This window comes from Paramormyrops kingsleyae, chromosome 14 (genome assembly GCF_048594095.1).
Source record: "Paramormyrops kingsleyae isolate MSU_618 chromosome 14, PKINGS_0.4, whole genome shotgun sequence".
In the NCBI taxonomy this organism is placed as follows: Eukaryota; Metazoa; Chordata; class Actinopteri; order Osteoglossiformes; family Mormyridae; genus Paramormyrops; species Paramormyrops kingsleyae.
Window position 1 is genome coordinate 2,227,343 of NC_132810.1, and position 144,179 is coordinate 2,371,521.

The 144,179-nt window shown below is 44.2% G+C and overlaps 4 protein-coding genes across 20 annotated transcripts in view; 2 read left to right on the forward strand and 2 right to left on the reverse strand.

Moving 5' to 3' along the window:
• Positions 1 to 2,177: 2,177 nt before the first annotated feature.
• Positions 2,178 to 11,553, reverse strand: tedc1 (tubulin epsilon and delta complex 1). The gene is made up of 8 exons (XM_023825331.2): positions 11,298 to 11,553; positions 10,887 to 10,977; positions 10,533 to 10,738; positions 8,437 to 8,622; positions 8,275 to 8,361; positions 7,550 to 7,636; positions 6,471 to 6,683; positions 2,178 to 5,064 (listed from the first exon to the last, which is right to left on the reverse strand). The coding sequence occupies exons 1-8, from the start codon at positions 11,427 to 11,429 to the stop codon at positions 4,735 to 4,737; spliced, it is 1,332 nt and encodes a 443-aa protein (XP_023681099.1). The 5' UTR covers positions 11,430 to 11,553; the 3' UTR covers positions 2,178 to 4,734.
• Positions 11,554 to 12,450: 897 nt separating this feature from the next.
• Positions 12,451 to 18,928, reverse strand: dnal1 (dynein, axonemal, light chain 1). Its single transcript, XM_023825332.1, has 8 exons — positions 18,814 to 18,928; positions 17,860 to 17,898; positions 14,796 to 14,905; positions 14,587 to 14,642; positions 14,390 to 14,445; positions 14,180 to 14,306; positions 13,506 to 13,646; positions 12,451 to 13,305 (listed from the first exon to the last, which is right to left on the reverse strand). The coding sequence occupies exons 1-8, from the start codon at positions 18,814 to 18,816 to the stop codon at positions 13,256 to 13,258; spliced, it is 582 nt and encodes a 193-aa protein (XP_023681100.1). The 5' UTR covers positions 18,817 to 18,928; the 3' UTR covers positions 12,451 to 13,255.
• Positions 18,929 to 21,864: 2,936 nt separating this feature from the next.
• Positions 21,865 to 83,312, forward strand: fut8a (fucosyltransferase 8a (alpha (1,6) fucosyltransferase)). Of its 9 annotated transcripts, XM_023825296.2 has the most exons (12): positions 21,865 to 22,068; positions 40,796 to 40,899; positions 54,783 to 54,888; positions 60,598 to 61,076; positions 70,794 to 70,912; positions 72,636 to 72,801; positions 74,430 to 74,544; positions 78,312 to 78,549; positions 80,091 to 80,337; positions 81,076 to 81,252; positions 81,435 to 81,585; positions 81,883 to 83,312. In XM_023825296.2, exons 4-12 carry the CDS (start codon positions 60,874 to 60,876, stop codon positions 82,210 to 82,212), a joined length of 1,746 nt encoding a protein of 581 aa, XP_023681064.1. In that variant the 5' UTR covers positions 21,865 to 22,068; positions 40,796 to 40,899; positions 54,783 to 54,888; positions 60,598 to 60,873; the 3' UTR covers positions 82,213 to 83,312. The 9 variants fall into 9 exon arrangements, with proteins under 9 accessions (XP_023681064.1, XP_023681063.1, XP_023681067.1 ...); XM_023825295.2 differs by lacking the exon at positions 54,783 to 54,888; XM_023825299.2 differs by lacking the exon at positions 40,796 to 40,899.
• Positions 83,313 to 135,887: 52,575 nt separating this feature from the next.
• The window catches only part of gphna (gephyrin a), a 69,785-nt gene continuing 61,493 nt past the window's right edge, over positions 135,888 to 144,179 (forward strand). For all 9 annotated transcript variants that reach the window (XM_072699046.1, XM_023825283.2, XM_023825285.2 and 6 more), the window contains exon 1: positions 135,888 to 136,039. In XM_072699046.1, the coding sequence (XP_072555147.1) occupies positions 135,976 to 136,039 (64 nt within the window). In that variant the 5' untranslated portion in view covers positions 135,888 to 135,975. The remainder of the gene's footprint in view (positions 136,040 to 144,179) is intronic.

Genomic DNA, 144,179 nt, shown 5'->3' on the forward strand with positions numbered 1-144,179 from the left:
CTGGGGAGAATCCAGACTAAAACCTGTTATCTTTTTATCACCCTCTACTAAAACGCTTAGCTATGTAAACAACACATAGCTTGGCACATAAAAGCCATACGTACAATAGTTGGCAGTATTTTACTATGAATGTGTTTGTTTGGTTTCATTTTCTTTGAAAAACAGAATGATAAATATCTCATCAAAGTCTGCACCTTATGTTTCAAAATGAATTACTGAGAGAATTTCAGATTAGCTTTTTCGATCCTGAAGAGACCAATTATTAATGCCCCTTTAAAATTCTTATTTCAAGCTCGCTCTCCACATAAATTTTCCACCAACTACCTAAGGCAGAACAGGAAACTTTTCAGTTAACTTGCAGTTTATCAATGTACTTAAATGTCTTCAGTTTCTGCAATTTCCCAATCATGATGGTCCAATATTCAGGTTTACAGGCTGCTTCTAGTTTAGTGCTCGTTTGTGGTTGAATAAGAGTGATACGGCTACAGATCTCAGCACCTCAAGAGCGTAGCAGGACAGACCTATGGGAAATAGTCCCCACAGTAGGTTATATCAAAGACTAGCATGTAATCTTACAGTAGCAGCACTCTGAGAATGAACTATCAATGGAGCTCAGCCTTGACATGTTTAAACAAGTCTATCCAAAATGCAATAATTCATCCTTCCATTTGTGGAGCTGAACCAGCAACCTTGTCATGGGCCGATTCCACAATTCTAAAGGAAACGTTCCATCATTAACCCTTCCTGTTGTTGTGTTTTGGAAGGCAGTCCAGTGTCCCATGATAAAGCATAAACCAAACTTAAAGGTGTCAGACAAGCTGCAGGGGAGTAAAAGCTGAGAGGTGTAGGGACTTCAAAAGAGACCTGAAGGGCAACAGTGAGGGATAGAAAAACATTATGGATTTTTTTTTTCCTGCACTTACAGCATTTACTATTCTCCTTTGTGGTCCGCACCTGGAATGCCTATCTGGCTTTATGAAAGCTGTGTTCCATTCAAAGGGATGAAGGGTGCATTGAAAATGGATATTATCTGAAGTCTTCCTCTGCAGAAGCCTTGACCGCTTTGACCCGCAGCACTCGTTACACTCATGGTGCGATCGCCGCGTGTATAAATCTGTTCCACGTGGAGCTCAGGTCTTTTGTTCGGCATTAATTTATGTCACAGCTTCTCGTCATCCCTGAGGTTCTTCCGCTCGATATATCGCTGTCGCCGCTTTAATGATGATATGATCCGTGACACCTTCTCATTGTGCTGCTGTGGGGTCTGTAAGCTTGGTTAGTTTCAGTGGGGCTCCTCACTGTGGGTTCTGTGAAATAGCGTACATTCATACCTGTGTGTGTGTGTGTGCGCACATTAAAGAGCTCTTCCTTATATTATGATTCTTCATGCTCTGCTGCTCTGGTCTGAATTGAAATGCTGAGGAGTTACAGTGAGATCAATAGACCTGTAAATCCTCGGGCTTCGTGATGGCTATTGATTTAGTATTCAGGTCCTGGTATCTGCCTCGAGGCTGGCTAGGAACTTGTTCTGAGGCATAAATGTCTCTAGAAAAGGAGGAGTTATGAGATGGATATCTGGTTTCACTCTACTACACACACCCGCATGCTGCTCACCTACTGCTCCTGTTACCATCACAGGAAAATTAGTCAATATGCAGCCCCTCAGACGACATGCATACAATCTTCAGCTGATGCGAACTGAAGGAGTGATGCCCCTTAACTTCCTCCTCTTCTGATAACCATATTAGGGAGAACATTAAAGGCCCAGTTCTATCCATACCACCAGGATTTATAACAAACTACTTCAGAATTTTTAACAAAATATTACATTGGCACTCCTGCATAGATTCCGTTAATGGAAAAATCTTGAAAGATTTCAGAGTTGCTGAAGTTTTCATCCTATGCAACCCTCATATGAATCCTACTGTTCAGTGTTTCCGAATGCAGTCCTAGAGGGCCCACAGTCGGCCCCTGTTTCCGCTCCCCCTGAGCTCCCTGCCAGACAGCCCACATTTTTGCTCCCTCCCAGCCCCCAGTATGGCAGAAAGGTGGACTGTCTCCGCGTCCCCAATGACCGGAGTGGGAAACACTGCTACAGTTAGATTTGAAACATATTTTTTAATGTTTGTTTGTTTTAAACCAATGCTGCAATTTTCATAAACCAGTCTGCAGGGCACTTAATCTGCATTTAGATTTATTGTAATATATTCAGATTCATTTTGTAAGGCAGTGACTCTTTACATTGAGACAGGCAGCACTTTAACTTCACCCGTCAGAGTTCCCTGTGAAGATTGGCTCTCTCCTCTTTTACGGGCCCTTCAGGATTGGTACGGTACGGAGATGAAGGCATTCCCTGAAGCAGACCATGGCGGCAGCAACATTAATTAGTCTTGTACGTCAAGGTATTTTTTCATCCTGCAATCTCTTCTTTGGTGAGATTTCCAAGCACGTTGGAGCACGTTCCAATTAGAGAAGCTCGACTGCCACATGCCGGCCACCCTACAGCGAAGGCGGTCCTCTCCCCCACCTGTCTCCGGACGATTCCGTTCAACCTTTTTCTGTCATAAAAACTAGATGAAGACTGCTTTCCTACCATAACAGAAAGAGGTGGCCTTCACCCAATTGTATATGAAAAGCATGCCTGAAAATTGTATATGTATGTATGTATGTATGTATGTATGTGTGTGTGTGTGTGTGTGTGTGTGTGTGTATTATATATACACGCGCACACACACACACATACCAGTATAGCCAGCTTGAGGGATAGATAGAATTGGGGAATCAGGACAGAAAGCAAACTAGAGACATTATTGAACCTGAATAAGGTCATCTGTCAGTACAGCATAAAGCTGAAACAAATGGAAAGGAGAACACTGACATAAGATAAAAATGCCAAACAGCAAGTAGATGCGAAGAAGCATCAGTGGGCAGCAGACCCTGTGAATTAAAAGTGAAATCTGAGTACCGATGCATTAGAGAGCTTAGTCAGGGTGTTGGCAGCATTGATACATAAATCACCCTTGAAGACTTAATCCACCTCGGCCTTTAACATCGAGAAGCCAAAGACACAACGGCACTTTCCAGATTCATAGTGCAAAGCCAGCTCACACACAAATGACACTGCAATCCCTCATCATAACAATAAACTTAAATTACAGCCCCACCCTCAAGTGTCCCGAAGTGGCATCAAGTGAAATCATGGGCTACTATCCATTCTACCCAAATTCACATAATATTACCTTCACAGGTGAATAGGGAACTGAGCAAAAAGTGCAAGGCTGTTATATAAAATACAAGCACCAGAGATGTAAATCAAAGGGTCCTGCACATTGTGAAATTAAATGATTCTCTTAGTAAACACAGTTACTGATGCATATGGCTAGGTTACACAAACATCCACATGCATGTGTGTGTGTGTGTTTGTTTATATATATATATAGATTCTGTTAATGGAAAAATCTTTAAAGATTTCAGAGTTGCTGAAGTTTGACAGTATGACAGTACTTAAATAAAAAAGGCGAGGGCGATATATGGACCAAAAATCATATCATGATATTTATCAGCTGAACAGAGATGTACGATATATATCTCGATATTTTTCCCATAAAGTAATAAAAAGACAAGTCAGAGCCAAAAGTCCTCAATGACATGCAGGCACTTCTACTGACATGAAAAAATGGCTCAGAAATAAACTACGATTAAACTATATTATGTCACTAACCAGCTCCTCTTTGCTAGCCTGCTTCATGGCTGTGTCTGTCTCCATGCTGTTGCTCCATGCAGGACTTGTGAGTGGGGGGGGGGGTGTAGTTGTGCGAGAGACGGATAGGAAGAGCAGAAATAGGCAAACTGGCAGCTCCATAATTTTAAAGTAACATAAACTATATTAACATAAATGACATTGTGTCATCATATATCTCATATGAAAGTATATCAATGTAATACCCATACCACACACACACACACACACACACACACACACACACACACACACACACACACACACACACACACACACACACTCACTCACTCACTCACTCACTCACTCACTTCCTTTAACATTTTGTTCAGCAGATGCTTCGTCTGAAGCGACATGCCCCAATTGTATCTCTCATGGGCATTTTTTAAATCTGCAAGTTAAAGTCCTGCATAGTGGAATACTTAAAAGTAGTTTTAAATCTACATATACTTTTTTTTCTAAAAAACCAAGTATGGCTTCTGTTGCAAAACAGATTTTCTTGTGGAGATGTACAATAATGATGAAGGTCAATTTTCCATTTACTGAAGCCGCTCGTCCTGTTCAGGGTCGTGGGGGTGCAGAGCCCACTCCGGAGGCTATGGGCGCAAGGCAGGGAACAACCCGGGATGGGGCGCCGATCCATCGCAGGGCAGTAATGATGATGGCTATCCAATTAATTACATAAAATATTGAGTGGATGACCAACTTTACCTAACTAGACTGAGGGCTTCATAAACAGGAGTTAAAACAGGTATGAGAAACCTTAACCTACTTGAAAATTTAGTTTGAAAGCTGTGCTCGTTTTAGTATGGAAGTTAATAGAATAAAATAAACAAAAAAACTACATTAGATAGGTTGCCATTCTTTCTTTTTGGCAAGCTAATGTTAGTCTTTTGGATCTCTCCTGTGGCAAAGAGATGAGTGTTGACTGCAGGACTGAGATATTAATGTCTGTTCTTTTCCACATAACAACGGAACCACACGATGAGAAGGTGTCATCTCTTCGGAGGGGGGATTAGCACTACGCCCTCCAGTTTGCTTGCCTGCTCCACTATCTCCTCCCTCTCCCCCCGCCGCAATCGGCCCAGTTCACGCAGTAACGCAGCTTCTTTCTCTCGCAGCTCCCCTATGAGCTCAGAAGCCAGGGCTCCACATGATCGGGTGTCGGGCTTGGAGCGTGGCGGCTCTCGCAGACGCGGCCTGTAGCTCCTCGTCAGCTTTGTGGGAGCGAAGGCCTCTGCGAGGTCCTTGAGTCTGGCTCTCACTCTCCCCTGGATCTCAGCCTGCTCTAAATGAGGGACCCCAGCAGCATCCCACAGCCTCTCCTGTCACAGGAAAAAGACAGCAGGAAGAATTCAATGTACTGTAACGTGTTGACATCACAGCAAGGGATACAGAACAATCCAAGTGATCAGCTTTACTGCCGAAACATTTCGTCCAATTTAGGCACAATAACTGTGGACATTCCTCTAATGATGGTCTTCAATGAACTCAAAATTAAGTTGCAAGAACAGCCATGTCATCTCATGTCACAGATGGTGACCTCACAGGCTGACTAGATGACTGTTGCTGGTTTTCTGGACACTGGCAGATCAGACTCAGCACCAACAGATTCAAAAACAGTTTCTTTCCAATGGACATCACTACACTGAACACAAAAAAGCATCATAAATAACTCCGGTTCACTGCCATACAATAATATATGTACATTCTGCTGATGCTCACGTGCCGTATGCAGAGTGGAACTGCATTTTTTTATTACTGGTTTCATTTCATCTTATATTTTTTTTAAATATATATTTTTTACATATTTTATATGATATATTACTGTTTTGTTTTGTGCCTGTGCAATAATATGTATGAGTGCCATTCAATCTGTTTTTCATATTTGTTTTTCCATTGTGCACAGTGATGCTGTTCGTTTTCCATACTGTGTGTGTCATCGGCGTTTATGAAATGCACCCGGCTGCAGCGGCGCTCCAAATTTCATTGTAATTTTTTACAATGACAATAACGGCTTTCAACTCTCAAGAGAAGCGACCTTAAAACAAAAACAACAAGTCACCTCCTGTACCTACCCTCCCACCCAGTGGTTCCTGGACTTCTCCCGTAAGTCTTATAAATACCCACTGTAATGTCCATCTGGGATTCTTTTATTCTTGCTAAAAGTTTGTTTTGTGGGAAAAATAAAATGAATTAAATAAAATAAAATGAATTAAATAAAATCAGAAGAATCACCATTATAGTATATGCCTAATTTTAATGCTAGGCTTTCAAAACAGTGACATAACGGACATTATAAGCCAGTGGCTGTGAACTCTATTTCTAATGGGCCAAAGTGCATGCAATTTTTAAAATATGCTCTGCTTAGTCATTGGACTCAAGTGATTATTACAGTAATTGGACCAGCTGAGCTGTTTTTCTCAGTGTTAAGACTTGACAGGAAAATCTGCACACGTCACAAATTAGGACCAGCATTCATATCCACTGTTCTCAGAAAAGAAAACTAATCAGATAAACACAGTTTCAACAAGTCACATAAAATGGTTTAGCAAGTGGCAATAACGAGACCTCTTCTTGGTCTTTAGTGACCCCGAGAGCGCCCAAAGAATCCAGACCACTTAGATGTCATTAGCCTGAACGCATGATGCACTTTAGATGTCATTCTCCTGAACGTAGGATGCACTTTCACATTAACTCGATACACCAAAGGCGTCCCCTTCGCACTTACTCTGGATGGGGCTCTGCTCCCTGGCTCCGCCCACATGCCCCTAATCTCCGACAGCAGCGAGCGCAACGTTGCTGAGAGACGCTCCACGTCTCCCTTGTGCCCTCTCACTTGCCGGCGGCCCCCGCCACTGGCCAAAGTCTTCGGCTCGGTTGCGGCGGCCTCCTCTGGGACAGAGAGGGGGGGGTCGGCCAGCTGGGCATCAATCACGCTGCCCTGAGCAGTGAGGAGGAAAAGGCGCTAAATCACAGGGAGAGATGCTTAATACCAAGGAGGTGCAAGTTAATGACTCAGTATGAAGCGGATGAGCGATGCCCGCAATATTTCATAGGACTGATTTCCTGTCCTCAAGTCCCTTTATAAGTGAATGACAATGTACAAATAGAATTTAAATGATTAAAATAAATAAATGTGTAAATAAATATTCCCCCAGCAAATTTCATACATATCCTTGGATTTCTTGACGAACATGGGGGGAGGGTTCATTTTTTTTTTAATCAGTTTTAGACATCTTATGTAATTATAAATCATCTATAAATGTATATGCCTGAATCTTTCGCTAATGAAAAGCACTGGATAATGAGAGAGGGTCAGAGAGAGAACAATAAGGATGGATGGACCCACGCCAGCCCCCCCTTGCATGTTAACTAGCAGCAGCGATTCCAACCCAAACAGCTCGCAGAGCAGAGAAGAGCCCTAGCCAAATTACGGGCGTCGTTTAGCATTCAGAATTCATATTCAATGGAAGCCAGAAACACGAAAACCAAATCACTTTTGAAGACATAGGTCAGTGGTGCTTTTACGCCACATAATATCGATCCTCAACACAATTTTAAAAATAGAGGTATAAACAGAACCAACATCAAAAGATGCTGCACAGCTTCTGATCTCTTAAAAAGATTTAATAAGGTTTAATAAGATTTAAAAGTGCCATGGTTGTTCAAAGCAGGAAAATGAGGGACTGTTTTGGAGTCTTAAACTTTACAGCCCATTCAGACTCTAGGGAATCAAATGGCAATGGATCATGGTTGGGGTAGACAATTGACTGAACAATACTGGAGAGGAATCAGGGAAGGACATACCATCCAACTCCAGAACAGGCCTTCTAAGAGCTTCCAGTCCAGGTATCTCTCCAGAACACGGGTTCCTATCTGCAACCTCTCCAGCTCCTACAATCAGAGCAGAATTTCTCATCTTCCTCTCATTCCTTTGTCAAGTGACAAATGCTCAGCAACCTACTTTGCTGTACTGGATTTATATGAAGTACAAAGTAATAAATGACATAAGCCAATATGAACAAAAAAAAAATTACGTTTTCAGACCACTGACCATTCCATAAAAATACCAGCCGTCTCTGTCAAAGATTCATCACTCCAGCTGTCAAAACACCCTCTCTATCTGTCACTCTTGCCACCCCCATTATGATCAGTATGACATCGGCTTTTTCAAGCTGACAAAGAGCCTGAAAAAGCTCATAAACAGTTAGTCTATAAAAGGAGCACAAAAATAAAGTTTAAACTTGACAAAGATGAAAAAAATGAATAGTGCCACTTCAAACCTGCTTACTACCTCGTAACACTATTACTTCAGAAAAATAAAAATAAAAAATCCCAATCTGAACTGCTAATTCCACTACTAGAATTGGTAAAGCCAAATATTTAATATATATATATTGGTTAGAACTCTTGGTCGCGGATGAGCGATGCTTTGAAAGTACTACAGAAACCACAGAATGTATCGCTTTATTGTCGGGCCCCCTGAGCTCTGATGTTCAGCTGGATTTCAGAGTGCAGGAGGGCCGTGGTACCTTGTTACGTCCTGCGACAGCTGTGCTGAGGTGGGTCTTCGCATCGCGGTGCTGAGAGTCACCAGTGCACCTGGTGGAGTGCAGGACCTACAAGCAACAGCAATGTTCCAGTTACTCCATTGGATGGCGACGCAGATGGAGACCCAGGTAAAGCTTGCGTGCCTGGTGTAGCAGCCTGGCTCTTTCCTCTTGTGCAGCCAGAAGGCTGCGTCTCATGAAGGTCAGCTTCCCGTGCTGCCACTGCAGCCTTCTCAGAGCGCGCTCCCACTCCTCTGCCCCTAGGGGGGGCTCTTCTTCTCCTTTCGGGGTAACGGGGGCATCGAAACTGCTGGGTACTGTGAAAGACATCTGAAACAAACCCAGCCTCATGTGCTTACTCAGCCAATGCAAGCCAGCATCCATTCAAAGTATATGGCATTACATCTAAACATTTTAAACACTTTTTAAATTGAAATTAATTGTCAATTTGTAACAATTGTCCTCCATTTTAACTGGGTGAAGTCCTTGAAAAGTTTCCCATGTTTGTTCTAATTTAATTAGCCCCAAAGGCCCTTCAGAAAAGACACACATAAGCACATTCGTCGGATAAGCTTAGCGTTATCTGCTCAATGGGATCTAAAGAATTCCTAGAAACTCCACAAACGCTCCCAAGCCCTGCTTGCACTCACTGGGCTGGTACCTCAGGGCTGTCCTTCCTGCAAATGAAGTACATCTCACAGTCATTGGCTGATGTGGTTTTTTTTTCCCCTTAAGCAATTATTATTAATGAATAAAAAAATAAATGGATGGATGTATGTGTGTGTATATATGTATGTATATATTTATTTTCTTTTCAGGAAGATGACCCTGACATTGTCTGCCTCGGCGTAATGAATTCTCATCCTCCCTGCAAAGTGCCCATGCAGAAGCCTCCAGGCATGCAGTAAGTAACAGAGTACCTGAGACCACTAGAAGTACAGCGATGACACCTGGTGGCTTCAGAGAGCTGAAACAGCGGCACCAGCTGCAGCAGCTCAACACTGCTTTAGGAGGATTATGGGTAAATTCTTGATGTCAGTAACCCATAGTGTATGCAGGCTTTCATGATAACCACCATCTTAACACACAAAAATGCCCAATATCAGGACAACTCACCTGAAAGGTTATCTAAATTTGCTCCAAGTACAGCTTGTGGGATATCCATTTAAAACAAAAATTATATCTAAAAGAACTGGAACAAAACTATTTCTATAATTAGGCGGCACACTGATTCAGTGGCTGATTCACACCTCCAGGGTTGGGGGGGGGTTGCAATTTCACCCCGATCTGTATGTATATTCAATCAAATTAAAGGAGCACCACATGAATGAAATCCAATTATTTCGTGTACTTTTGAAAAGGTGTCAATTTCGCCCAGTCCATTTCTGGAGTTCTTTGTGGAATGATGTCAGATTTGACTTTTTCCTCTGCCTTTTTATGTTGTTCCAATGCAAACAAAAAAAAAATAGATGTGTGAACACCAAATCATTAGTACAACAGCTATCTGGGAGAAGTGGTGCATTTTCCGAAAGTAGTGGAGGGGTGCCTATATTTTTGGCCACTCTCACCCAGGGACTGTTAAACTGGTGTCTATAAAGTGTGTGTACTGAGATGGGACTGGCACCCAGTCCACAGTGTTCACCTACTGTGTGCCCTATGCTGGCAGGGATAGGTGCCCCCACCCTATGACCAGGTACCAGATAAGCAAACTGAATGAGGGATGGATATTTCCAGAAATTAAAAAAACATAATAATAAAAGCACACTAACTGTCCAGTTTTTAAAACAACAGCTTTTCTACATTTAACAAGGAGGGTATTTATGTCTTACAGTGACCCAGAGTTGTCATTTTACATGTATGGATCAGTTTTATTACCCTGTAAATAGACTGCAGCGTTTGCAAACTACCAGTAAGCTTTTTACGTAGCTAATTTTAGACTTATATTGCAACAATATAGATTTGCTGTAACATTTCTTGCGTGAGCATCAGAGTCACATCAGATGTGTGAGAATTGGCAAATCTGGTAATATGGCCTTTAATCAGGCAAGCTAAAATGTCTGCTCACTGAATAATAAAAGTGAGAACAAATGAACAATCACAGTCCAGGTTTTGTATTTTTCAGATAGTTCTCTCGAAATATAGAGTTCACATTTAGTTATGCTATGAAATGGACAGTTTTGTTCTTTCAAATTTTAAGCAAATCGTGGATGCAAAGATAAAGTCCAGTGTAAGGCACTTACTCTGGTCACCCCTGGCAGAACATCTGGGCCCTGGGCTGCCGTCCATAGAAGGCTCTCCAGCAGGCTTCCTGTGGATAGCAGCCACCCCAAGGCAAGCAACAGGTCACGGCTTCCAACTGCGTCCCACTGGCTCCTGTCACCACGCAGCCACTGGGCTCCATACCCATAATGCACCAGCATGCTCCTCACTAGGCTCACCTGAGCACCTGAAGTACACAAGCCAATAATGATTAGGAATAAAAGTATACTAAACCACTACCACTGCTACTAGGGAAATACCAAACTACTACTACTAATTGTTATTATTATTATTATAATGAAGAAAAAGAAAGAAAGAATAATATTTGTAACAACCTAGATCGGGCTTATGTGGAACCTGGAATTCGCAGTCAACTGCAAAAGCCTTCACATAAATACTGTACAGCAGCTGCCACATCTCCGGTACCTACAACAGAAACACAAGACACAATGCGAATTGGCAGATTATCAATGGATTATTAGGTAGACCCAAAATTAAAGTTATCAAAGTTACGAGCTGCTGTTATTTTTGTATTATTTACTTGATATCGTATATTCACGCTCAGAGAGACAGACACAGCGTATAGTTAGCCCGTTAGCGTTTATGTATGGTAAAATAACTAGATGAGGAGCCGGTTACTAACTAGACACCTGTTAAGTGCAACATATGGATTTATGCGGTTCTAACTGTACTTATTTACAACCATGACGACGGTTAAACAACGGTCGAACTGGCTGGGCTCTTACCGCATCCGGCTTGTTGAATTTAGCCCGTCTGAAGGTCTCTGCTCCAGGGACAGACTGAACTCCCAGCGCACACAGAAGTTTACAAAGAGATTCGATCACCTCTTTAACCTTCAAACTTTTATCCCGTTGCATTCTTGCGTATACTTAGCTGGCAAGATAACGTAATGTAATTCAACTTTCCCGGCAGATAAACACAGCGTGTGTCGTCATGGAGACTGCGTCACGGACAGTATTTCCGCATGTGACCGCGCACGAGAGCGGAAGTGAACGCAAGACTGTCTTTACGTATCACAGCGCCCTCCCATGGCAGCCAATAGCTGCACGCCAGCTGTTTTGATCTAAGGCCACTTGAAATTAATAAATTGTTTTACATGACTCAAACTTCTAAAATATTGGTGAGTAGGGGATTTTATATTTTATATTTTTAGCGAAAAGACGAACGGCAACAGAGATATACTAAAACTAGAAAAGTTCTCAAACAGCTCGCGAAGGGTAATATTACTCCGTATATTGATGCCCTGCCAAGATTTTAATACCGTGGGCCCACACACAATCTGACAAACGATAAAAACCATTGTCCGAGAAGCGTCAAATTGAAAAATCCGAGGCTGACATTAAAGGTTTTTCACCAACAGTTTTTGAGGTGAAAAAAACGGATTTTTTGAAAAATATAAAATATAAAAAAAATCGAGGCGGCACCAAAAAATTGAGGCGGGCGGCCATGTACAACAATTTATTAATTTTAAGTGGCCTAATGATGGTGTCTTGGTGTGTATCACCGTTCCTTTGCGCTTTTATGGTCGAGATTTGGATCCTTTTTCTTTTCGGTGTGTGGGGCTGCCATATTTCTTCCGGGTGTTCATTTTTCATCCCGCAATGCAAAGACATGTACTTAAAGTATTTGTCGTATTTGTATTGTCCGTAGAATATGGTGTCCTGTGCTGTCAGCTATTATCTCCAGCATCACACCCCCACCAACCCCCTTTACTGGCTACATGGCTGGGCGATAGATGTATAGACTTCACTTAGAAAATATGGCAGGTGAATCAAGCAGCATACAACATTCCTGTACAAATAATGTGGTGAATGTAATGTGTGCAAATACAACAAGATGGGCAAATAACGAAAATAAGATAAGAATCAAATCATTAAACATGTTTAAACATCAATTTAATGGAAACATACACTACAGGACACATTAGATATCTGGAACTGTGGATATCATCAACTAAAATGTATAATAATTTATACAAATATGCATAATTTAAGCACAGATAAAAATCACTTTACAAATATAATTTGGTATATTTTAAATCCATATTATATATCTATTTTTATTTTTATCCAACCCATCTGTAGTGTTTTACATATAAAACAGCATAAAATGCCCTGACAAAATCAACACCATTGTAAATACCAGTTAAGTATGGCGTCACCTAGCACTGCATGAGAACTAAGAATGTGCTACTAACAACTTTATCCCAAGTTAAATGCAGTAAATGCTACATGGTTGCTAATAGTGCATGTTTGTTTTTATCCTTCAAAAGAAAAAAATTAAAATCAAACCAGTTAATACGGCTGATATGAGGAAAAATTGTGCATCTCTACTTTGACACCCTGTATTAGTCAGGGTTTTGAGGTCTACAGTTCTCTATTCAAACATGTCAGTAATTTTAACTACAAATAATAATAATAATAATAATACACCTATCTAGTTTATTAAACATATCCATTGCATAAATTTAACAAAGTGAAAACATTTAGAAGTACCAATGTGCTTTTCAAAAATCATTGACACAGTATAAAACCACTGGACCAGATTTTTCCTAGACACTTTCAGAAGTAAACATTGTAGCTGCTTTAATTTAATTAGTCATTACTGAAAATGTATTGGTACTGGACCGTGTTAAATGAAAACATAACAGTAAACACGTCATACAAACGTTATATGGGTGATGTTAACTGTCTCCTTCTCCATCCTCCTCATCTTGCTTGATCACAGGGTTCCCTAAAGTATGAAATGAAACAAAACAGGCTTGAAACTACTTCAGCTGATAAATAGCTTCCAATTTAAGAGTAAGTCCATACCTACAGGCAGCATATTCACACTTAACAGGTTAGAAAATATATAGATGAAGTTTCATAATTACAATCAGATTAAATATTGTTCCATTATCAATTGTAGAAAGGAAATGCGATCATTCTCACCGTCAAGTTTCTTTAGCTTAGGGAGCCTTTTGGTGGCTTCCTCAATCCAATTTCCTTCAGCAGAATACTTCTCCTCAAGTGGGTTTCCCACAAACACCAGATCAACCAGTGCAGGAAGGTCTGCTAGTTTAACATACTCGGCTGCAACAACATAAATACGGTCAGTACAGTGTCTACACAACACTGCATATAGGGCTCCGATATCATACTATGTTTCTATTACAATTATGTGCCGCATAACAACGTTTCGGTTAATAACAGTCCACATATACTGTGCCCGTCTCTTCCTCAAGATTATAATGGAGTCGAAAATTTCCTTTCACCTAGTGACGTCGTAGCCGTTGTAACGTCACAGTGTAACGCAAGTGTTTGTGCTGATGCTAGTGTCAACAAACCTACGGCGCTGCCCGTCATGTAGAAGTACATGTACAGTTCATAATATGTCATGATGATAATAACTATGGGACTGGTGTATGAATTATTCATGCTATACCATATAGGTGTAGTAGGCTATACCATCTAGATTTGTGGAAGTACACTCTATGATGCTCGCACGACGACGAAACTACCTCGTGAAGCATTTCTTACAAGGTACCCTCATCATTAAGCGACGCACGACCGTACTGGTGTTGCTGAATTCCCCGTGTTCAGACTGTACTCCATGTTGTTCTCACCCCACTCCTTCACAAGGTTGTTGGACATGTACAGAACTTTTAGCTTCTTCATAACATGAATCCCCTTCAGCTTCTCAATAAGATTGTAGGATATCCATAGTTCCTCTAGAGTATCTCCCACCGCTTCCTGCAGAGAGAGACAGCGGTTCTCTTGTTACTGTGCATTTCTCATAAATGAATCCCAGCACCCTTAGGGATCGGACAGCTTACCAGTCCATTAAGATTCTTTATGTTGTTTCGTCCCAAAGACAATATTCTTAGATTTTCTAAAATGAGAAATATATATTTAAGTTCTACAAAACCTTCCCTCTGTTTTAGTTTAAGGTATCGACGCTTTTAGACACTGACAAAAAGCAGCATTCTAGAAGACACATTCATGGACACATTTATCTCCAGCTCATACTCACTCAGGCCGTTCAAGTTGGCAATTTTCTCAATGCAGTTAGTAGATAAGGACAATCTCCTGGACAGAGGCACACAGAGAAATGAGGAGGAGTTCGGGAACGGGGTGGTAAATTCACAAGGGCTCGCAGCAGCTGCCGCTCATCATTGCATAAAACAAGAAAAACGTAATTCAGTTCCACACCCAACGGGCCCAGGACTTTACAGCACTCACTCGCAGTTGATGAGGGTGGACAGGGAGGCATCCATCTTCTCAAGGGGCGGGATCTGAGCATACAGTTTCACGGCCTTTGTCTCCCCTGCTCTCTCCCCAGTTTTTTCCTCCTGATGAACCACAAAATAAACAACTTAAGCCAATTTAATTTCAGTCTATGTAAGACCTGGTCAAATAAATTATATTAGCTAACAGCTGTCTCATTACTTTAAAAATGTATGCAGTGTTGGAATTGTGCATTTTTATGTTATTTTTCATAATAATAGATGACTGTGTACATTTCTACTAACATTCGAACCTGTAAATAGCTAACAGATAAACAGCCAGAATAAAGTCTAAAGAATTACATTTTTATTATTCCACTTTAACTTCATTCCAGACTGGTTTCCTGTCAAACTGGTAACCAGTCAGAGTTCAGGAACTTTTTTACTATTCACACCCTCCAGTCTGATGATCTTTTTCCATTAGCAGCCAAGTTTAGTACTCATACACATATTTTGCCTGACATACACTGCGTGGTAGGTGTTATGTCCGGCAAACAGGCAATAGAGCCGTGAATACGAGTGAACAGGATTTATTCTGGGTAACAAGGCAGACAGGGGAGATCGCAGCGAACGACGTCAATGACAGACCTGGGGAAACAGACTTGAACGCGGACTAAATACACAGGACAGGGTGAACAGAACAGGCAACAGGCGATTACAATCAGGAATTAACACGAGGTAACGAGGGGGGCGTGGCACACACGAGGATCATATGAGCAGGTCATGACAGTAGGTTTGTATTTTACTTGTATCTTCTCTTCAGACCAATATTTTCAGTACAGATTAATCTCCAATTAAGATTTCACTGTTTAAAAATATAGCAGAATAAGTATTTTGTATTAGCACTCTCTGTTTAGGGTAAAACAGGAAACCGGGGCTACTTCACCATAGAGAGCCAACTGTTATTACTATTAAAATGGACCAAAAAAGAACCAGAGCGAGACGAAAGATAGTAAACTGCCTGTCAAAGGAATGCAAAATAATCAAAACGGACAAACTCTTAAAACGTGATTAACGCACAATCAAGCATTTTGTGGCCAACTGCCAAAGAGGACGGAAGACGCAAATTAACTGCCGAAGATTCGTATCAAAATTCTTCCAGAATCCTTTTAGCGTTAAGTACCACCATTTTTCAAAACTGCACACTGAAGAGAATCTTCGTAAGTAGTGGGCGTCGTGTGCTACAGTACACAGCATTGCTAAGGTCCGAAAGCCTAAACACGACCTCCACTCAATAAAGCACAAGCTGAAACATCAAGGATAAACACGGGCACGTCTCAAAGCCGATTTCACAAAGGCTTTGCGTGGATGGAAACGTTCTTCCAATATCAAGAAGATGGTAGAGCAGCGATGGTATAGGCTGCAATGACCAGTGATGAACTTGCAGGACCTTTCTGACTTGTAGATGTTGCAAAAATTCCAAGATCTACTGCCATTTTTTTTTCAAAGGCAACCTTTTTCAAACACCATTATAAGAAGAATTCGATAGCTCTCGATAAGGTTATGATTTTCATGAAGGACAATGTCCCTTTCCATCATATAATGACCTGCCCCCTTTCATTGCCTGACTAATTCCCCATTGAGAACTACTGGGGCTTACTAAAGAATGTGATTTACCAAAGTAGCAAGTTCTCAGCTTTAATTAGCGGCTTCAGCTAATACAGTAACATGACTCAATCAAACACTTCACTTGCTCAAAGGAGAACAAGCTAATGATAGTCACTGAGAAGAATGGTGGCTATACTGGACATTAAAATCGGCTAAATGACCAGCATAGAATGCCTGATAATTTGTTATTCTTTGTATTAATGTTGTCTAATAGATTGCCTAAGAGTTCTGCACACTGATAATCACGTTTTTCTTTTCTTTTTGTTTATGACAGAAATAATGTAACATATTCTCTATAAATATTTTGTAATTTGAGTCATTGGCTACCCTGAAGATCAATTTTTGCATCATTAGAGACTTTGGTCACTCTTCAGAGCCAACATCCCTTCAAGACCATGTTTGACCTCCTGAGGGCACAACTCTTCAGTGAGTTTCCTAATTTAACTTGGAAATTTAACTTGCTTTGGAAAATCTTCAATTATAAAACATCCTCAGATACTGCAATAAGAAATCTAACTAATTTCACGCTCACTAACAAACTATTTTAGGCATTATATAAGAGTATGAGACACAAAACTTCAAAAATATTCACTAGGTCTTGGCACCATGGAAGTTCAGATCTGTCTGTGATATTATATTTTGAGCCTGATTGTGTTTTGCTAGGTACAGCCCCATAATAAGGGGAGAGAAGGCAGTTTCTTATACACTAGATACCATGCTGAAGTATTTACTACGGCAGTAGCTGTTCCTCACCATGCAATTGTGAATCAATTTCAATGCATCGAGAAGCACTTGTTAATTGAAAAGCAATAGTTGGTCTTTGCAAATTGATGATTTTTTTGTCATTGTTATTAGAACCCATATCTTACAATCAGATTCCAACCATCAGGAATTCGTTCTCATTCAGCTAATGTTAGTTTTACAGAAATCCACAGGCGTGTTCTAAATCAGTACTCAACTATTTGAAACCAAATTTCTCCCCATCACTAATAATAATGTTATATCAAGGCATAAGTATTGCAGAACTATTATCTAATATAAACCAAGTTGACCGATCCACATTTTTGCTTTATCCCAGTTCCCAGAACACCAGACCCAAGCAATCAGGATAAAACAAAAATGTGGATCTGTCCAGTGTGCCCTGAGAACTGGTTTGGGGAACACTTTGTCATAGTAAAAAACTATTTATTCACCTATAGTATATGTAATGTCAAATCTAAGTTTAAATTCTTTTCATGGAATGTCCATGTCTGTAATATTGATTATGCCCAGATATAGGGTAATGTTTTTAAAACGCATAATAACAGCTGCATTGTGAGATTAATACCCTAAAAACCAGACTCGGTTCCTGATAAGAAACCACACATCGAACATTGTAACCAAGTAACATGAATATGTAAAAGTCTACCTACCCATTTTATTAAAGCTTCTTTTATAGTTGTTGCCTTTGCCTTAGGGGGTAAAAATCACAAAAACAAATTAGTCACCATCTAATTAAACTATTAAATGACATTAGTTGATTACCGACGATACCCACCACGCCTAGACATTAAAAATGTAATGAACAAACCACTGTTTTTATCACCTTGCATTTACTCGTCTGTTATGTATCTTGTATTTATTATCTGTCTGCATTGTGCCCTAATTGCTAGTTGTCTATTGTCATGGTGTCTCCAACAGCAGCAAGCTGTGCCAACAAGCTTCCCACCGGCCTTGTAGCAATAAGGATGCTGATTATTATTCTCAAAGCGGAACATGATTTAATAATGATTTAATATCTGTGCCTCGCCATATACCATATAGTTATTTACCTAAACGTATGGTAACTACCGGACAGCCGGCTCGGTAACTGGCTGTTTCTATTTTCATTGACCACGTTTGCAAAATTTTCATGAAGAAGTTAAAAGCAGCTGTTTATACTAAATATCGACGCTGCCAGGGTGTTAAAGGTGCCAGCGAACGGGGAATAGATGTTCATTAGTTGCTGTGTTGCTGGCTAACTGCTAACGCGCAATTTAATGCGTTGATTTCTAGTGATCGCTGAGAATTGCTACAGCTGCTCATACAGAAGTTTTTAATTTAGCAACGCAATTATTTGCTAGCACTACATAACTGTAACAGCAACGCTTCTGATGCTGATCTACTGACCTTATGGCGGCGTGCTGGTAGCTTTAAGCTACCCAGCTAAACGCTATTAGCTCGACTGTTGTTACTAGATTGTGCAAACAATCGAAATACTTGGTTCTGTATTTGTATTTAGTTATTACTGAGACGTGAAATTTGCCGCGCATGCGGTTAGTAGCGACATATAATTCAGCGATTATGTTGCTGCATAGATGCAACAGAAGGCTGTCAGTTTCACTCACCATGTTGTGCGCCCCGTTGCTATGACACGGAGGTACGTCACCGAGTCTGCGCTGTACTGATGTTGGTGTTTTCTCAAAGCTTGAGTACTCACAACATGACACACAAAAACATATTTGTTTTGCAAAGAATAATGCAATGAGTAATGAGATGACATAATGAAAAATAACGCAAATTAAAAATATTGCAAGATGTATCCGATACACTGTCAGAAAAAATACCAATCTGCATTTTTGAGGGCACAATTTTTCTTTTAATTTAATCTTTTAACTGCTTGTTTTGGACAGTCACCACAGCAGCATAGCTCAGACAGCACAGAGCCCCCCCCCCCCACCCCCACCCTGAAGGGATACTAGATGGGTATCCTTTTAGATTCCTGAACTACCTCAGCCGACTTTAACTGGTTCTATTTTAGTGGCCTCTGTCACAGTCAGCAATTGTATTCGCATCTTTGTCCTTCAGAAACCATGACCATCAGGTTAGGGGTGTACACTGACCAAGAAAGTCTCATCTGATGACTTTAAAGAGCAGAAATGAGCTCTGGGTAACAATTTTGTACCATTGGGGGTACAATAATGTTGTTTCTACCTTAAGGATCAAAACTGTACCCTTTTTCCTGATCGTGCAGACATCGTTTTGGTCAGGTCTGCACCTTGATATCTTGCTTATGAACATCACACACAGGTGTTGCGACAAGATCGGACATCCCACCTCTCTTGGAAGTTCCAGGAGTCTCTCGAAAATTGACAGCAGCTCCCTGACACCCGCAAATGATGCGCAACGTCCCAGAAACCTGTCGGTCCGCTATTCAGCGGTGGAAAATTAGCCCGCAATAAGTTTTACTGCTTCAGCCTCGCCCCAGATTTCACCACCACTGTCTAGCCACGGTCAGCAAATTTTTCCCGCCCACCTGCCCCCTCCTTAGTCGGCAGTATAAATACAGTATTACAATAATACCAGCCAAGCAATGGCCAGCACCCCCCGCCCTCCTACATGCCCCTCATCTGCCGCCCTGAAATCAATATCCCTAAGATGGGGTGTGTGCAATATGCAATCTTGCCAGAGGCCAGCACCCACCCTCAAAGGGCTTGATTTTGTGCTAAGGATGCTGAATCGACACTTATTGCATTCATACATGGGTAACAGCAGGCAGAAGTGCTCCAGAAGTATGAGCCAGGCTGCATAGTTATACGTCTTCTCCAAGTCCACAAAGCATATGTAGACTGTGGGAAGGAGAAGGGCTGGTCCACCCCTTCACAGCCAGACTGGAATCGACATTATTTCACATTGTTTGATGTTCCACCACAAAGTCTTCTCTCCAGTATCCAGGTATAGGCTTTCTATGGGAGGCAGAGGGGTGTGATTCGCCCCACTGCTGGAAATCACCATCTACAGAAACTATCATCCCTGGGTGCCACTCCAGAGCTACCTTACCAGCCTTCCATACAAAGCTGAAGAAGTATGTCAGGTCAGCAACATCCAGTGCTTTCAGCATGCACAGATTTCATCTTCCACTCCAGCCATCCATCACCTAACTGTCAAAGCAACCTCAGCTTCAAATTTGGATCCACCAGAACCTTCCAACATTGCCTCCTGGTGAGAAGGCATATCCACTCGATTGAAGAGTTCCTCAGAGTGTTCCTTCTGCTACTCATCATTATCCCTGGAGTCAGCCAGCATGTCCCCCATCATGTTAAACACTGTCTTAGCAAGGTTCCACTTCCCCATCCTGAGGTATCACACATCTTAGGGGCAAACTGATAGCACCTCCCCATGGTCTCTTCAAAAACATACCATGCCTGAAAATGCCTCTGCTGCAGTATTTCTGCCCTGCTGGTTTCTTTCAGCTGTCTCTGGAGGCCCCGTGCAAGCAGTTCCCTGCTTCCTGCTTCAGCTTGACAGCTTCCTTCACCCTGAGCGTCTGCGAGGTTACCGCCATGACAGGTACAGACTCCCACCTGGCCATATTTCTTATGTGTGTTTGTGCGTGCATGTATAAACAATATAGTATAATTTACAACTATTTCTGAATCACTATCTCAATTATTTCCATAATTTAGTAGCACCCAGATTTCTTTCAATTCAATTGAATTACCAAACATTCTTTAAGGTAGTAACATGGTCTTCACACAACATAACTTCACTTAAGTGTGCATATATTACATTCTTCTTTTTTTACACATTTACAGCTGACCCTCTTCTCACCAACATACATGTAAAGGTCTTGACATTAGCAGAGATTCCCTTTGACATGAAATCGAAGACGAATGGCAACTTAATAAGGACATCAGGGAGCCTCTGAAATGCAGATACAAGCTGTTAAGCTTCTGGTCTGTTGAGTATGCTGCAGTTCTACACAATGAACACTGGGTGGCACTATTACAACAATAATATCTTTGAATTGACAAAGGGGTAATTATGTTGGTACCACTTAAAAATGACTGAGCTCAGTCAATGTATTCAAGTTTTTCTCTTTAGTAAATGTGTGTCTTTCGAAGAGTATAATGAAACATCACTTTACATTCATTATGAGAAAGTATTTTTTCATATCTAGACAAATATGATTCATTCCTGTCATGAAGATCCTCAGTGAGACAAATGGTGTCTTAGAGAGACAGTAACATAACATAGATGCTAAATTGACTGGCAATAATATATATATATATATATATATATATATATATATATATATATATATATATATATATATATATATATATATATATATATATATGAACTGGTCACGTGATTGTTTGTTGGTCTACATTTCAGTTGACCTGATAATAACTACTATCTTTCACTGTACTTTGGTTATATAATTACAATATGCTTGGCCCTGGTGTAAACACAAATTAGACTGTAGAGAATGAACTGACTTCGAAATCAAACCAAACACCACCGAGACTCCCCCCGTCACTTTGGGACACGCAGCTGATAAGCATTTTGCCGGGACGTAGACTTCGGCTGATTGTTGTTTATGATCATGGTTGAGGAGTCAGGCTGCGGGATCAGGCTGTGGACGTTGTCCGGGGTGGGGGTGTAATACAGCGACCTGACGCTAGCATGCGCAGTACGACGACATTCCGCTCGGTACCTCCTCCAGAGCAAGGCAACAGTAACTATCTAGACTACAGCTTCTTCGATACCCGTTTCCGCCTCACTTTTTCTCCAGATTTTTAAACGACATTTACGATTTATTGCGTTAAATGTCACTAGACCTTGTGGATCTAGAGGAGGGTCCAGGGTGCCAAGTCAAGGTAAGATATTAATGCCCTGCGTGGGTCTGGTGAGCTGACCCACTGAATCAATGCCGGGTGCCTTCAGTAAGTTCTCTCCATCCTCGGCCTGTTGCTAGCTGCTTGCTTGCACGTTTGCAGCTGTCGGGATCACGATGATAAAATAGCGGTAGCTGCCGATCGCGCTTCCGTTACCGTACGTTCGATTTCACCTTCCAAGTACAAATGCATTGAGGAAGAAAAAAGACGAGTTTTTGTAAATGTAATGTAACAAAATATCCGAGATCGCCGCTGTACTGATATGTTTTAGATTGTTTCATTGTTGCAAGACACAATGAAACTGCTACTTTCTTTTCTTCAGCTATACCGTACGTGTTTGCTTGTTGTTTTTCCTTTTGCAATTAGACAGAATGGTTCGTGAGCAAATCGGAAAGGGTAGGTAGAGCAAATATTTATGCCGGACCTTATGTGAAATGGAAACATCTTGTAATAATGCGGGTGTCTGTGCTCAAATCAGAGATGCTCACACTAAGGAAAGCGGGCTCGACTGACTGAAAGTCAGCATCCACCTCGGGGGTGTACGTGGAAAAATGGGCATTGCTGACCAACTTATTTAGGTATTGCGGTGCGTTTGTGGTTATTTTGGGTTTTTTTTTTTAGCTTGTTTTCTGGTTTTGAGCCGGCACACGGCAAGCCTAGTTTCGTTGCTGTTTCACATATTTACGTTTTTGTGGTATGTGGATCATAATATGCCTGTCAGAGTTAATATTTAATTGTACGTTCCGGGCTCTGAAAGTCAGTACGATGGCTCAATTTTACGTTGTGGCAGCGTTTTCCTAAGACGCGCAATCAATAGGAATTCGCTGCCCAAACCAGCATCACAATTATAAATCTTTATTTAATAACGCAATCTTACACATTCCCTGTCCAAATAAGGGAAAACAAAGCGCTCTAAATTTTGCATTTCGGCACAACAAGCAAACCCTTGCCATTATTACTTAAACCATTCTTAAAATCTGCCGGGCTGGATGGCGATTTAATATGACAAGTAGTGAATGTGAAACGAGTCCCGATGATCAGTGTCGTACTGGAAACGAATGGATCAGAAACGTTTAAGACCAGCGGAATGACACAAGCTTTGCCGTTTGACTCCGTTGACTTTGCCGAGCTGCGGTGGGCACCAGCTCGCCGCTCGCCTGCCAGCCGCCGCCGCGATCGCACTGCACGGCAGGACGTACCCGCATGGGTGGTGAGGCCTGCTAGCTCGGCGCCGTAAGATCGCGCTCGGCTTGCGGGCTGCTTTCGCTTTTGACGGGGGAGCTTTTCGGGGCTGCGTCTTTGTCACCCACCATCAAGCGGGGACGCCAGTGGAGGGATTTTCAGCGCGCTGCTGTTACTTTGTGTACAATGTCATAAGAAGCCTAGGACGCCCGGTTCTGCACACTGCCGCTTTTGTTGTTTGGCTGGGGGGGAGGGGGCTGGTATTCCAAGTTTTTTTCCCCACCCACTATAGTTTCTTTCTCCTCCCAATGGCACTTGGGATTGTCTAGCTTCGGATCACACCCCATGCGGCACTCACCTATGTGCGCAGGTAATGCGGGTTTACCTTCTGTCGTCAGACACTGTATTGTAATACGGTCCATTCTTTCCGATTGCTGTCTCTGTGACCAAAGGGAAGCCCGGACTCTACAGTATAATGCTGTCTGTCAGTCTCCAAAAAAACTGGTCATCTGAGCTCGGACAGGTGTGAACGTATTAGGTTTCAATCATTGTTTTTATGACAGCTATTCGGGATGTGTGATGAAAGATTTATGTAGTCTGGGATGACAGTTGAGAAGTTATTTATGCGTGAGAGAGAATTTATCTCCAGGGTGCCATTTAAATGTCTGGATAATTCAGCTCAATGTTCAAATCGTCGTCGTTTAGTTAGGTTTACTACTACACAGTTTAAAGTCACAATTAGTCAAGGGCACTGGAACACCCAGAATGCTTCACTTGGTTGGTGCTGTTCACGCTTATTGAAATATTATGCTCTGCAATAGTTCGCAGCCAAATAATATGGTTGAAACAAGATGTCACGTGACAACTAGAGTTAGGGTTACCATTGAAGGGTCATTAAACCAAATTGGGCACTTAAAGAAACTGCTAGGAGTATTTCGATAAAGTTATCTGAAGAGTGTTAAATTTCTGAATGGAAACGACAACTTTTAATATGAGTTCTTGTTAAGGCAAACCTTTTGTACTGTCTGAACAATGGGTGACAGCCAAAAAACTGAATGCTCTCTGAACAAAAAAAGAAGCGCTGAAAGACCAGCCCATCTGTCCAAATATAGTACTGTTTTTGAAGCCACAATAATGTTGGTCAGAAGCGCTATATGCGCACTTCAGCAAATGTTTAATTAAATATATTTGTGGGGGCTGTAAATATGTTGACTATAACCTCCTGCAGTCCTTGTTCTCTCAATTATAACCATCCCAGTGAACTAGAATGAAATGTAAGGTGTTAAGATGTATATTAACATGCTTTACGCTGAATAATCCCATTAACACATAGTGGTGGATTACTGCACGAACGATTGCAGCACTAGTGTGAAGCTTGTACGCTTCCCGCGAAATCACACATTAGCGTGCATCTTTGTTGAAGGTGTGATTGAGAACTTTTTTTTTTTTCTTCCTTGCTGAAGGGCAAAGGTTGCTGGCCGGAGAGATGGGCCGAAAATCACTCCCTCTTATAAGCGCTCAAGCAGCTGTAAGCAGCAATATCGATAGCTACTTCAGCAGGCTCTATGCCTCCGTGATAAAGTACTCCCCCTGCTGCTGAATTGGCATAGATGAGGCCGGCTTCTACAGCAGACTTATAAGACCTATTGTCCGTGTAAAATGCCGTGTGTCAATGCATTTGAGCACAGAAGGAGGGGGTGGGGGGGGGGGGGTAATTGACGTAAAGCTCCATGCAAGCACAGCAAACACAGCTGTTCAGAAACCGATGTGTTTTCCTTCAAAACACATGCAGGACAGGAAAAAGTGCGCAAAGGTGTGGTAAACAAACAGGAGCTTGCCGGGCGTGTCTTACCTCCCCTGTCCTGCCCTTCACACCCTTCCAAGACCCTTGCCTGCGTTCTGGGTTGCTGGTTCTATTTAGTTTTGAGTCTGTTTACTCTACTGTCTCCTGCTAGGCGGAAACCTCGCGCCACGTTTTAGCCATTTTCCCAAGATGACATTTCTCTGAACGATATTGCATCCCTCAGCATTTCCTTAACATGAAATGTTTGATGAGTGGGGCCATATGTCTTGCGCAGCAGGTGTGCACCTTTTGGGCAGCTTCTGCGTCTGCTCCGTCTGCGTCTGCTCCGTCTGCGTCTGCTTAGCCTGGGTGCGATCAGGTTGCTCCATCACCTGTAACTGGTGTAGTATGTTTACTAGCATCACTGACATGTGAGTTACTGAAGCAGCGTGTAAATATTAGCAGCGTAGATTTCTTTAACGGCAGACTGCTGATGATGCACAGTGAAGACCAAAGTGCAGTGAACACAAACTTGCTGTTAGAGTGACTTCCCTGTTTGTCGTAGTTTTGCGGTTATATACCAAGGTACTGGCAAGACGTGCGAGGCAGAGTGGTGTCAAATGTACAGCGGCACGGTGTTCGATGGGTGTAAAGTCCAGGGTAGAAAATGGAGTGGGCAGACCACGAGTAAGATACGTGTTGGGGGGGGGGGGGGGCTAATCACACCGGTGGGATTGCCGGCGGCAAAGCCGACGGGGGAATGTTTTTTTACGTAATGGATGCGGCAACACGCCCATGCTGAGTGGACCACGAGGAAGGGTTGCCGCGGAGACAATGACTGGGACGGGGCATGAGATATTTCACCACATGCATTATTAATGCCAGTAGAGAGAGATGTTTGTTTTATCGTGGGGCTGCTTCTATGGTCTTCCTCCTCGAGGCTGCCCAGCTGTAGGGACTCCATGGGCTATAAATACCGGGTGGGGACACGCATCGTGTGATCGGCCGCAAGGAGGCCACGCTGGTCTCTTTGCCGCGGGAAGGATCTCCGAGCTTCTGCCGCTGGCCAGCAGCCTGACTTCGACAACGCTCCCCTCGCAGCGCACTGCCTCGGACCCACCAACTCGCTTCTTCTCGATGACTCTTAAAGAGAAATTAGGAATTGAACTTTAGGGTTTTCTTTAGTGTTTTTAAAGCTGTAAGTTAAGGCTTCGTGCAGCTGTCGCTTAGGATTGACACTGAATCTACAACGAGGGCTTCTTCAGAGCTCCGGGTAAACAGAGAGATCATCCAAAGCAAGCTTAGGTCAAGGACACCAGCGCAATAGAGCGATACAGCAAACAGCGCTTGGTCAGAGTGGCTAAAGATCGCTGAAAGGGCTTTTCGTGTGGAGGATTATCTGTAATGATGGGATTAGGATCGGGCCTTTTTAGGGTCATGGTAACGTTGACTCGAGTGTCATATGATACTTGGCTACTGTCGCTCGCTCTTCTTTCCCCTGCCCATGTCTGTTAGCCTTGGTGACACAACTTAATAGTCTAAATATAAAAGCCTATTTATGGGGGGGGGGGGGGGGGGTAGCTTCCTTTTGCTGATTTTTATTTTTTTTTTCCTCTCTACCCTCTATCCCGGGTCACATGCATCCCAGCCCAGTCCTCCACTCAAGGACAGCCCGGAATTCTGGGCTGACGCGTCCCATTGTTTCATTTGTCTTCATTTGCCCCCCGCCCCCAAATAAATAGACAATTTATATTTATATTATTAAGTTGTGTCAACCCCTAATATCAATCTCCAAAAATATCAATGTCCTACAGCATGGATTCTATGTTTTATTTAAACGGACACACACGCAGCTATCTTTTGCAGTTCCAAAACAAGAAGTGGTGTCTCTTAATTGCCCGTAATTTGTGATCGTGTGCCCTGTAATGGACTTGCGTCCTGTCCAGGGTGTCCCCTGCCTTGTGCCCAGTGCATTCTGGGATATGCTCCGGGCTCACTGTGACCCTGTACTGGATAAACAGTAATAGGAGATGGATGGATGTGCTGCACAGTGAGGTGGTGTGATACTGTTATTGTACCATCAATGCTGTGTCAAATTCCACACTTTTTCTGCTCTGCTGTGCCGTGCGGTACAGCATAAGGCCGGGGTCACCCTGGATGGGATGCCAGCCCCTCACAGGTCACACACATACACAGTCAGACCCTTCAGCCAATTTAGCCACCAGTTAATCTAATCGCAATATCTTAGGACTGCAGTAGGCATTTGGAGCACCCAATGGATATTATCCAATATTATAATGTGGAACTAACCATTTCGTAACCAAACCTAATTAGTGTTACTACAGCATCTACTATTGCTGCTACAACCAACAATAGCAATAAATTGGGTGATTACATGGATTGGAATGCTCTGCTTTAATCAGAAAGTCACTGGTTCAAATCCCAGGGTCAACAGAGTGAGTTTTTTTTTTTTCTTTTGGTCCTTGAGCAAGACCCTTAACCCCCAATTGCTGCAGGGAAAGTCTGACCCTCTTTTCTCCAAAAAAAAAATATATATATAGCACAGAATATCTGCAACTTGATATACTTAAAGTCCACTAAGAAATGCAGGATGCGGCTTATCTCGTTTTGTTTGTTTATTTTTGACCATGTCAACTGTAGGCTAATCTCCGTCCCTCAGCAGAGGCCTGACTGAGAAGCAGAGCAGCACAGTTATGGTCTAAGCACTCTGGGTAGGTTAGGATGTGCCCCAGACGTGATGACCTAATGGTGGGTGGAGGTAGCCGGCCGTTGCGGCATTTGCAGATGTGTGCTTGCCACATACATCGCAAGGGTGCGGAGCTTGAATGGACTCGAGCACCAATTCTTCAAGGCCTCCATACCCTGCAGCCACTGCAAGGCTTCTCATGATGTCGCTGAGTCACCGATCCAACAAAACCTGAAACTGTAAAACACTTCCAGTGTTTAGAGATTGCAAAACTTTATTCAACTGTTGCTCCATTACTTACTTAATTGTCCACTGTACAAACATTCTGTGATTGTTTATGAACATCACTGCCAATTAATTTTTAAAGCGTAATACCAGGTGTTTCCATATTTGGGCACTCGTGTGTAGATGTTTTATTGGCTTATCTTAACCAGAGTTGCCTGAGACAATGTTTGTCAACCCAGTCCTTCGGGATCCCCTAGACTGTTCACATTTTGCACCCTCCACCCCCCCCCCCCCCCCCCCGCATACTGTATCAGGTATTCACTGTTCTTGATATGGGTGGGCGATATGACCTAAAATTATCATCGGTGTTTTTCACTTTTTGGACAGTGACGGTATTATATCTATATATTTGGATGGTGACGACGTTATTTCTGTGCATTACTGTTTTGGGAGAAGCACCGTGTCCTGTCTCTCAATGTAAATAAAAATATTTTGATAGTATATTAAGTACATGAAATGTATTGTTTTCGGTTGGCAGACATGACAGAGAATCAATAGCATTTATTTTATGAACTTTCATTAACTTTTATGTGCCACAACAAAACTTAAATGACCAGTTCTGCTGGTGCCAAAAGGACACTTTTGAGGTCACATGGCAGCTGTGAACCACATTGTATCGCGCATAGAAATGCAAAGGAAAGCATCAAGGCACACTGACCTACCAAACATATAGTGCAGACATTCCAGTCCTCCCGGACGTTCCAGGAGTCTCCTGCATGTTGAGAGCGGCTTCCTGACACCCGCAAGTTGTATACGATATCCCGGACATCTGTTTTATAGAGCGAGACCGCACGTGAGAGAGAGCAAAGACCCTAGAGCTTATTTAGTATCTTTGGAAAAGGAGAGAGAGCGTCAGAAAGCCCCTGCTAACGTACGGGAGAGTGGAACGTCTGTACAGGGCACTGTTTGCTCTGTGTTGGATGGCTTAAAACCAAACCATTTCCAAATAAAAGCGCAGCCTCCCTGTTTTGGAAAGAGTCTCCTCTCCTGACACCTTGGCTGGTTTTATATATTTATTATATATATAGTTTGTGTATGTGACCAGGTTATTTTTCATGTGTAGAATTACACAAAATCTTATTTTAATTTGTTACTTGGCTATCGTGACAAGGTGTCAGTGTGTTTCATGGAAAATTCACACAACACAGATAAACCGGTTATACGTACTACATAGGGTCAAGAATTCAGACTACAACTGAATCTTTGAAGAAAATAACTGTAGGCTCCTTGCGGTGTTGACGGTATAGTGCAATCCACCTCGTGACGTACAGTCACACCGGTAATGACTGTCACACCCTTAGTTCCTTATTGGCTGGGGGCTGGGAGGGAGTGAAAATGTGGGCTGTCTTGGGTGACCCCAAGGATTGGGATGAGAAACAATGGCCTAAGAGACTCATTTAGGGATTTTCCCCAATATACAGCTGCTGTGTGGCTCAGTGGGCTAAGTCTGATCAGACGAGCGCCGGTTTGCGCCTCAGCAAGACAGTCACATGTCCGTGGGCCCTTGAGCAAGGCCCCTAACCCCCAGCTCCTGGGCTGCTGTGCATTAGCTGACCCTGTACTGTGGCCCTCAAGCTATGGAGAGCAAGATGGGGTCAACAAGGAGAATCATCCCACTATACCGGTACTTGTGCAAAGGGCAAATAAAAGCATGTTTGTTTGTGAGCCAGGGCTCGTCTGTTGTATCTGGAGCTACTACCTGTCCTGCTCAAGAAAAAATGGAATCCAGTGGGATGATTGTGATTGGGTGATGGTGTAGCTGAATGTCGTGTGGCTCCGCCCATCAGCACTGACGGCGTCAGTTGATTTGCACTTTAGACAGTGGGCTGAGACGCGATTGGAGAAGCTAATGGTAGCTAAAATGGGGATTAAGATTAGAAAATGTACTTGGGGAGGGAAAAATTAAGATCTTGATAACTGCAGCCCAAGCCATTATATTTAGTTGAAATGCTTTGTTAACGGGGAGTAAAAAGTCAGTGAGCTCATGCGTGAAACTGGGGAGCAGTCTTTGTCCTTAGAGCTGTGGGGTCGTTCTGTTACTTCGTTTGTGTATTTTCTTCCATATGAGTAATAATATAAAGAAACTCTAGACGGCTCATGTATAGATATATTAATGATTTAAAAGTTGAAATTACAATAAAATTCATAATTGATTGTAACACTAGGGACATAGATATTTGTTGCAATATTTGAAATTAAATAGAAAAATGAGCTTTTTGTTGCTGATTCACATTCTGCTCTTTTCTGTTTCTTTCTTTATGTCCAAGCTAGTAGCTTCAGGCCAGCTAGTTAACTAGTTCCTCAACCAAGACACCCCGCCCCCATGTCCTCATTCCCCTTCCCATTGGTTCACATTACCTCGCTCAAGGGTATGATGTCAAGACCGAAGCCAGTACTTGGGGCAGGATTTCAAGTCTGCACTTTTGAGCAGTGTGATACCTTGTTATAAATTATTTAGTTGTAGCTGAGAAGATTGTATTACCCACCAGCCTGCACGCCCTGGGTTAATGTCTTATTTAATAATAGAGAAGGAAAAACAGGCAGGCCCTTCATATTTAGATAATAAGCACATTTTACTTTTAATATCTGAAAATAGTGTGCTTAAGCAAATTGTTCCACACTAGCTTTCACACTTCGGAAGACATGCTTTATGTCCCCTGCAGCTTGCCATAGTTTTATTTTAAGTTTAAGTGTTTAGTGCTCTGGCAGTGCTGGTGGGGACGTCACAGCGGTCCAAGCGAATGGGGGCAGCGTGGTGGCAGTCCCAGCGGGATTGACCTGCGGAGTGACGGAGAAGGGCACCAGGGAATAGCAGCGTATTGCCAGTGATGCGATCCATGGGAGCTGCCTCTGAGCCTAATGAAGAAACGTCATCTGGAATTCACTAATATGTGTGGCGATTGGCGTGCTCCGCGGGAAAGAGTGGCGTGCCAGTGGCGTGGCTTTTGTGAGCAAGTATCCCAACATGAAAGTGGAATTTCAGATCCTCATAAACAGCCGCTGGATCCACGTCCAGTAGGTTTGTGTGTGTTTAGAGATGCCAGGGAGAGGCTTTGCAAGGAGAACCTGAAAAGAACTGGTATTTCCCAGAATTCCCTGGGGTCAGGCTAGTAACACCCACTAATACCAAGCAGCTGAGTACAACACCAAGTTCTTTTGATGGATATGCAGTTATTATGAATTCCTTAGGCCCTGTCATTTTTTTTGTTAGTGTTTAAACCTTATTTGCTTGAGAACTATTGTGCATTACCGTGACATCCTTTGGAGAGACCTATTTCTGTCTGTTACTCAAATGTAAAGCAACTATGTATTTTTATTTTTACATTAGCTTAATTTTTGTCTTTAGCTTCCTTAACATTGCTGTACTTTTATTAAGTATTACATAAGATGTGATGGACCCTTAAAATGAGATATATTCCAGACTAAAAGCTAGGCTAAACTGATAAATAGAAAATGTATACGGTTTAATGTTTTGGTAAAAGTGATGATTTGGCTTTGCAATCAGACAATAAAAGAGGGTTAATATCTTCACGGTACATTTAATCCCATTTAACCTTAAATGTTCTGTATCTTTGTGTTATATATTTGTGAGGAGAAAATGAAAATGAACAATGTTGTTTATGCATAAACAAGCCTCCTTCGTGGTGAAGACATTGGTGTCGGAGAGTGAAAGCTGCAGTACTTAACTATCATTAAGCGACAAAGTTTAACTCCAGCTTAGCTTGGATTTACGACATTCCACGCGTAAGAAGAGCCAGTGGGAAGGATGGCGTCTCCACGGTTAGGATGCCTGGCAGGGCAGATGAGATGTTTTTGGGGAGTGTCCCATGAATTGGCAGAGATATATTCCAACTTTTCGAAGTGGCGTTCCAGTCAGCAAAGTGATCTTGGCAAACACACTGGTCCAAAAAGAATTTAAAAATATCGCCTAGAAATCAACTCTTCCAGTCGGTACTGAGGCCCAGCCTAGCGGCCATCGAGAGCCATCTGCTACCGTGAGTCTCCAGGGCCTGCAGGAGGCGGAGCAGGCCAGTTGCCTGGCTATCAGTAAGGAACCTCATCTGACTCTCAGCGCTGTCTGACATCCATGCATGCTGAACGGAAAGAATGGTGCCTGGCACCGGAATGTGTCCGAGCTTGGTAAGGCTGTGGCCTTCAGCTACATAATGTTGGCAGGTCTTGTATAAATTTAGACCATGATTAGTGTAGCAAAACAAGTTTTACTGCAGTAATTTGGTAACTGTAATTCAGTTTTTTTTCTCCAGATCGGCCAGAAAAAAACAAAAATCACCACAACCAGGTGCCACTATTTCAAACGTGAGTAGATCAAGGAAAAGGTCAAGGGAAGGTCAATTCAAGTCAATAAATAATGATCTGTGATTTACTGGCCATGTCTTTACTTCAGGATTGTAATTTAGAAACCATCCCATGTTTACCAGGCACCGCTCTGACTTTGGCTAATCTTCTCTGCCAATAAAAATACTGTTTTTACCCTTTTCTTCTATGACTTTTCCATAACTAGCTGTCCGGACGCAGGGCCACAGTAAACATGGAGTCTGTCCATGGAAACACTGCATGTGACTATGGATTGAATATCAGTCCATCATAGAGCACACACCCAGTTTTGGGGGAGCCAGTCCATCTCAGCAAGATGTTTTTTTTAGTTTCAGGGAGGAAACCAAAAGGATAAAGAAGAAACCCACAATGGAAATGTGAGCCCACAGTGTAACTTGTTACTCTTCAAGAACCAATTTCTGCATCAACATTCCCTCCAGCCACATGATGTTCTCCTGCCCTTAAACAGAAATGCACACTGTGTCATGTGATTCACATGATCAAATGTTTACTATTTGACTTGCCCACTCAATGTGGAGTGACAGTCTCTCTCTGCCTCTACTGCGTCATTGGCAGACTGTGACTGACCATCCAGATGGTCGTGATTCTAAGGTGTGAGACTCCGCAGCTCATTCTGCCAGCCAAGCGGTTCTGGGCCGCCGTCCTGCGTTTACTGCACTCTCGGCATTCCTCTCTCCCTTCAGTTCAGTTCGATTTAAGAATCGCCCAACTTGGTCCCACATGCAGCCGAGTATCCTTGAGGCAGAAACAATGTGTGCTAGAGTAACACTGGTACCTTTATATAGACATGTTGTCAAATGGAGATCATTTTGTATGACATTGGCTTAGTCATCCTTCACTGTGACATGCGACTGCTTATTAGACATATCTGGTATAGGTGCGTCCTTGTGCAGAAGTGACAATAATTACTAGTTTGGCCAGGTGAGGCATTCAACTGGGACATGATGTCAACACTAAAGACCCATTTTGTTTATTGTGACTTATAAGGAATTAAAACATCTTCTCCCTGCTTGAGTTTCCTCAAAGAAGATCTTGTTGTAGTTATGTTATCTGAACTTCTGATCTGTTATCAGAACTGTTATCTCTGAGATGTTATCACAATCTGCTAACGTTAATAAGGGACGCGAACACAAAAGTCTGTGCAGTTGTTTGGTGGAGAGAGAAGAGTTAAAAGTTTTGAGGATCCAGGCAACAAGCATTTCCGCTTTCAAATGAGAGGAACCTTTTAGCCAGAAGGACAATCATTTGCATTGAATTAACAAGAAAGCTCAAATTAAACAAATGAGATGAGCGCCAAATGCAAATTTTGCCCTGGATGAGGTCATTGCATGCTGCCCAGTACCTGTGGATTCGTTCCCAGTTGTAATAAATAGAATATCAATAATAATAAAAAAATGATTTGATTGTACCAGTTGGAATCTTTTTGTTTCCTGTTGTGGCTTAGTTAATGTGTTTAACTGAGGATGCCTCTGGTTGCAGACATACCTCTTCCAGTTTTTTTGTGTGGTTACGCCTCGAGAGTGTTTCGTGTAGTGAGTCTCAGGTCCTAGTGTGGACAAATGCCTCCCTCTCTCTGGCTGAACTTTGCAAAGAAAGGCAATGGAGAAATGGTTCATCGAGAATAAGTAATATATTTAATACCTTATAAAGAAGAGCATGAGACGGACGTGGTGAGCAGTGGATGTGTATCGTGATCTTTTATCTCGTCTGCCTCGGTTGCTTGTGGTTTTGGACAAAAGCGGCTCTTAAATAAATAAATGTAAAGGTGTATTAGAAGCAGGAAGAACATAAGAAGGTGATCTTATCTGAGGATAACATGAGCTCAACTGCACGACTCCTTCCACACTCCTGCTTAAGCGTTAGCATTTTTTTCTTGTTAAGTAAGTGCAGCTTAGTCACAATTAATTAATGGTAACTGTGGAGACCGAATGCAAATTAGGTAAATGCTTTCCGGGCCCCGGCCTCTCCGCTCGCCTGCGTGCGCGTGTCTGCCTGCGTGCGCGTGTCTGCCTGTGCGCGTGTCTGCCTGCGCGCGTGTCTGCCTGCGCGCGTGTCTGCCTGCGCGCGTGTCTGCCTGCGTGTGCGTGTCTGCCTGCGTGCGTGTCTGCCTGCGTGTTCGTGTCTGCCTGTGCACGTGTCTGCCTGCGTGCATGTGCCTGCCTTACTTGCGCGTGTCTGCCTTACATGCGCGTGTCTGCCTGCGTGCGCGTGTCTGCCTTACATGTGCGTGTCTGCCTGCGTGTGCGTGTCTGCGTGCGAGTGTCTGCCTGCTGCTTGTCCCACTTCCCCGACCTCGCCTGTTTCCACGCTTTTTTCTCCCTGTTTGGAAACATGCGCCAAGGCTGCGGCACAAAGGGCCGGCTGGAGCCCTGAAATCTCCCTGAACATCCCACTCTGACTTTGCGATGGAGTCCCTGCTATTGAACCATAGGCTTCCACTTCAGATGTGTTTTCTCCATAGATTTTTTATTTTTTTTTTAAATCCACTCTTCTAGATTGCATTTAAGCTGTCGGGGAGGAAGGGGATCCTCTTTTGTGGTTCATTTCAGTTTACGTGGCACTTTCCTCCACATCCTCTTTCTTTGTATATCTGTCTTTGTGGGAAAGAAGAGGCCTCCTTCTGTAATAAATGTTCCCCCTTTGCATGTCTCAAGCTGCATTTCCTAAAAATGTTCAAAGAAATCAATGCAGGGCCATGAGCTAAAGCTAAAATCACAGTCATTTATATGTGCCCCCCCCCCCCCCCATTAAAGAAACTCATTTTAAACTAAAAGCAATTAAGGCAGTTGCAGACTTCATGAATTCTAGGAGGTCATGTGATCAAAATATGTTCCTCCCCATTCACTTGCCTTTGGTTTCTAGCTCAAACCCCAGTCAGGTGCAGTTGCTGCCCCCCCAGCGGGCATTCACAGCTCCTGTCCTGGCTTTAAATATTGAAAAATCCGGGGGCTGCTTGTCCTATATGACATTACAGAACCGTTACACCTCCTTCCTTTGTTCGTCGGTCTCGACTCTGAGAGCCTTCTCCCAATATATATGACAAATAGAAAGACCCACTGTCATGGGGTGATGAGGAATACAATAGCAATTGTCAGGATTACAGCATCAGATGCAAGACCTCCCCTGTCGCATCTTAACTGTGTTTCCGTGCAGTAGAATGGTGATGTAATGCTTCGCAGAGCCTCAAAAAAAAAAAACTTAATGCAGTGTTGCAACAGTATTTCTGCAAGAAATTTCAGCCTTCTTTATGATGGGCAATAATGGAGTTTTCATGCTCAATGCGCATCGAAAATGCACTATTAGCACGATTAGCATTCATGCCGTTTCCGACAGCACCGGGTGCGACGTGCCTAGAGCGACTCTCGGACAGATGGATGACCGTCACCCACTTCAGGGTCGTCGTTTACTTGGATTTTAAAAAAGCTTTATTGTGCACAGGGCAGCAAATTTCGATGCATTTCATTGGGTCTGGCCCCGCATTTTTGTTTAACAAGCAGTTACAGGATAGGTGCATGTTTTTATCACAGCTCATAGCTGAACATTGATACCACGGCTGGGAAAAGGCTCACCCCTTCATGGTTAAGTTTGTCTTTTCCAGATGCTTCTGCTATTCGTCCTGAGTAGTACTTTTGTTCATCGGTGCACTCTTTTGAGTAGGTAATTTTTGCTAAAAGGGTGTTTCCTTGCTATAAACAGTAAAGTGTATGTTCAGTAGATGTTTGTAAAATTATATATTTTATTATCAGTTAGATGATGGTCACATTTTAGGATTCATTCTTGCAGAAACCCAGATAATTTCTTAGGGGTCATATACTTCTCGTCACTGAACGCTTTGTTTTTTTTTTTATTTACTTATTTATTTTTATTTATTTATTTGTTGCAGAATGATGTTTTCAGAGCGATTGTCAGTCAGTGCCGGCTGTATTCAGAATGACGTATTTGTGAGATCAGCATCAGGAACTGCAGCTTTGTGTACAGAGATTTGTATCTTGCCTTTCCGGGACATTGACAGCGGGGAGAATGCAGACAGCCTGGCCGAGGAGGTCCAGGGGCATCGGGGCGGAGCACCGCTGGGCAGTTTAGCATCTGGCCTGTTGCCTCCATCGGGGATCACAGCAAGCCTGGCGTAGGTCATTCTTCATGGAGACGATCCCTCGCAAGGTGATAGAGAAGCATTCCTGAGGATCGGGGAGGGGTGGGGGGTAACTGGCCAGCAGGAACTGTGGCAGAACCTCCCCTAACAGAACTGAACGAGGAACAAATGAGTGGAGGGGGCTCTGTGGAGCGTGGACTCCGTCATACCTCTCTGAGATGTGACAGTGTTTCGCCCGTGTCCCTTAGAGGCAGCTGGGTTGAATGGTGGTGATATAGGACCAGGTGGGGGGGTAGGATTGGCAGTGGGGTGGGGGGGCATAGCCCTTCAGGGGCAATGTGAGTTAAGACAGGGAGGAAAAATGAGCCTCCGCTTTTCACAAAAATACAGCAAAAAAAAAATACAAACACCCTATTGGTGGAGCTTGGTAGGTTTCTGGCGTTTGGTCGGACCCGGGTACTGCAAGACAGCTGCGCTCGAGGTTAATGCCCCATGACACCGGCTCCTCCCGCGCTTTTTACATGCATCTGACTGTCTGATATTTTTTTCTCACCCCAAAATAATTGGCTCTGCTTTGAGTCTTGACTGTAACTATTAGCATTAGCATCTTTTCCCATATTACGACGACGCAGGACTGGAGTTCCTCTTTGGGGCTGCAGTGCAACATACATGGCAATAAGCATTAAGATTCATGGTATTTCGCCGTTTGAATGAACGCACATAGCATTTTGCATGCATTTCAGCAGCCACTGGGCGTGGGTTGGGGTTGGGGTTGGGTGTCGGCCCTCACAATGCCCCTTGAATGTGAGATTCCGCACAGAGCGGTCACATGACCCTCCACACCATACTTGGTTTCCGCCCTCTTTGCATGACTATCTCTGTTATTCAGTTTGCATGAGTCCATTATCTGTAGGGAAATAGGGAAAAGAAAAAAGTGACATCATCCTTTGCTTATCCTCACCTGCCATGAACTCACTATAAATAGATTCTTTTGACCTGCTGTCCTGTTCAGGTGACTGAACCCCTCCGGTTTCAGCTTCTGCAGCAGGGATCCTGCACACCTCGCCGTCCACCATTACTATGAGGCGGCTTCATATCCACGTTCTGTTACCTAATATAGTGTCAGAATGGGTACAAGCAGAGCTCTACGGCACACTTTCTGTTAGCAGGTCGGACAGCACTGTCAAGCCGCACTTAGATATCTCACAAGAAAAACATATGATGTTTAAATCCGTGTAAATGCAGTGGGGATAGAAAATCAACACCCCGCCTCGAAATTTTTTTTTTTTTTTTTTTGCCTACAGCCCTAAAAACCAAGAATAAAATTGTATGTTCATCACAGATAAATCATATCCCGCAACATTCAAATCGAAAAACAGGAACGTAACATATACGAAAATAAAAAGTTAGGAATAAGAATAAATGGTTTCATTCATTCAAACCTTTATTATAGATTTGGGGTCGAATAAAAGACATCACATAAAATACCTATATGTGTATATATGTATGAGATGACACTCCCTCAGAGGGACTTGCTTGAATTATCGCTTTGAGCTTCTTAGGATCTCCATCAACTTCATACTGCAGAGAGAAAATGTCTGCCTATGGTTTTTTATAGTGTTGTTCCAGCTCAGTCAAACCACTGATGGACGGTCCTATTCCAATCAATCCAAAGTTTCGATCGGACTGAGGTCGGGACTCAAGGACGTGGACCCTTTCGCCTTTCGGCCGCTGTGTAGTTACTGCGCAGTTATGCTGAAGGGTGAACTATCTTCAATTTCCTGGCTGAGGGCTGCAGGTTCTTGAAAAACCTGTCAGTACTTTGCACCATCCATCTTCCCTTCTATCCTGACAAGTGCTCCTGTTCCTGTCGAGGAGGAACATCTGCACGGTGCAATATTGCCACCATCATGTATCACTGTGGGATTGGTGATCTTCAGAATGTAAGATCTGTTGGGTTTTCTGTTTTGCCCTTCAGCCGAAAGGGTCTAGTTGGCCATATTGGCCTTGACTATCCGTTACATGCATGATAAATTTACTGATAAATCTCATCATAAATGATGTTGCACCATTTGTGCATGCTGTGGCTGCTACTTTGAGACCTCTAGTCTATCCTGTGGTACAAGGCATCATTAAAACCTTTGAGATCTCTAGTCTATCCTGTGGTACAAGGCATCGTTAAAACCTTTGAGATCTCTAGTCTATCCTGTGGTACAAGGCATCATTAAAACCTTTGAGATCTCTAGTCTATCCTGTGGTACAAGGCATCGTTAAAACCTTTGAGATCTCTAGTCTATCCTGTGGTACAAGGCATCGTTAAAACCTTTGAGATCTCTAGTCTATCCTGTGGTACAAGGCATCGTTAAAACCTTTGAGATCTCTAGTCTATCCTGTGGTACAAGGCATCATTAAAACCTTTGAGATCTCTAGTCTATCCTGTGGTACAAGGCATCATTAAAACCTTTGAGATCTCTAGTCTATCCTGTGGTACAAGGCATCGTTAAAACCTTTGAGATCTCTAGTCTATCCTGTGGTACAAGGCATCATTAAAACCTTTGAGATCTCTAGTCTATCCTGTGGTACAAGGCATCGTTAAAACCTTTGAGATCTTCTCACACCCAGTGGTGGTGCCAGCGTCAGGCTAGTCAGGCTTTATTAGCAAAGCCCCAAACCTTTTTCACTCCTGTTTTGTTTGTTTTATATATGCGTTCGAATTATATATAATGTGTGATATGGTTTTGTTGTCAAGAGTCGGCAAAATGAGAGCGTCAATGGACACAGAACGAATGTATTTTGAACAGAATAGACGGATCCAACCGCATAACATAAATCATTGACCCCCCCCCCCCCGCTTAGTGCACTTGGGAACCCCCCCAGTGTGAGGGACATGCCCCGCCAGATGCCCTCAGACCAGCGACGCCCCCACCTGTGCCGTCACAGCGTGTCCTTTCACACCTTTAGCTCTTTTTCATAGTTATGCGACCAAGTTGTTGCACCCTCTCCAAACAGCTGTTTCATCCAGAGCTAATCAAAGTTCGGATAATAACAGGTGGGCACAGAGTATCCTGTTTTGTGATCTGTTATGTGATTGGTTATAGGGATTAAGTTGGTGAATGCATTTGAGAAGGGGATCTTCTCTTTCCCAAATAAGGTGTTTTGCAATGTTTTTCATTATCGTTTTCTGGAATTTAATTTTAACCTGGTTGTGGAGGGTTATTTCAACAAGACCCATAACTTCTATAAGGGGCTGTTGCCCTTCTGGATCTGCTGAATACTGAAGCCAGTTTGCTTACATCCCGTTCGTCCCTGTGCCACTCAATGATGTAATGAGTAATTTTGCTGGAATCCTGCCGATTCAAGGATAATCAAATCTGCCATCTTGATTCCCAAGCTACTATAATAACAATCGCCCTCAAAATTTAATGCCAAATGGGGCAGAGATTCCATATGCTAGTTTTTGTAATGGCTGGTTCATAGCATGTTGTACACTGCCATCTTTAGTTCAGTGCTGCTTCTCTCAGTTGAAGTTTCCAAACAAATTAAAACCTATATTTACATTAACTTTAATTTCCAATGCAGGTATTTATTACCACACCCTCTTTTCAGGCAATTTTGTTCTAGCTAATTGCTTTGCAAAGGTTTTGCTTTTAATCCAGGTAGGATTTTGCAGGTTGGAATTTTATTTAACATTTTCTGTTAATCCTCTAGATGATGCTCTAAAGTCAAGGATCTGCAGATGAAAAAAAAATAAATATGAGCAACAGGTGTATAATGCAGGGTGGCTGCTGCAGCTGGGGGGGGGGGGGCAGAGTTGCTAGGCAACATTTGCTAGGTGTTTTACGGGAATCCGTGTGATGCCACATGGATACAGTGGAAACGGTGCCGGCTGACGAGTGGAAACTGGCCAGGAAGATGCCCCAGTCTTTGTTGTTCTCCCCCTGCTCTTCATTTGTAAAGATGCATCTATTATTGTATGAGAGTTTTTATTATTTATTTACACCAGGCCATTGTAAACCTCACAGGCATATCGTCAATCTACATGTGTTCCTAGTTGGTGAAATTATTGTTCCGGGAGCAAACCCACAGACTGTGCATTAAGTCAAGTCAAACTAAGGTTTTTCTTCTCGTTTGGGTGAATCACACTGTAGCCAATGGAATAGGACTCAAACGCTAATGATAAAGCAAGATTGGTGACAAAGCACAAGATACGGACATCACCAGTTGACATAAATGTAACACAAGCAACGTCAGCGATAAGGAGTCTTGCTGGCGGTTGCTTAGCGATGTGTCCCTTTAAACACAGGTTCAGCTCAGGGGGTCCTAGCAACCAGAGCAGAAGCACAAACAGTTACCTGGAGAACCTGGAAGCAGGCAGGAGGCGACCTTGGAAAGCCCTCAGACGCTGCGGTAGGTGCCCGTCTGTGTTTATTTTGCGTAAGCTAGCCTAAACATGTCTTCCATGCTATCGTACAAAACAACGCAGAACTTCCCCGCCATGCAGGAAGAGTCTCATGTCTGAGAAGCTAGGGTGTATGCAGAGGCGGGGCCACGGGGGCGCTGGTCCCAGGTGATTGGTCCGCACCCCATCACTCAGCAATTCAAAAACGTATTATTGCCGATTGATAAAGTTGACCCCTCTGAATGAATTATGGCTCCTCCTATGCCCCTGCTGCTCCGGAGGAACAGCTTACTTAGGATTTGTTATCGCTGTCAGAAATCTTGTAGGAGTTAAGTGTAGCACTTTTGAACGCTTGCGAAACTGCCCCCCCCCCCCCTTTGTTGGCAACCTGTGGTTACATTTCCCACTGATGTCCTTTACGAGGGCGCATTATCCCACTGAAAGAGGCCACTGCCATCGGGGAATACCACTGCCATGAAGGGGTGTACTTGGTCTGCAATAATGTTTAGGTAGGTGGTAAGTGTCAAAGTAACATCTACATGAATGCCAGGACCCAAGGCGTCCCAGGAGAACATTGCCCAGAACATCACACTGCCTCCTCTGGCTTGTCATCTATCCATAGTGCATCCTGGTGCCCTCTCTTCCCCTGGTACGCGATGCAGACTCACACAGCTATCCAGATGATGTAACAGAAAACGTGATTCATCACACCAGGCCACCTTCTTCCATTGCTCCATGGTCCAGTTCTGACGCTCACGTGCCCATTGTAGGCGCTTTCGGCGGTGGACAGGGGTCAGCATGGGCCCTCTGACCGGTCCGCACTGTGCACTGTGCCCTGACACCTTCCTAATCAATGATTCAAAACATATTAGCCAATGACAAAGTTGGCCCTGCTGAATGAATACCGGCCCTTTAATGCCGCTGTCGTGCAGAGTTCTTTGGAGGAACTACTTGGCTTTTTTGTTTAGCCAGGTGAGAGCAGTCAGGTGACTGGAACCACTTCGCTGGATGTTCACCCTGTGGGCTCAGGCTGTGAGTACCACATGGTGAAAAAGCCACCTGTGTTTGTCATGGTTCTGAAGATCAGCCCCAAAGTTCCAGTTATTACCGAGATGCTGCTGTAGATGGAAGGGGGTGATGCGGGGTGAGTGCCTGAAGTGTGTAGCAGAAGCGGTTGGGGGAGGTGCTTCAAGGCCTTGTGGGGGGGGGGGGGGGGGGGGAGTTAGGCCTTCAGCATGTCATCCCCTAGTGATGGACGAAGCGCCTTGACAAAAGTCAAATAATTCCAGGACCAAATAAAATAGGACCGGTCAGGGACACCCATCTGGAAATGACCTGGATTAAAGACGACAGACACAACAGGCAGGTTTTTCTTTGCTCTGGCAAGAGGAGGGAACGAGCTTTGGGCCCAGCATATGTGGCGGAACAGAGCAGAAGCTGAAAACGGCGGCGAGGGAGATACCAGATCGGAAAGACACTTTCCTGAATGTTTTATTTGCCGTGTCTCCAAAACTTCTTCGGTGAGCATCACTTTATTTGGATGATACATTGTCTTGCGTTTCTTGGTTATTTGCTTATTTATTTATCTCCTGATGCACAATCCATAGATATTTGCATTTCTGGGCCGTGCTTATTACATGCATATTCAACATCCAAATCAATAATGCCTGATGGTCAACTAAAACAAAAAACTCTGTACGCAAGAGATTGTTTATAGAACAATATTAAAGTTAAATGGCAAGGAGGGGTCCATTTGTCATCATGCACAGAACAGAGCAGCAGATCTGGAGCTGAGGAAGCAAGTTGTCTTCTCAGTGATGCAGTGTCATCAGTCCTGAAACCTGTAGAAAGGCGAAAGGCCCCTCCCAACTGGAGGGCAGCGGCTCCAAGTATGGCTCGCTATTCGATTATACATCACCGGAATATCTCATTAATGCATAAACTTCACTTCCAAGCATCTTGTAAGCAGCAAGAAGGAAATTCTCCAGAATCGCTGCCTTGCATTCTATCTTAAGATCCCCATGTTGATTCCTAGTTATTTAACAGCTTATATTATGTTAATAAGAAAACTAGTTAACACTAGAAAGCAAACATTGGTAAAACAAATATGTCCATCACATGAGCGTTATGGCTGTGCTGGTGTTTGGACAGTCACCACATAGTCCACAAAGACGATTCACAAATGTTTGAGCAGGGCCTAAGCAGAGGATTTGTTATCGCTGTCAGAAATCTTGTAGGAGTTAGGTGTAGCGCTTGTGAACGCTTGTGGAACTGTCCACCCTTTGTCGATAAATTAATAACACGGAAGGTTAGATTTTTCACTGATGTCCTTTGGCAGGGTGCAGGGTCCACTGCCATCGGGGAATACCACTGCCATGAAGGGGTGTACTTGGTCTGCAACAATGTTTAGGCAGGTGTTATGAAAGTATCAAAGTAACATCTACATGAATGCCAGGACCCAAGGCGTCCCAGGAGAACATTGCCCAGAGCATCACTCTGCCTCAGCAGTCTTGCCTTCTTCCCATAGTGCATCCTGGTGCCCTCTCTTCCCCTGGTACGCGATGCAGACTCACACAGCTATCCAGATGATGTAACAGAAAACGTGATTCATCACACCAGGCCACCATTGCTCCATGGTCCAGTTCTGACGCTCACGTGCCCATTGTAGGCGCTTTCGGCGGTGGACAGGGGTCAGCATGGGCCCTCTGGCCGGTCTGCGGCTACACGGCCCTATTTGTAGCAAGCAGTGATGCACTGTGTGTTCTGACACCTTTCTATTATAGCCAGCATACATTTTGTTCAGCAATTTGCGCTACAGAAGCTGTCCTGTGGGATTGGGCTAGACAGCCTAAGCTTCGCTCCCTGCCGCACATCAGTGAGCCTCAGGTACCGATTCACCAGTTGACCTTTCTTGACCCCTTTGGTAGGTATTGACCACTGCATACTAGCAACGCCTCACAAGACCTGCCATTTGGGAGACTCTCTGACCCTGTCATTTAGTCATCAGCCGTCACAATTTGGCCCTTGTCGAAGTTGCTCAGATCCTAACACTTTCCGAAAATTTTAGAGCTGACTGTTCCCTTGCCTGATACATAACGGTGCCCTTGACATTGTAACGACGTCACCTGTCGGCGGTTTTAATGTTATGGCTGATCGGTGTATATTATGTGCATAAAAATAACATACCTTATGCAGATCATGTGATCATGTGCATGCTGCGATGTTGCAGCAGGTGGGTTTGATAGCCAAGTGGGGGGGGGGGCAGACATACTGTGCATAGTGCAGGATGAGAGTAAAAGTATCTGTATACCATCTTCTGGGTGTCCCTGTTACTCTGTGCCTGTCTGGGAGGGGCACTAAGGAAGAATGGCAGTACAGTGCGGCGAGAATGCCAGCTTGCTAATGGCAGCTTAACACTGTCGCACTCGCGAAGCTATCCGTGGACTCCTGCCGCCTGACGCACGCTGACCTTTTCTCACTTTGCTTGACTATATGATTATTTTGGCAGATATTCATGTTTCCCGGCCTCCTGCGACGCTGCCGCTAGTCTGTCTGCAGCTCTGTAAGATCAATGTAATTACTGACCAAAATAATTTAATATGTTTGCATAAATCTGGCTTAAAGGTTACTGTGGGTCCGCCGCTGGAAAGGAAAAAAAATCTTCAAAGATGACATTAGTGATATGTATCCAATCCAGTTTAATAATGCAAGAAGCTTCCAGTCTGTTAAACATAAAAGTGAAAAATGGCACTTACTTCCTGGTTTCTGTTCCCTCAGCAGTGTTGAAGCATAAAGATCTTTCTTACTCAGGACATTTTTTTAAAAGATGATATGTATCAGTACAACCATCCTGGAATCAGACAGAGGAAATTGATTTCCATTCCTGTCAGAGGATGTTAATCGTTCCTGGGGAAAATTATTTATACTGAGGGTTTTTGAAAAAGTGTGCAAGGTTGCCGATTTTCTTTTTTTTTTGTTTTTCTCAGACCGCCGTTTTACTTCTCTTTTACTTCTTGTTGCCACTGTTTCCGGTTAATAGTGCAGATTTTAAAGATGCTAGTAAGTGTGATCTACTAATAGCTGTAATGATATGTATCAAGTTTCACTGCTAGTGTCTCGAGAGAACAGAAAAACATGTGAGAATGGAACCTGGGGATTTTCTGCTTACGCCGTAATCAGTAGCACCGGAAGTGGTGCTACTGATCAGAGAATCAGAGAAAAACACAGCGTTATGTTAACTGTCGCACGACGGCTCAGGAGCGACTCGATTATATCTGCGAAAAGACTTCAGTTGTTAACTCTTGATAGCTGTCGGTAATACAGAAGATCTTCAGTCCCAGCTAACAATTTTTTTTATCCTAGGAACGTTTACTGAACGTTACAACTGAGCTGTGGAAAGTGTGCAGTTTCCCTGATGTTCCCAAAACGTGGTCCTGCTACTACAACTAAGAACAATAATATTGAAATAAATAAAGGCCATGGAGAGCAGCAGGTAACACTGTTGCTTTGCCCCCTACGGTCATGGGCGCTACGCTGGACAGTGTGTTTGTGATATACACTTATAGCACTATTAGAAAATTAAATAGTTTTATAATAATTTAATGTTGAAAAATCTTTTTTATGTTAAAAGGATGTTCAGGTAATTTTATCATACCAGCACTGTTAAAATGTAAAATGTGGAAATAGCATTCCATTAACGTTACAGTAAGAACGTTCTCTGCCGACTTTGAGAGGACCTTCACATAACGTTGGATAGTGTTCTGGGAACATTCCCTGTTAGCTGGGGTAATGTCTGTTAGTCGTTGTGGCCGCAATTGTAATGTTAGCCCACATGTTTTCACATGACCTGAATCTCCGCATCGGTTTAGATTCTTCACCTTCGTCTCCAACCTCGTGGCTCTTTCCTCTTGTCCTCTTTAGCTTCCCTAAAATTACGACGGGGCAGAGACAATAAACTCTAAGAACCCGCTGGCTGGTCTGATTCCTCCAGATGTTGTTAGTCTCATTTACATCTGTCTTACTTGCAGGGAAGAACATCTAAAACGTAGGGGTGCAGTGGTGTGTATACACAGGCATAACCCACAGTATACACGGGCATAACCCACAGTATACACGGGCATAACCCACAGTATACACGGGCATAACCCACAGTATACACGGGCATAACCCACAGTATAGCCACCTACCAAGGCACTACACTACACTACACTACACTACCACTTGATAGCATGTGTTTATCTTTATGGAGGGTTGAGGGATTTGTCTCAGTGCCATCTTCTACTCATTCTCTGCAGTCGTCTTGTATTATTATGATTTTTTTTACAATGTTTATATCATTACGCTAATAACTGCCGTCAAGCACTACAATACTGCCAATGCTAATTTTATAGGTGATTAAAAACGCATTTTATTCTGTCCTTGCCAATAAATGTCGTTCCTTGTTTTTAAACAGGATATCAAAATACACCTACAGAATCAATTTGTCATCTGCACACTAATATATACAGAATACCAGTATACGGTAACTAGTCAGATCCAAAGCAAGGCTAATCATTTATTCTCTGTATGAAAGCTGTGTGCATTCAATCTAGACAGTGGTTAGTAATAAGCACTGTTTTGTAATTATTGTTCTGCAGTAAATATAATGACTTTTCCTTAACTATCATTTTGGTTGCTGTCCAACAGTTGGAAAACGGAAAGGGCTGGAAGCTATTTGAATTATTTCTTCATTTCTTAAACAAATCCTTCAGGAATTATGAAAGTGTAATTACTCAGACAGTAGTAGCATCTCTCCAAGGTGCCTTGTTCCCCACTACAGCCCCCCCCCCCCCCCCCCCGCTGACCTCACTGCCTCCGGAAAAGGTCAGCTGTCACTACTGCTCACCAGGGACGCTGAGTGTAATATGTACACGAGTAAGGCCCAGAATTGCCTCAGATATTTAGGGGACAGTTGGTGTCTGTAAATTGCCTTTAGTGTGTGATTGTGGCTGTGAGTCTCCTGCCCTGTGATTGGGCTGATGTCCTCTGCCCTGTGATTGGCTGATGTCCTCTACTCTGGCCTTTCTGGGATTGGCTCCAGATTCACTGTGACCTTGCATTGGATAAATGGTTAGAGAAACTGGATGGATGAGTTGATGGATGGAACAGAACAAATCAACCATCTTAAAAACCAGGAGTGATGCAAACAATGTATCATTAGATGTATCGGTGTCTCTTTACTCGAGGGGACACAAATAACTTAGTAACTCAGTTACTACTCAAGTACAGAACATGAACTAATATTGTGACTGCATGACATCCATGAACCGGTATGACTGATTAATGATGAATGAACATGGGATCAGTCTGTAACTAAAACTTAGTTATCTAATTGGCTAATTGATACATTAAGTAAGAGTGTATTAATGCATTATTTGCGTCCCCTCGAGTAAAGTGTTACCAATGTATCTTATATATTGCAGTGCTTTCTGAATGGATGCCTTCTCCCCTGCTGTTTAGATTCTTTTTTACTACTATTTTAACTAACTATTTACTATGTACCTCATACTTCTGGGCTTTCTGCATGCAAAACATAGGCATACGTGTAAAAGCAATCACCTGTTGCAAAATTGCTGATTTCACAGAGTAATTATTCAAGGGCTAACGACAGAAAGACAAAGCATGTGTTATCACAGATAACTCAAGTATCCCCAGGGATACTTCACAAGTGCAAACACATCCATTCATCCCCATTTTTTGCCGAGTGACTCAGGCATGAGTGCCTGATAAGGGCACGCACGCCTCGACAGAAAGTATACAGTACGTCAGTTTCTGTGGATAAAGTTCACCTGTAAAGATTGACACGCATTGACACATAGATAATCTTAGCAAAAGAAAATCCTTAATGGATTTCACCTGGGTAGTGACAGCGTCATTCAGTAAACTTTCAGGCCACGCACTGCATTCACTGCACCTTACTTTAATTTGCAGGGCCAAGAATTTCAGGTTCAGAGTTTAAAATCTTGAGCACAGTGATTGGCAGATGAAAAGTCACATGGCATCACAGACATTGGCATTTTTAATCTGCTCGTGCTTTCAGGACAAACTAGATCAGCCTTAATGCAATGTGATGAAATCCATTAGAAAACGTTTCAGTTCTCTGTTCAAGGCATGTAGTACGATGTTCTTTGGCTAATAATAACACATCTGGGTGATAATTACAATTCTTATGTTGTTATTCTGGATGAAAGTCCTTTTTAGGTTTATGATTTACAAGATGGAGTCTTTCGCTATACCAAAGACAGACAGGTATCAAGTTAATAATCATAAACCACCGATAAACCATAAGGCACCCACTACAAACCAGTCAGCTACCCCAGAGCAGTTATACTCGCATGAAGTCAAAACTACCCAGGTCAAACTGCCAGCCATTGCAAGGGGGATTTCCATGTGGGTCTCACTCATCTCGTTACAAGGCTGATCAATACCTCTCTCATTTCTCTCTGACCTAAAGTACAAGAACAATACAGAAACAGACTGCTTCAGCAGGTGTGGTCCCTCCACTAGGACATATATTGAATATAAAAGTAATGAAATAAGAGAATTATGGAAGCATTTTACAGCTAATTGTACCTCCCTCCATCCCTGATTATGGCTTCATTTGCATAATCATTCAGTTGATGATTCCCAGAAGAACCTGTATGAAGTCATTTGGTCTGCATACTCTCAGCAGAGGTGACCTTGAAGGAGCTGGACTGTACGATGTTCTCCACCAAGATGCAGCTATTTAGAGTCTGCTGCAGATAAACAACTCGGAGACGCCAAACAAGTGTGACAGGCCACACAAACAATGTCACCGTACAAAATCTTGTTTTTAGACTGTAAGGAAAAGAGGACACATTGTGCGCAATATCAGTCAAAACTAGTCTCTTGCTGAACATAAACTTGTATCTTTGGTGCAAGGGCACAATGGGCACTCTGTGGAGACTTTGGTTGGCCGTCCTTTTTTTCCACGTCTATGCTCACCTCAGTATTTTAAGCCTAAGTGTCACAGCACACCTCGTCTCACTTAAGTTAATGGACTCGTAAGGAATGCAGCCTCGTGACGGCACAAGGCAAATGGACACGCATGAAAAATTTACCACCGCCTGCGGTCGTGACAAGTCATGCGTGAAACGGCAGGGGGGGGGGGGAGATGACAGGCCCCAGACTGTCCGTAGGGTAAAGCTTGATAAGAGTTGCGAGGTTGACAGCCCTTCTGAATGGGCCTGCATGCCCTCTGCTTCTCAGGATGGTGCTCCTTACACTCTCGATGTTCACGTGCACCCCCCTACTGAAAAACCTAAGAAAGGAAAAAGGGTTTCGTTTGTTTTAGTTTTGTTTTTTTCCTCTTGAATGAGCCAAACCCTCTCTTCTGTATGTAATCTTGGTTTCCTTTTGGTTAGCATTTTTGTCAAGTTATCATGACAGAAGTCTTAACTGCTTCTGCAAGTTCATAGAATGCATTCAAAAACCTGCTTTTAGTGGTTTAAATCCTTAACATAGCCCGTGACCTGAAGTATGTTAGATGATGACCTTAAAACACTGAAGTAGTATTTTAATCCGGATCGAACCTGTAAACACAGTACAGGCAGTCCCCAGATTATGAAGAAGGTCCGTTCCCTAAGTTTGTCAGATTTGTAGGGGTCATAAAAATAACAATGGAGTACATAATAATAATTATACAGTAACAATAAAAGTAATTACATATGTTACTGTACTGTACCTTGAACCAACAAACCGCTGAAGCCGCACAATGTTTTCACAAGCATTGCAAATTAGTGAGTGCGTTCATTATCATGCACCATTGTATTTTACCAGGGTTTTTAATATACCATGCTTTACGGCAGGCCGTAAGTACCAGTTGTCTGTAAATTGGACGTTCTTAACCCATGGACTGCTTGTAGTAGGTTGTCCATTGGTATTATTTATGGATTGTCATATGATGCCTTTTTTTTTTTAAGGATTGACAGGAATGTGATCAACCCGGTGCTCAGGGATTCCCAGACAGCCCACATTTTTGCTACCTGGTGCTTGGAGGGAGCACAAATGTGGGCTATATGCCAGGGAGGTTGAGAAACAGTGCATTAGATAATGGGCGTGTTGGGATTTTCATTGTACCACACTGTCTCCAAGGTTCTTCAATTGAGTCTGAACTCTGTGGAGTAATTCAGTTGTGGTTGACCTCAATTACAAATCAATACAAACAAAAACTGAGGCTGATCGATGTGGTCTACGTAAAGTTTAAGGCCATCAGAAGTATTGCATCTGTTCAGGTACTTGGAACCAGATTTGTGCAATAAACCTGGCTGTAAGTAGTGTTATGGATTCTGTGAATTAGCCATGTTATTTATCTTTTATGAGGAGCATCGTGTGCAGTCTATTACTGCATGACACATAATGTATATGGGCAATAATCCAACTGTTCTGCTGGAGAAACTGAAGCAGAATCGCCAGGAGGATATAAGGAATAATCGAGGGAGCAGTAAAAACTGTCTTCGGTCTTCCAGTTCATTGCATTTTGAAATTGTTCTGACAGCTGGGATACAAATCTCTTATCACTTTAAAGCAAATTGCCTTTTGTGTTATTTAATTTTTAATGAGCATTTAAATTTTCAAGTAAAGCCACGATTGAAACAAGTCATTTCCCAGCTGATGAGTACTAAAGAAATCATCAGGTTCATACTCTTCAGTTCTGATTCTGAAAATTCTAAAAACATGATACTTCCTCATGCTTACCTTAGCAGAATCTGTTTTGTAAAATATAAGGTTTTATTGGGCATTTTTAGGCATGTGCACAGAAATTCTCCCTTGTGCAGCCCATTAATGTTTATAGTTTATTTATATTTACTCATAGCATCACCGAAAAATGCTATATTATTTTTCCTTGTATGATGTATCCATATATCATTATCACATTATCCTGTCAGGTTTTTTGCACGCCTTCTTGAGGATAGGCCCACCCGCGCAAGAGCCTTGTGACTACACCCTTGTGCAAATGAATTGAATCAAGCTGTCACACAGACATGCGTGCAGTGGCCTGGGACCTGCGGGTTTGCCCAGCCAACAGGGCAGAGAGTGCGCTAGTTTAGAGCTGGGTGGATGGACAGAGGAGGCACTGTGCCCACAGACTGGCAGGCCTTCTCGGGTGGGGTTAGAGCTGGGTGGATGGACAGAGGAGGCACTGTGCCCACAGACTGGCAGGCCTGCTCGGGTGCGGTTAGAGCTGGGTGGATGGACAGAGGAGGCATTGTGCCCACATACTGGCAGGCCTGCTCGGGTGTGGTTAGAGCTGGGTGGATGGACAGAGGAGGCACTGTGTCCACATACTGGCAGGCCTGCTCGGGTGGGGTTAGAGCTGGGTGGATGGACAGAGGAGGCACTGTGTCCACATACTGGCAGGCCTGCTCGGGTGGGGTTAGAGCTGGGTGGATGGACAGAGGAGGCACTGTGCCCACATACTGGCAGGCCTGCTCGGGTGGGGTTAGAGCTGGGTGGATGGACAGAGGAGGCACTGTGTCCACATACTGGCAGGCCTGCTCGGGTGGGGTTAGAGCTGGGTGGATGGACAGAGGAGGCACTGTGCCCACATACTGGCAGGCCTGCTCGGGTGGGGTTAGAGCTGGGTGGATGGACAGAGGAGGCACTGTGCCCACAGACTGGCAGGCCTGCTCGGGTGGGGTTAGAGCTGGGTGGATGGACAGAGGAGGCACTGTGCCCACAGACTGGCAGGCCTGCTCGGGTGGGGTTAGAGCTGGGTGGATGGACAGAGGAGGCACTGTGCCCATAGACTGGCAGGCCTGCTCGGGTGAGGTTAGAGCTGGGTGGATGGACAGAGGAGGCACTGTGCCCACATACTGGCAGGCCTGCTTGGGTACGGTTAGAGCTGGGTGGATGGACAGAGGAGGCACTGTGCCCACATACTGGCAGGCCTGCTCGGGTGTGGTTAGAGCTGGGTGGATGGACAGAGGAGGCACTGTGCCCACATACTGGCAGGCCTGCTCGGGTGTGGTTAGAGCTGGGTGGATGGAGAGAGGAGGCACTGTGCCCACATATTGGCAGGCCTGCTCGGGTACGGTTAGAGCTGGGTGGTATGACTGTGCATCAGCCATCCATGTATGTGTCAAGTGAACGCTCTGGTGTTCCGGCGCCTCCCTGTGTTGTCATGGGGTTTCCTTCAGCTTCTCTGGCTTCCCCCCACAGTTCAAAAACATGCTGAGGTTAATTGGAGTTACTGAATTCCCCACAGGTATGAATGGTGTGTCCTGTGATGGATTGGGGCCCCATCCTGGGTTATTCCCATACAATTTTTATCAATCCACCAGGTCCTAAATCCAGACCCAAGGCAATAAGTATGAATCAATGTGACTCTGATGTCCGTCTTGTCCGTGGACAGTCTATATATAGACTTGACAACTTGTTTCAGTTAATTCGCACAAGGGTGTAAGTGTATTGATATCTAGCTTTCAGTGTAAGTTAAGTTACACGTTGGACAGGAAGTCAGGCTTATCATCCATGTCATTGGATACAAGAGAAAACAAACAAACAAGGTGTAGATGCTGCATTATGTGGGGCTGGTGCTGGCTGGTGCCCTCTGAGTCGCTGTTTGCCCCTATTTACTCTTAAGAATGTTCACTGAATCTACTCAATGAATTATTTGGAGACCTCTTGTAGTTATAACAATATATCAGATTATTGGGAGAGAAGCGAGATCAAAGTTGAATTCAATGCTAAATAATTCACTGTTTCTAAAACTGTAAAGGTTCAGGCTTTATTAAGCTTTAATAATGATTGTTTACAAGGGAATTATTTCATTGTGATGCCTCGGTTTCCTAATGCCCGCTGGGCACACTGCCCAGGGTGTTTCTGGGGCATTACCCAGAGCCTGTATTTAGAGTACTAAATAGAGTGGGCTTTGAGTCCCGTTTTGTCTTTCTGCATTTAACTGCCTGGTGTCAGAGCAGACAAAATAGACAGAAATTTCATTTCAAGCCCCAGGGTTTCAGACAGTATCCTTGACAACCCTATGAAGTTACACGTCCTCACAAGAGACCACGGTAAGTGTTTCCTATGAGATGTTCACTTCTGTCTTTGCACATGCCGTGGTTTGATCTGTAGTGCTGAACGGTGAGAGATCAAACTACTCTACTGGGTCTAACGAAACCATTATCCGGATGTAATGCCAGGCAGGCAAACGTGTAGGAGAGCACTAGTGATTGATGGTACTTTCCCCCACAGATGATACTGGTATTTATATATATTGACAGTATACAAAATGGAGCGATCTTCTAAAGCGGCTTGTAGTGTACTTGTGTGTTGTAAGGAGGATGTTTGACTTCGATGCATAACATTACTCAGCAGATGTGGACTTACAGTGATCGCGCAGCTAAAATTGCATATTGAATGGCAGGAAGCAGAAACTAATGTCTAGCACTCGCCTTATTCACTGGACAGATGTTCACCCTTTCAGAGATTTCAAGTATCTCAATGGTGCTCTTAAATAAATGACAGATGAGAGAAACTGCGCAATGTTTTTAAAAACTCAATTTGCTTTCTGCAATATCACGTGGCCTCCAGCCTGTCGTCGCAGCGCCAAACCTTTCTGATTTTATTTGAGCTTGCGCATGAGGAATGAGCCATTTACCCCTGAGGTCTTTTGGGGTGGTAACATGACAGATACTGTGGATCCTGAAGAACTTGCTCGGTCGCGATCGGGTTTATTAAACCAAAGCGCAACTTTTCCAGCCAGCGACACAATTGTCACTATCTGAAAATTGGAAAAAAAGAAAATTGAAATTGCGGGAACAGCAAATAAAGCACAAAGTGCATTGGGTGGGTTTTTCCCCCCCACATATTTCCCTCTTTCTGAGGGAGAAGCTTGGCGTCTGAGTGCAGGGCAGCCAGGCGATTGGAGGTTAAGGACCTTTTTCAGAAGCCCAAGGGCAGCATCAGTCTGTCAGCCTGGGGACTTGAATCTGCAACTGTATGATTCCTAACCCACTGGGCCACCCCCCCCCCCCCCCCAACATCCAGCTTGCCCATTTCCATGACTATCAGGACACATGCTACTGAGCTACATAATACTCTCTCCTCTTCTCCATGGTTTCAGGATCTGTGGTTTACCCATCGATTTTCTGAAACCTCGTGTCCTATTCAGGGTCATGAGAGGTCTGGAGCCTATGGGCACAAGGCAGGGAACAACCCAGGATGGGGCACCAACCCATCGCAGGGCACAAGGCAGGGAACAACCCAGGATGGGGCACCAACCCATCGCAGGGCACAAGGCAGGGAACAACCCAGGATGGGGCGCCAACCCATCGCAGGGCACAAGGCAGGGAACAACCCAGGATGGGGCACCAACCCATCGCAGTGCACAAGGCAGGGAACAACCCAGGATGGGGCGCCAACCCATCGCAGTGCACAAGGCAGGGAACAGCCCAGGATGGGGCGCCAGCCCATCACAGGGCACAAGGCAGGGAACAACCCAGGATGGGGCGCCAACCCATCGCAGGGCACAAGGCAGGGAACAACCCAGGATGGGGCGCCAACCCATCACAGGGCACAAGGCAGGGAACAGCCCAGGATGGGGCGCCAACCCATCGCAGGGCACAAGGCAGGGAACAACCCAGGATGGGGCGCCAACCCATCGCAGGGCACAAGGCAGGGAACAACCCAGGATGGGGCACCAACCCATCGCAGGGCACAAGACAGGGAACAACCCAGGATGGGGCGCCAACCCATCGCAGGACACAAGGCAGGGAACAACCCAGGATGGGGCGCCAACCCATCGCAGGACATACTCACACATGCTTCACTCAGACATGCACACCTACAGGCAATTTGGTAACTGCAATCAGCCTCATCTTGTTTTCAGACTGTCAGGGGAAGCTGGAGTACCCGGAGGAAACCCCACAATGACACTGGGAGAACATGCAAACTCCACACACACGCGGAATCCCAGCAGAAACTTGAACCCAGAGGTATGAGGCAACAGTGCTAACAACTGCACCCCCATGCCACTCCGATTTACCGTGGTCCAAAAAATAATACGTAAAATATGTAACAGCATGTTTTGTCATTGGTCCTTCATCCTTTGAGAGGTATTAAACAGCATGCCTCGTCAGCTCTTGAGACGTCATATTTTTTCATTGCTCTTTAATTGGGCTAAAATGTCCTAATCCTCTTCATTCGAGAGAGTACATTACTATACTGTACAATGTACTTCATTACTACTGCATTTAATGTTAGTAATATCTTGCTGTGCATAATTTATCAATTACCAAATGTAAGTACATGAAAATCATGTTATATATGGGGTCGGCGGTTTTGGCTACCGGGGAAGGTCTTGGAATGTATCACCTGTGAATACAGGGAGACTTGCTGTGCTACCACTCACAGGTGTCTGTTATTTATCATCTGTAGTTCTGAAGGTTGGGTTCACATAATGACGCTGAACTTTACGTGATCTCCCCCCACACCAGCCCGTTTGTGTCTTTCAATTTAGTCTTTTCAAACGGTCACAGACACAGAAATCCGGGGACAAAAAGGTAACTGACAACGGAGCCCAGACCAAACAATATAAGTATGACGCTGTGAGAAATATTAAATCTCCCGCGGCCTTTTCATCTGCGTAAGTTGCACTTCTAGGTCATTATTAAGAGCTGGAGAGGTCTTTAAGGAAGACCAAGACCTTAGTGATCTAATTGGGTGTGACTGTTCAGTTGCATTTGACAGGCACTTATGAAACCTGCCAGAATGTCATGGAGATTGTAGTGGTGCTTTCTCGTTTACTAAACGAGCCCAGGCAAAAGAATGACAGAACAGAGCAAACGGAATATTATGGGGGCAAGATGCGACAAAACGCTAACTTTGAGTGGGGATTATAAGGGCCCAAAGAGATTAGTCTAAAAGTGACAACATAGAAACTTAACAGAACTTCACCGCCATACTTAATTCTTTTATTTTTCCTCCGGTCAAAAGGGATTCAAATTGCCTGCCGGTGCCTGTTTATAAATCGGGTGGCGCTGATGAGGGGTGGAATGCGCTGGAGTTCATCTTCTGCTTATTACCGTCATGTGCGGGTTGTAGGTCAGGAACAGCCCACCCTCTAACGTTTGCGGAATGCCTGGTTTGTGGTCTCGACTTTTATTAGCTCATGTTTTTACCTGGCAGACATTGTTAAGCAGTAGCGACATACACTTTTATCTAACTGTACAGATAGTTTCAGGATATTTCAGAAAAGTTATTCCAGTGTTCCATCGAGGGTATACCAGCAAAAAAATACTTCAGGTGTAAAAACCTGATATTCTCTGGGTAGGTGAGGGAAGAATTGAAGACAAAACATATACTTTGAAGACTTTCCTCATTAGTTATTTTCAAGACTCTGGTTCGGTAATCTGATGTGTGTTATTAATTATTGTACATTTTATGTAATGTGCTTTTTTCTTCATCAGTGAAAAGACACTTGAATATGCATCCTGCTGCGTAAAGTAGAAAGTCTAAAGCTATTAAATGCATGGGTTGTTTTAATAGCAAATGTTTTTATTTTCCCATTTTAACTTGTGTGGACAATGCAGCAGTAGGACTGAACTCATTTTTATAATGACTGGTTCTCCATAGCAAGAGGTGTTCTGCTAATATCCAGTGACAAACCGCAGCGACAAAAGGCAGAAATGGCCCAGTAACCTATAAACATGCCAATACGTGGTCGTTGGACACTATGGGACTGAATGGTTAGTAATTAAATCGGCTCCATGTACGGTTTTACAGGAGAGCAAAAAAATCAATAGAGGCTCCGCAGAGATTGTCTTTTTGTACCTTTTCGTCCCCACTGTGGGGGGGGGAGAAATTGCTGAAGCTGGAAATGAATCCAAAACAAAATGCATTGTTAATGAATCGGACGCTCGCCGCTCCGGACCTCCCCGGAGGAGAGTTCTGGAAAGAGATCCATCTGTCACGCTTCCCTTGTCACTTCTGCGGAGGCAGCAGCGAACTCACTGAACTGAGCAAAATCCTCGAAGACTAAGTGTATTGGTATTTAGCTTTCAGTGCGAGGTATTATGCTGTAAGAAGTCAGTCTAATTTTAAACGTTCGCTGCAGCCTTGGATATAAATAAAACGACGCATCCCATGACTGACAGTGTGAAATTGGCCCTCAGCTGCACTCTGAGCGTGAGCTTCGACAGGCAGGCAGACAAGTAGCCTCTCATGTGATTTCCTCTTATACGATTCTCCGCACAATCATAAAGATAACGACGTGCGAGTGCTCCCGATTACTTTAATCTTGTAATTAATTTAATCTTGATTAAATATATACTGCATAATTATGGCTCTGGGAAGTCAGAAATGTCTGCAGTTCCCTCCTTTTTACCCAAACACATCTGATTGGTATCTCTCAGACTAAACTGTCAAACCAGGACCTTCTGCAGATGCAAAGTAAACTATAGACCCCATTAAAAAAGCATCTTCAAAACCGTCACATGACTCGTATAACCCAAGATAGATCGTAAAGTCGTGACAGCAGGACCTTGGAAGCCGTGGTTTGCTTGCCTGGTACAGATGGTTGGTTATTTTGGCAGCTTTGGCGCACAGTCATGCCCAATCCAGATCCAGTGAGCAGGACATCTCATCAGTGGCAATTCCAGGATCGGGGGGGTGTTAGAGGGACCATAGTTCATACAAAGGGGCCAACCTAATCATCGGCCAATGATGTGTTTCGAATTGGTGAGTGACAGGGGAGGTTTTACTCTGAGGACCAGTCAGCTTTCAGCTCTGTACTCCTGTGGCCCCGCCCCCAGTATATGCCCCTCAATTTCATATATCTGGCAAAATATAATACACAGGGTAATTAAATATGGCTTTCTGAAATTTGCTTTTGGCTGTACACTATGCTTAGCCGCAATGGGAGGAACGAGGCTCTCAGTCCCACAGTGGTGGGTGTGGGAAGGCTTGCTCGTGTTAACAGTCAGTCTGTCCATCATGGAATGGTTTGACTCGCTTCCAGTTGGTCACTGTACTGGTTTCTGTATAGTTAAGCCACTCAGTGATTGTTTTATAATCCCTTTTCTCCCATTGCTAGTTTGTAGGTGATATAATGTGTGTACATGTGCATTTTTATTGCTCCACGGGGACAAAGCAGTGGCCGCATTACATAATTTGTGCATGATCAAAGGACCGCAGCTGTTAATGCTGCCAGAATGGTATTTAACGGATGCAGTGACAGGAGACTGCTTTAATCCATTGAGTCTCATTGGTTTGTTTAGCCCATTAGTAACATCTCCATTTGGATCCAATAGGAAAACTTTCTGTCTAAATAATAGAGTCCTGTTCAGAAGGATACACAAGGACCTCAACAACCTCCACAGCAACCTTCTAATAAACATGCTTCCATTAGTCAATGCTCTTTACTATGGCTAAGTACTTTCCCTTATTTTACTATTTTATTTATTTTGTGTGCAGCAAAGAGAAATGCCTAACCCTGGATTGGTTACATGAAAGGTTTTAGCGACAACAAAAATATAAAGGCCTTTTTATTTCATAAATGCATGTCATTTTCCTGCGTCCGCCGTGCGCATTTCTCCACGGTTCCACGCCATGCCATCGTGCCGCATCCATCCGTGGGCTTCGCCGTGTTTTCATTCATGAGCTCAGGAGTCATATTCAAAGCAGCAACCGCCGTAACAAGCTCAGGGGGAAAAAAAATATTTAGTTGGCACATGTCCTTTGCAAAAATTCCCTCCAGAGATTATCAAATCCTATCGGTGGCACATTAAATAAAAACCAACATAGATTTCCTCTTCAGGCTTTTAAGTGTGATTTTTGTGCATCATCATTGATCTTAGCTTATCATGTTTTCTAGTAACGACATAAAAAAAGAGTAGAAGTCGTCCACAAAAGTTAGCTTTTATCGTTAATTAGCTAGAAAAAGATAGTTTAGCCAATTAGAAACTTTTACTTGAATAGTAAGAGTTCGACATTTTTTAAATTTTATTGTCTTACAAAGTCAGGACTTCATTTTGTTTAATTGTTGTTTTTCATTTGCCGAATGGTGCGGCCCAGAGTTTGAGGGCTTTAAGTGATGACAGTGACGTTTGTTTTGCTGATGTTTGATCAATTAACTTGTAGTGATTTCTCTTGTAAATGGTGGCTTTTATAAAAGAAAAATTTTGGCTCCTGAAGGCAAAAGCGCAATCTCCATTTGCTGTGTGTATCTCTACAAAAATAAGCACAAATGCTGATAAGCAAGTGTAGAATTTTAAGGTAAAGCACGGCTCTGAAAATCAAGAAGACTGATCAGCTGGAAAGGGGCAATGATAAAAAAAGTATCCTTGACAGAAGAACAAAATGTACCACTTTATTTTGATGGTATCACATTTCTTTTGTGGTTAAGAGGCAGAAATCGTAGATAGGTTGCATCATGTCAGAAGAGGAGAATCAGTAGATAGAGGTTGGGTTTTAACAATCAGCAGCAAATAGCTTATAGGTTAAACACATATACTGAAAGCTACAAAGTATAATGCAGATGTACCCATGAGCCTTAAGAAAATAGTAATTGTTTTGACGTTTATTTTATTGACATTCATGAATGGCGGATATCTTCAAATAATGCTTTAAGCATTTTTTTTTTAGTTCAGTGTTAACTGTATTGCTGCTGAATCCTGCTGAATTTATGAATGACTCGCTGGCATTGAATTATCTTGTGTTTTATGAGGATTGAAGGCCTGAGTTTTACCTTGTCCTTAAATATACTGATATCCGTGGTTTTCGCTCAATGCATTTTAAGTCACTCCAATGACAAATGTGTTATTTTCACTGTTAGATACAGAAACTTAGATCTGCTTAGTAACCTAAAGAAAGTACCACAATTTTTTCCCCTCTTTTACCATGGTTGGATGTATTTTTAACATTTACAAGTTTGTATTGTAAACTAGGCATTATGCACAAAATATTTTCACGAGGGTACGAATGACTGTTTAATGAATCTTGTTACTAATGGTTTGATAATAGTGCTGCACTTATATGCTACCATTTAAATGTGCTTATATTAGCTAAAATGTGTGTAAATTAATCCATAATGAATTACGTTTAATGGCTATTAACTTGAAATTTGATCTTTTGACACAAATTCATTTGGCAGGCATTGCATCCACATTCATTTGCATAGATCAAATGGAAACAATTATTGATGTCTTGGCAATGTCTCTTAATGCATGGCCCTACCCTGTATCAGAGCGAAGGCGGGATTTAGTACTGCAGCATGTAACTCCCCAAGGCATTTGTGTAGTACAGTGGCATCTTTCCTTTACGTCTCCTCCAAAGTCAGTAACAGAACTAATAGGGCAATTAAGACTGAGAGTGCAGTTCATTTAAAAGGCTATTCTTCTACAGTACATTTATTCGGAAAAATCTGAAGACACTTGCGGTTTTAAGTTAACTGTGTATGATGCCTGATGATGGGTTTGGTTATAAAAATTCATGTGCTTTATGGGTGTAATTTAAATAAATATAAATCTCATTGCGCCTCTGTTGTGTAAATCAAGCAAGGACTGTTGATGCAATTCCAGCACTAAGATTCCTTGAGACCAGTCACCCTGAATCCTCCACTGTGTTTTTGATTTGAGTATTTTTTTTTCTTGTTTTTATTGTGTGTGTGTGTGTGTGTGTGTGTGTGTGTATGTGTGTGTGTACAGGAAGCAGTAAACCCAAGAAACTGAACGAACAGGAAGCTCTTACCAGGCACCACGTGGCGACATACGTACAGGAGGAAAGGAAGACACAAAGAACCCATAAGTGACATCCGCCAGCGTCCCGCTCAAAGACCATGCGTTAATTCGAGGGAGGGAGGAAGTTGAGGTGCCCCCCCCCCTCCCTTCCCACCTCGTCGACGCCTCCGTTGAGGTGATGATGACGACGCCCCTGGACACGTTGTAGCTGGAAGCCCACACAAACCCGCCCGGGAGGGAAAGATGCGGCCATGGACGGGCTCCTGGCGCTGGATCACGCTGGTGCTGCTGGCCTGGGGCACCCTGCTCTTCTACATCGGGGGCCACCTGGTGCGCGACAGCGAGCACCCCGAGCGCTCCAGCCGCGAGCTCTCCAAGATCCTGGCCAAGCTGGAGCGCCTCAAGCAGCAGAACGAGGACCTGCGGCGCATGGCCGAGTCCCTCAGGTATGCAGGACCCACAGAACGTCAAGCAGAACCTTCTAAAAGATCTCGAGAAGCTCCATAGAACCCACATGCCTATTTGTAGGTTTTAAGAGTCATGTTTAGTTTACAGCTAACCCCCAGACAGTTCAGAATTGGTACAATGAAAATGTGGACAAGGAAAATACCACATTTTGTAATTATTCCTTTGTTTGTTTTATTTCCCACAGTCTATTGGTGAACATCTTAAGCTGGAAATACCTTTTGTTCTTTTTGTAGTTAGGAAAAATGATTATGGTGTATAAACACTGCTGGTTTTTGCTCTTTTTGATTTCTCGATTTGAAAAAAGGAATTAATTTTCCTTTCTCTAATAATCAAGCGCTTTTCAAAACTTTCGAAACATGGGCCAAGCAATACAACGCAATTGGCACTGACAGTGGAATTCGATTTGGATTTTGATAGTCTGCCATCAGTCAGGGTTTTTTCTTTTTTTTTTGTAATAAACAGGTTTCTTTATGCAACACAGTGTGGGCCGGAATAGAACAGGATCCCAGTGAAACGGCCCAGCATTGTCAGGATTGACCACCCCTCCCCCGCCCCACCCTGACCCTAGATTGCCTGTGAACTCTCAGGTGTGCCACTCTTAGGATCAAACGCACGCGCTTGCTGTCGTGCTCCCCCCTCTCTGACCACCGGGGGGGTCACCTTCAGTGGGGCCGGGCGGGAGGTGTACCCTGAAAGCTGTCCCAGTAAACAGAGCCCCCTGGCACTGGCCGCTTTCACCTCCCCATTAGAGACCCTGGCAGATGTGCTTGGGCTAAGGGAACTGCACCCTCCCCCCCCCCCCTGCCTCTTAGATACATCCAACCAAGCCAAAGCCAATCAGAACCACTTATGCAGAGATGCATGTTAACCCAATTTAATTTGCCAGTTACTCCAGGGATATTAACTCAGCCCAATTAATATCAACTAATGTATATCAGGTGGTTAAAATGTGATGCAAATTGGGCTAGGATGTAAAAGGGGGTTTCCTGCATGATGAAATAAGCGAATGATTAAGCGAAGGCAGAGCAAATTCTCCCCCTCTTTCTCCAAAGCCCTCGGTAACCGAGGGCCGTGGCGACCCTGGCTGTCAGTCACATGACCAGGCCACGTGCCGCATGGCTCGATAACGGCGCCGCGCGGCAGCGACACTGATGGATGGGGGTTCGATCGGAAGATGAAAGGCCAGTGGATGTGGAAAGACCGGTGGCACGCCATGACCACTTGAAGGTGGAAATGGAGTGGGGGCCCGAGAATTAAGGCGTGAGAGGTGGGATTGTTACGCGGGGTTTCCGGACACCGCTGCTGAGATGGATCTGCGGCAAACATAAAGACGAATAAACTCCCAAAGGAGAGAGCAGCTGAGAGATCTTCCTGCGGAGTACAAGGCCTCTCTCAGCCTCCTGTTTGATAGGGCCGTATCCCGGCTTTGAAAAAGGCCCCCGCTGCTTTGGGAGCCGTGGTAAAAGTGGGCAAAATGTAAAGAGGAGAAGCCTGTTTATTGACAGTTATATTACTGTGAGTCGACAATCAAACCAAAAACGTCACCATGGAGATAAGCTAAGAAATGCTGTAGGAGTATAAATAACACACATTCTGTGACACATGCTTTGGGGAAAAAATAGCAAATCTAAGCTACTTCTTGTGTGGACAGTGAAACATGGCCTTCTGTATTAACCCGCCATCGCCAGTAGTGGTCACTCTTTTCCTGTACTGTGTCGCAGCTACTGAGACTTTGTGTACCTCTTAAATCCCTCGTCACTGCATTTTCTTAGCAGCCTGCAGGTCTTTATGGAGATTTAAGCCCCCACTAGTGCTGCATAATTCTGAAAATAATGTGAATCGCAATTCTTTTGTTTAAAATTGAGATTGCGATTCTCTGCAATGATTTTTTTTCTTAAATGTAAACTTTTTTGCACTCATTAAACTGCAAAAGGAAACACAACAAAACTTGACTGTGCCGAACATGTGATTGATCCAGGACCGGCATCTCAACTTCTGACAACAGAAAGGAAATGCTGAACTAGCCATCCAGTTAGGGTTAGCAAAGCAGCCATTCAAACTTTTCCAGTACCAAAAGTACTAGTGGGATATACTTACTTCACTACTTGGGCTGGGATTTGAACGGCTTCGTTGTTGAATGTTCATGCAAATAGAACATCTGAAACGCAATGCAACAGCAGTCTTCAGAACATTTGCAAACTCAGAAAGCAACGATAAACAAGGTAAAAATAATAATAAAAAAAAATAATAATGGATGCATAGACAAATGAAGATTTAACTGTGATCTGGATGGAAGAACCAGAGCTCTGGACAGCATAAAAAAAATATTTTGATAATATACTAGGGCAGCACGGTATTTGAAAATTTCTAAGTATTGCAATGTGATTTTGTTGTAATAAATATTGGGGTATCGACATAAATTTGTCATGAACCCGTCTAGGAATGATTTAAACAGCAAGGATGAAAATAATTATGATTGTCTCAGAGAAAGCATGCAGCGTTCATGCAAAAGCAACGGAGGTAAACTTTAAACTGACTGATTTTTAAACATATAGTAGATAATCTTGAAAAGGAATAATAATTAAAATTGCAATTTTTTTTCTGCGACAGAGTACAAATGTTTTAGCAAAACCTAACCTCCCTGCGCTATAATGTCCATACAGTATGAAGGTATGAAAAAGCCTGATCTCAATCTAGCCAAAGGGCAAAGTAAGAATTGCATGTGCACAACATGCGATGTTGGTAATAACATTGGACGTCATCCCTCCCTATAATATACTACAGCATTTTTCAAATTCAGTACAAAATTCCTGCCTTGCACTGTGATTTCATTCAGTGCCGATACCAGTTTTTGATATTTGACACTTTCCTGAAGTACCAAAAATAAGGCACCTGATGCGATGGAAGAGCACCCTTTAAAGAGAATGCAGAACTGTGGGGCGCTTGAGACTCTCTGGGGAAAAGTAGGTTTGATTTGATCCAGCTGATGTGATCACGAACCATGGTAATTTAGAAATGAGATCGCATAAAGGTGTGAATTGTGATCGCGGTGTTTTTACGATTAATTGTGCAGCCCCAGCCCATACCATATTACCATATTAAAGACAACAGATTATTTTTCTTTCCCCCTGAACATGATAAAATGAGGTCAGATGTGACGGTGATAGTATCTGTTTAAGTGCAGCACTGTTTTGCAGTTCGTGGTCCAGTCAGTGCAGCTGACCTTAGATCCAGTGCAGTCTGTTGCACATGGTTAGGGCATGGACCCCCTCCACTCCCTTGTTCAATTTTTAATGGGTTAGTGTCAAGTGTGAGCGCTTGTGCCCAAAACACTAGGCCCTGGCTGCCACCATTTTCTGGATCGCACAGGTTGCGCTCAACGTGGAGAGAAGCTGTATTGTGCGGTCATGGAAACACTTGGGCGTGGGGGGGGGGGGGAACCAGAAATAGGAGATGTGACACATTCTGCCAGCTGATCTGAAACACGCTTCCCTTTCCCCGCCCCCACTGTTGTGACGGCTTAATCAGAGCGGCAGTCGCATGTGACGACCACAGCGGTTGAATATTTCATGAAGTTTCGTGCACAACACGTTCTGCTTTTGACAGAGTGATGTTCAGATTTTTGGGGCAGTGTATTCTGGGCTGGACTGGGAGTAAAAACCGGGTCCCCCACAAAATATTTTACCAAGTGGGGGAATGACCCCCCCATAAATTTTGCAGCTCTACTGGCCCAGTGGCGAAAATGCCTGGTCAGTCCTGGTCGTATGGCTCTGATCTGTGATCAGAAGGTTGCTGGTTCAAATCCCAAAGTGATTTCACTGTTGGGCCTGTAATCAAGACCCTCATCCCCAATTGCTGTCCCTGTTTTCAGTTGTATCTGGCTTTGAAGAAAGTGCCTGTTAAATGAAGGAATTATAATTGTAAAATTGTTCTCTTCAAACCACCTTCCTAAAGAAGAGTCTGGTGTCTCTCCTGACATCCATTAACACACACAGCACTCAGCCAGTCCGCCCAGCGGAGACAGACGACAGGCATGAGGCGGGGATCCCCCTGGCCAGTATAGGCCAGCCATCGTTAGCAGTGATGCTTCTCGCACTGGAGGACAGCTTATCTCTCCCCCGCAGACTTAAAAAAAGTAACCCACCACCCGTCTGAGCAAAGACTTTCCCAGGCGCCTAATCTCACTGGACCCAATCATGGTGAGGCGCACGGTTCTTAACCCCGGCGATTATCGCAGCGATGTTACTCCTGCACGTCCCTACGGGCGATCGTTTTGTGGAATCTAAATTAAACTCGTTTGTTTCTAGCCTTCCTGTCCACTTCCACAATATAGGAGTTGATTATACCTTGAAGTATACTTAAGTGGGGAGAAAAATCAGCCGGGTCTCTCTACCGCGATGTGATAAGTTTGGCAGTATGAGTGTGACTGCCAGGCCGATCTCTACATGACTTGGCATCACTAATGACCCCCCCCCCCTCCCCAATCTAAGCTGCCTCAGATGAACTCTAGTTCCTCAGCTGCCTCATTCGAGGCCAGTGCCCCTGATATAGAGGCTGCAGCAATAGACAGGACAGCAGCATCCATTACTAACTTCAGACTGGGGCAAATGTACATTTACATTTTATTTATTTAGTAGCTGCTTTCATCTAATGTGATGTAGAATGGAGAAGGTTGAGGCAGCCAGTCCCTGGAGCAACTCTGCGTTAATGGCCTTGCTGAAGGACTCAATGGTGAAATCCCACTGCTGACGTTCCAGTCACAACATACCGTCCAAACACCACGGCTCGGATTATGTAAAACAACATAGTTAAAACCTAAATTAAATAATTATGATTTTGTGGTTGTATCATGATTTTTTTGTGGTGTTGGCTCATGTTTTTATCCAGACTTGTGAAATACAGCATCAGATCTCTCGTGTTAATACGAGGTGGGGGATTGTTCGGGTGAGGTCAGGGTCTCTTATGTTAGTACAGGGTGGGGGATTGTTTGGGTGAGGTCAGGGACAAGCTTCTTTGTGCTTCTGTAACTGTGGAACTTAATTGTTAAGGATATAAAGGAGTCATGCAGAAAGAGCGGGAAACTGATACCAGCACTCATTGTTTTACGCTAAAGCGGAGAGTGTGTGGACGTTTCCTGTGCTAACCCAGCCCTTCGTGTTCCAAGCATGTTAATAAAGGTCCCTGGGTTTTGTCTGTTTGTTTGCCTGATCTTACAATGAACTTTTTGTTTAGTTCCATATACTAGCAATGAAGTTCAAGGGTACAACAGCAGGGACTGAAACCCTCAGATACTATCCAGGGATGCCGTTAAGCACATAGTTACCTTGGGATGTGCAGTTTAACATGGGACATAATTTCAATGTGATGCTCTACAATATTAAATATTAAAAATATATATTTTAATTTCATCAGTTATGTAATTCCCCAAGAGTGACATGGATGCATTTATAATGAAATCAACCATGTCGTATCTAATGAAGTTAAAACACCTACCGGTGATTTACTTTCGCTTAATACCGTGTCTAATAAAATGACTCAAAATGGATGAATTAATGGTCCACACTGCAACATCTGCACTTTGTGCTGATTGCTCGAGGACAGGTTCTCCTCAGATATGTTCTCTTACGAGCAGGTAAGGTCATTATGAAAGGCAGTGGCCTTTGCATACATCATTTATCTGCTTATGCAGTGTGTGAGGTAATGTAGGAATGTTTGTGTTTTATAGCTTTTTTTGAGTTTCAGGTCATTAATGGACAAGGTTCAAAAGGTTCATTTATTACAAAATGCATATTGAAGGTTCACTTGTTACTATAGTAACAGGTAATAGTAGCACTGCTTGAATCATTTATGCTAGTTTATATACATTGTTTATGTCCTTGGTTTATGTTGCAGATTTTATTGTGACATTTTTATAGCAATAAAATCAAAAAGTCATATAAAGCCATCTTTGTTTGAAAAAATATATATATATATATTTTAATCTTTATATCTGATTTTTATTAATTTGATTTGAATTTAGAGAAAACGTTATGTGGGCGATGGATTGGCTCGTGCTTCAGGCTGACTGTGACCCTGTACTGGATAAGCAGTGGGAAAATGCAGAGATGAGACTAATTAGCAGCCACTCCTTCTACATTAGGGAAAAATCTTCAGATTATTCAAGCCCCTTGTGTGTTGGAAGGGAATTATTATTATTATGATTATTACTAATATCATTATTATTAGTAGTAGGAGTGTTCAATTATTGCAATGACACCAGCTAAAAACAAAATGTGACTCTGACATAAGGCTACTGATTATCAAATCAAATCAGGGTGGGCGCTATTCCAAAATGCATTCATCAATTCCAATCCAAATCAGGAAATAGAACTGTAGTTGGAATTTACATCTCCCTGGAATTCAAATTAATTTCCAATTCTGTTCCCCATAGTTTTTTTTTCTTTCTGATCCAACTCCAGTTCCATTTCCTGATTTGGATTGGATGCATGCATTCCGGAATGCCCCCAACCCTGATACAAATCCCTTTGCTTTGTGTTTATTCATCTTCCCAATTAGTCATTGGGAAAATTAACCTTCTTTGTGATGGATTGGTCCAGACATGGAAAAAAACAATAGCTTTGCCTTAGTAGTTATTGTGTTTTACGCTGCATTTGTTTGTGTGTGGGTGCAGGGGGATTTAAATTATTATGCTTGAATGAACCTGAGATATGATCTTTTGCCTTCTGTTTTATTTACTTTGCATACTATTTCAAGTATTGTCTTGCGGTAGTGGAAGAGCGTACCATCCTAATATACAGATTTAATGGGGGGGTCACCATAAATCCCTGTTCATCTTTTTAGGTTTTTTTTAAGCTCCCCCCCCCTCCCCATTTGTTAGTTGTTCAGAATTATTATTGTTATTGTGAACTGCTGAGCATATTATTCATATCATACCCAGGTATTGTTCGAGTACAGCAATGCATGACATGGGCCCAGTCACGCCTCTGTCAGCCTCTCCTCTTGTTTTACACACCGCCAATTGACACACGGGCAGCTGAGCCCCCCGTGTGAGTCCGTAGGCAGGTAGCAGGTTGGTGCTGCACGTAATTGCAGACGCAGCAGCGCTGTAAAGATGGTGTAAATGATTCCGAGATCCGAGAGCGTCCCACTCAATCAGCCTGTTAATAAGTTCCCTTTTCATAGCCTGCCTTTGTGACATGCACAGTGCGCGCGTGTTGCAACCGACATTCATTTGCCTTGAATGCGCTGCCTGCGTTAAACGGCGCTATTGAGTCCTGAGTGCTCAGTAATAGGATCATGCCGCAGATCATCCACTGCGGCCTCCTTAAGTTACCCAGCATCCCCCAGTTTTTCAGGTGATTCCGTGTAAGCTGCTCTTTTCAAACAAGAGCTGGAATTCCAAATTCGGCTTTTGGGAAAAGAGCCCTGATTTTGTAACATTGTTATTCACATGATACACAGTTACAATGGAACTTGAAAATATTTTTGAATCAGAATGATATCCAGATAAAAGATGGTGTTTGACGTTAATTAAAACAAAGCAGAAATTGGCAGCTACACTTTGACACTATGCAGAACACAGAACACATTATCTAGCTGATCTATAAACCCCTGCACCTTGAGCTGGTCCAGATGGCCAAATGTGAAGCTTTGGTCATGAGGCATTCCTCTGGAGGGGGGGGGGGGTCGGTGGTGTGGGGTGCTCTGCATGGCTGCTTGAAGCCTTGAGGACATTCCCATTTCTCATGATCTCCATCAAGCCCCCATTTCGGAGGGTTTCCCCCAGCCTGGATTTCCCACAGTTCTGTGGTTTTGTTTTTTTTTGGGGTGTGAGACAAGCACTGTGAAGCTGCTGTTATTTCCAGTAACGCAGCCAGCTGGAGAGATTTCCAGTTCAGGGTGCGGTGTAGCAAACACCTGACATCTGAATAAATGGGTCTTACATGCTTCTCCCCTTGGGCTCTATTGCATAGACTGTGTATTAAATCAATCTGAAAGCACTGGGTTGGGTTTGGGTGACTAGTGTTACCATGGCAATCAACGCCGGGGGGGGTGAAAGCCAGCTAGCGCTGATTGGACTGATGGAGCCTCTAATGGGTTAAATGGGGTCAACAGGGCGTATTCAAGGCAGTTGGGAGAGTTTCTCCACGGGGAGGTGACGTGCTCACGGGCCGGCCTCCATTTAGGTAGTGATTTTGCACTTTTTTGTTTGTTAACTGCATGTCCTTTGGTTTAACTTTTTGTTATCGTTTAGTACTACCCATAGGGCAGAGCTTAGCCTGACAACCTGTTGCACAGTGTGAGAACCAACTAGCATTACCAGAGTCTATCTCAGGTTACTGAAATAGTCTCCCGTCTATAACAGCTTATAATGAAGTCATTTCTATTAAGTTGGCTTTTGTTTTGCATACTTTGTTGTACTGAATTTTGTTGAGAACAGAGGAGTGTCGGATTTGTGGTCATTTCATTGTTACGCGTCTCTCAAATCTCCCCCCCCCCCAAGTTACTCTGCTGAAAGAAGGGTGGCACTGCTAAGGTTTCCATTCACTGTGGTTCTTTTGTTCTTGGGCTGGGAATAGGAGCCTCCTTCGGGTTCATCATGACGCGGGTTGATGGGAAATGTAGTTAGAAAATGTATTGTGCAATTTCATGTAGGTGTGTGCTTGGGTCAAGGGTCTAATCCTTAGAGTCAGGCATGAATCTCCGTCAACAGTCGTCCTTGCCGCTTATTTGCTGCTTATAAACTGCAGTCAATCATTGTCTGAGCTGTGTGGTAAAGTTTTGTCCTTGGACTGTCAAAGAATGGCATTGATATGTCAGATCGCCTGTTCGCCGTGTTCTTCATCTCCGGTCAGTTCCATATGAGTTATATGTTAGTGGAGACAGTAATTAACCGGAACCATCCCGCAAATGTATGTTTGCTGTAGGCGGTTTGGACACTGAATTGGGAACATTGTGTTAAGATAAATGAGGGTATTAGTCCCCCCCCCCCCTTAATTTAGGACTAAGGAAGTCAGTCCCAAACTGATCAAAGAGACTATGCATTAGAATATTCATCGCAGTTAGGCTGCCTCAGCATATTTCTAACAGATTACCGAATGCAAATCCAACCCAGCGATTTCCCAGCACTTCTGAACAGTTCTATTCCACTAGGCTAGAAGTTGAGGCTGCTGTACTGTGACAGAGTTGTCAGTCAAGTTGCAGGAAATCGTAACGCAAATACTCATCCTGTACCATAAGTAAGTAGAGTAAGAAGACGGCGGTAAAGCGTCGAAGGATGATGTCGACGTTGGGACTCTCCGCTGGTCTCCATTCTCCTCCTCTTTGTGCATCATGATCTTTGCTGAGGTGCAGATCAGCACATGGGGCCTGAAAACGTGCTAATGGAGGATGTTTGTCAGCATAATGGCATTTGGAGGGTGATGGTGATGGTGATGTGGTGGAGGGGGAGGGGTGAGGTGAGTGTATTTCTGTCAGAATGTGTGTGATAAATAGCTGCTGCCAACGAACGAATTGTTGGCAGTTGCCACGGCGACCGATCATTGGATTAAGTCGATGCTGTGCTCGTAAAATATGACAGTCCTGGGAAGTCAGTGATGCAGTGTTTGCCTTGACCTGACTCCATCATATGGAAATATGCAGATCCTGTGTGTTTGGTGCAGAAGGCACTTACTGATTTGTGGCTTAACCTGCAGGGTTCCTGAAGGTCAGGCAGACGTGCGGCCGGCTGCAGCTGGACGACTCCGTACCTTGGAGGAGCAGCTGACCCAAGCCAAGGAGCAGATCAGCAGCCTCCAGAGGCAGTCTGGAGATGGTGAGAGGGGACTGTATACCTAGCGGGTTGTTAGATAGAACAGTGTTTTTCAATCCGCCCCTCGGGGACCCACAGTCAGTCCATGTTTTTGCTCCCTCCGAGCTCCCTGCCAAACAGTCCACATTTTTGCTCCCTCTGAGCAAAAACGTGGAAAACCTGTGGGTCCCCAAGGACCGGATTGGGAAACACTGAGATAGAACAACAGGCTGAGCTTTGCTGGAGACTGAAGCGGAGCAGGAGAGGCTGTGGAGCTCTGGTTCATCAAAGGAGGAGAGCTTTGCGTAGGGGGGGGAAATAGGTTGTTAGCCACAAGAAGAATGCTAAAAGAAAACCAACACGCCTTTCAGCAGCATTCCTCAGGATGAGGGAGAAATGGCTGACAAGACCAGTGAACCAATTAACGGTGATGAAGCACTGGTTCTCTTCATCTTATTCTCATTCTAAATTTGCAGTTTGGAGGGTTGTGGAGGCAAAGGGAGCCATTGGCTCAGTGAGGCTTTAAAAAGGATACCGGAGGTCTTTGTAATCCTCCTGTTCCAGACCCAGCCCTCCCCAAAGTCCTTCAGCGTAGTCGGACATTCGTAGCACATTCTCTCGCTCTCTCTCTCTCCCTCCCTCCCTCCCTCCCTCGCAGAGCGGAGGCTTTATTCTTCACTGTCTTTTCCGAAACATGCTCGGAAGATGGGCCTTAAATGATCCATTGTATGCTTACAGAGCCAGGTCAGAACTTGACAGCCAGCAGGGTCAATATCTTGGTCTCTGCAGCGTTAAAAGGATGAACTATTGCTGCCCCCTGGAGAAAAATCTGGGGACTGGGGCCATCTGGGTTTGTCTTCTGTTTGATGATGATGATTTTATTATTATTATTGTTATTATTAGCAGAATCACAATGGGACTTTTTGGCCATGTCAGTTCACACATAAAAGGAATTTGTGTAGGCACGGTGCTTGCAGTGAACAGAGTACAGCTAAGAGAAGAAACATCAAACATGTCACAATCAACTTGCAGCCAGCATAAAATAGTAAATGAGTGATACAGATGTGGTGTGTGGTGTAGTGCTGGGTACCAGCAGCAGTAATTATGTAGATTTGTGTTGGTGGGTGGGTACTGGTATTGTCGATTGTTCAGGAGCATCACTGAACTGGAAAAGGAGCTGCTCAGGTGCCTTGCAGTCCTGGTTCTTAGTGATAGGAATCTCATGGCAGCAGTGAGTGCAGTGGTCAGGGTGAGGGGGGGCCCTGGAATCGTCCTCTTGGGACGTCTATCATTTTGTCATTTACTTCAGTGCATTTAGCAATTATACCATTTGTACAATTAATATGCGGCAAATATGTTTACTCAGAGAATTCCGGATTCTTTGCTCACAGCATGTAACCTCTCAGATTGTCAGTCCCTCTCTGCTACACAACCAGCTTCTCTCTTCATCTGTCTGTTGCTGATGACAGAGCTCTTCTTAAGTGTTATTCATAAATAGCAGTAGGGGCGATTCTAGGATTGTTTTTTTTTTTTGGGTGGCATAAGTGGAACTGTAATTCATAAAGATTGGACAGCCTTATCATTAGCCAATAATATGTCTTGAATTGGTGAGTGACAGGGCAGAGGGTACTCCAGAGGCCAATCAGCTTTCAGTTGGGGTCAGTGCCCATGTGGCCCCGCCCCTGCCGATTGTGCCCGTCAGTCCCGGCTTCTGCTTCCTTCTCACGAGTCTGGTGGTACCGCTCAGCAGGCCCTGGGAAGAACCACGAGGTTCTGCGTAGGAAGATCGAGAACGGCGTGAAGGAGCTGTGGTTCTTGGTGCGCAGCGAGGTGAGGAAGCTGAGCCAGGCGCAGCCCGGTGACCTGCAGCGACACGCCGGCGTCCTGCTCCAGGATCTGGGTCACCAGCAGAGGTTAGACACGTCCCGGGTTCACCGGGGGGACACCGTGACCCCGGGCATCATCAATAGCGGAGTGGTGCTCATGCGTAAGGCACTGTGACAGCAGCGTTAATCACACACAAGGTTAATGTTGGTACTTAAACTTTATTATTTCCTTCAGTATAGCTCATAATACGTACATCAGAAAGACCCTAAATAGTGTTTTTTTTTCTCTGGCCAGCGTGTAGAAAGTGTTCTGCTGTGATATTGGATCAGTCACAATTAGGGGAGCCGCTAGAGATTTCGGGCCCCATGAAAACATATCATGTTGGGCCCCCAACTCAGGCCTACCCAATTATGCTCCAGAATTTTTGTGGCCCCTGCCACTTGTCCTAACTCCCTCATTATGGTTCCCCTGGTCACAATCATGACATTATTCCTACATTTTTCTGTAAGCCTTCTGCAAGTGGTTAGTGGCCTAGTGAAACACAGCTACTGTCGAACTGGATTAATCCACACACTGTGTGCAGTGCTGTTCATAGTGCCCCCTAACGCCATCACAGCCGTTTGTACATCACACACCAGCCGCTCCAGGAAGAGACTCCTCTGGTCGACTAGCTTGCCAACTCTCAGCCCCCCCCCCCCCCCCCCAACCTGCCGAGTGTCATACCGCGTTGCCCTCAAAAAACGTGCCCATGCACCTCAGAGGCCCATCCTTACAGCACCCTTCAGGAGCCAGTGTTTCCCTTTTACCCAGAATTCCCAGCACACTGAAAATGGGCCCGTAATTACTTATTCATGAGCAGTGGAGACTCCCCCCACCCCCCAGGGCATGCACCATCCCAATCTGATTGTATTCCATCACATTTCCTGGCCCTGAAAAAAATCATGCCACCCCGGGCCTCCCAGCCTGCCATAAAACTGAAAAGCATGTGAATGTCTATTTTTATGTCTCGCTGTTTGTTTCCTCTGTCCTCCCCTGCTAACGGAGCCCTGTGCACTGCAGAAAAATATACACTTAGTTGCAAGTGGCACAGTGACTTATGGGGGGGGGGTGTCTCCCAGGCAGGGCATTGGATCGCGCCGGGAATTCGCATGTTTTTACCCTGCATGCATGCATTTGTGGTTTCCCCGCAGCATTGCGTGATTGTGTGCATGCGCGTGTGGCCTGCGATGGCTTGGTATCCCGTCCACGGTGTCCCCTGCCTTCTGTCCTGTTTCCTGGGTAATCTTTGGGCTCAGAGTGACCCCAGAGAATGGATGGACATTTGATATCACGCGTGATCATACCCCTAACCATTACCTGCGGCTCTCATCTGCGGTCTGTAAACTGGCCCCTTTCCATCGGAAACAGACATAAATAAACGCTCAGGGGGTTTTATGAAAACTGCCGATCTTGCTATAGCTTTCATTTTCTCCTCGCTGGTAATTTTTGCTTGCGAACAGAGGTATATATTAGGATAATAAATGTAGCATTTATATAGGCAAACTGCATATAGCTATTTTCCAAAAAGCTGTTACATGTGAATGTGTCTTATATAAGATCGTTCTTTTTCCGTATCCGATGGATTTAATTAGCCTTCTTGGAATAAAGTTACTCTAGCTTTGATCTCGCCTCCCTGACTGTGGTCCCAACCCTCCTCGTGTTTGTGTGAATTCAGGTCCATCATGACGGACCTCTTCCTACTCAGTCAGGCTGATGGTGCTGGAGACTGGAGGGAAAAGGAGGCAAAGGACCTGTCCAATCTGGTGCAAAACAGAATCACCTACCTGCAGGTACGTCGGGGGGGTGGGGGGTGTCTTCATTCTGCCTCCGCGGCCCTGAAGATGGGTTACACAGCAATTATGCTTCGCTCTACCTGCGTGTGGTCAGTGAGTCAGTGCACCACTGCCAAAGAATCTGACCGCAGGATAGATAATGTTTTTAGAGCTTCCTTCCTCAGACACTTTGGATAAATATATTACTTAATTTAACTTTAGATCGCTGTAATAAATCGTGGTTTGGAGACAGGTTGACTGTAATTTTACCAACGCTGAGGGGCTGCCTAATCAGCCTTTAAGGAATTTTTGCTATCTAATGTTTTTTATGAAGGCTGTTGTCGCCCAGAAGGTAAATATATTATGCATTTATCGATACATATTACAGTATAGCTCATCCACTCCGGAACCCATAGAATGCGAGGTTGAGATGTACTATTGTGGGCGTTCGAGAATGAATCACAGGATCCCAGAGCTGCATTTCTTGTTTTTCGGGCCTGTCAGACCCCAGAGTTTAAAGCACCATGGGAAATCTGTCTGGGGGCAGGAAAATGTATCGGAAAGTGATTCCCAGTGTCGGAGTTAAAGTGTTGAGTATGGAGACGTGCCCCACTTACAATTCTGTCATCTGTGGCTACTTTCGCAGAAGGAACCCCGGTGTTTTAGGACTTGGTGTCATGTGGTTCTCCCCTCTTCCCTTTCTCCATCACCTCTGTCCTCTGTTCCATTAATCCCCCACCCTGGGTCCTCCTTCTAACTCCTTCGCTTTGCCCACATCTTGCCTTCCTCACTCATTGGCTGCGTGCCTCTCGCACCTCAAATCACCGGCTCCTCCAAAACATCCCCCTGAGTAGCTCCGCCCTCTCACAACACCAGCCTCCTTTGCCTCCGTTATCTCGAATCAGCTCCGCAGTACCCAGCACGCACCCGACTTCCCACCCGAAATGTCGCCGTGGATGCTCCAGAGGATAATTGGCCACTTGACGATAATTCTCAGTGTCTAATGTTGCATGGTGACTGTTTGGCTGTTCGGAGAACCTGCTGCTGACAGCTGCTTTGTGGGCGGAGAATGCCTGCCGTCCGTCTCCCCGTCAGCCGTGCCAGTCTCCCCTGGTGGCTCGGGTTTTCCCAAATCACTCCTGGCTGCCATGTGTCATGCGTGCCCAGTCTCCATTAGGATCACATATCCGGCCACCGTCACCTGTCATTAAGTCACCTCGCCCCAAACCGGCAGGAGTGGCCAGAAGTGCATCGTTTTCTCTTTTTGTATTGCGTGTGCGTGTGTGTGTGTGTGTGTGTGTGTGTGTCTCTGTCTGTCTGTGTATATGATCTACATCACAGGCTTTCCTCATGGCTCCTGGGAGATTTCAGTGTAAGCTGGTCCAAATACAACATTAGCATCGTAAGCTTATTTATTTAATTACATATTTTTTTTAGTGAATGTCAGAGAGTTTTATCTGCATCTTCCCACCAAAGCTTTACCGGGATCTGGAATTCACCGCGTGGTAATACCCTGTCATCTGTGTGCTTAAAAAAAAATCTTAATTTATCTGGGAACTGGTCTGATTTATTTCTTAAGCGTGGTGCCAATGGTGTGGCGGCAGGAGAGAGCTGATATCCATCATGAGGGGGTCCACGCTAAATAAATTCGATATGATTGGCTGCTATAAATCAACTTGGCAGCATATTTCTGAAGCCAACGGCCTGAAGATTGGGGGGGCGGGGGGGGGGTGGGTGTTGAGAGAAGATATTGACGATATCTGTATTTGTATCTGTGCCTGATGCTAAATGTATCTGTATGCTTATTCGGATGGATATATATATATATATATATATATATATATATATATATATATATATATATAACAAATCCAATGGTAACAAAGTTTCGGGAGGGTGGCTGTTAAACTTCCCCGAAGCAACTTATCAGACCCGAGCAGAGTGCATAAATCCAACAAATGTTGTCAGCCTTCCTTCAGCTGTGTAAAGCATCGCACCTCCTCCCAGTCTCCAGACGGAGAATCAGAAGCCTCATCCTTTCCTGTCAGCCAAGTGCAGGTCCCCTTAGTGGATTCCAAGCCAAAGAATCTACTACCATTCACAATAGCAATTCCTGCTACCCCAGCAACCAAAATATCTAAGCCTAAAAAAAGTATCCATGCCCATTGGGGTTTGAGAAGAACACTTCAAATTCATTGTCTTATTAAATGAAAACATCTACTGCAGAAATATAATGACACATTTTATATTATAAAAAGTTCTTTATAAGCCCTGGCACTGTAATTTAATTGTGGATATTTTCTTGCTGCACTGAACTTCAGCACAACTTGAAATTTCTTTGACACTTAACATTCTGAGGATGATTAATTACCCAGGTGACGTAAATCTAAATTTCGTATTGCTAGTTAGATTATTATCTGTGTTGTAAAGTACAAGGTGCTGTAAAAAAAATAAAAAGTAACACTGTACTTAAGGCTAGAAAAAGGCTCTAGGGCATTGGTATGAAACAGAGCAGGAATATCAGTTGGGAAGTCAACCAATCAACATGAAACATGGCACGCCTGCACGAGGTCATGTCAGGAAATTGTGGATTTTTTTTAAGTGAAACTATTTGGGAGAGATCAATTCGTTGTCTGTGTGACACAGATAACAGATTGTCATGAAAGACTTACCTGCAAGTAATTTAATGCAGACTGATAAAACTTTATTAATTATGATTAATAATGAATTATATCCATGTCTTTTAAAACAGAAGTGTGATTTTTAGGCAAGGCAAACGATATTGATTACTCACTGAGTGTTTCAGTTTGATATCTACAGATCAACTATTTCTGCATCATGCGGAAGAGCATTATGGCAACTTAAAGGGGAAAAAGAAACATAGAGCATTGAGACTGAAGTCAAAAGTTTTGTGATTACAGTCAAAATAAACTTTTGTGATTACAGTAGTAAGTTTTCAGGTAAATGTTGAGTTCTACAGATAACTTCTCCCAAAGTAGAGGTTTCCAAGATGTTTTGCAGAATTTGTCAATAAAAATAGCATGAAAAATATCCCATTTTAACCTTCACTGCAACCGATCGATCGCGATTAATCTACCGACCCTCCCCAGTCAGGACTAGCTCGGTAGCTGGTGTTGTAATAAAGGTTGGAGACCACTAATATACCCCTAGTGGGGGTTGCCAGTGTCTGGCACTGTCATTGTTGGGAGCCCATGTCCTAGCAGACGTCAACCTTCATTTCCTGTGGAACGAACCCAGTAAGCAGCTGAATGTGAGGTGTCTTTGTTGTCGTTCTGTAAGACACTTCGCCTCCTACAGGCAGATCACAGTCACTGACAGGTTTCTACCGTTTAACTTTGAACTTTTTCCACGAAAGTTTATTTCTACTTTAATCTGGCAATTTCGTTTTGACTTTAATCTTAAAACGTTTTCGTCCTGCAGAGATGAATTGGAAGTGTAGACTGGTGCTAGCTGTACTGGGAGAGTAAGCCAGTGCGTGGACTTTTAGTTGGACTTCCTTCATCAGCTGTTACCGACTGTAGATCCGTGCACTTTAAACCATATCGGTGTCCTCATTGGATCTTTTTGGCTATAAGTTAATGTCTGTGTCATAAAATGTAATGCCCCTATTATGTTTAAAAGTCTTAGTATTTAAATTCTATTTATTTATTACTACGACCAACAATGACATTTCAGCTCCATGTATCATATATCTGAAGCTGGCGATAGAAGATAATTTGATTTTGGCCTCTTTCTCCACCTTCTACACCTACCCTACCTCCCAGAACCCCAAGGACTGCAGTAAGGCCCGGAAGTTGGTCTGCAACATCAACAAGGGCTGTGGCTATGGCTGCCAGCTGCACCACGTGGTCTACTGCTTCATGATCGCCTACGGCACGCAGCGCACCCTCATCTTGGAGTCGCAGAACTGGCGCTACGCCACCGGCGGCTGGGAGACCGTGTTCCGGCCCGCCAGCGACACCTGCATGGACCGCAGCGGCACCTCCACAGGGCACTGGTCAGGTCAGTGGTCACTGGCCAAAACCCCAGACGATAAATCGGTGCTCTTTGGTGCCCTGCCGTGTCAGTGCCGGAGATGCACTTACACAGTTCATTCTGGAGACACTGTTATCCAGGGGAACTCCAGTCATGGTTATGGATCGCAGCTCTTCATATACCTGGGTATTTATGGGAATGTACCCAGAAATACCTTTAGTCCCTTCGATTACAGCCGCTATGGTACAGTGCAAAGAAGCTTCAGTCTTGTCATTGTGTGTTTTTTTTTTTTTTTTTTAAATAATGGGTATACATTTGGTGGGGGCATTACCAAAGTAATCAAAGCCCTCTCCCCGAACACTCTTTGAAATTGTTTTTTATTCCTCTGGACCCCTGAATGAACAATTTTCCTCCCTCAGCCAAGGAGGGACAGGCTGTAACTGAGAGGAACATTCAGGGTATATGCTCTCTCTCTCTCTCATTTTCACTGTCATTCGCTCTTTCTGCTGTGAATTGGAAAAGGGGGGTAGTTACTGGGTTACTAAACACCAAAACCAGAACAAGACATAAGTCTGTAAATTCGTAAATATGAATGTCAGTGTCATAATGCAGCGTTTCCTAACCCAGAAGTTGAAATGTGGACTGTCTGGGAGGGAGCAAAAATGTGGACTGTCTGGGAGGGAGCAAAAATGTGGACTGTCTGGGGTCCCTAAGGACTGGCTTGAGAAACACTGTCATAATGAATGCTTTGCAAAGAAGAAACTTTGTGCTTGGTCAGCATAGTTCAGACGCAGATATTTAAAAAAAATCCCATGTAGTTCTTACCTGCCGTCCTTTAAAATATGTAGCATATTTCATTTATTTGAAGAAATGTTCTTAAATATTTGATGGCTTGCATAATTCATATTCTGTGCATATGCAGGTGAGCGCAAACACGCAGTCACAAACTTCCCTGAACCTTTCATTTCCATATCCGAGAGTCTTTAAGACCAGACCCTATTATGTCTTTCTCTTCTACTGCTCTGATGGGGAGTCTATCATCCATACTCTGCCTGGGAAGTCATTTAATAAAACATTTTTTTCTTCTCTTTGCTCTTCTTATTAGCTCCAGTGAAAAATAAAATGTAAAAGCCTCTTTCCTAATGAGACCTCGAGTCAGAAAAGGAATGTTTTCTTCCAAGGGATTATAAAAATGGAAAAAATGGATTGCACAGATTTAGCTAAACAAAATTATACCTACGAGACATCAGCATAGCGTTTACTGGTTTGCTACAGAGTAACTAATGCACAAATGACTGAAAACAGTTACCTCACAGTAATAAACTCCTAGCTGGAGGAAGTGCAGCATGCTAACAGCAGGACATGAAATGTTGTGAGTAAGGAAAGCTAGCTAGTAGCAAAGGAGGCTACAAGAAGCCAGTGGCAGAATTATGCAGTGTCGTTAAATTCAATTCTATGGCGCAAATGGCAACGCTGAAGTGATGTATGATGTATTTAAGGCTAATCAGGTGAGCCAGAAGACCACCATTTGTGACACATGAAAACAGATTTATGACCTTCCTCTCCAGGGGAAGATAATGACCGGGATGTTCAAGTGGTGGAGCTTCCCATTGTGGACAGCCTGCACCCCCGGCCCCCCTACCTGCCCCTGGCCATCCCCGAAGACCTGGCCGACCGCTTGCACCGCCTCCATGGCGACCCGTCCGTCTGGTGGGTTTCGCAGTTTGTCAAGTACCTGGTCCGGCCGCAGGCCTGGCTGGAAAAGGAGATCCAGGAGGCCACCACCAAGCTGGGCTTTAAGCACCCCATCATTGGGTCAGTGTCGCCTGAATTCCTCTCCCTTTCCCCCTCCTCCCTCTCTTCCATTCTCTTATCTCCTAGCCTTGTGCTAGTAGCCTTGTGCTAGTAGCCTTGTGCTAGTAGCCTTGTGCTAGTAGCCTTGTGCTAGTAGCCTTGTGCTAATCTTTTAGCTGGTCCCCACGCATAACACAAATAAGATGCTTTCCCCATGCGCTTCCTTGATGAAACTTTAGCAGGTCGCCGCAGCGCTTCACACGGGGAGGAATCGGGGAACGGGGCTGGCCGGAAAGCCGAGCGCACTGTCAAAGTAGCTGCACGTGTATCACCACGGAAACAGAGGCCCCATCTCTCGCACGTGTGCATGGGTATCTGTTATCTGCACTCAGCAGGAGATACCCACCGAGAGCCCTCTTTGAAAATGATTTAAAAAAACAACAAAAAACCAAAAAAGATTGAATGGACATGCAGTGGGCCGTCCTGTGACCTCATTGGCCTCTGTCTATATGCACATACACAGTTTATTGTTTCTGGGGCCCTATTGAAAAAGAAACATTGGGACCTCCCTCGATGTTTCAAAAAACTAAATAAATAGCTATCAAGTAGAATCAGAAGATCATAACTAGGTAGCCGGTTAGTAGAACACCCTATTTCAGCATCTCCTAAATAAGGAACATGGTTATTTAATAGGAAGTGTAGTGAGTGTTTGTGGCCAACAGGGGGCCTCACACGAATGTGTGTTTTGATGCACTGCAGAGTACACGTGCGGCGGACGGATAAGGTGGGGACCGAGGCCGCTTTCCACTCCATCGAGGAGTACATGGTGCACGTGGAGGACCAGTTTGAGAGCCTTGCACTCCGAATGCCCGTGGACAAGAGGCGCGTATACCTGGCTACAGACGACCCCTCGCTGCTTCAGGAGGCCCGTACCAAGTACGTAGCATTTGTGTGCTGGTGCGGAGCGAGGCCCTTAACCGCCAGTCGCTCTAGGCACTGACTGACCCTGCTTTGTCAAAAATGTATGTTGCCTTGGATAAAAGGATATGGATAAAATTCATGTAATTGTGTGCATCTGCATGCTTCCCAGTCATGTCATGTCTGCATGTCCCATATAGGTACCCGGATTATGAGTTCATTAGTGACAACTCCATCTCATGGTCTGCCGGCCTCCACAACCGCTACACGGAGAATTCCCTGAGGGGCGTCATTTTGGACATACACTTCCTGTCCCAGACCAACTTCCTGGTCTGTACCTTCTCCTCACAGGTAAGCACACCTGATAGCAGGGGTGGGGGGAGGAAAATGAAGTCGATGAAACTGACATCTGCTTTACGTTATTTGTTCAGAGCGTCTCTGCAGAATAAAACATCCATAATAAAACGATAAAGCCACATATTCCATAAGGTTATTATGTCACCGGGATACTCAGCATGACGTGCGGGGCTGCTTCAGACATCCTGTATTCCAGCCTTGTCCTGGTTCTTGAGATTCCCCATGTCTCTTCTGATGAATCCTCCGATTGCCCCCCCCCACCCCACCCCACCACCCCACCACCACCCGCAGGTTTGTCGCGTGGCCTACGAGATCATGCAGACGTTGCACCCCGATGCCTCCGGCAACTTCCACTCGCTCGACGACATCTACTATTTCGGGGGACAGAACGCGCACAACCAGATAGCGGTGCACCCACACCAGCCACGCGGTCCCGACGACCTGGCGCTGGAGCCCGGCGACGTCATTGGCGTGGCCGGCAACCACTGGGACGGCTACTCCAAGGGAATCAACCGGAAGACGGGCCGCATTGGCCTCTACCCCTCCTATAAAGTGAAGGAAAAAATCGAGACGGTCAAGTACCCCACATACCCCGAGGCTGATAAGCTGCTACACTTCTAGGAAGCCTGAAGTAGGACTCTGCACACATAAGAGAAGAGAAACTTTTAACCGAGGAAAGAGACTGCACTGCGTGTGAGTGTGAGTCTACATCTGTGTGTGTGAGAGTGTGAGAGTGTTGGAAGGGTGTCTCACTACCGCACCCAGGGCTGTTCCCTCACTCCTCGTCTCCTCTTCCTGGATCTGGTCCTCGCCAGCAATGACACCGGGGTCATAAAAGAATTAGGTGAACTAAAGAATCGTTAAGAACACGGAAAAGAAGAGGGAGTCGCCTGACCTCCTGTTTAATGAAGGGATTGCTATCGCAAATGTTTTATTTAAAAACAAAAAAAGCCAGCCACACTGATGGGAGAGAATAGGAAAAAAAACTTAATGCTACCAATTGGAAGATGATTTTTATTTCCATGTGCTGTTTTTTCGCCCTTATACCCATTGACTGAATCTTCGTCTCAAGCCACGCCTTCTCTTCCTCCCCACACTGCGAGCATTTCACCTAGTGTGTCTCTACACTTGCTATTAATTTATATAAAGTTGTGCTTTTAATAAGTGAATTTATTTTTATTTTCTGGGTCAGGTGCTTGTGTGCACTGGTGTGCGTGTGCGCGTGCATGTGTGTGCGCGTGTGTGTGCGTGCGTGTGTGTGTGTGCGTGCGCGTGCGTGCGTGTCTGCATGCGTGCGTGTGTGAGGACGGCTGCATCTGTGCATGCAAGAGTAAGTCCAACTACGGTGCCTAAAAAAAGTAAATGGCTTCTCTGTTTCTTTTCTTAACTATATATTTTTTTGCGCTCAGTGTGAAAGCAACGTCGACACTGGACAGTAACTTACAAATCCTCAACATAATGGCACATCCTCAGCCAGCTAGTGTCTGGGCATCCAGTGTGATTGGACCCCGCAGAAATGGTTTTGTCTTTGTTCATTTTTTTAAATTTATTTTTAATCTTTTAACATTGGTATGATGTTAAAATTGGAACCAACATTTAAAACAGTTATAACAAAAATAATAATTGTCATGACCGGTTTTAGCCAATCATAAAGAGATTTTCATATTTTAAGTTCCTGGTCATTGTCTTTGATAATCAATCAAATAAATCTGAGGAACCAAGTCAGGGCTGTGTTGTTTTAATGAGGCACGTTACACACCATCAATCGTTCCATTCCCTTAGTCTGCACCCCTGAAAATCCCACCCCCACACCCCATAATAATATGAGCATTTGAACATTTTAATCACCCAGTTAAAAAGAATAATAATAATAATAATTTTAATGTTAGATTTGATTCTCAGAATGAAACATTCAGATAGAAAGAATCGTTATTTCAGTCGGTCCACGCATCCTTAATATAGAACTACAGGTAAGAACTGCAGTTGCATTATGCCAGGTGCCAAACAGACCTACGCGCCACATCTGCCTTGCGAAAACCGCAACTCTCTCTTACCACCCGTCACAATATTTGATTATGATCCTGCTGTGTGATGTCAGGCCGTCTCAATCCGGCTAGCACTGTCGGCGTGTCACCATTTAAAGTGAGCGGCGTTTACTGCGGCGTTGTTTGGAATTACAAGATGAAGTGCTAACAATGAGAATCGCTTACATTCCGGAACACGCGAGATGGAACGCGAACCCGCTATTTCCTTCCTCAACCGTCAAGAAGAATAAGCTAATTAAGCCTGTCATGGCAGATACAAAATTATACTTCAAAACCTACCTTCGTAACACTCAACCCCCCCACCCCACCCCACCGTAAGCCATCTCAAAAATTTTAACACAGCCAACGGTGCTTAATAAACACACAAGTCAACCGGGGGTCACTTTAATTAAAGCATAGTGCAAGGCAGAGGCCCACGCCTTTAATAGTCACTTAAAGGGAATGTCGGTTCAGCCAATTGTTCTTTTGATTGGACAGCAAAGCGGTGTTTCCCAGTGGAGGAAAGCTGGCTGTCTCAGCTCCATACGCGAACGTTGCCTTTCTGTCCATTAACAATCAGGCCTCAGCACTAGGATGAGCCTGAAATGTCTGCAGGCTGCTGCTCATCTAACAGTCGCTAACATTTGCTGGTTCTGTCTCATAGCTCGGGGCCCCATAGCTCGGGGCCCCATAGCTCAGGGCCCCATAGCTCAGGGCCCCATAGCTCACTCGCCACATTGTGACAGAAGCAGTGCTTGAACCACAATTCAGTTCTCATCCATGTTCCGTCCACAAGGCTAGGAGCTGAAAGTGAGCTTCTATCCAACATCCAACATGCAGGACAGCTGTATAATTAGTTCTGCATCTGGACAATTCAGGATGGATATTTACAATCCTAGCATACATCACAACATTTAAATGTGTTCTATATGGCAGTGAAAATTCAAACTTTTTTTTGATAGCCCCCCCTATGGGCTGATATATTTGTCCAGAACCCCCCCCCCCCCCACCCCGACAGCTCCACCACGACAGACACACACTGACCTCAAATAAACTTTTTAATTTTGTTTCATGATTAATTTCATTATTTAAATTTTTTAGCATCATATAATGAGTTCATATTATTGTTAATAAGGTTACAATTTCGAAATTGGTCTGCCCCCCCACACAGGAGTTGGGAGGGAGCAGAAATGTGTTTAGCAGGGAGTTGGGAGGGAGCAAAAACATGAGGGTCCCCGAGGACCGGGTTGGGAAAGATGATGCTCACCGCAGGTGCGGAAATTTCCCCGACTTGGGGGGGAAAGGAAACGCATTACATAAAAAGCTTAACACTGACAGTGATATTCAGATATTCAGACTGTTCAAAAGTCTTAGGCAGTAGAAGAAAATGTTTAAAGCTGTTTATCTGTGCAGTATATATTATTAAGTATATCTTTTCTCAAATATATTCCCAAATATTCCCACAATTTAACATTGACATTAGAACATACACCAATCACCATACTACCAAACTAACCCTGACCTGTTGAGGCATGGACTCCACAAGACCTCTGAAGGTGTCCTGTGGTGTCTGGCACCAAGACGTTAGCAGCAGATCCTTTAAGTCCTGTAAGTTGCGAGGTGGAGCCTCCATGGATCGGACTTGATTGTCCTGCACATCCCACAGATGCTAAATTGGAGTGAGATTTGTGGAATTTAGAAGTCAAGTGAACACCTTGAACTCCTTTTCATGTTCCTCGAACCAGTCCGGAACAATTTCTGCAGTGTGACAGGGTGCATTATCCTGCTGAAAGAGGTCACTGCCATCGGGGAATACCACTGCCATGAAGATGCTAGATGAAAATCACTTTGGTTCCCAAACCTCTCCTCAGGGGCACCTCAGCCATTTCCTGTATTTGTTAAATTTCACCACCAGCTCAGTTAATTTAAGGCATTGATTAGCCAGACAAGGTGTGGTAGTGGTTGAGTCAAAAAATACATTTTATGTATTAAGACCCAGGACACGCTGGAGAGATTATGTCTCTCAACTGACCTGGGAACTCCTTGGTTTTCCTTGGAGTTGCTGGAGGAGGTGGCTGGTGAGAGGGAGGTGTGGGCATCCCTGCTTAGATTGCTGCTCCTGCGACCCAACCCCAGATAGGATGGATGGATGGATGGATGAATGGATGGTATTAAGTGGTTGTTGCAAATACTGCAGTAATTTTAGGAGAAATTTTGACTAAGCTGGCAGACTTTGACAGATAAAATATAGCTTTACACCAACATGAAGATCATTTGAACATCATTTCCTTTGCTACCAAAGACTTTTGCACAGTATTGTATAAATTAGGTTTTCTCTAGATTTAAATATTGAGGGTGAGGTGGAAGTGCATAAATACACAGTCCTAGCTGAGTGTTTTATTGACAGCATGTTTATTCATTTACTACAGTAATAACAAGGCAACCTCCATTCTGCCATTGGAGGGCACGTTTCAGTGCGCTGTCTGTGCCTTGTTTGCTGGGATTCCAGCGGAGAGGCAGGGGAACAGGTGTGATATTGTCACCTGTAAAGTGTGAGAAAGGAAACTACAAACGCCAGGAATAATGAAGCCGGGCGGGGCTAAGGTTAGGTTTAGGGTTAGGTTTAGGGTTAGGGGGGGTTCTACTCTGGGTTCTATTCTTTCCTTCAGCAGTAGCTGTAGCATTGTTATTAAAAGCTGTGATCATGAACTCGCCCATTGTTACGGCAGCTGTGTTGAGCTATGGTAATAATAAGCTCAACACTACTTTTATGGAAGTGGGTTCCTGGCTCGTAGAAATTTCACAACACCGGCACATTGATCTCGGCTCAATAAAAATCCATTTTCCTACTGTTTCTGCATGACATCTTGGGCTCATGAGAGTGTTGACGGTGAAATATGTTGAAGCTGCAGCGAAGACGTTAGAGTATTGGGTTCATAACCCATAGGCTGAGCTATAGTACACATGAGTGGGTTATTTAACTAGACTTGCTCCGTATCTCTGCATAGAGTTATAAAACTGTTTTTGGATAAAAAACATCAGCTAAGCAACTTAATGTGCGACCAGCTGTTGTGAAGAAACACATCTGGTATAACCTTGTAATTAGTTTTGACATATAAACGAATTCCTTCTTGGCTTATTTAAATTGATCTATGCCCTTTGTGCTAGCTGTCTTGGCAATGAACAAGAAAAATAATTTTTAACTGCTGCACTAATATCTTACTCTGCTTTGAATTCTTTTTTCTTGTTTTTAATGTCCACCAAGAATAAGACAACGGTTTGTCCATATCGCCCTTTTGACCACAGCACCCTTCTGTCTGCGACATCATCTGGATACTAGACTGGAAACTTGACCAGTTCGTCATACACCGTTGATATTACCAGTTCATCTATGACCTCACTATTCACCAAATGACATCATCTCTTAAGTAAATGTTGCCGGGGGTAACCTCTTTCTCATCAGCGCCACTATTTTCTTTTCTGCTGCACATTGGCCTGGTCAGAGCTACAGACTCCAGACCTTCTGCCGGTTCACCATTCTGTCATGAGCGTGACTGTCCTCTCAGCAATGCCCACACTAACTTCCTCTTCCTCTCTCTCCTGTGAAGCCCTGCCCAGGGTGTCCTGCATAATGATGCTCATTAGTGCCCTCCTCCTGCCAGATCTGATAGCGGGTGATTTAGAGCCACGCTCATCGTCACAGCCAGAGAGAAATTGCAGAGCTGTTCTTATCACCACGGACGCCATATGTCCACACTTTTACATAAAACTTCCTCTTCTGGCCCATCCATCTTCTGCTCTGGCACCCGGTGGAAATGGCTGTTGTGTTATACATGCTGCCCTTAGGGGTCCGTGACGTTACCAGTTTTATTGAATTCTTCAGCAGTAACTGTTGCAGCCTGCCATACTTTTTTGTTCCTATCACATTTTGCTATCTTTGCATCCATGGCAAAATTTGTAGGGCTTAAAATGTTGTTAAACCAACATTTTAGGCCAGTATGCAGTCGGTCAAGTTGTGCTCCCAAAAATGGATGTTTCAACTCTCCACCACTTAATAATAACATTACTAGGTGTGGGCCAACAGTCATCCAGCAGTATTTCAGGAATTGCATGTCGACCTTTTTCATGGTTTATTAATGTATATGTATTATTTATCTTGTTTCAACTGGCAGAAGTTAATTTTGATGCATGTGAATGTAATTTGATATTACAGCTGATGGCTCACATGAAATCAAAGATAAGGATTTTAAAAGGTGGGGTGAAGTATCATGGACCTATCTGATTTCAAACCCTCCGGATATGTGTCACATAACACATTCACAGATTCGACAGGGCCAATTGAGTATCACATACATTATATTTAATAAGTATGCAAAAAATATATATATGCAGAAAATGTCATTTGGTTACATTTTCTGTGCTTCCAGTCATCATCCAGTCAATTCCAGTAGGACCACGGCAGACCTGTGCCCTATCCACGGCAGCATATATAAGACGCACAGCAAATGAGTCTAATTGCATGTCACTGAACTGTGGGAGGCCACCCCTGTGACACTGGGAGAGCTTGCAAACTCCACACACGCAGAGTGGGATCAAGTCACCCAGGGCTAAAGGTTCAAGGTAACGCTGCTCTCCACTGAGCTGCTGTGCCAACCCTTTTTAAGCAAATAATTATTTTAATTTTTTTTAAACACTTTTACCCATTTAGGCAATTCATAAGAAATTATTCAATTAAATAGAATGCCTTTCCTGCCTGGCAATTATGTAAGTTCATAATTGTTGATATGCTTACTGTCGATGAATCATTGCCAAGGAAACTATTGAATCGAGAGTTCTATGTTCTATTTACTGTAATTTGAAAACTTTTCAATTCTATTTAAAAACACTCACAGTTACAGCCCAACCTGAAATGACAGAAATAGTTCAATTGGGGAAATAATTAGTTCGATTTAGTGCTTAAGAGCTCCTCTGGAATGAACACCTATTCATCACCAGACTGCTAATACCAGGACTGGACCCCTGTGATTCTCAGCGGCAGGGCTCACAGAACGTGTCATTTTTCTGGCCAAATAACTCCACTCTCAGCCGTCTCTGCCGGATCACAGTGGGATTAGAGAGGGTAAAACAGTACAGGTAGTCTTTCAAACATTAGCTCATAAAAAAAATCCATGTCCTGTGGTAATATTTTGAATCTTCCAGGAAATAAATATTATGTTGGATGAATCAAATGTACTATTCACCTGAAGATACCATTTTCCAGCAATGTTGTCATTTTTTGCTACATATTAAAACTTTCAGAGGCAATGATTAGAATATCTGAGCATTTGTGTTGTCATGGTTTGATCCATCCTGATTTAAAATGTATGAATGATAAAATTACCTACAAATACAATTCCTCCCAGAAGCCTAGTTCTTTGTAAGACATTGGGAAAGCTTTGCAGTAACACCCAAGTTTACAGTTTAGACTTTCTAGAACATCTGTCAGAAATTATTTTTATTTTTATTTTTTCTCCACACATTTCTAGAACAATCTACAGCCATCATGTTGCTAGCTGGGACAACCCCTGAGCTAGCTGCTGTTCTCTTGTGTATCTAAATCGTGTTTAAATCCTGGTATTATAGCCAGACGCTGAGAGAGGTGCTAAAGTTACTTTTCATTTCTCGGCTATAATTGTAGAGTCATTGTTGGACATTTGAATAAATGAATGATGGACTCTGAGCCGGAAAAGGACACGCTATGTCCGATAAGCAGGCCATGGCGCCCAAGCAATGGGCTATTTTTGTAATAAAGCAGTGTGAGACTCTCTTTGCTTTAATTAACTGAGATACTGAGGTTAATTAGTTGCTTTATTCCCAGAGTCTTTCAGAAAATTATAACTTTGCCAGGTTAAAACTGAGACTTTGTCCAACTGTATTTTCTATACAGTGCCTAAGTGCTTTTAGAATATTTAAAAATAATACTGATATGACCCCTCCCCATGGGTGTCACAGTGGCTCAGTGGGTTTGTCATGTTGTTTCATAGCTCCTGGGTTGGGGGGGGGGGGTTAGTTTCTCCTACTGTGTGTATGTGCAAATGTGGATTAGGTTTGTATTACATAGTGGGGGCCAAATGTCCCCCCATAATGTAATAAAAACCTGCTTCTTGATGTTGTGGGGACCATTTTTCAGGTCCCCACAAAGATCCGTGATTACAATCAAAAAAGTAAAAATGCCAAAAGTCTTGTATTTTGTTTGGTTACTTAAGGGTTAGGGTTAGGGCAGGGTAGGGGTTAAGGTCGTCATGCTGGGATTAGAGTTTTCCTCATAGAAATGAACGGAGAGTCCCCGCAAAGATATACTTACAAACAAACCTACATCCTGCATTCCAAAGGGTAGATTAATTGGTGAGTCTAAATTGCCTGTAGTTTTTGAATGTGTGTGCTCTGTGATGGCATCCCACCCAGAGTATACCCCTGCCCTGTGCCCTGTGATGGACTGGCATCCCACCCAGAGTATACCCCTGCCATGTGATAGACTGGCATCCCACCCAGAGTATACCCCTGCCCTGTGCCCTGTGATGGACTGGCATCCCACCCAGAGTATACCCCTGCCCTGTGCCCTGTGATGGACTGGCATCCCACCCAGAGTATACCCCTGCCCTGTGATGGACTGGCATCCCACCCAGAGTATACCCCTGCCCTGTGCCCTGTGATGGACTGGCATCCCACCCAGAGTATACCCCTGCCCTGTGCCCTGTGATGGACTGGCATCCCACCCAGAGTATACCCCTGCCCTGTGATGGATTGGCATCCCACCCAGAGTATACCCCTGCCCTGTGCCCTGTGATGGACTGGCATCCCACCCAGAGTATACCCCTGCCCTGTGATGGACTGGCATCCCACCCAGAGTATACCCCTGCCCTGTGCCCTGTGATGGACTGGCATCCCACCCAGAGTATACCCCTGCCCTGTGCCCTGTGATGGACTGGCATCCCACCCAGAGTAAACCCCTGCCCTGTGATGGACTGGCATCCCACCCAGAGTATACCCCTGCTCTGTGATGGACTGGCATCCCACCCAGAGTATACCCCTGCTCTGTGATGGACTGGCATCCCACCCAGAGTATACCCCTGCCCTGTGATGGACTGGCATCCCACCCAGAGTATACCCCTGCTCTGTGATGGACTGGCATCCCACCCAGAGTATACCCCTGCCCTGTGATGGACTGGCATCCCACCCAGAGTATACCCCTGCCCTGTGATGGAGTGGCATCCCACCCAGAGTATACCCCTGCCCTGTGATGGACTGGCATCCCACCCAGAGTAAACCCCTGCCCTGTGATGGACTGGCATCCCACCCAGAGTATACCCCTGCCCTGTGCCCTGTGATGGACTGGCATCCCACCCAGAGTATACCCCTGCCCTGTGCCCTGTGATGGACTGGCATCCCACCCAGAGTATACCCCTGCCCTGTGATGGACTGGCATCCCACCCAGAGTATACCCCTGCCCTGTGATGGACTGGCATCCCACCCAGAGTATACCCCTGCCCTGTGCCCTGTGATGGACTGGCATCCCACCCAGAGTATACCCCTGCCCTGTGCCCTGTGATGGACTGGCATCCCACCCAGAGTATACCCCTGCCCTGTGCCCTGTGATGGACTGGCATCCCACCCAGAGTATACCCCTGCCCTGTGCCCTGTGATGGACTGGCATCCCACCCAGAGTATACCCCTGCCCTGTGCCCTGTGATGGACTGGCATCCCACCCAGAGTATACCCCTGCCCTGTGATGGACTGGCATCCCACCCAGAGTATACCCCTGCCCTGTGCCCTGTGATGGACTGGCATCCCACCCAGAGTATACCCCTGCCCTGTGCCCTGTGATGGACTGGCATCCCACCCAGAGTATACCCCTGCCCTGTGATGGACTGGCATCCCACCCAGAATATACCCCTGCTCTGTGATGGACTGGCATCCCACCCAGAGTATACCCCTGCTCTGTGATGGACTGGCATCCCACCCAGAGTATACCCCTGCCCTGTGATGGACTGGCATCCCACCCAGAGTACACCCCTGCTCTGTGATGGACTGGCATCCCACCCAGAGTATACCCCTGCCCTGTGATGGACTGGCATCCCACCCAGAGTATACCCCTGCTCTGTGATGGAGTGGCATCCCACCCAGAGTATACCCCTGCCCTGTGATGGACTGGCATCCCACCCAGAGTAAACCCCTGCCCTGTGATGGACTGGCATCCCACCCAGAGTATACCCCTGCCCTGTGCCCTGTGGTGGACTGGCATCCCACCCAGAGTATACCCCTGCCCTGTGCCCTGTGGTGGACTGGCATCCCACCCAGAGTATACCCCTGCCCTGTGCCCTGTGATGGACTGGCATCCCACCCAGAGTATACCCCTGCCCTGTGATGGACTGGCATCCCACCCAGAGTATACCCCTGCCCTGTGATGGACTGGCATCCCAACCAGAGTATACCCCTGCCCTGTGATGGACTGGCATCCCAACCAGAGTATACCCCTGCCCTGTGATGGATTGGCATCCCACCCAGAGTATACCCCTGCCCTGTGATGGACTGGCATCCCAACCAGAGTATACCCCTGCCCTGTGATGGACTGGCATCCCACCCAGAGTATACCCCTGCCCTGTGCCCTGTGATGGACTGGCATCCCACCCAGAGTATACCCCTGCCCTGTGCCCTGTGATGGACTGGCATCCCACCCAGAGTATACCCCTGCCCTGTGCCCTGTGATGGACTGGCATCCCACCCAGAGTATACCCCTGCCCTGTGCCCTGTGATGGACTGGCATCCCACCCAGAGTATACCCCTGCCCTGTGATGGACTGGAATCCCACCCAGAGTATACCCCTGCCCTGTGATGGACTGGCATCCCACCCAGAGTATACCCCTGCCCTGTGATGGACTGGCATCCCAACCAGAGTATACCCCTGCCCTGTGATGGACTGGCATCCCACCCAGAGTATACCCCTGCCCTGTGATGGACTGGCATCCCAACCAGAGTATACCCCTGCTTTGCCCACTGCTGCTTACGAGAGGCTCCAGCTTCCCTGGCACCCGTTCCAGGATAATCGGCTGGAAGATGGATAGCTGAATCCCTTTGTTTCACTATTTCATCAGTCACTTCTCACACATGATTCCCTGCAGACTGTAAACAATTCAGAAAAGCTGGTGTCTTGTACATAAAGTATAACTGTTAAAGGTCTTGATCAAGTGTCTTAATAATATGCTTAATAAGTGTGGCTCGTTCTATATGTGAGTGACACGATTACAATGAGAGAGAACGGGAACCTGGGTGACATCATTTTTTAAATATAAGCATTTCCTTCTCCCACACCTCTGTGTCCCACATACTTACTGCTCCTTTATACATCCAGTAAGATTCAAATGTGTGAATCTAAATTTTACTTACTGGCTTAATCTTTTTGTCTGGTTATTGTTTTATTATCAGTATTGTATAAGAGGTAAAATATATACTGTAATGAGAGAGGAAAAAATGTCTGCCAGAAGTGTTTCAGTGTGATCTGTGTGTTGGTGAAAGGTGCACTGTCATGTCCTGACCATCCAGCTGATACTCCTGTCTCCTCCCTGGTGCCGCTATAATAAGCCACGCCTCTTACTCGTTTGTCTTACCTCTCGTTTTTGCCTTCATGTTAATCACTCCAGCAGCCTCTCAGTAGCTCCCTAATTAATCATGTATTTAAGTGCTTCCCAGTCCTGTGTTTCCCAGTCCGGTCACTGACATCAAACCTTCTTGTTGCCTGTGCCCTCCCTTGTTCCAGTCCTCCCTTTTGATCCCTCGCAATCCCAGTTATTCCAGCCTTTGATTATTAAGTTTAATACAACCACTTTTATTTCACCACCACATCTGCTCCCGATTCCTTCGTCCCTTCTGTTGTCACATACACTAGAAAAGCACGAACTGGACTTGACAGCTTCTTGTTATTGATCTACCTATCATTGCAATTAGTTTGCAAAAAAAATAAATTCCAAAACTGAACCACTGCAACCAAAAACATACATACTGAAAACCTTGCTGTAGTATTTTGCAGGGTAACATTTTTCTGTTGTTATATGACTTTGTTTTTTTTTTAAGGTTCCCAGATAACAGAATGAGAAATTGTGGGTTTTATTGGTAAGTTTTGATCTAATATCATGCATGTGATGGTTGGGCATTCACCATGTGATCTAGGAGACTTCAGTCACCTGACAGTTATTTCACTGTGCAATTATTCACTATGATTCAGGGCTCAGCAACACTGAAGCAAAATGAAGCCATATTCCATCTTCATGCTTCCACTATCTGCCTGATAATGAATATTTTTTTCTTTTTTCCCATTTTCTTCCCTCTGGGGAGTGATGGAGAAACTCTGGAATATTCCTGGGCATAGCCTATTTACCTGGACTTGTGTCTGTCCTGTTTCTGGAAATCCATCTCAAGCGATAAGGAAGGAAAACCACCCAGAGCAGATCTGCGATAAAAGCGAAGCTCTGATTGAAAAAATGAAGAGAGCAGAGTACGCACACGCATGTGGGGGGTGAAATGTCCTTCTTTGCCAGCATTTTCTTCCCTAAACCCATGATATTTGGGCCTTTCCCTTCCACCGTGACACTGACAGTATCACCCCAGTATCTGCCTCAGCCAGAAAACCAAAAGCTTCCTCACTGAGAATGATCATTTCCCACATTCAGAGGCAATTTGTTCCTGATGTGGACAGGTGTCGGGATCGATTTTCATAAGAAAATGCTTGTAGCGCCTAAAAATGATGGAGCCAGGTAAGATTCTTATCTAATCCACTTGTTGACTCCTTCAGAAAATATGAGTCAGTTAAATCTGGAGTACTCATCATAAATAATGTAGATGTAGAGAAAGTTCTCTCCAAGTCATATTGCCTCAGAGAGTAGCAGGGAGAGTGGGATGATCACAAAATGCCCTCAGTAGCTGACACGTCTCGCGCAAGAGCAGGTCTGCAGAGCGGGAGAGTGAAGTCTAATTCCAGTCAGTTCTATCCCTCAGATTATGAATCCTTGCACTTTTTATAAGGCCCTCCGAGTCGGACAGTAACCCTTGATCCGAAAATGGGCACATAGTCTTTTATCAGGTAGATATATGGATTTGGCTTTAATATTGAGAGGCTGAGCCCCGGATGGCTGTCAGTAGTTGGAGGCGACGTCACGCCATTGGAGGGGGGCGTAGCGGCAGGACGTGGGCAGGCTGCACTCATGAAGCCTCAGGGTTTCTGCACTCTGCTGATAAAGGGGAACTGCATTGTACTCTGGGCGGCTGATATATTTTGATGCGAAGTTGCTGACTTCACTCACTTCTGTTAGGATTCCCTTCCCGGCAGCCACCATTGTCCCCTCAAGGGAGACTCTTTCCCTAAAACCGGTGCCAAGCGAAGACTGAAACATCAGCACATGCAGATTTACAGATGTTTTCTTTATGAGCACATTCTGTGTATAAGAATGGTATTTTGCATTCAGTGGGACTTACAGGGTAGTAACAAATGCTATATAGCAAGTAAGCCTTGTATGCACCAAACGAACTGCACAATGCAATACTTCAGGGATCTTCTAAGCTAGCAAATATATTTCAATTAGGTGATACAATGAGACAGTACATGTAATAGACTGTAACACGCTTCCGGTCACACACATGCCAGGGCATACACACGCATTCACGTGTTGCACACCTGCTCTGCGGTGCCCCAGCCGTGATCTTTGGCATCTGAGCTAGAGATCTCCCTGTGAACATATGGCAGGCATGGACCAGCAAGGCTGGCTGCTGTGTAGGAGATCAGAGCAGAACGGTAATCATAGTCTGTCCCCTCTAATGCCTGCCTGACATCTCCACCACACCCCATCTAATCCAAACCACCTTCCTTCCTGCTCAGAAATGTCACGAAAAAATGGATGTACAGCACTCAGTTATTTTTTTTTCCCCCTCTGGTGTCTATCTGACATGGGAGGGGCAAAATGTAAAATTCAGAAGTACTTTGGAGTGATAGGGCGTACGACGTTGGAAGCCTGGGGAGAGGGGGGTGGGGGGAGCGATAGGGGACACATATGTAAACATGAAATAAGAAAAGAAAAGGAGGGCAAATAATTCCTTAAAGGAAATTAAACGGGGGAGGGGGGCTTTCAAATAAAATCAGGATTAACGGTAAGAGCAGAGCAGCTTGGGAGCAAATTAGGAAGAACAGGAACAGATCTGTGGAAGAAAGTTAGATATACTGTACACACACTTGTATCAGGACTGTTACAGTAAATAGAGATCCAGTTTTCCTCTGCACTGCTCCACCCACCTCTACGCTAGACTGCCTGCTAGCAGAAGCGACATGTAAATCGACAGGTGTTTCTGCGGGTAATTATTTCGTACGATTCATAGCCTCGCTCAGCAACAATGGGCATTTTATTACTCACAAAGAAATATCGACGTTGTAGTACATTTGCGAATGTGCAAGTGGAAATCTGCCCGTTTGGGTTGGGCGTTTCAAACTAAATCTCCGTGACACTTTTCCTTGCTGGCACAGCTGAGCAGCTCTTGCTGTCACAGAGACCCAAGGGGGACATTGGTGATGTCATATCTATTCTCAGGGCATATCTTTTTTTTTATTGCTCCGCTAGTGTTGCTGAGTCAATCTTTTATCTGTTTATGCTTGTGTAGTTTTTCACCTCAGTGGAGACCTCTGACACACCACTTACTAACGTTTGTCCCCCTAATCCAGGTGATTCACTGGCCCATCATGATGATGCGGACACTCGCACTTACCACATATATTAAGAATATTTTACGTGGCTGCTTCCCTTTAATTGACAAAGCCATTTCTCTGCCCCACTTTTTGGACAGCTAGTGTCCAGAGATGAATCAGATGAGACGGAAATTATGGGATGGCTGCCAAAAAAACATACACCATTTTCAGAGGGATTTTCAGTCCTAGAACAGCCCTTCAGCTTTCAGACTTTACTGTGCGTTTCCCGTGATTCCTGTACTTTTCCCTCTCCTGACATGTGAAAACAGATGTTATTTTGACATTACAATGGCAATGGAAGCAACAAGGAAAACGTTCCAAGAATTCCCTTTCAGAAGCTGGATAAAGATTATATATTACATTCATATGTCATTCTTTATTAGTTTTTCCCTAGATGAGGGTTGATGATATTTGTCGAACCCAGTACCTCAGGTCGGATTAAAGAATGTTTTTTATTTATTTTTTTACTGGTATGATTGAATGCGTAGCCTTTACTTTGTACTATTAGCTTAAGTTTGTACTTTTCTATATTCCCTTTCATACCATAAAAATGTGCAATGCTCCTTCACGTTAGCCTTTTATTGTCTTGTTTAGTGTCTTGTTAAAATGTGCCTCGATAAATTAAATTCATAAAAGAAGACTAGAACAGGCGGAAGAGAAAATGAGGAGAGCACAGAGAAGCGTCCTCGCAGAGATCACAAACCTAGGAAATTAAATTATAAGACAAACCGAACATGTCGACAGGGACAACGGAGGGTGAGGTCAATGCCGGATATCACCGAAGCCAGACCAGAGAGGATGGTGCTATTCATGCACATGCATGTCTGCATGCATTTTTATTAATAATTTGCTGTTTGCGTGTTTTCTGCTGACAACGGTGTTTGATGGTTGGTTTAGCTATGTAAATGAAATGCCATTGCGATCACCCCATTGTCATGCTAATAATATAGCTGCAATTAAAACGAGTGGAAAGACAGAGGAGGACAAAAGACACAGCTGAGAGTCTTTGTTCTTTAATCCTGGCACCGGACTGACCAGGGGATCTATCCAGGTAGGGAAGCTGTCAAATATTTTCCAGTCAAACTGAGTGTAAAGAATAATAATGTAAAAGTGAATAAATACCATACCACAATTCTGACCCGCATTTCCCTAAGTGGAGCCTGTTTTCATTTAATTTTATGGTATAGAATTGAAAAGGAGTGTTCCATGTGGAATTAATGATGTCTGCACTCTCACTTTTTTATTTAACTTTCTATCCCAAGGGAATGATTGTAACTAATGATATTTTATTGTAGATTTTTTTTATATATGCCAGCCCACTGCTGCCTGAGTGCATCTACCAGATCAGACACAACTGGATCTCGATTCCTCAGCCAGAAAGTGAAGAGAAAGACAAGCAAGGAAAAACGTGCAAGAAAGCATAGGGATCACTGTCCAGTTGGTTGGATTTTATTAATCTTGTTTTAATTTTCTTCTGTTTAGTTTCTAATCCTTTGTGATTGTCTTTTGCGAAGAGTTGTGCTGTGACTTTTTCACCTGCCTCTGGTGTTGTTTAGATTTGTACGATTTGTACGTATGATGTATGATTTCCATGTAGCTCATTAGCATGTCTTTATAATTCAGCCGACTGTAAAGTAAAATTATGAATCATATCTAAGAACTGTGATAAATGCTGACAACGCCTGCTGATGTTTGTGGCTTCAGCCTATCCTGCACCTTGCAGCCTATCAAAGGAAGCTATATTTCTGCTATAAATAAATACAACCATCTATCCGTTTGTCCACTCTAGGTTCAGGGTACAGCCGCAGTCTCCCCAAGGAAGAACGGGGCACACAGCAGGGGTCCTGGGTGCCATTCTACTCCATTCATATATATGTGCATAATGATGTCGTGTGAATGAATAATAATGATAAAATGTCTCGTTAAAAGAGAGTAGTAGACAAAGTAAATCTGTCTTTCACTGACTTATTGTGAAATAATGTAAATATGGGAAAGGAGAGATTTGACAAAAAAAAAACTTGCCACTTTCTGTGCTGAGAGGCAGTGTCCAGTGATGAAAGAGTGGGCGATGCAACTATTCAGTTTGGATGGGGAACTATGCAGGCCAGGCAACCTCCACGCTAGGGCGAGGTCACTGGCAAGGCATAGAGGGAATTGTGGGTAATGGAACCATCCTGTTGATTGGTTATTTTAATACTGACCTGTTTTCCACCATGGATTTGGAGATCCTGTTTATTATGCTAAGTGGCACGGTGACTCTGTGGTGCTTGATTCACAGCCTTCTGTGTGTGGCAGGGTTTATTCTGTAATCCAAACACACGCATTTAGGTGAGTCAGCACCTCTGAATTGCCCAGCGTGTTGCCTGTGATGGACGGGCGGCCCGTCCCTGAGACCTGTGCATTGTGGGCTCTGCTCCAGAATCACCGCAACCTTGTGTGTACTTGGTCAGCAAGCGGTGCTTGGTGCATGTTTATTATGCTAACATGAAACCTGTTTGTATAGATGAAGCACAGTCCAGGGCAAAGATGGATCCTCTGTAGGATTAACAGGCTGAGGGTCGCCTTCAGCTTGTGCTGTGCAAGGCACATTCAGACTGTAAAACACGGCAATCGTGACATGGCGTCTTCCTGTAGGATCTGTCATGACGCAAGTGTGAATCTGCATACTCACCACAATGGAGAATGATGGAGAATGATGGAGAAGGGGAGTGTAACATGCTAGGAGTGATACAACGTATACAGTGTTCACAGAAAGTCTTGGAACATTTGCTTGATTCAGTAAAATATTGCAAATTTATTGGTTTTATAACAAAAACCATTGCTTCATTCATTTACAAAAAACATTAGAAACATTAATTTCGAATAGTAATAAATTGAAACCAAATCATAGCTCTAAAAGAGCTGTTTTGAGTTAAAAAGTTCATAGACAAGCATCATTGGGTGCTTTGTAATTAGTAACACCTTTGCAGTAACATAAAGCACCAATCACTTGCGTTTAGTGTCCCTTTGGGAGCCAATGACTACAGTTGCAATTAATAGCAAAATGGCAAGAACAACTGAATGAGTCAGTCAAAAAAATTATGACACTAAATAAAAAGAAAATGTCTGAGCAGAAGACATGTGTAGATACTTTAAACATCGCTTGACAATGGACTTTATTATGAAACTAATTAATTTGTAAACATTATTACAGAATTATGCGAACACCCCAAGACTTTCTGTGAGCATTGTATACGTGCACTGAAGTTTCACGTGACAAGAACACAGGAAGTAGTACGTACAGCATAGCGGGAGTGATGTCATCGTTTGAGGGTCTGGAGTGGAGAACACAGGAAGTAGTACGTACAGCATAGCGGGAGTGATGTCATCGTTTGAGGGTCTGGAGTGGAGAACACAGGAAGTAGTACGTACAGCATAGCGGGAGTGATGTCATCGTTTGAGGGTCTGGAGTAGAGAATGGTGGGTGATGAACAGCAGGAACGCAAGAAATAAATATTTGGGTAGATAAGTTTTGGACAAAAGGCTCACTGTGTGTTTCAATGTGTGCACTCATACACAAATACAAGACAGACGCACTACAAATGGAGAACTGATTATCCCTGGTGACTATAGAAGGACGTGTTGTGATAGAATTCATATACTACTGTATACACACAGGACGATGGGACATGGGTTATATATCTGCATCTGACATATATTATTCTGTATACAAAGGTATGCATGGGTAACATTTATAGCCGGGATGGAATAACACAAGATTTTCACATCCCTGCAACCCTGACCAGATTGCAGGAAGACGTCACATGCTCGGATGATCCCACAGACTCCCTGTTCTGTTTCCACGGTTCGTGGCCCCCCTGGGAATTCGCGGAAGTGTTTTGATTGATCTCTCTGAAAGCCGCCGCTGTGATGCGTGGGACGGCTGTGCGGGGCCCCCGCCCCATGGCGCCCCCATCTCCTACGTGGCAGGTGACTGTCATGCGGAGTAAAAAGCCTGCAGAATTAACACTACTGCAGTGTGGGTGTAGCAAACTTGTAAGAAAACAACAGCTTGACACGGCTTGAAGGTCCCAGTAGGTCCCAATAGAACCAGCAGTTCGAGCATCGCTCAAACAATAAGGGAACTGGGAGGCAGGTCTTCTGTCTGTCACCACATGGGAACCCACCCCCCCCCCTCGCACTCCCACCCTGCTGCTTAAATAATGCATTAGCTCATTCAAAATAAAAGGATGAACAAGAAGATGCAAAGACCACCCCTGAGTCTAGCCAGGGCCTCGCTAAGCCTTTTGCCATTACTACCAGACATATACAAGCACGAAGAGCAACTGGAAAGAGAAAAGTATTTACAGCTCGCAAATACAGTTCATCATTAAACTATGTGTGTGTTTGTTAAACACAAGACATTGTTATCAAGTGGCATAATGTGCACAGGGGTGCCATGGGGGGGTGGGTATTAGGATGGTTACAAGGGCCCCTGTCACTCAGAACGATTTGGAGCATAGCTGGATTGGCCTGAGTTAGTGGCTCATTGCTATCTGCTTTCACAGGGTCCCAAATCTGTAGTGGAACCCCTGAATTTGTAACACTACAAATAACAGTAATAAGACTTTGCAACACATGTGCTCTACAAGCACAATATCACCGTACTGTTACATTTTGTGCTTTCAGAAATACCATTTTATTATATTTTCTACTTAATGACCTAAAATGGCCTATACTCTGTCCGAGTGGACACATCCAAATGTTCTATTGTTTTAGGAGTTTCCAGGGATTCCTGCAGAAATGTGAGGGTCACAGCGATCCACTGACCCGATTTCCTGCTCTGAACTCCCACCTAACAACCCAAGAGGGAACCTTGTCTTGTTACCATGACAACACAGCCTACGTTAATTTCTTTTCTTATAAAAAAGACAGGCTGTTTACCCTCAAAATCAAAAGCTTTGGAAATAAATGCCACATTAGGGCTAGTAATCTTTCATTTTGTTACGCTGACATAAAATGTGAAAAGATTGCCACACGCAAAAATTCCTGAGTGGAAAAACAAAGTGGTTTCCAGCGGACATGAAGAGAATAAACAAGAAAGCTGTATTTCTTCAGCTAATTATTAAAATAATAATAAAAACACCATTTACATGCACGATGTTCCAGGTTGTGTAGACACAAATTCCCATATGTTTTTACACAATTTAATTGTGGTATGTCAAGAGATCTTAAAGCAATTTAAAAATCTACCATGGAATATATTTTGAAATCTTACATTTTGCATGGAAGCTGAGACATATGTCTGTCACGTAAATGTACACAGACACAAATATGTGCATTACAATTTATAACAGCAGGGTATTTCTCTAGGGTAACTTCAAGTGAACAAGAACAGTATCCCTCTTGAGAGTTACAGGCCACAAGACAATTATGATAGTTCTTAACTATCATAATACTCAATGCCTTGCAAAAGCTTAGAATAATTGATTCTCTTTAGGGAAATATGGAAGTTTAGCAACACTCCATGAATATGAAGGCCATGTTCTTAGTTGCTGATTCTAGGGCTTCATCAGAGCCGGTTACCCTGCTCCGATCACCTCCGTCAGTTAAGTCCACGAGTTACATTTCTTGTTTGAGCAGTTAAATGCTGGTTGTTTGTCTCAGCAAGTATGGTGAGTCCTAATCTGTACTGAGAAAGTCTCCTTGCTGTTATGCTTGAGAGTTGCCTTCTGTTCACTAACCTACTGCCTGTTTCTTGGGTTTGTCGTTCCAATTCTGGTATTATTCTGCCCTGTTAGGGTTCTTCTGACCAATCACCTCTTTCTGGATGTGAGATTTAGATTGTGTTTTTGCTTTGGTTAATAAACATCCATAGAACGCTCTGCAGGTGGACCCTGAATCATTACAGTGACGCAGTATGGAGACTTGGTGGGTAGAATTGTTTTCTACCATTTTCATGGTCAAAGGTTCATTTCACATCCCCAGCTTGGTGTATGTAGAGTTTGCTTGTTCTCCCTGGAAACTGAATGAGTCTTTGAGCCCAGAAATGAGCTTCTTAGAAAAAAGTAATCTTGGTGTGTTATCAGTTGGCCTAGTAGGACGCTTTTGTCCGAGCGCACTCACGCAAGCGTTTTATCTATAATTAATTGCTCATTTAATTTTTGTAGTGTATTGCCTGGACCCTATAATTTGTTCTATAACAATTTCAGAAATGGTTGTTCAGATTTGCATACAGATTGAGATTACATCATGATAACTGTTCATATTTTAGATTAGATCAAATTCTCAAAGAATTTCCCCATTGTGGGATTAATAAAGTCTAATCTAATCTAATCTAATCTAATCTATTTAATTGTTTAAGTAATTACAATTCTTTAAGATGTAGTAGATAACTACAATTGTTTATGTAGTTGGTTAAATAACTGTAAGCACTTATGTAGTGACAAACTGTTAGACCTTTGGCCTGTTTTAAGAATTACATTGCAGTTAGGTTAGTCAGGAACGTCTATAGTGTGATGGTTTTGTTTGCTGTAGACAGCTCCCTTCACGACACACTGCATATTAACATGCAACAGAAACATTATTCTGCAGTCCAGCCACTTTCTGGTTATGAGTCTGCTTCATACAGAACCCCCCGGCCATTAAAGGTGGCCTTTCTTTGTCTAAGCTCAGAAAAAGCCGACATGGAGGACCTCAGAGAAATCCCATGTGCACATGCACTACAGCGGACCAGACCATTAACGGAGCACGGGGGTGCGTTTCTGTGTGTTTGTGCGCATTAGTGGATGGTGTGCAGCTCACTGCTATAGGCTGCTGTACACATGGTTGGATGGCTGCCAGTTCCCATCCCCAATGTTGGCTGAGTGATTGTGTGACTACACTGTCGGGCCTTTGAACTATGCTCTTTAACCCCCCTGCCCCACCCCCCTCCATTGTTCCAGGAACTGGCTGAACCTGCTTCTTCAAAAAAATCTATATCGCTTTGAATAACAACATTATGCACGTATTTATGAAGAAACACTGTAGCATAAACTATTTATTCACTATGCTAAACAAGGAAACAAAAGCCAAGCATTGCTTTTTGTATAAAATTACTTAAAGTTATATATACTTTTACAGATCACTATATATCAACACAGCTCCAGTTAATGGACTTGCTGAAGGAAGGGTCCCCTCCAAAGACCTTACAGTTTGCAGTGAACGTACAGTTCTTTTGTTAGAAGATTGTGGGCTCAAACATTGGTCTACTCAGGTTAGCCCAGACATGAGCAGGCCGCCGGGACCACGCCTTTAACTTGGCGGCATGATGGTTCTCCACACCTGGAACTGCTCGTCTTCCATCCCTCACTGCAGCTTCTCTGGGACAGTAACCTGTAGATATAACTGTGATTTGAACCTTTATTGCTGCTATTAATAAGTTTACACAGAGTACACACACCGATCCAGAGAGACATGTGCCGGGCATGAATTCAAGACGCAATGTCATAAGAGACATTTGCAGGTAATTTAGCATCTGGCAGAAAGCTGAACATGCAGCTAAGGCATGATACCCTCAAGAGAGGCACTTAACTTAAATTGCTTCAGTATTTAACTCTAATTGTTTGAACCCCCCAGTCTGGTATAAATGTATCTGCTGAAATATTATAATAATAATAATAATAATAATAATAATAATAATAATGAGAACATAGGTAGGTCTGGGTGAAACTCAACAATATTCCCACCCATTTACCCTCTACTCTACCCCCCCACCCAAAACTGGCACTGATCACTTTGTAGGTAAGGCAGAACAATAATAGATACAGTACATAAATAATAATAATATAGTAATTACAGTAAAATAATGACATAACGTGACGACAACACACCCTAACACACCTAAACCCAACACACCGCTGAAGCCATGCAATGTTTTTACAAGCATCATAAAATAGTGTTTGCATTCCTCATTGAAACCATTTGACCTGAATCTTTTATATAATAGACTTTATGGCAGTCCGTTCGCAAGTACTAGTTACCCGGAAGTTGAACGTCCTTAACGCAGGGACTGCCTGAATACAGTCCAGTAGCCCGTTCCATATTAGCTGTATTTTCCTGCGTAGACATTGCACTATGTATACAAACCCCTGTGTCCAGCACTCCTGTTTTGCACTCTAAATACTCTGTAAATCCTCGTCTTGTCACTTGCAGTTTGCATGTTGCTGCTTTGTGTACGTCACGCCGTGGTCCGGGGGAAGTGCTGTTTTGTGCCACTGAATACCCTGCACATGGATGTAATGACACCAGGGCCCACATGACTTGACTTGATCATCCAGAACTGTTTATCCAGTACAAGGGCTGTGGTTAGCCTGACCCGGTCAGGTGGAAGCGCAGCGCAGGAGCCACAGGACACCTTGAATGGGATGCCTGCTAGTCACACAGCACACTTACTGAGGGGAATGTAGAGACCACATCACCTGCTGCACTGCAGAGGAGAAACTGGAGTACCCAGCGGAAGCCCACACAAACTGGGAGGACACGTAATCTCCACAAACACAGATCTGGGGGGAGGATTCCGGGAGGTGTCAAGCTGCTACTCACTGACCTACCAAGCCACCCTGAAGAGCTTTTGTAGTGAACTAAATATGTTATACAGATGTTATACAAAGAAGGAGGTGGGCGATGAGTAAAGATCAGGCAACACAGTTAACAAGACCAACCAAGACCATGTTTGCAGTGACTTGGTAGGAGTATGTTTAAGTGCCAAATCCCTTAGAAGCTGCCGAGAATTAATTATTTATATGACGTGGCATAAAACTCTGGCAACCTGAGTCAGTATTTTAAGATGCTGGGATGGTAAAGTTCACCTTTACTCACAATTTGCTGGATGGGCTGAACAGGTTATGATAGAAGAGGTTCACGCTTCAGTTGACTGTCCATCATATGTGGGAAGCTGCTGAATCGTGGCGAGCCCAAGTGTCACTTGCTGGAAAGATGGGAAAGATTACATTAATTTATTTAGCAGAAGCTTTAGTCCAAAATGACGTTCGTACGAGTGAGGCAGACAATACACCACAATCGTAACGCCGCCAAGGAGCCAAGGAGCTGTGCTTGCTGCTGAGTGACCAGAAAGAAAAGCTATACAAAACAAAACATTACAAAACATTGTCTGAGACGTCTGAAACGCCACCAGTGCGCAGTTCCTCATCATCATAGCGAGTGCCGGAAATGTCACTGCAGCTGACGCCCGGCTGAGTACACAGGTCAAAATCGCTTGCTGCTGCTAAAACTTTGTATCATTTCTTGTGATATTTGAAATTCTGTCCAGTGCTTTGGCTGGAAGAATGCAGCTCTGGTGCCCAAACCTCTCTTTCTTAATTTTCACCAACTGCCAATTTCATTAATTACCTAAATTAGATAATTAACTTCAGGAGGTATTGATTAGTGGTAGTGGGTAAGTTCAACAAAATCTATGCTTACATACACACATTGTTTCTAGCATGCTCTCCCCGTGTCATCGTGGAGTTTCGTTGGGTTTGAAAAACACACTAAGGTGAGTTTGAGTTACCATATTGTCTGTAGGGCTGAATGTGTGTATGTGAATGGTGTGTGTGTGTGTGGTCATGTATGTATTATGTTCCTACAATGAAATAAAAACCCGGAATTTTGACGTTGTGGGGACTAACTAATTTTTATAAAAATCTGTGACTGAAATCAAAAAACTACAAATGCCAGTTTTGAATTTTGTTTGGTTACTTATAGTTAAGGTTAGGACTATGTAGGGGTTAAGGTTGTTATGTTGGGATTAGAGTTTTCCACATAGAAATTAATGGAGAATCTCCACAAAGATATGGATACAAACGTGTGTGTGTGTGTGTGTGTGTGTGTGTCTTAGTGTGTGTGTGTGTGTGTGTGTGTGTGTCTGGGTTACTCCCTTTCTTGCACCTGTAGCTTCCAGTATGGTCTCTAGGCCCCCATAACCCTGCATAGGACAACCGGGTATGATGGATGGATGGATGGATATTCTTTTATTGTATATTTATCTATACAATAAAAAATCACATGACCAGCAATACATAGCAATGGAAATTGTGCATGTTTTTGTGAACATCATACAGTATGAGTCACTGTCATTGTATATTTCAGAGTGATGCAGTTATACATAACATGTGAAATGAAATTGGCTGCTGGCAGCTACAATTTGATTCAAACAAAAACGAGGGAAAGAGGTCCACGTATTAATAAGATACCTGGAGAAGGAATTGGGCTGATATTAAGTGCTTTTTGTCCACAGAAGGACCTTTGCATTTCATAGCACAGCTGGTGCTTTACGACGAATGTTTATTTAAGCACCATTTCTGATGATGATACTGCAAACACGCCCCACTGTAAAGGTATTCACCCCAAGTCAAACTGAATATTGTGTCATTAAATCATACACATAGTTTCATGTTTGCACCTGGGGGATGGAGGTGGGCAAGAAAATAGGCCCTCATCTGTCTTACTGTATGTGTTAGTGCATGGATGTGATGCACATATTACCCACTGTTTTGTCTACAGGTATCAACAAACCACTACCCACCCCCCCCCCCCCCCCCATAATCGTGGGGCTAACACTTCAACATAAAAATCTGAAAATGTATCCATTGAATTTGGGTTTACAAAATTTGCAACAAAATACTAGGCAATTGTTCCTGCCTTTCAGCACATTTCAGTGGCGTTTCCTTTCCTGTGCAGGTCAATACAGTTGTGGTTCTGTCTTCTTTTTCCTTTAAATTCCAGTGATCTTCCTGTACTGTGCAATTTGTAAGATAATTGGAAATCAATTTTGGATGAGAAACTGCATGGTCTACAGGTCTAAAATGACCTAATTTATGCACATTCTGTAATGCAGATTTACATTTACGTTTATTTTATATAGCAGACACTTTTGCCCAAAGCGACGTACAAGTGAGAGAAATAGCACATTACTCACATATATGCTGTCAGAGAGTCAATTAGGCATAAGTGCAGATAGGCTGAACTCCCAGTGAACGTCTAGGTATGAATGGAAGCAGGATGAGAGTAAGAGATACACAACCTCTTCTAACAAAGCAAGAACGTAATGATACAATATAGTGACGAGAAGAGCAACATTATGAATCTTCAGGCAACACAAAAAGATATCATCCTGGTGGAGGTATTCCTGGAACAGATGGGTCTTAAGGTGTTTCTTGAACATGGAGAGGCACCGGATGTGGTGCAGCACCTCATACCACCATGGAGGAACTACACATGAGAAACTTCTGGAGTTACACTTTTCGTAGAATTTTGGTGTGTTCTTGGGGGAATTTCCCGATTGGGCCTTTTCTGACCCCGGGAATTGCTTTATGGGGTATAAGAGGACACTGCAGTTAGCAGCTGCTGCTTTATGGGGTATAAGAGGACACTGCAGTTAGCAGCTGCTGCTTTATGGGGTATAAGAGGACACTGCAGTTAGCAGCTGCTGCTTTATGGGGTATAAGAGGACACTGCAGTTAGCAGCTGCTGCTTTATGGGTATAAGAGGACACTGCAGTTAGCAGCTGCTGCTTTATGGGGTATAAGAGGACACTGCAGTTAGGAGCTGCTGCTTTATGGGGTATAAGAGGACACTGCAGTTAGGAGCTGCTGCTTTATGGGGTATAAGAGGACACTGCAGTTAGGAGCTGCTGCTTTATGGGGTATAAGAGGACACTGCAGTTAGGAGCTGCTGCTTTATGGGGTATAAGAGGACACTGCAGTTAGGAGCTGCTGCTTTATGGGGTATAAGAGGACACTGCAGTTAGGAGCTGCTGCTTTATGGGGTATAAGAGGACACTGCAGTTAGCAGCTGCTGCTTTATGGGGTATAAGAGGACACTGCAGTTAGCAGCTGCTGCTTTATGAGGTATAAGAGGACACTGCAGTTAGCAGCTGCTGCTTTATGGGGTATAAGAGGACACTGCAGTTAGCAGCTGCTGCTTTATGGGGTATAAGAGGACACTGCAGTTAGGAGCTGCTGCTTTATGGGGTATAAGAGGACACTGCAGTTAGCAGCTGCTGCTTTATGGGGTATAAGAGGACACTGCAGTTAGCAGCTGCTGCTTTATGGGGTATAAGAGGACACTGCAGTTAGGAGCTGCTGCTTTATGGGGTATAAGAGGACACTACAGTTCGGAGCTGCTGCTTTATGGGGTATAAGAGGACACTGCAGTTAGGAGCTGCTGCTTTATGGGGTATAAGAGGACACTGCAGTTAGGAGCTGCTGCTTTATGGGGTATAAGAGGATACTGCAGTTAGGAGCTGCTGCTTTATGGGGTATAAGAGGACACTGCAGTTAGGAGCTGCTGCTTTATGGGGTATAAGAGGACACTGCAGTTAGGAGCTGCTGCTTTATGGGTATAAGAGGACACTGCAGTTAGCAGCTGCTGCTTTATGGGGTATAAGAGGACACTGCAGTTCGGAGCTGCTGCTTTATGGGTATAAGAGGACACTGCAGTTAGCAGCTGCTGCTTTATGGGGTATAAGAGGACACTACAGTTCGGAGCTGCTGCTTTATGGGTATAAGAGGACACTGCAGTTAGCAGCTGCTGCTTTATGGGGTATAAGAGGACACTGCAGTTAGGAGCTGCTGCTTTATGGGGTATAAGAGGACACTGCAGTTCGGAGCTGCTGCTTTATGGGGTATAAGAGGACACTGCAGTTAGGAGCTGCTGCTTTATGGGGTATAAGAGGACACTGCAGTTAGCAGCTGCTGCTTTATGGGATATAAGAGGACACTGCAGTTCGGAGCTGCTGCTTTATGGGTATAAGAGGACACTGCAGTTCGGAGCTGCTGCTTTATGGGTATAAGAGGACACTGCAGTTAGCAGCTGCTGCTTTATGGGGTATAAGAGGACACTGCAGTTAGGAGCTGCTGCTTTATGGGGTATAAGAGGACACTGCAGTTAGGAGCTGCTGCTTTATGGGGTATAAGAGGACACTGCAGTTAGGAGCTGCTGCTTTATGGGGTATAAGAGGACACTGCAGTTAGCAGCTGCTGCTTTATGGGATATAAGAGGACACTGCAGTTAGCAGCTGCTGCTTTATGGGGTATAAGAGGACACTGCAGTTAGCAGCTGCTGCTTTATGGGGTATAAGAGGACACTGCAGTTAGGAGCTGCTGCTTTATGGGGTATAAGAGGACACTGCAGTTAGCAGCTGCTGCTTTATGGGGTATAAGAGGACACTGCAGTTAGGAGCTGCTGCTTTATGGGGTATAAGAGGACACTGCAGTTAGGAGCTGCTGCTTTATGGGGTATAAGAGGACACTGCAGTTAGGAGCTGCTGCTTTATGGGGTATAAGAGGACACTGCAGTTAGGAGCTGCTGCTTTATGGGGTATAAGAGGACACTGCAGTTAGGAGCTGCTGCTTTATGGGGTATAAGAGGACATTGCAGTTAGCAGCTGCTGCTTTATGGGGTATAAGAGGACACTGCAGTTAGGAGCTGCTGCTTCATGGGGTATAAGAGGACATTGCAGTTAGCAGCTGCTGCTTTATGGGGTATAAGAGGACACTGCATTTAGCAGCTGCTGCTTTATGGGGTATAAGAGGACACTGCAGTTAGCAGCTGCTGCTTTATGGGATATAAGAGGACACTGCAGTTAGCAGCTGCTGCTTTATGGGGTATAAGAGGACACTGCAGTTAGGAGCTGCTGCTTTATGGGGTATAAGAGGACACTGCAGTTAGGAGCTGCTGCTTTATGGGGTATAAGAGGACACTGCAGTTAGCAGCTGCTGCTTCATGGGGTATAAGAGGACACTGCAGTTAGCAGCTGCTGCTTTATGGGGTATAAGAGGACACTGCAGTTAGGAGCTGCTGCTTTATGGGGTATAAGAGGACACTGCAGTTAGGAGCTGCTGCTTTATGGGGTATAAGAGGACACTGCAGTTAGGAGCTGCTGCTTTATGGGATATAAGAGGACACTACAGTTCGGAGCTGCTGCTTTATGGGGTATAAGAGGACACTGCAGTTAGCAGCTGCTGCTTTATGGGGTATAAGAGGACACTGCAGTTAGGAGCTGCTGCTTTATGGGGTATAAGAGGACACTGCAGTTAGGAGCTGCTGCTTTATGGGGTATAAGAGGACACTGCAGTTAGCAGCTGCTGCTTTATGGGGTATAAGAAGACACTGCAGTTAGCAGCTGCTGCTTTATGGGGTATAAGAGGACACTACAGTTCGGAGCTGCTGCTTTATGGGGTATAAGAGGACACTGCAGTTAGGAGCTGCTGCTTTATGGGGTATAAGAGGACACTGCAGTTAGCAGCTGCTGCTTTATGGGTATAAGAGGACACTACAGTTCGGAGCTGCTGCTTTATGGGATATAAGAGGACACTACAGTTCGGAGCTGCTGCTTTATGGGGTATAAGAGGACATTGCAGTTAGGAGCTGCTGCTTTATGGGGTATAAGAGGACACTGCAGTTAGGAGCTGCTGCTTTATGGGGTATAAGAGGACACTGCAGTTAGCAGCTGCTGCTTTATGGGGTATAAGAGGACACTACAGTTCGGAGCTGCTGCTTTATGGGGTATAAGAGGACACTGCAGTTAGGAGCTGCTGCTTTATGGGGTATAAGAGGACATTGCAGTTAGGAGCTGCTGCTTTATGGGGTATAAGAGGACACTGCAGTTAGGAGCTGCTGCTTTATGGGGTATAAGAGGACACTGCAGTTAGCAGCTGCTGCTTTATGGGGTATAAGAGGACACTGCAGTTAGCAGCTGCTGCTTTATGGGGTATAAGAGGACACTGCAGTTAGCAGCTGCTGCTTTATGGGGTATAAGAGGACACTACAGTTCGGAGCTGCTGCTTTATGGGGTATAAGAGGACACTACAGTTCGGAGCTGCTGCTTTATGGGGTATAAGAGGACACTGCAGTTAGCAGCTGCTGCTTTATGGGATATAAGAGGACACTGCAGTTAGCAGCTGCTGCTTTATGGGGTATAAGAGGACACTGCAGTTAGCAGCTGCTGCTTTATGGGGTATAAGAGGACACTGCAGTTAGCAGCTGCTGCTTTATGGGATATAAGAGGACACTGCAGTTAGCAGCTGCTGCTTTATGGGGTATAAGAGGACACTACAGTTCGGAGCTGCTGCTTTATGGGGTATAAGAGGACACTGCAGTTAGGAGCTGCTGCTTTATGGGATATAAGAGGACACTGCAGTTAGGAGCTGCTGCTTTATGGGGTATAAGAGGACACTGCAGTTAGGAGCTGCTGCTTTATGGGGTATAAGAGGACACTGCAGTTAGGAGCTGCTGCTTTATGGGGTATAAGAGGACACTGCAGTTAGGAGCTGCTGCTTTATGGGATATAAGAGGACACTGCAGTTAGGAGCTGCTGCTTTATGGGGTATAAGAGGACACTGCAGTTAGGAGCTGCTGCTTTATGGGATATAAGAGGACACTGCAGTTAGGAGCTGCTGCTTTATGGGGTATAAGAGGACACTGCAGTTAGGAGCTGCTGCTTTATGGGATATAAGAGGACACTGCAGTTAGGAGCTGCTGCTTTATGGGGTATAAGAGGACACTGCAGTTAGGAGCTGCTGCTTTATGGGATATAAGAGGACACTGCAGTTAGGAGCTGCTGCTTTATGGGGTATAAGAGGACACTGCAGTTAGGAGCTGCTGCTTTATGGGGTATAAGAGGACACTGCAGTTAGGAGCTGCTGCTTTATGGGATATAAGAGGACACTGCAGTTAGGAGCTGCTGCTTTATGGGGTATAAGAGGACACTGCAGTTAGGAGCTGCTGCTTTATGGAATAACATTAAGGGAATGAAAAAAGCCGAGCATTACTAGTTTTCTGCATGTCAGCATCTGAACAAAAATCTCCCTATTAAACTCGAGCCATGTGGCCCGAAGAGTGGGGGCAGCCATATTGATCACCCGCTCCGACTCTCAGCATTATTGCATGAGATGATTTCAAATAAAGCTATGGATAGGACTCTCCCAGAAGTTCGATGTCAGGAACGCCGGTTATCGATTCCTGCCTGGGACCAGGCCAGGCTTCTAGAGGGTCACATTAAATGGCGGTGGCCTTGCAGGGAGCTGCGGACACTACTGGAAGCGCGAGACTAATCTTCCCTTCCATCCTTGCTGTGGGACACCTCCTGTCCGCCTCAGAAGGGCTGGAACAGTTCATGGGCGTCGTCACTGGCCTTCATTCTAGGTGCTGCACAGGGATATGCGATTAAACCAGCACCTCAGCTGATAAATAGCATCAGGTTAAGTTTGCCTGAGGTGTTCAAGCAGTTTTATAAGGAGAAAAAACCTAAAATGATATGAAAATAGGTTCACCAGCTTTCCACTCAGTAGCAGACTTGTGTCCCATTCATTTTAGATAGCAAAGGGCTATAATCCATCATGGCAGGGGTAAATGAATTACAGATTATTATTAATAATATTCTTTATAACAGAGACCTTAAAAAAACCAGTATAATGCCAGGTTGTTTCTTACTTTCAACTGCACTGCTCCCCTTACTAAATTACTACTCCATCCATTCGTCTTCCATAACCGCTGATCCATTACAGGTTTGCGCTGAGCCTGGAGTCTATTAAATTACTCCCAATGTCACTCCACCCCTGCTAAAATATTAGGCCCTGTGTTCAGCTTTTACAGAATGTTTTCCGAGTTACAATTCATTTAGCGAGTTGGCTATCTAACCTGCCGTCAAGCCCGAGCTGATCACCATGACGAGACGGTATGCGTCGGAAGTTGGCATCCCGGCCGCTTACGTTCAGATTCGATTGAAACGCTGATGCCTCTTGCTGTTCCTGCGATACTCCATCACCCCGGCAAGGTACCCGACCAACAAAGACCGCTAGCGGGGACTTGCAGCGATGCCGAGGCGACTCCCAGGCAATGACGGAGTGGAAAGTCTGGAGAACTGGAGAATTCCCAGTGGGCCATACTGGCGAGATTCAGGAAGCTCAATAATTTAATGTGAACACTATGGCTCACTCAGTGGCTCTCAAAATGACAGATTTTACTGTCAGTACCCTCCTCCCCCTACTCAATTAAATTTACCAGTCTGGGGTGCAGCATTCCCAGACAGAAACCCAGGCCCACTCCAGTCCTGTTCCTAAGGCTCCAGTTTGGGGAGAAACTGCTGCAAATCCCATAGCACATGCACCTGGGTTAGTGATCGACATGAAAATTGGGACGAGAATAGCTAAACACACATGTGCCTGGGTACTCTTGTGGGTGTAAGGTAATTACCAGGAGGATAAATGTTAGGTAACCATGTCAGAGCATTAGGGAATGGGGTTTGGAAAGGTGAGAAGGACTATTGACAGCGAAGGAAAGCGCAGTTGTGTCTTGTGCAAGTTTGTGTCAGGATTAATGCTGACACTCTTGCAGTGGAAGAATGTTTATACTACAGATTTAGTCTTCAGTAAATTGGTGGCACCTTTTGCCGTGGGAGCGGGAGGACAGATCTCGAGGGGATCGACACATGATCCGATGCAGCAGGGAAGGCAAGGAAACGGGTGAAGCAGCAGAAGTTTCCAGTAGCCTCAAGCAATGACACCGTCAAGCTGTATAGTTGGGGGGGAAAAGTTATTCTGTTTGGTTGAAACTGTCACATAAGAAAGTAAATGTAAATGAAATAGCTGCAACAGCCGGCAGATGGAGGGACATGGGGAAAACTGAGAATGCAGTAGACAAGCTGAGAATCATTTCATCGCAAAGAGGGCTCACAGAATCGGCTTGGAGGGAGAACTGTGAAGGCTGACACAACTGGTGTGGATGGGAGCGAAAAGGAGTATCGTTATCAAGGCCGACCTGCAGGGGGCGCTACACAAAATTGACCACGGGATAGTCAAAGAATTGATGCAGCAGCAATGGCGCGTGCTGGTACCCGATTCTCCAAGCACATACACACACATACACGCACCGGCTCGTCCGCTGGGGAAGCGATCGCACTCCTTTCATGTGATAATCGACTCTGGGGTTGCAGGGAAGACATTGTGTGTGAAGATTTCTCAGAAGAGCAGCGCTTTGGGCGAGCCCAGGAGTTCGGCGCTGGCAGAGGGACCTCTCCGAATTAAAGAGCACATTTCAGCTAGGAAAAGGGAAAATAGCATGACTTATCACGACTTCTATTATACAACAAGCGATGCAATATTAATGGCCACGAAAACTATGAGTGAGATTCCACCTCAGTCTTTCTTTTTAAAGTTGAACAATATGAATAATCGTTCTTTTAATTACGGCCCATTCCCTAAACGTCACTGCATTTAATAATCTTTACTTATTCCAGTCAGGTAAAATGCATTTCATAAGATCATAAGAGGCTGAACACAAAACTGCTATTATCATCATTGACAATGATAATTAGTCTGTTCTGTGACAATCAAGTTAGCGAACGACAGATTTGTCTGAGGGCAGCAGTCAGGCACAGAATCTGTATTGGTGACGACATGTTTCTTCAAAGCTGTAGGAGAGAATAAAGAGCTGGTTGAAGGATTTGACATTATATTATGTCTCCACGGAGATTTTGCTTGTTGTGTTGCTTCAGAAGAAAGGGACCTGTGCCCAGCCCTCTACTTACAGCAGTACAATCATGCGCGTCACCATGCCAAGGTGTGTATATACGAGAGTGCGTGAGGTAAAAAGATAAGAACGGAAAAGTAACAGACTGGGTATAACGTGTCATGTGTATTGTGTGTGTTCAAGGCGGAGGAAGATTGAATACAGACGCCGGGTCAATTTACAGAGGGCAGGGCAGGCCTCACCCCCCCCTGCGTGCCTCAGCACTCGTGCCGCTTAACGGTGACTTTTAACCCCGAGAGCTCACGGGTCGAGTGGAAACGCTGAATTAGCCAACGCCGAAGCGTGTCATATCGCAGCAGGCCGGGTCCTGTGTCACATTTTGACGTTTATGCCGAGTCACTTCTTTTGGAATCGGTTTCAATCCAAAGACTGAAAAAATAAATGTAAAAATATTAAATAGGTATTAAAAGGCTGTGGTATGTAAAATGAGACACCTCCGCAATTATGTACGACAAAATCAAATGCCATATTGTAGATGTCTTCTTCACTTTTCTGGTGAAATCTTGTGGAACAGAAGCACTGTAATAGGATAGGTTATAGAAATTACAGAAAGTAATTTGATAGCCCCTGTTCTGCTGAAGCGAATGTAATGCCACTCTTACTCAGACTTGAACCCGAGACAAATGACTTACTCTAATAAAATGCAGTGAAAGCACTGACCTTGGGCCACGGAGACGTGACGGCACTGACCGTGACCCGAGACACCGTTAGAGATACGTGGTTCTTCTTGGGCTGGCAGAGTCCCAGCTGCAGAACCCTCTTGCTGAGGTACAATTGGTCAGTTCCCCGTACGCCCAGGTGACACAGGAAACAGATCTGCTCTGCAGCCCCTGCAGCTCGGCCCATATGCGTGCTGACAGAAGGCTCAGATGGCACGCCTGCCATCGAATATCGCCCCTCCCCCTGCCTTGTCCCCCTCATTCCACTCGCATCTCAATCAGGCCGACTCCTGGAGTCCTAACAGAAAGAGCAGGTTCCTGTTTGACATAAAGAATAACGGGGCGACCTGCTGGGCTGGGCTCTAGGCAGACTCTACTGGAGGGGGGGATTTTATTCTCAAAGGAAAGCAGTGACTCACTGATATGGACTCTGGTTATATGAAGTGTGTAACATGATGTAATGATGAGTAGGGAATGCCAGCTGAAGGTGCACAGAGTGGTTCCTATGTATGAGCCTTTGTCCAAACCTCCATCCTTAGTTACGATTAACCACTTAATTAACCATTTCTGATGCTTTGATATGTTGCCAATAAAGGAAATACCAATATTGATACTTTTAATTGGAAAATAATTAGCTGGAACATTATGGATGATTTCTAATTAGACCATTTTAGGAGCAGGAAAGGGTTGAAATGAAAGACCTGAATTTTATATCTGCAGTGTAAAAAGCCCCCATACAGTAGGCATGTAAGGACTGAGGACATCGTCTTATGTAGGCTGTCTGCAGGGTGTGTAACTCCTGTGATGCCACAGGAAGGTACGTCACCTGATCTTGCTCAGTAAAAATTAGACCTTATTGTAACGAATAGCAAAACGGCTAAAGGGAAGCATTTTCTCTTCTGCGTTTGCCTTCCTGTTCGATCTCTGTGAATCCTCCTCCTTCTATGCCTCCCTTTGCCCTTCGCAGACAGGTCAAGGAGGCCTCGCCGCGGCTCTCTGAATAGGCCCAGAAGTCAATAAACTAAGAGGCATGCAGTTAAGGAGAAGACACAGCGTGCACACAGCAGCTGAGAATGTGATTCCGTTAGCGTTTAATTCCTTTGTATGGGACCTAATGGAAGCTTGATCAGTGCAGCTGAACAATGAACTTTCTAAGAGTCAGATCATCGACTTATATCTGTCGTTGCTTTTTCTCCTGTGAGACACAGTCCTTGTACACACCACTTCCAAGAAACTTCTAGATTTATGTGTACAGGCAGGTCCCCAGGTTATGAATGAGATCCGTTCCGAAAGTCTCTCAGTTTTCAAGTCAAATTTGTAGGTAAGTCATAATATTATGCATAATATAATAATTATGCATTAATAAAGTAAGCACGTACAACACTGTACTGTACCTCAAGCAGACAAACTGCTGAAGCTATGCAATGTTTTCACGAGCGTCACAAAATAGTGCATGTGATTGTTATTATGAATCATTGTATTTCACTCTAATTTTTTGTATAACGGGCTTTACGGGAGTCCGGTTGTAAGTACGAGATGTTCACAAACTGAACATTCTTAATCCGTCTTATGTGTGTGGCTCAGTGGGTTAGACTGTTGTCTGAAAGTTGTGGGTTCAAATCCCTGGGTCAGTAGAGTGATTTTGTGGTTATGCCCTTGAGTAAGGCCCCTATCACCCATTGGCTCCAGAGACTGTCTAACTGCTGTCACTTCGGATCAAAGCCTCCGCTAAACAAACTGTAATTGTTCCTTCATCGACGAGGAGCTTCTCCCAGGAGATCTTGTGATGTCCCTTGAAGCTGCGGGTTGCTCAGCGTCCGCCTCCTTTCCCAACTTCTGCTTTGTTTTTGAAGCAAAAGCTGGGGGTGTAATCTAATTAACACAAAACTGTATCAGGCACTTCTGTTAAGGTCGTGGGCAAGAGGCAAACATTCCCGCGATGTGTTGTATTTATTGCACTTCACCATCTGACAATAGGTCCAAACCCATTTATCTTCTCTTCAGTTGAAATGTCAGCATAATTTCCTGGGCTCCTTGCCGCCTACACATCTAAGAATTTCATGATCTGTTATTGGGGGTAGATTTCTGCCATTTGTCGTGCCCACTTTGGCTTCACTGAGCATTGTTTCTGTCACAAGAGCTTCACTACTCTCGACTATGACAAGCTTATTACAACTTTCTAAGGGCCCTTTTTCTACCCTGTTTAATAGATACATGATAAAAGAAGAAGCCGTACTACGGATGTACATTTGCTAATGGATGTCAGTACCGTAACATCTAAAGGGCTCAGACTCCTAATCTCATTGTCTACAGCAGTGTCAACCCAGTCCGCAAGGGCCCCCGGTCAGTCCACAGATTCACTCCCTCCCAGATCACAGTACACCTGTACCAGGTATTCGAAGGCTTGGTCATGGGAATTTTTCTTACAGAAAAATGTTCTGAGGGCAGAATGACCTGTTCAGAGAAACAACCAATCAGATTGTAGAGGAGGAGTGTCCAAGCAAATAGAAGAGGTGGGACCAAAACATCTGATTGGTTGGTCCCGCCTCCTTTAGTTGCTTGGACCCACCTCCTCTACAGTCGGATTGGTTATCTCTCTAAACTGATCATTTTTCCTTCTGCTCTCATAACATTTTTGTGCAAATAAACTCCCATGAGTTCATTGTTTGCTGTTTGGTGGGATCCACAAGCAGAGAGAAACACCAGTCTAAAGGCACCAGTGCTGTCTCAAAACCCAAGTCTCGTTAACTGGCTGCCACTCAAGCTAGAGATCAATGCAACACTGCTTCTCATTTGAAATTACATGCTGCCATACCAAGACAAAAATACAATTAAGTGCATAGGTGTGGCCCTGTATGTGCCCTGTGATAAACTGGCATACCATCCTGGATGGTACCCTAAGCTTTGTACTGCAGGATAAGCGGTTAGGAGATGGATTTAAATGCAGTTTCGTGCTTCAGAAGAATGAGGGATCCGTTAGTGTGCTGCCTTAATACGTAGTGCTCCATTAGCAGTGATTAAACGTAAAGCTTTACATTTGACTTTATAACATTTGATGTCATTTTTAATGAGGCTGCCACTGCTTTCTTCCAACTCTGATCTTTTTTAAAACACCCTTGTTTGCTCCTTAAGCAAAACGGGTGCTACAAGCCCAACACATGCTGATGATTACAGCAGAATTAATTATAAGATGTAACTAAACCCCTGGGTAATAGAACCCCATAAAATCTTCTTTTATGCATTGTAGGAGATGAGATATGCACACCCTCTTATTATCTGTGAGCGGTCTTGGGTTTAATGCAGTGGCGCCGCTGGGATCACCCCCAGCGCCTTACGCAATCTCCACTCTGCGTTCATTCGCGCCTCAAGTTCAGATAAAAGTTTAAGGACAGTGCTGCCACCTGGCGATCCTACAAGAAAATACTGTAAGCCGAAAACCTGGAAATACTCAAACAGAATAAAGAAATGCATCACGTTCACAACATCAAAACAAAGAAACATCGCCAGCATGCGCTCAATAACAACATTAAGAGCGATAACCATATACTTCAATTTGCAAACCAACTGAAATTAAATTATTGAAAGAATCCTTGTTATCATCCAGAAAATCGGGTTCATTATTGTTAAAGTGTTTGATTAATGGTTGTGTGTGGGACATACTAGCTTGATTAATAGTTTGCTTTACACACACACACACACATATGGCTTGGAAATTTATCGCATTAACGCATCGCGTTGACAGGAATCAATAATATCTGCACTGGTCGTAATCAACGCGAGAGTATAGGTTAAGACGTTTCACAGACTCCCAGAATTAAAGGATCAAATCAAAACATTCATTAAGCGTCTCACGGGGAAGCTGATGTTAAAAAAAAGACAAAAAAAAACAAAGACGGAGGCATGCATAGGATTTAAAAAATCGTAAATTGCAGTACTTGTTAAAATCTTAAGCTCTTTCATGTTAAGTGCTCTTTCAGTGCTCGTCAGGCTTTTGTTTTTACACCCATTTGCCAAATAGGTTTTGGATTTTAGATCGATCACGTGATTGGAATTAAAAAGCGTGTCGTTCCGCCTGTTGAGTACCTACAGGTATATGTGGTAGGCCTATTTGCCTTTTAAATGCTTTTTTTAAAGTATTGAAATTCAGCTTGTACTTGCATGCGGGTAATATCTCATTATGTTGCTCTGATTTGACGATTTTTAACCACTTTCGCCAAACATCTATTTCAAAATCATAGAACACAAAACTAGACAAGATGTTTTCTTTTTAAAGCTTTCAACTTTATGGCATGTAGACCGCAATAAACAATGAATTTATATGATAATATGTTTCTAAATTTTCCGTAGTTTTGTCGTTTTTTTCCCTCATCTGTAACTCATCTGAATTTAATGAAATACTTTGGTTTATTACAGAAATAAATGGAAAGATAACAAAACTGATTAACTACCCTACAGGCAAAATTAACAGTTTAAACAATGAAACAGTGTAATTTGAGTCTGTCTTCAGTAATGTAATTTTAAAAATCAGAGAAAATTGATATGTTACAGTAATTAGTTTGTGAGAATTACACATCCTTTGTGTTAATTGTACATTGATTTAGGGATTAAATATGTAAATATTTATGATGGTAAGTTTAAATATTAGGTGCAAGATGATTAATCACAGAAAGCTGTGCGATTGGTTATTTTTTTAATCGATTCACAGCCCTAATATACATAGTTGCTGAAAAAAAATGCGCTGTCTGGGTTGAGTTCGTCCACCAGATGGCGCCCTCCTTCCCTTCAACATATTCCAGGTGGCGATTCCATGACGGTAAACATTGACGTATGAAACTGGCAGTTGTACCAGGATCAGAGACTTTGGGCTTTGTGTTAGTTGAATAGTTGAGATGATCTGATGTTGAGTGACGGTACGCAATTGTTCCGAGTTGCCAGCATTTCTTCCTCTCCTTAGCACACAGAGCCTTTTCATTAGTGTCAACCTTTCGGTGAGCAAAGGGTCCAAATGAAATAAAGGGACAGTGATGGCTCATTTTTCAATGTCTATACAAAAGGGGGTGATAATTCTAAAGAGCTTAGGTCCCATTATGCATAAAATCACCTCTTAATTTGCTCTTGTTTATCCATGCAGTTAGATGTGCTAAAAATCCAATATTGATAGCATATCTAAATTAGTTATTTTCACTACAGCTCAGGGAGAATATAAATTTAACAAACGTAACATCAGAAGCAGTCCTTTTCTCTCCAAATCTGGAAACGTATTCAGGTGGATTTGCGTCAGTCTAGACTCTAGAACGTCATGCATGAGGTTTAAAGTACAAACACAGTATCAGCAAATGCTGAATGACATAATACCACTTTTACGGCACACTAGCCTATACTATATATGTAATTTAACAAAAAATCTGAATGTACCGTTATCAGACTAGACAAATTGGTTTATACTTTTACCGTGCAGCTGCTGAAATAGGCATCTGAAACAGCAGTTTTATTTACTGTCAGTCATATGCGCTGTACCGTATTTATTATGCTGCAGCCAACACGATACGGGCAGGGCGATACGAAGGACTCGCTTCCCACCTCAGTTAGGGGTATCACACATTAATCTCTGTCTACTTCCTAAGCTTCCCCCTTGTCGTTTCCCAATCAGTCATGAGTATTCATGAGCTGTATGTATGTATAATCCAACGCCCTTCAAATGACGTGCATTAACATTTTATTCATTTCGCTGACACTCCTGCCCAAAAATACTTACATTATTTATTTTCCGAGCAGATGCTTGTTAAAGCGACGTAAATAGCTTATGATTCTGCTCATTTGCACAGCTGGAAATGCGCCGGTGGCTCACGGGTCGGACTCCTTGACCTTCCCTGCGCGGGAGGTGCTCTTTAGGCGCCGTGTGACATGCGGCAGGCTGGGGCCGGACAGGATGCCGGAGACATTGCGTTTAGAAAGCAAACATCTGCAAAAAGTCTGGCTGCCTTTTCATGCCTCTGCAGAGCCGTGCATTTAATATGTTGCCAACGTCAGATGAAAACCGTGTATGTCCACTTTTTGACGACTGTGACTTCTACTGTGGATGGAATACACATTCTGATAGCGTTTCATATGTAATTGATTAATGGAAATATATTATACGAAGTCATCTGTTTAACTAGTATTTATGTTTGTACTAGTTAACATTTGTGTTCATGGTGGTCCTTTGTATGGATTTACTTTATATAGCTAATTTTAACAACTTAATGTTGATAGCTAGATAGCTGTCTAACTATCATAATTGTTAATTGTGAATATAAAGTTTGTATTGTAAGTCCATCTAAAACATGAAACATTCACTGACCACTGTGTCACAGGTACTAACGGTCTCATCCTGTTGTTTTAGGTTTATTTTGTAAAGTAGTTTCTGAGAAAATATGTTTTTTTTTTCATGATCCTGAAATTGTGGGTTTTTGAAGATAATTTGCCTGTGTGTTTTTTTTTTTTTTTTTTATCAGATAACGATAGTTTATATGCACTCATCATGTTATTTTTTTTGTAAACAGTAACAGTGATGGTGATTTGACGATATGTCGCTTACTTTGGCTATGCTGATGTAACTGTGCCATCGAAATAGCAGAATAACAATCGTTTGATGCAGAAAGGTTACCCATGAAAACACATGCAAACAACTGAAAGGACTTCAGGAGAGGCCATCTTCTGATCTTTTAACTGAAGTAACTCCTGATGTAAAATAATGAAGAAAAAGCAAAAAGTGCCAAAACTGATCACATTTTTACAAGCAAATACTGTCACTCCATCCATCCATCCATCCATCCTCTTACCCAGTACAGGGTCAGAGTGAGCCCACAGCCTATCCCAGAATGCACTGGGCACAAGGCAGGGGCCGGTCTATTACAGGGCACGAATCATAGACTGCCCCCCCCCCACAATTCAGACTCATATGTGATACCTATAAGAAGCTGAGGGCCAAAGCCATGGCTCCATGTTGTATTTTTGGCCTCATTTCAACATTTTCATAAAACATCCGGGAGCAACTGTCATGATGCCGGGACATAATTGCCATGGCTCCCAGTCTCAATGCCTCTAGATATTCAGACTTCTCCAAAATTCTCCAAATCGCAGTCATTATTAAAACTTTAAGTGAGGAGGCAAAGTTTTGTGGAGTGGAGCACATGTTTCACAGCCCGCCCCCCCACGAGAAAAGGCGTGGTGGGGGTCTCCTGTCCCTGAGATGGAAACATACGCTGAACCCTACGGTCGTCCAGGGTATGTCTTACTTAATCAGTTAAACCTAATTAGCTAAGCGCATCAGCCGGGACAGCAAACTCTAAAATCCAAGATGAGTCTCCACCCACTACCATCAAAATCATGAAATGAAAATAATTGACACGCCAATCCATTTCTCTTAAGCTCGTGACCGGGACCATTTTTTAAAACCTCTCTTGGAATTAAATAAATCAATGAAAAGTTAAACTGGAACCGAACCATCATTCAATTTCTGCGGCAAAGTAAGAGAAATGACCTAAAGTACGGTATCTCCGCACTCCAATCTCTGAAATTCAATTATGCAGGAATTACGAGACGAAACACATGGAACATGTAAGGGGAGCGTCATACCTGGCCGTCTCTTAGAAGCCATCTGAAAGACACCGTTAGATCCGGAAGCAGACCTCGGCCAGGTACGAATCATTCACAATGGAGACTGACACCAGGGCAACATCCTCATAAATTGGCTATCGATTTTGCCCCCCCCGGTTTTGTGCTCGGTTAATTTCCGTGCCTGTTTTATCTGGTCAGCATCAGGTTGAAAAAATCCTACGTGTTAAGTGTTGGGCCAAGTTGGACTGTGAGTAGAAGTTGGAGTAAATACCAGGCTATTTGTAAACCCCCCACCCTCACGCTCCACAGTTTCGAAGCTCCAAACTAAGATCCTCGTTAGATCCCATCCCCCCCCCCCCCCCCTTCGGCACCACCCTCGTGTTGTGGTGGCTGACAGAGAAAATCTGAGAGCTAAAAAATCCAGCCAATAGACTGTCTGGCACTCCAGATGGAGTTGTGGGTGGGTGGGTGGGTGGCTGGTGGCCGGGGGTGGGGGGGGGGGGGCTTTCCCTCCTAATATGCCTTCAACATATCAATCTGGGACATTCTACTGTAAACATAGTAGAATGGCGGAGAGTAAGTTTGAGCAAAAGGATCCGCAGTGATAGCACCAACATTCCCTTGCCTCTCTCTCTCCCTCACACACACACACACACACACATACACACACCTACGGAGATATATAGCTTCCTAGGCCTCATCTATTTTTTACTATAAATGAGGGATAATAGCAAACTGCATGTGAGGGGAAATTGTTTGGGGGGGGGGGGTGGAAACAACGGACAGTAGATCACTAAATAAAGATTACAGCCCTCCCGCCCCCCCCATCCAGGCGCTACTGTGGCTCATCTGGCCCCAAGTCAATTTAATTTAAATGTAAATTTCAGCAATGTGGAGCCTTAAAAGGCTTGTATTAGCAAAAAGAAAAGTTAATGAATGTATTTCAATTTTTATGTAACTCTGCAAGCCCTCCATTGCTCTCTGATACATTAACTGCACGGTGAGAAGTGTGCCGTCAGACAATGCCGGGGGGCTCAGTGATTTTGAAGGCTGGAGGGGCGCGACACGGGGCTTTTTGTCCCCTTTCGTACCCGGCCGCACCTGGTCGGTCTTGGTTGGGCTTCAGATTTTTCCTCAGCTTCAGATGTCCAATATGATCATACCCTGAAATGTATTTCATCTCCTATTTCACATTTTAAATTTGAAAGTTTCCATTTAAAGTGACTTACAATGCACAGGAGTGCAGAAATAGTTGCACTGAACAGCAGAAAAACATCGTGAATGAAAGCACGTGTCATGGCCTGCTCATCTGATCCTCCCGTGTGCCATGCCTCCCTCGCTACCTCGAGTGGAATCCCCATGTTACCAGCTGTTTCCAGTCATGTTGATTAGTCCGGTGTATATAAGTCCGCGTTAAAGTATGTTTCCCAAGTCTGTCGTATGACATCATTTTATGTAGAGTGGTGTGTTTTCCTAATTAAAACCCCGTATTCTCTCGATTCATCGACTCTTGTTCCTGCTTCCCCGGTTCGTTCCCCGCAGTTCATGACAGCACGTAGAAAGCAAGCAAGATGTATTTTATACAGTGTGATCTAAGAAGTGGAAAGAGACTTAGGAGGTGTGGCCTCAATGGACCCCATGCTTAGGACCGTCTACATTTTATTTATTTAGAAGACACTTTTATTCAAAGCAAGGTGCTTTTTGAGAAAGCAAGGTTAACCAGTCCCTGGAGCAATTGGAGAATAACAGCCCAATTGCTCAATTTCACTCTGGGACATTGGGATTCGAACCATCAACCTTCTGATCACAGGTATCATAACCCACTGAACCACACACCCACTGTTGCCAGTGGAGTTACCACTTACTCCTCACCCTTCTATCCAACATCTTGCCTCGTGGCTGAGGCAGTCTCCATCCGCTGGGTCAGGCAGCTGCCTCGATTGTGCCAGAGCATCGATCCATCGAATCCGAACGAGCCCCCCCCATCAAAACTGGACGCAGGAACTCTGCTGTCACAACACCTTACCCTTGATCTGAGCATGCTCCCAGCTGCCAGCTGACCTGTATGATTTAGGTAGCCACATCCATCAGCCTTATCTGCCTGCTGTAATTAATACCATTGATTCCTGATCTTATCTTGGTTAAACTGAGCATGTCTGATTACAGATTGGATGTTGATTCATAATCATCTTGCCTTAAAGAACCTATGGAGACATTCATCATATGTGCCACACTCTGTTTGGCTATCGATCAGTGTTTGCGCCTGAACTAACTACGAGGCCGCTGTTTAGTAAGAGTTTAAATTTTAGGCTTTTTAATTTGAACATTTATGCTTATGTTGCTTTGGCTGGCGCTGCAATCTAAAAGCATGCAGGGCTCAGTGCAGACACATGCAGTGGTAAGGACAGGCATGGGTCATGAACGCTGGCATGCACTCTGCAAGGATGGTAATATTTGTTGTACATTGTTCTCAAATAGCTAAGATGCTAAAAATACAATGCTCAGTTACACAGTAACCCCATGCACCAAGCTACTTAATCTATTTTATGAGATTAGAGGTGTTAGCGGTCTAAAGTGAACATAAACAGTCATAGTATTTTACCAATTTGTTCCTGTAAATATGAATATAAATTTGGTGCAGGATTGTTCAGAAAATTAGGGGATGTGAAATATTTTCCATAATACAGGAACATAATCACTTAAATTCTATAATTTGCATCCAATTTTCACCCCGGACCTTCCAGCACATCTTTCATTGTTTTTATTGTTCGTTTTGTTTCCCTGTTGGCCCACAGAATGCTTGACGGGAGCGAATTTTAAGGTGAACTCCAAATGAGATCTCTGGTTCTCATCCCCAGGCCGACTATATTGCTCAATAGTGGACTGTCAGCGTTAACTGAGCCTGAACCAGCGCCGCCGAGCAGGACCCCCCCTTAATATCGTTAAACCGGGGGGAGGGGGCTCAGCATCGGCCAGTGCTGACCTTGGAGCTTCCTGACAGCAGCATCTTCAGAGCTGCTGGACTTCAGGCCGCCAGGGCTCCCGGTGGCTGCCGTTTGTCAGCACGCGCCGTTTCAATTGGGATCAGAGGGCCGTAATTTGGGCCGGATTGAGAGAACGTGCAGGCAGAGGGAATGGGAAGCGCTGGACTGTCCTTGGTGGGGGGTGGGCTGTGAGAGCTGAGCTGCACAGAAATGAAAGAGACGAGAAGCCCCCCCCCCCCCCCCCCCCCCCGGGACGCCGGCCTGCCATGTTGTTAACATTCTGGCCACATGGTTTGAATCTGCAGCATGGTTTTTTGCCGTCTGGCACCACGGCCCTTAATCGCTGCCCTCGGCAAACAGGAAACAGCGGGAAGCAGAGTTGGGGCCAGGAGGGGGGGCGGGGGGAAGCTGGTGCTCAAAGGCCACCAGCCCCATATGGGCACTCTGGGTGGCATCTGCAGCTGGGCCGCATGTAAGCCATTCGCCCTACAGTCACTTCAGAAGCTGTGGCAGGGACGTGCACCTGCCCCCCGCAAAGGCTCCACACGACCCTGTGTCATTGGCTGTCTCACATACGGATGCAGAGAGACAGGCCTTCAACGCAGACGGCCTGCATGTGCAAAGCCAGCCTGCAGGTCTGCTGCTCAGCACCATTAACATACACAGATTGCTTTCCAATGCTCAACATAAGTGAATGTACTTTGGTCAAATGGCATTCGGACATGACGCTATGTCCTGTTATTCCAACTACCAATCCGGTCCTGGGGGGACCCTGGAGACGATGCAGGGCAGCATGGGATGTGAGGATGGGCTACACTCTGGATGGAATGTCAGTCTGTTACAGGGCACACACATACCCACGTTATGGCCAGCTAATCTAGGGGGCAGTGTGGTTAGTGCCCAGGATCGGATGGTTGCCAGTTTGAATCCCAGGGCCGACAGACTGATGCCACCATTGGCCCCCTGAGCAAGGCCCTTAGCCCCCAGCTCCAGGAGCACTGCATGCTGGCTGACCCTGCACTGTAACTATCTGTGTGTATCTCATAGAGAGCAAGACAGGCCATTTCCCCATAGGGATCAATAAAGTCTCTATATTCTAACTGCATCAAGATTGGGAGGATGATGAAGATGAGAATGAAAGGTGTGAAATTTGTATTGCTGATTTGAAGATCAAAAAAAAGGTGTGTTTGCACTTCTGATATCTGCGCCCACCTCCCCCCCATATGCTGTCTAGGGGCAGTGGGGGTTGCACTGGGGGAGTGGGGGCTGCACTGGGGGAGTGGGGGCTGCACTGGGGCAGTGGGGGTTGCACTGGGGGAGTGGGGGCTGCACTGGGGGAGTGGGGGCTGCACTGGCGGAGTGGGGGTTGCACTGGGGGAGTGGGGGCTGCACTGGGGGAGTGGGGGCTGCACTGGGGGAGTGGGGGTTGCACTGGGGGAGTGGGGGCTGCACTGGGGGAGTGGGGGCTGCACCGGGGGAGTGGCCTGCACACGCCAGCAGGCTCTTTTTCCAAGCGGGAGATTTTTAAGTCACGTCCCCAGAACAATCGCAGTGAGCAGCTGCCAGGCGCGGAGAGCAGGACGATGCCAGCCGGCCGAGGCGGGGGAGGACGCCCAACGACCCAAGCTTAGAGGAAAAGGGGGAGGGGGGCTTAAAATAGCTTCTTCCACCTACCATGAAACATAATTTTCAAAGGAACCCAGCACTTCAGGATTGCCTCAGTCCGAGCATGCGCGCCTCGTCATCAGTTTTCCAACACTCCGATTGGTTGGAAAAACGTATATTTTTAATGTACATCTTTATTAGCTCCTTTATTAGTCAGTGAAGTTCATCTGTGTGATTTTTACTGCTATGCACGCTCTTTATAAAATGAACGGCAGCCCCTGCGGCATGCCAGGACGCGGGGTGACGACAGGCCATTAAGGAACTCGCGTGCAACGCCGGCGTGGCGTGTGCCCCCCCATCCCCCCCAGGGCAATTCGAAACCTCAGTAATTGGTGATTTCTCAGCTGGCCTTTGGCTTCCTTAACCTGAGTGGACGTGTGATTGGGCCAGGCCTGCGCACACGCCTGCGCGAGTCTGCGTCCAGGGCGCAGTGAAGGGGGGCTGTCAGTCCCAATCAGCCCAGCGTCCCTCAGCCTTTTCCCTCCTTAGCTTCCAGGGCTGGGAGGCCTCCAGAGACTTAGCTTTCCTGTGCTACATGCCCCTTACTGCTCTTATGTCCAAAGCAGCAGAATGGAGCTTTAAAGGGACGGTTTGATTGTGTTCTTCATTCCAGCAGAGAGCTGCCAAGGATAGGATGAAATGCTACTCGCATACATGGGCGCTGTTTCTTTAAAGAGGAGCCACTTGTTTGAGTCAAAGTGTAAACGAGCTGTTCCTTTAAAGAAGTGGCACTTATTTTAGATTAGAATGCAAATGAGTTGTTCCTTTAAAGGGGCGGCACTTGTTTCAGTTAGAATGTAAAATGTTTATTACTTTAAAGGCCTAGCGCTCATTTCGGTCTGCATGTGAATGAGCTGTCCCTTTAAAATAGTGATCCTTCCTCACGTTGAATGCAGATGAGCTCTTACTCTAGGTCAAGAAATCCCCCCTTCCTTCAAGATGACGGTCTGATGAAATGGGGGGTGGGTGGGCAGCTAAACAGCCGATGTGAAGAGCGGCAGAATTACTCATTGTATTCGACCGGCACTTTAAATAATGACCTTCGAACACTTTGTGTTCTGGGCTGTTTGTGCTGAGAAACAGATTTTGAACATCACTGCAATAATTATGCAGATATATAATATTGCAGTTTATTTGGGGCGGGGGTACTTTTGTTTGGGTGAGCAGTTTCTGCGATTATATATATTATATTATATTATATTATATTATATTATATTATATTATATTATATATAATATATTATATTATATATAATATATTATATTATATATAATATATTATATTATTTAGTCAGGCGATCAACTAGGTGCAGGTTCACAAGTGGCCAAATTTGATTGATTTCATATCCCAGATGCCATATCAATGTCCTGGTGCCTGTTATATTAAATTCCACACCATTAGTAGCTTTTTACACTCCTATCACTTTTTATTAACTAAGAGTCGTGCAGGAAAAGTGCAAACACAGAATGAGGAAAAGTATTCAGGAGATCGACTGGGAACAGGGAGCAAAGTCTTTCCTTAGGGGTGGCTAGCAGGCTTTGCGGTCTTAAGCTGTTCTTTTACGAGCGTGTTGAGCAGGAACGAGGCAAACGCAGGCGAGAAAGCAGGCTGGTTGGTTTGGTCTTATTGTTCCACCGCTGCAGTCACAAACAGGGACCGAGATAACTAGACTTCTAATGAATACGACGTTAGCTATATAGATACGGTCATGTTGAATATTAAGAGCAGAAATCTGCAAATATAAAGTTCCCTATGAAAACGCAGCTGCCGAATATACGACCTTGTGTAACTGTATTATTTCACCACTGCAGTATTTACAGACAACACTGTTATTAACTGCATGAGGACATGAGGAGTGTGGCGTCACAATGCCCTTGCCTGAAATGGAGTAAGCTCAACTGATTCCAGCCACAAACCTGGGCCAAAAATTTCTCACTTAATAATAATAAAAATTATTTTTTCTTTTCTTTTTTTTTCCTTAAAATTATTTACATTTGCGGAACATTAGTCACAAATATCTCTCTAGGCGAAACATCAGCTAAACACAAACACAGATAAACATGAACACACTGTAGTTCTACTCATCAAAAGCTAACAAAACACGTGGATAGAGATGCTGATGCTCACACACAAGAGAAAATGGTGCACAAACGGTCATTAAGACGTTTGTGTACATTTCAAAGCGGAGCATGATGGGATATGAGAAAAGAAGCATTGCAATGTAGCTGCACTCATACTTGTGTAAATGGCAAGAAAAGTGTAATTTCATTTCATTAAAGAAATATGCTTTTCTTTGAACACAGGTGACCATAAACCACTTATTTGAAGTACAATTAATCTCTGCTAATATCTTACAAATTCAATTACGGTTATGTTTTAAATGTAACGATTCAATACAGCAGCGACAAATAGCCTGCTTCTGTGGAGAATCGCGGTGACTGCAGGTTTTTGGGTTACCCCTCTGTTTCCAGCTGTATTACATCTGGAGCACCAGGTAAACCTGTGTCCTAATAGTAGCACCTTTAAAGAAATTAAGAGCGGAGGCAGAGTGGGAACCGGTGCACCCCACAGCCCTCCACGAACAGGGGCATTTGGTCAAAGGGTAATCATAAGACAGATAAGCAGGGGGGCGATTCTAGAATGTTTTTAAGGCAAGGGGCATAAGAAAGTCCATAGGTCAAACATATGGGCCAGCCTTATCATTAGCCAGTGATATGTTTTGAATCAGTGAGTGACAGGGGAGGGGGTGCTCCGCGAGCCAATCAGCTTTCATCTGGGGTCAGTGTCCCTGTAGCCCCGCCCTCATATAAACACAGGTTCATCTGACCAGTGCTGTTTTCGACCTCTATTTTGCTACATCATTATTTTTAAAAATGGATGGATGACCTTTTTCTATACGTTTTTTTCTAAATGTAAAATTATCCAAGTTAGTAACTGGGCTTCTTGTGTCATAGGCATATATTAATATGGGTGTTTAATTTCAGATTATTGCTGTCATTTTATAATTATTGTTCTGTTTTGCTACTCACTGCATAACAATGCCCTGAACAGTGGAATAAAGTTTCTGACGAAATTAGATCAAACTTTACATATTTGAATAGGATCCTATTTCACTATAGAATAATACATTTACCGAGATATTAACTAAGCAAAAGGCACAGAGACCTGCAAAGACAAACAGAATATTCCCGTTTTTTCTGCAACTGACTCTGCCGAGTCTTTAGCTTTGCGCTTTCTAAATGGAGCACATAAAGGTCACCGGTCCCTCTGGTTTCACATAGGCTAAAAATAAAAAAAAAGTCTCTGCTGTGTAAAATTGGGGGCATTTTTCCACTGGAGATGGCATTGTGTACCACACCAGACTCAGAAACACACACACACACACACACACACACACACACACACACACACATGCACACACGTACGCACTGTCAAACCTCCCTTCGTCCTGCTCTGCTGTTACACCCGTACGCACTCCACTGTACCCAGTCACAGATGCCCCATCTATACCTTAGTGACACAGCACTCAAGATAAACAGTAACTTCAAAGCAAATTAACCTGCCCTTTGGAATGTTTTTGTGATGCCCCCCCCCCCCCCCCAGAGCTGTCCAGTCCATGCTCGTTCCCTGTCTGCCTCCTGTGTTACCAAAGTTGACATGCAGGGGTGGAATCATACCTCTGACTAATGGAGAGAGACCCGCTGAGTCTGGACACAGGACACCGTTCCCCCAAGTGCCTTCCCCACATTTCATTTCATAATTGCCCCATGTTTGTGTGAACGCGTTTGTGCTTTTACTCCAGGAAGAGAAATGGATCTAAAGTTAACGAATATGGCAAAACTTTCACAATCTTGACGCCTCGTCATTAACCCTTGGTTCTGTGGCCTGGCGTGTCTTGCTGATGGTAGCCATGTTTCTCTGCGCAAATTGCAGTACCACTGCTACTGGAGATTAGAGGTGACAGTAACAAGGCGGGGAGTTTGGGAGGGACTGACAATTAGGATGGACAAAGCAGGGGCACCGGGGATACAATCAGAGCCCCATCCTCCGCTTCCTTCAACACAGTTGTCTGGGAAGCGACTGCCTTTCTGCTGTCACTACGTAACACAAACACCCAGCGCAATTTGTTTCCCTCTAATGGCCTCTTCTGCAATCAGCATAGAGCTCTTCCTCAGCCCCAGTCTCTTGGGGCACATCAGATCCACAGTGAAATTCATTCACTCGCGCTAAATGCCTTCGACTCTTTACCAAAGGCGGGATCCTCACTATTTGGAGAAATGCCTCAGAAATGGATGAAGGTAAATAATTTGTGGAAGAAGCACTAGTAGTGCACTCTGCATTGCACCAGAGAGGGCCTTTCAACTGAAAACAGGCCAGCAATTTTTGTCTATTGGACATGAAGTGAGAATTGGTGAGATGACCCTATCCGGCGATGGCCAATAATATCCCATCATACACCTGTGTCGTGCCCTCTGGAGGCTACACATCACTGATGGGTAATGTGGCACAGGGGATGGACACCTTAGTTTCACTAGTGTATCAAAAATGGTGAAATCACATTTTGATATGATATTTCACTTAAGTTGCCATTATACATTAAACTGTCCATTTTCTACACGTATCTGCCTTTTAATGTTTTTTTTTCTTTCCTTTTTTTGTTGGATGGAGTCTACTTTGTAGAATTTCAATTTAGTACAAGATTCTGTATAGAATTGGAGGATCTACATACATTAGGCATGATTGGGAGTGTCACTCACTCCTCTGCTGTGGACGTCTATTTCTGCGCTGTCAGCATTGCATATATTGCATACATTAGGTCAGTGATTATCAACTGGAAACCATTTTCAGTGGCTCTTTACTGCCCACCCCCCCAACAAAGTCGACAGCTTTTACCCCCATCTCCCAATCATCACCAGAACTTTGATCATGAATTTGGGTCATGATATCAAGGGATTTAGTTTATTTCTTTTTCAGCGCATTGAGCTAAACGATCAAGGATCACTTCAGCATAGTTGGATGAATTTTTATTGTTATCTTCAGTGGTGGGGCAGCACTGTGGCATCGCGGTTAGGAATGCTGCCTCACACCTCTCCGACTCGGGTTCGAGTCTCCACAATGGCTCTGTTTGTGTGGAGTTTGCATGTTCTCCCCGTGTTTCACCCCCACAGTACGAAGTCATGCTGAAGTTAACTGAAGTTCCTAAATTGCCCATAGGTGTGTGTTTGTATGAGTGAATATTGTATGCGTGTTCATGATGGGTCGGACTTCAAGGAATTTAGCTTGCTAAGTTATTAGCATATTCAATTAACTGATCAATGATCACTTTAGCATAGATGGATGAATTACTATTTTCAATGGCTTAAAAAAAAATCCCCACTGCCACCCCCCCACGCCCGAAACATACCTCCCTATCATCACCAGAACTTTGATCATTAACTGGGGCTGTGGTCAAGGAACAATGTGGATCCTGAAACAGAACCTCTGTGTTAGGGCATGAAGCAATGCATGCTGGGTCAAGCTTCAGTTGCATGTGACAAGCTGCTGTGCATATTTTTTGAATGAGAGCCTTAATATACTATGATTTCCTTTCCTGAACCATGCCTACTATTCACCCTCATCTTCAAATTGGCTTAAATGCTAGGCTCCTGTGCCAAAGCCTTTTATCATCATCTGCAGATCTGTACAAGCTAATAACCACATCAGAATGGAGCAGAACATGTCAAGATTAGGCTTCCTGCTCTCAACAATAGCCTCCATTTCACTTCCTGCTTCAGAAGATGCTTCCTCCTGTTCTATGTTTTGATATGACTGCCGTAAGACCCAAAAATTTCACACAGAATTTAAGATTTTCATGCCAGAGAAGTTCTGATTGTTCTAATCATCTTTTGGAAGAATTTTTTTTGGGCATGAAATGACCACTTTTGCGTGATATTTTTAGTTTTTGGTTGTCTGTTTTTTATTTAAAACTATGCACAGTTTTAGGAGTGATTCACTTCTTGAATCTATCTGTACACTGCTGTCTTTCTATCTACTTTCTCACTGTTTTGTATAGATGATCTGTTAAGGTGAGAAGCATTGGGCAATTGTAGGATTTGACCCTAAGGAAGACTCAGCCCCCAAGAAATACAGGACGAAATTACTAAATGGAATTAGTGTACATTTTTTAAGGGGGCTGAGACAAAAAATAGCATGACTGAAATCCATAAATACCGTCTAGAATCGCATACAGTGAGAAGTACATAGCTCAGGATGTCAAACAACTGGACAAAAGTGGGCGTGAAAATGAAGCAGTTCAGATTACATGTCAAACCCCATATGCTGTATTGCACTTTAGATTACAGCAGGGCCACAAATATGATTGGATGGCAGGTGCATGCTGCATATGAGATTTATTCACATATTACACCTGTCAGCTCATTCAACTCAATATAAAATCATTCACAATATTTTTGAGATACCTTGACAACTACACAAAGTAGTTTAACTGTGCTATGTCAAGATAAACTTCAGAAAACTTGAAAGAAATTAATTTTATGCATGTTAACCCAGTATATTTCGGCCTTAAAAAATTCATTTGCTTAGGTTCATATTATACGATCAAAAATGTTCAGTGCAATTCGTTGTTTGTTGTCTCCAGATTAATCTAGAAAGTACCAATATAAAAAACGTAAAGTGTGAAAAATTAAATGAGGACTTCAGTCTCCCCAGTATTTTACTCTTTCCTCAGTTCAAAGATCCTTTGGCAAAGACCTGAAAAGCTCATATCTAGATTTTCATTTAAAGAAAAATGGTCTACACTTCAAGACTTAATTGATTCTGGTAACCCTTATAAGGCGCATTAGCTATATTATGTTCCTTTAATTGTCTAAATCATCTCATCCTGGCATCGTGTTACGAATTATGAAGAATATTGCACTCATTCTCTCTTGTCCCTAGTAATGGGAATTCTCTGCTGGATAGCTCTGCCTTATCGAATGGATAATGGCACACAGAGATGGGAATATCCAGTATCATGGCTAGGGATGAGTTACGGGGCTTAAGTCCCAAATGTTTTTAGTGAAGTCGCAGTTCATTTTTTACAATCACTTTTGCAATCATCATCATTATCATGCATGACAACTTCTGGACTAAACTCTGAATATCCTCTAATCATCGAACTGTGCCTGTCTAGGTCCCTTAGCACAGATGAACAGGGTTCCCCTGATTTCTGGATGCTTCCCTTCTACTGTGTATTGAGGGCAGAGAGTCCATTAGTGAATTAGGGGGAGTTGCTATAGGGTGGATGAAGACTTTCTGATGTCCTTTGTATGTTACGTATTTCAATGACAATTCCGTTCTGTTTTACCAGTGTATGACTGATGAATCAATCAATGAAATTGCCACTCAAAAATGGAAGGTCTTTGGATTTGACCCTCTGCCAGTCAATAAATAATGCAGCGCGTGAGTACATGGGGAACACAATAGAAAACGTGGCATTAGGTGTGCATTGGGTGTGTGGGAGTCAGCATCCAGAACGACAGAAATGGCAGCTTTTAGTCACGGATGCCGATGTCATGTACCGCTACACTCGTGAATAATGTAGGTGTGCGCATCCATTAGCATACGGAGTAAGACTTTTCCGCTATGGAATTATTCGGATACCTGCGCAGAATAGATTAATATAGACACAAGAATATCTGCATCGGAATTTATCGTTGACTATCGTTGACAAATTCTGTAAAACCCGGACTTAAACGTATATGCACGTAGTTTTAAAAGATAATGTTTTGAAGCAGTGAACTTCCATACCGATTTACCTGTTTAACAAAAGATAATACAATATTACCCTTATTGAGAATGCTTTCTTAAACCATCTATCGTTTTCCTTATCGTTGCAAATTATATGTGATATCCTTATAACCTGTACGGAAATCGCCCTTCCATTTGCTGACAAATGGCTACCTCTCTGATCGGGAGTTTATACAGTTTCGCCCTGTCGTGTCTTCGTGCAATGACATTGTTTAACGCTGCACGGAGCAGTTTGGTAGTTCGACAATCAACTGATCTTTCCTTCTTACGTCGGCTCCCCTCCCCCGGAGTTCGATGCGCTCGGCTATCGGCTCTGCCTCGGCTTCTCAGTGCGGGCGACAGCGCTGGTAAACATGGCGTCTGAAGGGATGATTTTAACAAACCACGACCACCAAATCCGTGTTGGAGTTCTGACAGGTAAACGCAGAATGACCTTGAATCCCCTGCTTTTACCGTGGCGACCCGTGTGGAGTAATTTGTGCCTGTTGTCCGCGCTGTCGCTCCCCGTGTTGCCGCTTTATTTCACGGTGTGCTTGCCGTGGTGCTCTGCTCTCCCTGTACAAGCTCGGGTTTGCTTCAGTTGTTCCTCGTCTCCTCAGAGGCGATGGTGATTTAAAGCTTTCCGTGATCTTTCGTGCCTTGTTTGGACGTTCGCGGCTAAGGTGATGTCCATTTTTATTGCTGAATAGGAACACGCTTATGTCTGGCGCGCTGTTCAATTTTTGTGTCAAGAAACAGTTTTGTGTGATGAATTATTCATGTCCCGTAAGCAGGCAAGCAATCCTGCTAGGTGGTGAATGTTAGCTAGTTCAATACTTTTCAAACATGAAAAATCGACGAACCCGCTTAACTTAATGTTACATGTGAAGCAGTCTCATTAAGCGGAATTAGACATATCGATCCAGTATGCATCTAATTTGTTGTAAATGCAAATCATTGCAATCAAATGCATGCTTTTTAAAGCATGCTTAAATTGTCAGCGTAGGTATAATTGAATATTTTTCTTTAGGTGGAAAAAAATGTTGGCATGTGCGCGGAATTTGTCTACTATCAGACGTGTGTTTCTCAAACTGAACGCTTTGCAAACGCAGCTTCCCCGCTATTATGACGGCAGAACGATATTCTTCACATCTGGGATAACGGTATTTTTTGTTTTTCTGCTTTTCGGCATCATTCGACTGTACTATTAGTGGCTAAAAATGCTTCGAACATAATGTTCTACCGTTATTATCACAAGTATGGTAAGTTGGAGAGGTTATTTCCGAAAGCAGCTGCTTAGTTATTCACCATACATCAGGACGATGTGGCCTTTTCATTTATTGCCTCTCTTTAGGTGGTTTTCCGGCTTTTGAATATGGGCACTATTGATCCAGTTCTCCGGGCAGCGAAAAATCAACGAGACATGCGTGAATGTTAGCATGCTTCACACCGTCACTGTTGTCAGCTAAAATAAACCGTTTAATTTTGCGTGTCAGAAAGTTTGACGATCTGTACCTTGTTGATATTTGCATGCTCTTCGTAAAGATAATAGCTTGACTGACACTGATTTATGTGGCTTGCATAAAACAGCATAAGGCATAAATCTAGCAGGGAAACCCCGCACCCCCTCCCCACCGGCTCCCCTCCGCCCCCCCCCCCCCCGGCTCCCCTCCGCCCCCCCCCCCACGGCTCCCCTCCCTCCTGATTTCCACACAGAGAAAGAGTGCTGTCCATTGCTTGTGGTGCTGAACGGCGTCAATCAGAGTGCAGTGCGCTAGTGGCGGTCTGCACAACAGCAATACGGAGGGTGGAGGGTCCCCCATCTTTTCCTTGGGTTTGAGGGAGAGGGATTCCCCCACAGACCTTTAATGTGCCGGCGCTCCGCTGCATGGAGGCGCGGGGCAGCTGATGCCGCGCGGAGACGCGCGCCGTCTCCGCAGTGTACTGACATGTCGCGCAGACACATGCTTGCTGATGACAAGCATCGCCTGACAATGTGAATAGCGCCGGCATCCATGTATTCGCCTTGCGTGAGCAGGAGCGACGCAGAGACCGGATAGCGTGGAGGAGCACTTAAAAAAAAAAACGCCGTTTTTCTACTTTGATGATTTAGACATCGTTGTGTATTGAGATATTATTTCTTTCTCTTAGGAAATTGGGAAACCCCACGGATCATGAGATTTATGGCATGCGCTGTTTTTAATCAGATCTGCTGTCATTGAAATTCATTTGGGATTAGATTAGATGGTTTAGATATTTTTCTGGGGATTGAAGCACAGTATAGGTGGTGTCGGTCACTACGGCTGGATAGCAGTTCACCGTGGGTAACCGGTGAGAGACATTTATGTTCCCGCATGGTTCCTTGCATTTTTTATTCCCTTGTGGTGCTCATGAGTGTCTTCATTGACCCACGCAATTGTAAATTCTAGATTGGCTCCCAATGCATTATGAAAAACATTCCCAACTGGAAGCAGTAATTCCAGACATATTAAATCCGGTTTTGACTTTTTAAGTAGTTTGCTTTGGCAAGAATATACAAGAACAGGTATTTACTGATTGTGTGTCTCAGCAACTGTTCAGTGTGAACATAACCAAGGGGGCGCCGGCACATTACGGTTCTTTCTGATAAATGATATAGGTTTTCAGTCCTGTGATGCATGATGACCATTGGTAACACTGAAATACTGAAGCATGGAAACATCTTTGACTGTAGTTGTGGTAGAACTTATTACCCTGCCTATGTTGTATTTTCTGCTCATTTTTTAGGCTGTTGGCTGTTGACATTTGTATTTTGTTTGTGCGTTGAGAGGAGGTATATTGGTTAATGCATTGCATTTCTTGCAGCGCACTTTTCCTCTTTTCTGAAGGTAATTTTGAACTATTGCTTTATTGATGTTATTGCTATATATGCAGGTTAACTTTAAATCAGAAGGGAAGGATGATGCAGTGATGGGAGTTTGCTTCCCATTCGCACGCATTTTGGTCAGGCTCTTGGACATTGCAAACAAAGCTGTGGAATTCACCCGTTGGTGAATTGCCAATGAAAGGGTTCAGCAGGAAATCTCACTTCTGCAACAGACAACAGATTTTTTTCCCTTTATTTTTTTTTTCCCCACTTTCAACAGTAGCAAGTCAGGGAACTTGATCCTCTTGGAATTGTGTAGGCGGGCTCCCAAAGTTATATGTTTATCATAAAGCCATAGTTCGGGTACCCAGTCTAATTTTAGACAATGCTGTCTACACACTTATAAAGAAATGACCTTATGATTTTATTTCCCCTGTGTTAGCTTTAATATTTGACCAGTATGAGCCATGTGAGGCAAAGCATGTTATTACTGCTTTTATTTTACTATCGCTGGAGTATTAACATTAGCTGCGGGCTAAGCTGACTTTCTGCCAGTAGTATTCATTCAGCAATTCCATTCCTTCTTTCACATTTGTACGTTTGCCTTGAGGTGTTTATATGCAGGTGGCTATCGGAATCGTGGATTGAGAAAAGTCCGTTTCGGGAGCTACTCCTCATCTGGGCGTCATGCGACGAAAAGTAAATAGCTCAGTGATCTCCAGCAGGCATGGGGGGTGGGGTGGGGGGGGGGGGGGTTTGTGGGACCTTCTGAATTCTTTGGCAAATTTTGATCAGCTGGAGGGGGAGAAAACACCTAGTTGCACATTATAAACGACACACTAGGCTCGGCCGGTATGATAACTGGGTTTACCCTGGTATTGTGAAATCTTGGTGATTAATCCATCCCCCACACCCCTACTCAGCAGATTTTATCGGCAAGATTTCAACATACTGGAATAGTGTCGCTCTAAATACCGTATTCCGCGGTGAGTATCCAGAAGCTATGAAAACTTAGATACTGCCCAAGCCTCCTGTACAGTAAAAGACCTCAGTGTTCTGTCAGCATTCCGTCTGAGGGTCCAGCAATCACTTGTCAGATCAAACTGTACTCCTGTCCACCATCTTGGTGTTCGACATCTTGATGGCATTAAGGTTCCCCCCTGCCTACTCATTTGTTGACTCTTTCTAAAACTGCCACTGCAGTTTATTTTTGGTTGGCTGGAACTTTTTACAGACTCTGCATCTGAAGGACAGATGCATGTGAGCATATCTCCTGTACATCTCCATCGTTAATGGAGATGTACAGGAATCTCCGTCTGACTTGAGGCTTTTCACTTAAGTCCCATCAGCACAAATGCGTCGTTCGTGGCGAGCGTTTTTTGTTCCTGTAATTGATTGAGGTGCTCATGTGATATGAATGGCTTTTCAGGTCTGGACAAACTCTGCATAGAGAAGCTGTCAACGCTACTGCAACAAGCACACTGACACTTCAGCTCATCCTTCCAGAGAACCACTTAAAATTCTGCCCACTGTCAAACGTCTCACCGAACCGGGATGAAGAGATGAACCTGTCAAAGTCCAGGATCTGTAATATTAGTTCGCATTTGCATAGAGTTGAAAGTAATTGGCGGAATGGCGTGTTTGTTTTGACTGCCTGTCCGCTTCACCTCGGTGCTCCTAAGCCGAGAGGATTAGAGGCCCAAAAAATGTGGGTGTGGTTTGTGGACAAGCCCACTTCAGGGTCACCTGCTTGTGTCATCACAGAGGGACGCGTGGACCTGGAGATACATGCTGGGATGATGGTGTTTTATAGGTGTGGCTACTTCAATCTCTCAGCGTTGTACCAAGCACTCGTGAGCAATCCCCCCCCCCCCCCCCCCCCCGCCCTGCATAACAACAGTGACAATAATTTCACACTTACTCTGGCTTAGCAGGGGAGACGAACAGTTCAATTTGGTATCGCATGTGCCAGACTTTTCAGGAATTAGAAGGTTTTTTCACTGGAAGGCTTTCATTGGTGCCAAGTTCTAATGTCAGCCGTTGTTTTATAACAGCTCTTTACCGAACGCAGCATTTGGTCTTATGGCATCCGAGGCCCTGCAGTCTGAGCCGCGTCACACTGGCCAGGAGTCCCCACCTTGCACATGCATTTTCATATTTTTTTTTTTTTTATCCCTGATGTCCTCGTTCTCCACACTGCCTGCTTAGCACAGACATCTGGGTCATTCCTCAAAACCAGCTCGACTTTGGGCTGACCCTCGCAGACTTTCTTGAGAACAGCTCTTTTTAAACACAAGGTAGTACTGCTACTGCAGGAGAAAAAAAAAAAGTTTCTCTGTTTTCTGTGCCACCTAAATCTGTCCATCCTCTCACTTATCGCAAAAAAAGGGGCAAGAGGAGTGTATGTGTGTGTATATATATGTGCTTCTGCAGCAGTAATGGCTGTAACAGATCAATCCTGTTACCAGATTCTGTTCTTTGGCCTCGGCCAAATTAAATGAAGATGGAAATCTTTGTCATCTTTGTGAAGATCTAATTGCGTTTAATTGAGTTTATCAAATGAACAGACCCCCAGTCACACACATACTCGCAAGTGGCCATGCAGAACGGCTATTTCCAAATACTCATTTTGATTAATTTCAGCATAAAAAAATGTAATTACACTTCACATTCCCTGCAAGGATAGTATGGTAAGCATTTATCCGAGCATGTGGCAGCCATATACAGCGAAGATTGCTTTTCCTTATTCTGTATGTCATGCCGTTAGTTATGGCACGGGTAAGCAGGAGACGAGCAGGCGATCTGAAGGAACACTGTCTGTTTCAATTAGGCGGATCTGGGAAATGTGGACGAATTTGGTACGTCAGGCCCTTTCTCACGTTCGTTTGCAGGGACCGACCATTCGTTTGCCTTTTTCTTTCTTACTTTCTTCCTTCCTTCCTTCCTTCCTTCCTTCCTTTCTTTTTCGCTTTCATAGTGTGTGGCGGCCTGAGCGAACCCTTAATGAGCCCGTGCCAGAACTGCACATGTCTGCCGCTTTTGCTGAAGGGGATTTCCCAGAGTTCTTTGCGTTGCCGCCGTGTCCTGGGCTTTCCCCAGTCTGCGGACAGATACTCCAGGGTGGGGGGAGGAAACGATTGCAGTCAACCAATTATTTTAATTGAATTATATGAAAAGATGTGTATTATGATATTCTGTAGGTACTCTTATGAAGTCAAATCAAATCAAGTCAAGTGGGCTTTATTGTCATACCATCCATATATAGGGAATAACATCCCCCCAGGACCATGGTGCAAGGGGGTGGTTGTCTCACACCTATGGGTGATGTGGTGATACCAGTTCACATCAGCAAGGTTCTGGGCTGTGGGGTGAAACCAGAGAAGATGGGGAACCCCGCATAACATCAGGGGGAGAACGTTGCATTGTCTTTCTCAACAATTAATGCAGTAGCAGAAGAAGGGTGCAAGAAATATACACGTAAATAAACAAACAAACAAACAAACAAATAAATAAAGGGTTAAAATCACCCGTGGGGTGGGGGGGAGGGGGTGTGACCTTCCCTGTATAATTTTGTCACTTTACCGTGTTTTCCCAAAGTGGTACATTACAGCGGTGGCGTCTAACGTGTCCCGCGGCGCCGGAGAGCCGCTGGGCCGCAGTCCGGCCCACTTGGAGCGGCCTGTATGCCCCCCGCTGCGGCTGCTGTGTCAGGAAGCCTCGGTGCTGTCGGAGCTGCGACACAGACAGTCCTGTTGCTAAATAAAGTAGGGGCCATATTTGCGTTTCCAGCTGGGTTTATGGTGAGCTGGTTTAAACAGTTACTGTGTCTGTAGCAGACAGGCCAGGTACTTAAGGACATGAGCAAATAGCTACGAATGAAAGCCAAAATGGGCAGCTGTGTGACAATTAGCAGCATGCCAAATTAGCTTGCTCCATTTCTCCGTAAAGTCGATGACAAAACCTAGACTGTTACCGTAATTTCAGAGCAGTCCATCCATCCATCCAATCATCCATCCATCATTCTTCTGCAACCACTTGTCCAATACTGGCTTCGATGAGCGTGGAGCTGATCTTATGAAGCACGGGGATATCCTTGTTCATATAGGTAGGTATACACTTCACATGAATTGCAAAGTAAAACTAGAAAATCAGCTGCCTGCCTCACATCCTGCGTCAGTATAGGAAGGTGAGCGAGATGCTAATCTCCTGGCTTTTACGTAGCTTGGCTGAACCTCCAGGGCTGGGGCAGGCTGCCCCATTGCCTTTGGGGTCGGCGTTCGCTCTCTCGCACGGCCGCTGGTGGGAATTCCCACATCGCGCTCCGATTGGACAGAGAGGCCGCAGTCGTGCGTCCCCATTGCCGGGAGCCATTCATCACCAGGGTGACGGCCGAGGGCTGCCACACTCAAGACGAGATCCATTCACAAATGCGTTGTGTTCTGGAGGAGCGTCACCCTCTCTGCCATTTCGTATTTAGATGCGCAGAGTTGTCAGATCAGGCAGGTTTACGGTTTGGATTTGATGTGCATTAATGTTGTCGTAGTATCTGTAGTAAGAGACATCGTGTGCATTTGCAGGTCTGTTTGAAACCCTCCAGAGTTTGCAGCTGTAGCTGTCACATGTGCTCTGGGCTGCACGTGCTCCACATGCGGCGTGCGAAGCCCATGACGGCTGACGCTGCGCTTTCGGGTCCACGCAGGATCCAGCTTGGACAGTTTGGCCCTTTCTGTTTACGTTTTATTTATTTAACAGATGCTATTATCCAAAGTGACGTACTTTTTTTGAGTAAGCTGGGAGAGCCAGTCCCTGCAGTTGCTGGGGACTAAGGGCCTTGCTTAAGGTCACCATGGCGAAATCACTCTGCCAATCCTGGGATTTGAAGCGGCAACCTTCCGATTTCAGCATCCTAACCCATTGAGCCACCCACCACTGTAAATAGGAAGGTATATATTGTTCTCTGCCAGCCACGGGGTTCGAGCCACCGACCTTCCGATCACAGGCACAGATGCTTAATCCACAGAGTCACACACTGCAACAAGCAGTGAATTTCTGCAGTTAATTGATGGACCACACTTCGTGGGCTTGGCAACGGAAACATGGGCAATGGGCAATGAGGATGCCAGTGGACAGAAAGGACTGAGAACTGAAACAATTACTGAGACAAAAACGATGCGCATGCATACGTGCACCCATTCAGCACACTGCAGTGTCACTGGTTGTTTGGAAACGTCTAAGCCAATGTCCGTGAAGCATAAGGCCTCCGTGTATGTTTAGGTTGATTTGAATCACCTTGGTACCCAAAGAAGTCAGAAACACTTTTGTTTCTCTCCATCTATTGGAAAATACCTGTCAGAAAAATGATGTGTTATATGGATTATCCTTAACATGAATTGATTACATATTGACCAGCAGAAGAAGGAGTTGGGTCTGTCTGTGGTGAAAATATAACCGGAAGGATCCCTGACTTTCATGGAAATTTGAATAAATAATTTAAGACTTTAATTTAGTGGTAATAGATCCTTATACTTTGTCAGAATTTCGAGACAGATGGAAGGTTCAGTTTGAGTCTCAGAGAATCTTGTGAATGCTACCTTTAGAATTAAAATTTAGTGATCAGTGGTCATTGTCAACACACAGTGCGCAACAACGAAATGTGTCCTCTGCATTTGACCCATATGCGACATAGCAGGGGGCAGCTAATTCAGCGCCCGGGGAGCAGTGCTTGGGGACGGT

Bases quoted from the DNA above. Each gene is read 5' to 3' on its own strand.
- tedc1 (XM_023825331.2), bottom strand. From the start codon at position 11,429: ATGCAACGGGATAAAAGTTTGAAGGTTAAAGAGGTGATCGAATCTCTT. The intron at 10,739-10,886 runs GTTGTTACAAAT...TGTGTACTTCAG, and splicing joins TCCACATAAGCCCGATCTAG to GTGCTCAGGTGAGCCTAGTG. The intron at 6,684-7,549 runs GTATGTCCTTCC...CTCACTGCTCAG, and splicing joins GCCTGTTCTGGAGTTGGATG to GGCAGCGTGATTGATGCCCA.
- fut8a (XM_023825296.2), top strand. From the start codon at position 60,874: ATGCGGCCATGGACGGGCTCCTGGCGCTGGATCACGCTGGTGCTGCTG. The intron at 80,338-81,075 runs GTCAGTGTCGCC...GATGCACTGCAG, and splicing joins TTTAAGCACCCCATCATTGG to AGTACACGTGCGGCGGACGG. The intron at 81,253-81,434 runs GTACGTAGCATT...TGTCCCATATAG, and splicing joins CTTCAGGAGGCCCGTACCAA to GTACCCGGATTATGAGTTCA.
- dnal1 (XM_023825332.1), bottom strand. The intron at 14,307-14,389 runs GTAAGCTGTCCG...CTCTCTCTGCAG, and splicing joins TAAAGAATCTTAATGGACTG to GAAGCGGTGGGAGATACTCT. The intron at 13,306-13,505 runs GTGAGAATGATC...TTCATACTTTAG, and splicing joins TAAGCTAAAGAAACTTGACG to GGAACCCTGTGATCAAGCAA.